Consider the following 144,179-nt stretch of genomic DNA (forward strand, 5'->3'; position numbering starts at 1 on the left):
AACATTAGGGTTTGATGGTGTTTGTTGTAGAATGTTAAGGTTTGATGGTGTTTGCAGTAGAACATTAGGGTTTGATGGTGTTTGTTGTAGAACATCAGGGTTTGATGGTGTTTGTTGTAGAACATTAGGGTTTGATGGTGTTTGTTGTAGAATGTTAAGGTTTGATGGTGTTTGTTGTAGAACATTAGGGTTTGATGGTGTTTGTTGTAGAACATTAGGGTTTGATGGTGTTTGTTGTAGAATGTTAAGGTTTGGTGTTTGTAGTAAAATGTTAGGGTTTGATGGTGTTTGTTGTAGAACGTTAGGGTTTGATGGTGTTTGCAGAACGTTAGGGATTGATGGTGTTGTAGAACGTTAGGGTTTGATGGTGTTTGTAGAACATTAGGGTTTGATGGTGTTTGTAGAATGTTAGGGTTTGATGGTGTTTGTAGTAGAACGTTAGGGTTTGATCGTGTTTGTTGTAGAACGTTATAGTGTGATGGTGTTTGTTGTAGAATGTTAGGGTGTGATGGTGTTTACAGTAGAATGTTAGGGTGTGATGGTGTTTGTTTGAGAACGTTAGGGTTTGATGATGTTTGTTGTAGAACGTTAGGGTTTGATGGTGTTTGTTGTAGAACGTTAGAGTTTGATGGTGTTTGTTGTAGAACGTTAGGGTGTGATGGTGTTTGTAGAACGTTAGGGTTTGATGGTGTTTGTAGTAGAACATTAGGGTTTGATGGTGTTTGTAGTAGAACGTTATAGTGTGATGGTGTTGTAGAACTTTAGGGTTTGATGGTGTTTGTTGTAGAACGTTAGGGTGGGATGGTGTTTGTAGAACGTTAGGGTTTGATGGTGTTTGTTGTAGAACGTTAGGGTGTGATGGTGTTTGTAGAACGTTAGGGTTTGATGGTGTTTGTAGTAGAACATTAGGGTTTGATGGTGTTTGTAGTAGAACGTTAGGGTTTGATGGTGTTTGTAGTAGAACGTTAGGGTTTGATGGTGTTTGTTGTAGAATGTTAGGGTGTGATGGTGTTTACAGTAGAATGTTAGGGTGTGATGGTGTTTGTTTGAGAACGTTAGGGTTTGATGATGTTTGTTGTAGAACGTTAGGGTTTGATGGTGTTTGTTGTAGAACGTTAGGATGGTGTTTGTAGAACGTTAGGGTTTGATGGTGTTTGTAGTAGAACATTAGGGTTTGATGGTGTTTGTAGTAGAACGTTATAGTGTGATGGTGTTGTAGAACTTTAGGGTTTGATGGTGTTTGCAGTAGAACATTAGGGTTTGATGGTTTTTGTTGTAGAACGTTAGGGTTTGATGATGTTTGTTGTAGAACGATAGGGTTTGATGGTGTTTGCAGTAGAACATTAGGGTTTGATGGTGTTTGTTGTAGAACGTTAGGGTGTGATGGTGTTTGTAGTAGAACATTAGGGTTTGATAGTGTTTGTAGTAGAATGTTATAGTGTGATGATGTTGTAGAACTTTAGGGTTTGATGGTGTTTGTTGTAGAACGTTAGGGTGTGATGGTGTTTGTAGATTGTTAGGGTTTGATGGTGTTTGTAGTAGAACTTTAGGGTTTGATAGTGTTTGTAGTAGAATGTTATAGTGTGATGGTGTTGTTGTAGAATGTTTGGTTTGGATGTTTAACACTTTAACAGTTGGCTTGTTGGGGTTTGATGGAGAAAACCTTAGTTTATTGGAAAATGTAGAACGTTTGAGGTTGGTGTTTCTTGTATGTTTTGGGTTGGTAAGGATTATTGTAGAAGGTTTGGTTTGGATGGTTGCTTGTTGGTGTTTGGTGGACAATGTTTGGGGTTGGTGTTGGACAATGTCTTGTTTTGTTTGTTAAAGAATGTCCTGCTTTATAGGAAAATGTTCAGGTCGCTTGGTGTTGGACAACATTTAGGGTTGCTGATGTTTGGAAAACACCATCATTTGGTTTTGTCGGTACTTGTTGGAGAATGTCTGCGTTTGAGAGTATTTGGGGTTGCTGGAGAACGTGTGGGTTTGTTGATGACTGGTCAACATTCTCCAGCAAACACTAGCAAACCCGAACATCCACCAACAAACCAAACATTCTTTAATAAACCCAGATGTTCTCCAACAGACACTTACAGATCCAAACACTCACCAACCTGCAAATATATGTTTGGGGAATGTTTGGTTTGTTGGTGTTTACAGGAGAACATTCTCAGGACATTCTGAAAACATTTGGGATCCTGCAGGTATCCTGCAGGTATACTCTAGCCTTCCCACCCCCCTAAAAATAAACACCAAAAAAAAAACACCTGTAAAGCTAATCTTTAACCAGTGAAGTCAAGCAGCTACAGTGAGAAAGTGATTAAGCTCTGCGATGACCGAGGATGTCATGCAGGGTATACTGGGGAATTTGCATAGTTAATGATAAACGGTGGACCAGAAATCACCCCACTCGATGCCAGGAACGGGGCTTCCAATGAACGATACCCATATAATTATCGGTCATGTTAAAGTTCATGTTCATTGTTTTTCGTTGTATGTTTTTCTTTGAAGGATGTCTAATTGGAAAAATAAATGGCATACAACGTGGTCCTGGTACAAAATAAAGGTTTTATTGGTAATAAATATCTTTACAGTAGAGTCATGAAGAGAGCACGGGCATGGTTACTGTAAGAACCTGCGAGAGAGGAGAAGGAAAAGACAGTGTTTATTCTTTACTCATGCTTCCTTATGAGAGTGCACACCTATAACAGATGCAGTGAGAGAGGTAGATGTGGCTTGGAAAGGACTGGAGATCTAACAGTAATATCAGCTTGTAATCATTCATTCATTGATTTTCTTATCTGCAATTTCCTGTTTGGAGTCATGGTGGGTGTGGAGCCTACCCAGAACCATTACATGCAAGGCATTCACCCACACACTCAAACCTAGGGTCAATTTAGCACAGTCAATTCATCTACCTTGTGTTTATTAGGAGGTGGGTTGATTGTTGAGTGTCAGGAAGAAAAAAAAAGAGAACTAAGAAATTCTTCTCTGTGGTGACTTTCCAGCTTACACTATGTCCAAATATTTATGGACACCCTTCTAATAACTGCTTTTAGCAACTTTAAGCAGCACCCACTGCTGACACAGATGTGCAGACGCACACACACACAGTTTGTGTAGTCCCTGTAGAGAAGTACTGACAATATAATAGGACACTTAGATAGACAGATCCCCACAAGCACCTAATGCCAGGTGTGGCCTGGTAGGGTATAAAGAGGGGTATAAAGCACCCCCAGAACTGAGGGGGGGGGGGGGGGTGGAAAGCCAGTCCTAAGTATTGAAGCTGCAATTTCCTGAAGTGAGGGCTAACGTACACATATGAAGGGGCCAAAACAACATTGGGACCCTGGATGCCTACATTTTATGCCGCACATTATTGCTGTCATGCAAAAAAACTTAATGTGGCAGCTGTTCTTTACACTGTGGCAGAATGCCATGGCCAATGGACCAATAGAAATGCTCCAAATAATCACTTGGAAAAAAATCTTTACATTACATTAACTCCCACTGAAAGTTGAGAAGGTGTTTTTCCTTCAACATTCCTACAGAAGGTGGTGGTGGTTCTCCATCACTGTGTTCATCATTAGAACATCTCCAAAGTTCTCCTCTTTCATAGAGTCTAGTATTATTCAGAGTTCTCCTCAGATCAACACCTGGTTTGGTGGTAAATCAGGGCTTAATGATGGTAAATCAGGTGAGCTGCTGCTGCTGCTGCTGCTGATGGAGTTGAACACATTCTCCACGCTGTGCTGGCTGGACTGGGGGGCGTCCAGGAGAAACCTGGAGGAACCGAGCTCTGTTCCTCAGACTAGCTCACACCGACAAGATCTCACTACTTTCTTTAGAATGAGAAGCTCTTGCTTCTCCTTTTTACTGGATTTATGTTCACCTGCTTTATCTGTTCTGATAAGATCTGGAGCTTCTACAGTAAAAACTCTCTTAATGCTGAGAGACATGTGGGATTGGTTGCCGAATCCTTCTGCACAGTGCTGTTTATACAAACGCAACCATTCCCACATCTCTGTGTGTGTAAAATAAAATAAAAAAAACAGAGAAAAAAAAAATTACGACCACTCACTCTGGAAAGAACAGCACACAAGGGACTATGAGGAGAATATGAGGCGACTATTACCTGAGTGTTGGTGTTGTACTGGGCAGCGCTGTTTTCTTGGTCAATCAGGAAGGGAAAAAAAATATCCAGCTGGAAGAGAGACGGCCGAGCGTTCAGCACCAGTCTGTCCTCTCCCAGATCCAGCAGGAGTGAGCGAGCTGACGTCTGAGATAAAGAAAGGAGAGAGTGGGGGGCAGAGAAGGGGAATATAAACAGAGAGATCATCAGAGAGAGTTCAGAGGCAGGTTGGAAGACTAAAGCCTTGGGGACACTACACGACTTTTACACGGCTGGCTAGTGTAACCCTTAACTTCATTTCTGACACTTGATCTGCTGTCACTCACCACTCCAGGCAGCTGGATCTCAGCTATCAGAAACTCTGCCTGTCCAACAGGGGGCTCTGCCAATAAACAGAACTCTGGACTGGAGACAAAGAAAGGAACCTGCTTAACAGAAGCTGCAGGCTTACAAAGACCACCAAGATCTCAATTCACTACACACAGACTCTGAACATTTATATACATCGATCAGCCATAATTTTAGAACCACCTGCCTAATACTGAGTGGATCCCCCATTTGTGACCCCACATCAGATCTGACCGATAAACCCAAGCACATGCTAAACGCCAGGTGTGGGCAAGCGGGGTACAAAGCCCCCAGCATTGAGCTGTGGAGCAATGGGAGAACTGTGTTCTCTGGAATGATGGATGGGGCTCCATCCAGTGCTTCTGGGATAAAAAAAAAGGTGGGGGGTGGGGAGGTGGTGGGATGGTGATCATCATCCAACATCCTGACCTCACTAACAATTCGCTGTTTGCTGAATGCAATCAAATTCTCACAGCAATGCTAATCCAAAATTACGTAGAAAGACGTATTCTCTGGATTGTAGAGACAGCTACTCCAACAAACGCTGCCTTTATATAAGAAGAAGCAATGAAAGAGCAGGTGTCCCAATACTTTTGGAAGAATGGTTGTTACGTGACCCACTTGGGGTCACATATTCTTGGGTTTGCATTTTGTAGATTTTGCTTAAATATAAAGTTCACCAGAGAGTCCAAGCGAACAGTGTGAGAACCAACTGATTTAATAAATATAACACAGTTGGTCAGTGCTCTCCAAATGCTGATGATGGCCATTATCTACTTGGAAAAGCAGATCGAGACAAACGTGATCTTTTCGGCAGAAAAAGTGAAAGTAGAAAGTAGTGTGAACTCACGTTTTAGCTGTAGAGGGCTGCGACTGGTACTCCCTGTTCAGAAAGCAAACATTCCCAATGATTAGAGCATTGCTTGAAACAGAAAGAGAGATTTAAATGACAATGATGATCCTGGAAATCCTGTTCTGGTGCCAAAAACAACCAAAAACAACCAGTCTCCACGTTTTGGCCCCCTGTTCCTTGTTTTTGGTTGTTTTTGGCACCAGAACAGAAAGAGAGAATTAAATGATAATGATGATCCTGAAAATCCTGTTCTGGTGCCAAAAACAACCAAAAACAAGGAACAGGGGGCCAAAACGTGGAGACTGGTGCAAATATCGCCGGCAGACGCCAGCAGCTATCATTGCATTAACTTTTCACAGCCATGTCAGTATAACCTGCTAAAAATCCTGCTGTAACCTGCAATGGAATGACATAGGCCCTCATTGCTTTTCAGACATTTCCCCCGAAAGACTTTGACGTTAATGCTTGTCCTGGACCAGCTGAATTCACGGCCAATTCTGACCAGGGGTTGGTTGCAAAATCAAGAAGGCCTACATTCACTCTACATTAAAGCCAGAGATTTCTCCTACCATTCTAGCACAAAAGTCATAATAATAGTAATAATAACAACAATAATAATAATATAATTTTATTTCCAAGCACAAATTCATGGCACCCAAGAAAACTGCACAAATAGGAAAATCACATACAAATAATAAAAAAAAGAAAACTGATATTAAAAATTGATATTAAGAGTAAAAGTAACCACCCAGGACGAGATACTGATTTCCATCATGTAACATTTCAGAGTGGGGTCGCCGAATGCTGAGTTGCATAGGTTCAAACCTCAAAAACACAAAAAAGTGCACCTGGAGCTTCATGGGATGGGTTTCCATGACTGGGCAGTTGTTATCTTTATTAATCTATAATTTATTATTTTTTGTAATTTATTAATTGATGGATTTAGAAAGATGTTAGCCATGATAGCCGTAGCCGTAATGTGTCCCAAAGAGCTTGTCTTTATGTCAAAAAGTGAAAAACAAGAAAAATAGTGAGATATTAATAATCACAGAGGTCAATAAATGCAGCTGCTAGTCCCAGACCCTGGTTATTTCATGCAGCCTGAATGACAGCTAAGTGCCGCTTTACTGAAAGGCAGCATTCGTAAGGCCACATAAGACCTACACATGTCTTCAATGACAACTGACATACACAACCTACATAAACATCACGAAGGCTGATTCCAAGCCCCAGTTCTCATTAAATCACAGGGTTTGCCACTGTATATGTTTCTACTTCATAAAGTTAGTTATGTAATTAAACAAATGTCCCTTTTGTCCATTAAGTAATGCTGTCAAAGCACTTATTTAGTTCTAACTCTCAAACAAGCTACTGAACCTCCAAGCAGCCCGGCTTTTGCAAGGCCTCTCAATCTGATGTTAGTACAGCGGTTTTAGTGGGTTAGTGGTCTGAGCTCCTTCACAGCTCACAGCAAAGGCTGCAGTGGTTTCCTCTCATATTGATGTGCTGATCTGTCAAGCTGCCACAAAAGCCATAAAACCATCACCTAACAACTTAATTGCTACCTTGTGTCACAAGGTGTGCTACAGTAGCATAGCACAAGCTGATGCTGTTGACTAGCTGGTGTTTATGGTAGCTGAATGTACTTAATGTAATTGGACTTTTACTGAAGCGACGTTTCTAAAAAAGGCTAAATGAAGCCTTGACCCGAAAAGTTCCTTCCAAAGGTTCATCTTAGTGATTCCACTTAGTGTAATTTGACTTCTACTGAACAGAGGCACTTCAACTGGTCACTCAGCACTAGCTCCTTCAGAAAACTGTCTGTGTGTGTTTGTGTGTGTGTGTAGTGCAGGAGAGAGTATGGGTTCCCTTGCGCTGTCGCTCTCTTTTCGACATGTTTATAAATGTGCTTCCCAGTTTTCCCCTGGAAAAGTGACGTTATCCTTTGGACAGGTGCTTTTACCTGAAAGTACCTAAAAAAAAGGCTGAATGAGGCTCTGAGCTGCAAACATGGGTTTAATCAAATACAGCAAGTTCCCAGAGCAGCCTGCATGCCGACAGCCTCCCCGCCCACTGCAAAGACAGGAAGTTGGACATTAGCCAAACACACCCACAGAACTGTGGATTAAGGATTTTCCATTATGTAGCACACCTTGTCTCCTAGACTCTGAAGCAGTGAAGCAGCCATTAGACGCAAAGACAGTGATCAGGTCGGAAGGTGGAAGATCCACGGCACCGGGTTTAAGAATCTTCCTTAATTCAACAAGCCTAGTCTCCTAGACTCTGAAGCAGCAAAGCAGCCCCACACCATCACACTACCATCACCATGTTTGACTGCTGGTATGATGTTTTCCTCATTACGCCAGATATGACGGGACCCTGGAATTTCACTAAGTGATCCAACTCGGTGTCATTCGACTTCTAGCTTCCCATTTTTCTGCGGAAAAGAAATGTTTCACTTCACAGGTGAATTTTCCAGAAAGGCTAAATCAAGCCCTGTCCTTCCAGTATGGCTTTAATGAAATAGATCAACCTCCACAAGCACGCTGCATACCTACAGCTTCACCTAGGGCCGCTACACGTGATCAGATCGGGAAGTTGGAGGCCTGCCATGAAGATCTACGGCACTGAGGAGTTTGGGGATTTTCCTTGATCGAACACGCCTAGTCTTTTGGTGACCACACACTTCATGACTTTATCTGGGTGTGTCCGAGCAGAGTAAACATTAAAGTATTCAACTCTAGATAGGAGAGCAAGGAGTGGCCGGGGTAATTAAATAAGACATGTATATGTACATGTAAGTGTGTGTGTGTGTGTGTGTGTGACATTACTTTGTGTTGAGCTCCTGAATTACTGGTTTGCCCTTGGTGCGAATGTTCTGCTCCGTGAGAGGGCCCATGAATTTTCTGTTCTTCAATATTTTTATGTCTAAAGGAAGGAAAGAAAGAAAGAAAAGAAATAAAGGTAAGAATTTATTTGTTGTGCTCTTTACATCACATCCTGAGAAATACACACCTGCAGAAGGTCTAAAGCTCTTTTTCTTTTTAACGGCTCTAGATGACTACTGCACCCCACACTGAACATGTAACATCTCTTTACCCATTTCTCAAAGCAATCACTGTAGAGAACATAGATGCTGGGGTTCCATTTCCTTCCTTTTTATAGAAATTTCTTTACAGAAGAGGCCAGAGGCGGAGTCAGACTTGCCTACTCATTTGGCAGACCCGCCCCCTTCTCCCTGACCAAGCCTCAGTGTCTCAGACCGCCTTCACTGAGCTTCCAGCGCAAAAGCAGAGCGGATTTCCCCCCTGGATTCTTAGTATACTCTGCAACGGATAAAATGCAGCTCATGGAAGTTCTACTACAACTCCGCTCCTACATGTAGCAAACAGAAAGGGTGACATGCAGGTCCTGCAGATGGCCGGTCTCTTCCAGCCAAGGCTGTCTGTCAATCACTTAATTCCTAAGTGTAACCCCGCCCTCTCTTCATAGAGCAGAGTAAGGTTTAAATTGATGGGGAAAATAAAAATAAATTTTAAAAAATGGGCCAATATCAGCTGCTGGACTTTGGAGATACTGCAGATGGAAATACAGTTTAGAGGAGGAAGATGAGATGGAAAATGAGCTGTTTAGTGATTGAAACAATATAGTGATGGGTGGAGCTAGGTTTATATGGCAAGTCATTCAGACCCTGAAGCAGCAAAACTACCAGCAGCATGACTGTTCTTATTGTGGAATGTTGTGTAAGCTTTACACCAGGTGGGACGGGATGCTGGCCTTCCAAACTGCCCAGTTTTTAACTCCTCATGTTCTTGCATAACTGTGAAACAGGTCTTTATGTTCCTCTTGGTTAGCCTTGGTTATCCCTTTCTAAAGATCTTAGCTAAGGTAAGTAGGGCCTGCACTCTCAGATGATTGTCTGGATTCGTCTGTAACTCAGGGAGTTTTCACACCTGCACTGCTTAGTCCGGTTAAATCGGACACTAAACAGCCGCACTGAGATCCTTAAGATCCTTGTGGTCTCGGTCCAGTCCCAAACTATCTCTGGAGCAGCTTGTTTATGGTGAGAACGTGATCTGACCTCAATCCGACCCCACTATCGCATGTACTCCTCAACTACTCCTCCCTTAGCCAGGTGTCTGTAGATAATTAGCTACTACAGCTATGAACGAGTGCCGTCACTGCCGTCGCTCAGAAATATGCAGGAGTCCAGAACACAGGACCTTCCTCCTGTATTTCCTCCTTTGCTGCTCCCGCCCCGGACAGCTTGGCTGAGCAATAAGCGGAGAGGACGCTCTCAGGTGATGTGTTGTGATGTTGTTTGGTGCGCCTGAATTTTCCATGAGTGAAAACAAACCAAACCGAGGGGAAAACCCTCCACCTGATTCAGACCAGAGCAATCAATTATAGGTGTGCCCTTACTGGATGAGTCATTGCTGAAGGTTTCTCCCTGTGGTTCACTGGAGTCCCAGAGCTGTAGAACTGGGTTTGTAAGCCTCTGGTGACCGTCTTTCCTGTCTATTCTGGAATTTGCAGCATACCGATCCACTTGTGGAAATCTTTTAGCTCAATTTTAAACTGCTGGAAGTTCTCTATCTAAGCAGTGTTTAGATGAAATGGATTACTGGCTGTAATCAGGGTGGACAGCAGGGTGTCTAGTTTAACTGACCCTATTCATCAACTACATTGCGAACAATTTGCTGAAGTGTTTGGGTGAATACAATCGGTTTACTGAAGGCCAGATAATGCAGACCTTGATTTTCCTCCAACAAATTAAATCATATAAAGCTGTAATTTCACCCAGGTTCTTTCTAGGTCTCTTGCTAAACTGTGTCTGATGATGTAAATCGACTGTGACAAAGATAAAGACAAACAGAAGAAATCGGGAGAGAGGAGGCAGAAAGAGGGGTTCAGCCTCTCCCAGGTGCCGCCAGGCCGCTCCTAACTACCATTAGGACTATATGCTCCAGGAGGTGATTTACGCAAGACATGAACACTGAGGTGGAGCGCGCTGGTGGAGAGCCTCCACAGGACTGAGTTAGGTGCACTTGCTCTGTACTGCCCTTAAGAGTCCAAATGGGTGGGGACATGTCTGTTTAGTTTGGTTTGGGTGGTGGTGATGGGTTGTGTTGAATGAAGGCAGACTGGAGTTCATTCAGACTTGCGTCCGTGTATTTCTGAGTTGTGCCGAGTGCTGGGCCACTGTGGCCACACCCCTTTCCTTAAGGGCGTTGCCTAAAGTTTTGCAACACATTTTTAAATAACATTTTCACAATGTAGCGGGAGGACCTGCGTCATGCACTTGCTCCAATGTTCTATAAAAGTTTAAAGACAAAATCCCAAAATCCCCTTTGATGAGATTGACGTAATGAGATTGGAGTAACTGTCTCTACTGTCCAGAAAAGCAGGCCTTCTACAAGATTTTAGGAGATGCTGGAGCTGTCGTCCTTTCACAAGGTCACTCAGGTTTGTGGGCAGTGGAGCAGATGGACGCCTGTGTTTCAGGGTGCATCCGTGGCTCATCTACACTCTAGTTTAAATACATACATAAAATTGCATGTGCCTTAAGGGTTAACAGACTTTCTGAAGCCATCCTGAGATGTTCTGGTAGACTGAGGTTAAGGGTAAGAAGCTGAGCGTAAGGGTCATGTGCATACATCCTGTCGCAACTGCTTAGAAACTTGGGGTAAGGCTGCCTGCAGACTGCATGAGAGCTGGCTGATGAGCTGCCTGACGTGTGTTTTCTGCACCACAAGTCCTCTGAGTCTCCTCTCTGTGCAAGAACAGCTTGCAACACATCCTAATCTAACACAGGACTGATGTGGCAAAGCATGCTGAGTGTCTGAAATTCAACTCTGACTTTTCTGCCCTGGAGTTCTGAGGCTGACAAGTAAGTTAACTCACTGTAGTAACAAGTTAGAACTGTCATTCAATTTAATGTGTGCAATAATTTACCATATTTATGATCACAGTTATTACCAATATGCCACTTTACTATATTTATATCATTTATATATTTATATATAACAAACACTCTATAAACCAAACACCCTATAAACCAAACACCCTATAAACAAAACACTATAACCCAAACACTCTATAAAACACTCTATAAACCAAACACCCTATAAACCAAACACTATAAACCAAACACCCTATAAACAAAACACTATAACCCAAACACTCTATAAAACAAACACTCTATAAACCAAACACCCTATAAACCAAACACCCTATAAACAAAACACTATAAACCAAACACCCTATAAACAAAACACTATATCCCAAACACTCTATAAAACAAACACTCTATAAACCAAACACCCTATAAACCAAACACCCTATAAACAAAACACTATAACCCAAACACTCTATAAAACAAACACTCTATAAACCAAACACCCTATAAACAAAACACTATAAACCAAACACCCTATAAACAAAACACTATAAACCAAACACCCTATAAACAAAACACTATAAACCAAACACCCTATAAACAAAACACTATAAACCAAACACCCTATAAACAAAACACTATATCCCAAACACTCTATAAAACAAACACTCTATAAACCAAACACCCTATAAACCAAACACCCTATAAACAAAACACTATAAACCAAACACCCTATAAACAAAACACTATAAACCAAACACCCTATAAACAAAACACTATAAAACAAACACTCTATAAACCAAACACCCTATAAACAAAACACTATAAAACAAACTCTATACAACAAACACTCTATAAAACAAACACTCTATAAAACTCTATAACCCAAACACTCTATAACCCAAACACCCTATAAACCAAACACTCTATACAACAAACACTCTATACAACAAACACTCTATAAAACAAACACCCTATAAACCAAGCACTATACAACAAACACTCTATACAACAAACACTCTATAAAACTCTATAACCCAAACACTCTATAACCCAAACACTCTATAAACCAAACACTCTATAAAACAAACATCCTATAAAACTCTATAACCCAAACTCTATAACCCAAACACACTATAAAACTCTATAACCCAAACACTCTATAACCCAAACACACTATAAACCAAACACACTATAAAACTCTATAACCCAAACACTCTATAACCCAAACACTCTATAAACAAACTCTATAAACCAAACACCCTACAAAACACTCTATAACCCAAACACTCTATAACCCAAACACTCTATAAAACAAACACCCTATAAACCAAACACCCTATAACCCAAACACTCTATAAACAAACTCTATAAACCAAACACTCTATAAACAAACTCTATAAACCAAACACCCTATAAAACAAACACTCTATCAAACAAACACTCTATCAAACAAACACTCTATAACCCAAACACTCTATAACCCAAACACCCTATAAACCAAACACCCTATAACCCAAACAATCTATAAACAAACTCTATAAACCAAACACCCTATAAAACAAACACTCTATAAAACAAACATCCTATAACCCAAACACCCTATAAACAAAACACTATAAACCAAACACTCTATAAAACAAACACTCTATAAACCAAACAGTCTATAAAACAAACACCCTATAAACCAAACACTCTCTAACCCAAACACCCTATAAACCTGACCTCCCTGACCATTCAGCTCCAGCTCCTTTACAACTCTGTGATCTGAACATTTAGTGTGTGTAGGCATTAGCATTAGCCTCTTCCTATGTTCTGAATGCTCCGTTTAGAGTTGGTTTAGAACCGGAGAAAGGAGTGTGGTTCTCTGGCTGGTAGAACAGAGCTTTTCCACCATAGTCTGGTTTCTAACCAGGCGGGATTCCAGAGTAAAGACAGGATGGGAGGAACGTTAGATCTTCCCAAACGGAGACTATGGAAATGAATAGCCGTAGTCGTTGCACAGCTAGCTATAACCAACCGAATAACTGAAAGACTTTTCCTCGTCTGACAGATTAACTTTATTTTATAGTGTTTATTCTTACACGAACGTTTGCAACTGTAACAACTGCAGTTTTCCTCCTGAGATCAATAAAGTATTTCTGATTCTGTTTGTGTAAGAATAAACACTCTATAAACCAAACACCCTATAAATCAAACTCTATAAACCAAACACTTTATAAAACAAACACCCTATAAACCAAACACTCTATAAATCAAACTCTATAAACCAAACACTCTATAAACCAAACACCCTATAAATCAAACTCTATAAACCAAACACTCTATAAAACAAATACCCTATAAACCAAACACTCTATAAACCAAACACCCTGTAAATCAAACTCTTTAAACCAAACACCCTATAAACCAAACACTCTATAAACCAAACACCCTATAAACAATCACCCTATAAACCAAACACCCTATAAATCAAACTCTATAAACCAAACACTCTATAAACCAAACACCCTATAAATCAAACTCTATAAAACACTCTATAAAACAAGCACCCTATAAAACAAACAACCTTGTTATCGATATCCCGGCGCTCTAACTGCTGAGCCACCACTGCCCTTATTATATATATATATAAAAAGCTCTTCATATGTCTATTGTATGTCGCGTGACAATCTTCGGGAATGTCAACATTCGGAAGGCCGCTGCCCACTGCTATAACAAAGGCAAAAACCCTCCTCATTTCATAATTGACTGAGGTGGCGTTACAGACGCAGCAGAACTGAACTGTTGACCTCTAGGGGGCGCACTAGCCAGGTCTGAAACAAAGTGTCATTTATCAGCGTGATTATCATGTGAAAATGTTCTTTGTGGAACTTCTCAACAGGGATGTCCCAAACAAGGTTTTTCAGGGCCAGCACAGAAAGAGAGGTCTGTTAGACTCCACTGGTGTCCGTTTGGATACTTTTGCTGCAGCATAAAATGTCAAGACTTTGAAAGTCAGAGGTGTGAGCAACTGCAAAGCAGTTCACATGCTGTCAACAATGAACTAAACACAAAAACGGAAGCATTAATAAGTGTTAATCACTAACTGCACTAACAGCAACTGGCAGATCGGCAGCAGGGTAGAGACATGTAATAATAAAGAAAATGATTTATGAGCAAATCTGGTGTGTTTTGACCTTACAAATATGAGCCTCAGCACAGGACAGCCTCACCTCGGCTTAGCTCCAAGCTGTATTTGTTCTCCAGTCCCTCCAGACACACTGCAATCAGAAACTGCTGGAACAATGTGTCCTTCTGTGGAAGGGGAAAAAAGAAATCCATCAAACCATGGACTTCCAGAAAAGATATAGATAGACCTGCTGCTTTTATATCTAAGTACCCTTAAACACACACACACACACACACACACACACAATATACCTGGCATTTCTGGAAGAATTCCTCATTAATCACCACATCATAGACGGTGCAGCTTTTGGAGCCTGGCAAAACAGAGAGATTTTATAAGCTGGACACACAGTGATGTCCAAAAACTCAGGAAAGCTAAACAGCAAGGGCTTAGAAAGGAACACTGTGCTGGCCTGAATCATCATAAATGACAAAGCAACCTCATTATGCCTGGAAATGTAATAAAACAAAAGGCTAAAGCATTTGCACAAGTGTGTATATATATATATATATATATATATATATATATACACACATATACAGTGCCCTCCATAATTATTGGCACCCCTGGTTAAGATGTGTTCTTTAGCTTCTAATAAATTTTAGAGTTTTTTTCTAAATAATATAGGACCACGATGGAAAAAAGAGTAAAATCCAACCTTTAACTCAAGTGAATTTTAAGAAGGGAAAAAAAAATCCCACATTAAGAAATAATTCTTCTTCATAAAATCCCCTGTTCCACAATTATTGGCACCCCTAACATTTCTTAGGAAATAAATGTAATTAAAGTATTTCTGTCAATTCTACAGTAGTTTACGAAGTTGATCAGAGAACATTTAATTAGTAATTCACAACTTCCTGTTTCCCTGGGATATAAATATGACGTGACACAGAGGCCATTTCTCTTCAACATGGGAAAGACAAAGGAACATACCATTCAAGTAAGGCAGATGTGTGTTGACCTCCACAAGTCAGGCAATGGCTACAAGAAAATAGCCACTCACCTCCACCTGTCCATATCTACTGTCAGAGGAATTATTAAGAAGTGTAAAACAACTGGAACAGTGGTAAACAAGCCTGGACGAGGACGCAGGTTTATTTTGCCACCACGCACAGTGAGGAGGATGAGAGGAGAAATAAAAAGGTCTCCAAAGCTCACTGTTACAGAATTGCAACAAATGGTAGCTTCTTGGGGTCACAAAGTCTCCAAAACAACCATCAGGCGCTATCTGCATGCCAACAAGCTGTTTGGGAGGCATGCACGGAAAAAAACTTTTCTCACTCACAATCATAAACGCAAACGTTTGGAGTTTGAAGATGGCTGAAGATGGGTCGTCACTGGGTCTTTCAGCAAGATAATGACCAAAAACATATGGCCAAATCTACACAGAAATGGTTCACCACACACAGAATCAAGCTCCTCCCATGGCCACCTCAGTCCCCAGACCTCAACCCCATTGAAAACCTGTGGGGTGAGCTGAAGAGGAGAGTGCAGAGGAGAGGACCCAGGTCGCTGGATGATTTAGAGAGAATTCCTCTTTTGTGCAAAGAGGAATGGTCAAAGATCCCTCTATCTGTATTCTCCCATCTTGTGAAACATTATAAGAGAAGATTAGGTGCTGTTTTGTTGGCAAAAGGGGGTTGTACAAAGTATTAACATCAGGGGTGCCAATAATTATGGAGGGCACTGTATATATATATATATATATTACACACACACTTGTGCAAATGCTTTGGCACCAAATTTTAAAAATTTATTTTGTCTTGTTACGGTTGTAAAAAAAGTAATTAGTAATTTGTAATGGATTACTTTTTAAAGGAAGTACCACAATACTGGTTCCCACTTTTAAGGAATGAACAGAATTCACTAAACCATTATAACTTGCATATGGACAAAATGTTATTTTATTATTATATTTTCAGCTTATCTTTTATTTTATCTATTTATATATATATATTATACAAATTACTAATTACTTTTTTTACAACCGTAACAAGACAAAATAAATTTTACTGATTGAAGTTTGGGTAAAACCTTTAGGTAAAACAGGTCAAATTACATGTGTTTATACATTTTTTTACACAGACACACTTCTGCATTTTCAGAGCACCGGACTATTGATGACAGGGTTGTGGGTTTGATACCCAGGCTCGGCAAGCTGCCACTGTTGGGCCCTTGAGCAAAGACCTTAACCTGTGTGTGTACAAAAGTAATGGCATATTAAGTAGATGACAACCACCACATGTCCCTTTCCTGTCGTCTGAAGGACCACACCCCATCACACCCAGTCATACTGCTGGCACCAAATTGGAAGCATCAGCATGGAATTTTGCACGTCCAACAAAACAACAAACCCTAGTTCACCACTTTCCAGACAGACACATTTTCCCCTGGTTTCTTGAAACACAGGTACCAAAGCAGCTTCACCTGTCTGTCCCCTGAAGTGCTTTTTATGTCATCATTTCCATCCAAATTCAAAGTGATTCTAAATGCTGCACCAATGCCAAGTGAGGGCGGCCAACACACACCCCCGGGCAACCGCTAGCAGCACAGCAGCGAAGCAATGTGGGGAGAGAGAGCGCCATCTACCCACCCTGGAGAGAGCAAGGCCGAGCATCAGCTGCCGATGGCTAACAGCATGACCGGGATTCGCACCAGCGATCATAGTGACAGCTCCTTAGTCTGCTCCTCTCCTAATCTTTGGGACATGCACAATCCTCCACTTGCAGTTTCACGGCAAGTCATGTGATGTAAGCAGGAAATGTAAATCAAACTAATTAACATGTTTTGTTTATTTACCAATATAATGGAAAATGCTGATCAGCCCACAGCCTTAAATCCTACTCATTCTAAATTTGTTGGTCAAATGTTTGCCTTTTTTCCTCCTAATTTCGTCTTCCCTGATACATGTGAAGCCGGCCACGCCTCCTTTTGAACTGGGTAGCCGACATGCTCTGAGGAAAGTGCCAGGTCCCCAGCTTCACTGCACCAGCTCACAAACGCCTGTGCCAGCCAACATCCCTTTAAGAGTGATGAGGGGAGATAGCACGGCCAGTTGTGCTCTCTCTGACTCCGGCTGCTGATGGCAAAGTAGCAGCTTGTTAATTATTACTTATTTACAGTCCATTACAGTCCACACCACACACACATCTGTACCAAGTGAAAAGTGGGGTGTTTCTGTTTTGGAGAAATGGAGAAATTGCTCTTAAAGTAACTGATTTCACACCTAAAAATAAAGGTGCTACAAAAGGTTGCCAAAGAAGAACCACTTTTGGTTCCACAAAAAACGAAAAGTTTGTTCCAGCGAGTGTGAAAAATATTTATAAATCTTTATACCAAAATACAAATCTTTACATCAAGTGGCCAATTTCTAATACAAACATACTTTTCTTTATGGAACCAAAAGTGTTAAAAGGTTCTTCTATGAGTCCCTTTGTAGCGCCTTCGTGTCCACAAGCATCACCCACTCCATATTGTCCACCTGTAGCACAAAATAACAGACAATGCTTACTGTTGTCCATTTCAGTGTGGGCTTCACCAAGGCTCATGGGGACTTTGTATCCTGTGGGGTCGTCCGACTCCAAGAGCTCCACCAGCGCATCCTGGGACAGATGGGGAGGGGGAGGGACGTCCTGTGACTGACAGATATTCACGAAGACTTTCTGCTGGTCTGTCAGGGAGGAGGTCTTCAAGCACATGCCTGGAAGGAAGGGAGAAACAGTAACAGTAACAGCTGCAGATGGCACATCAGCATGGATGGGTACCAGCATTGAGCTGATATGACCGATCATGGGCCGGATTCACAAAAGTGTCTCAAGAAAGAAATTCTTCTTGGATGTGCTTTTGTTCAGAACTTTACACTGAAGAAAAGATTAAGATAAATTATTATTATTCAAATATCAGTCACTGCTGTTCAGTAGCGTTCATAATCAGCACGTATTACCCAGTTGTGGGGCTGTATTACTTGCATAAACAAAGATCGAATCATACTGGTATCAGCAGACAGTCCGGTTCTGACGGATCCGGGGCAAAAGAAAAACTTGATCAGGACATCCCTATCTGATTGTGTTGCTTAGCAACCACACTGTAAACCCCAATACATCAAGTTTTCTCAAACTATTCGAGATAATTTGTTGCCTCAAATGAATTTAGTTCTTAACAGATTCTTCAGTCGCTTGTAAAACTGTATAGATCTTTAGGTTTTGGAGAAGGCTCAGATTTCTCAGTGCTGCTAACCTTATGTTTACTGTTCGCTCTTGGTCAGAGTGCTATCAATTGGTGTTGAACAATTGAAATCAATTTGCTATCAATTTGTGTTGAACAACCTTCAGATCAGAGTTTTTTTAAAAACATATAAAAAGCATATACATGTATAAAAAATGTGCATATACACGCACACACACACACACACACACACATATATAAACACATAGGGTGTGCATAGGGAGCAGGTGTGTTCAATTTCGTAGTACAGCTCTCACACTCTCTCATACTGGTCACTGAAAGTTCCAACATGGCACCTCATGGCAAAGAACTCTCGGAGGATCTTAAAAGACGAATTGTTGCGCTACATGAAGATGGCCAAGGCTACAAGAAGATTGCCAACACCCTGAAACTGAGCTGCAGCACAGTGATCAAGATCATCCAGCGTTTTAAAAGAGCAGGGTCCACTCAGAACAGACCTCACATCCAAATGCTGTTTTTAAAAGATAGGTGTAGAAGTGCTGTCAGCATTGCTGCAGAGATTGAAGAGGTGGGGGGGGCAGCCTGTCAGTGCTCAGACCTATGGCTGTCACCCCAGAAGGAAGCCTCTTCTGAAGTCTGTACACAAGAAAACCCGCAAACAGTTTGCTGAAGACATGTCAACAAAGGACATGGATTACTGGAACCATGTCCTATGGTGTGATGAAATAAAGATTAATTTGTTTGGTTCAGATGGTCTCAAGCGTGTGTGGTGGCAATTAGGTGGGTCGCAGGGCAGTGATCCAGCATGATAATGACCCCATGGTAAAGGTGATGGACTGGCCAAGCATGTCTCCAGACCTAAATCCAATAGAACATCTTTGGGGCATCCTCAAGCGGACTGTGGAGGAGTGCAAAGTCTTGAATATCCGCCAGCTCTGTGATGTTGTCATGGAGGAGTGGAAAAGCATTCCAGTGGCATCCTATGAAGCTCTGGTAAACTCCATGCCCAGGAGAGTTAAGGCAGTTCTGGAAAATAATGGTGGCCACACAAAATATTGACACTTCAGGAACTTTCACTAAGGGGTGTACTCACTTTAGTTGCCGGTGGTTTAGACATTAATGGCTGTATATTGAGTTATTTTGAGGGAAGAATACATGTACACTGTTATATACGCTGCACACAGACTACTTTTCATTGGGTCAGTGTCATTTTGTCAGTGTTGTCCCATGAAAAGATCACCATAGTGATTTCTGACTGCTCTCAAAGTTCAGTTATTAGTGCTGTGTTTAAATCTGAATAATAACTTCTTTACATTATAATTATTATCATCATTTCTTTGCATTATTTGAGCAGTTGTATTTGAGCAGTTGTCGTTTCTGCAATTTAACACTCTAAATAGCAGATATTTTTATTTGGAATTTGGGGGAAAAGTCCATGGTTAATAAAATACAACGCACATGTTCATTTCCCTAAAACACACTGCCTAGAAATAGTAAAACCAGAGAAAGTGATCATGTAGGGTGGTCTCTTCACTGTTTCCGCAGCTGTATATAATTATATATATACACACACTCTGAGATCTTCCTGTCAGCTGCCTTTATTTGCCTGTGGTGTGTTTTAGAGTGGAAGATCACAAAGCGTTTATGTCCTGTACCAGAAACTCTGTCAGACTGAAGATTCCTCTTAGACTCTCCACTGGACTGTTGTTAAATCTTTAATCTTTCGGGAAGTCCTCTTGCTGGTTCCAAGCTCTGATAGCGAAGCGGTGACTGACCATCTTTGTTCCATGAGACATTCAAGCATGCAGAATGTGGAGTTCCAGTGAGCTGGCACAGTTGTAGCCTTTTGAGTTGCCAAACACTTTCTGCAGGAGTTGCTTTTCTTCAAGTGCGGCTGTGGCCTCCTGGCAGGCTACGTTTTGGGCAACATTACCCATGGTGCGACCCTCTGCCCTCTCTTTAGTTTGACTCCAGTCACCAGCAATCTGTATTAAAAGGGGGGGTCACTGTCATTGTGCCATAACTGCTTGCATAACAGTATCTCTTTTAGGGACGATGTATCCTGGCCCCAGAGTTCCCATAAGCCTCTTATATCCTGCACTCTCAATAGTCAAGTCAAGACATGAGGGATCAAAGACCCCCCAGTGAGCAGCCAACGGCGACAGTGGCAAGGAAAAACTCCCTCAGAGCTGGGGGAAGAAACCTCGGGAGGAACCAAGACTCACAAGGGGGACCCGACCCGTCCTCCTCTGATCAGAACTATTTATTAATTATTGATAAAAGTTTCCAAACCATCTGAACTGTTGAACTGCTCTGATCATAATCATAATATAATAATCATGGTGTAGATAGTTAATAGAGGTGATATTAATAGTGCAGATAGTTACCATAGAGTCCATTTAGGTTTGAACATGGTCATTAAACAGGTAGCAGTGGTAGGAGGGTGTGCCGCTGGTCTGGTATGGCTGGTGGTGGGTGGGGGGCCTGCTGGTCGGTCTGGTAGGTGGCAGCTGGTCTGATGCAGGTAGAGGGGACCTCAGCGGGCAATTTTCCAGCAGGTCGGGCTGGGTGACCATTTACTCAGAGAAGTAGTATTCAGGGGGCAATGAAATACATGCCATGCTGTCGGTAATTGCTAGATTCCCTTTCTCAGTGAGTGGGGGACTAAAATCGAAACTGTTCTAGGTTAATCTCAGGTGTGAGGATGAAGCAGACGAGCCATGGCCGTCTTTACCACTGTATATAGGATGGGCCTAGCAGAGATATACACCACAGAGTTATTGCCTGGGAGACTGGGGTTTGATTCCTGGTCTGGGTGACTGTGCTGCGCTACACCAGTAAGAGTCCCTGGGCAAGACTCCTAATACTACATTGGCCCGACTCTGTAATACGAGTAACCCTGTAAGTCGCTCTGGATAAGAGCATCAGCTAAATGCCATTAATGTAAAGTAATGTAATGTAAATCTGTCCAAATACTTGGAAAAATGCCCGCCTATGCAACTTGCTACATGATTTTTTTTCTCTGATTTGCCCAAACTAACTCCTGGTCCCCAGATAGTACTCTGTGGTCTTATCTGGTCATGCATTTAGAGATATACCAGTTATAAACCTGAACTCTATTTAAACTGGTATAAAACCACTAAAGCACACAGCTTGTATAATACATGCCTGTTCATTCATCACCAGTCCTGCCAGAACTCTCCAACAGGGAGTTTCAAGACACTGTTAGCATTGTTAGAGAGTGTGTGAAAGGGCAGCAACCATTAATGTGTAAAAAGGCCCACTGTCATTCAGTTTAAGCTGCTCACAATTACCAATGCACTTGAAATAGAGACAAATCGTTCGGCCTAACGAACCAGGAGAGCCGTAAAAACACCAAGATGTTCTCAAAGAAAACTCTCTCTGTTGGGGTACTGAGATTAAGCTCGTTGAAGAGGAGATGAAGCCAAAGCGTAAGAAATAGAAACGTCTGAACATGCCCTCGAAAAGCATGATCTGTTCAGGAGTTTGTTTCACCAGGCGCTTTTCAGCTGCCGCATATGGCTACGACTTTCTGAACATGAGACTTTTACAGTATAGGAACTGTCTCAGAAAACAACAGGATACTCTACAGTCCAGATTTTGGCAGGCACTCCTTCTAACGAGGCATTTCCCTACTTTCCTTTGCACCCATTGCTGTTTGGCAGATATGCAAATGCGCGCTCACACACAAATTGAATATGCCTCTCTGGAGATAACCATGAACCTAGCGACAGCAAGCCTAATGCCATGCATGAGCTAGAGGGGTATAAAGCCCCCAGCATTGAGCTCTGGAGCAGTAAAAGAACTGTGTTCTTCGGATTTATGATGGATGGTGCTCCATCCAATACCTTTGGGATTTGGAGGTTGGGAAGTACCACTGATGTCAGAAGACGCAATAAATTAGCAGGTGTCCCAATACTTTTGTCAATATAGTGTATCGTGTTGTACAATACAGCCAGTGGAAGTGTTCCCTGCACCTGAAGGCGTTTCCATGTTCCACTAATGAAATGCACCGTCTCAGGGCTGGAGGTGGGACCCCTGGTTTTGCTTGTGTGTGAGGATTTAGGATCCAGGGTGGCTGGTTTGCAATCTAATGAGGCTGTTTTGTTTTTAACAGGGGTCTCACTTACTTGATACTGACTCCCTGTGGTTTGACCCCCTTAGCAAATCTCTGTATAAACACACTTGCTCACTAGGTAAGGGTGAGAGCCACTCATTGTGCTTTTGTGTAGGGTAGATCTGGATGGTTAAGCAGATCTGCTGTTTTTTTCTGTCAATTCTACAGTAGTTTACGAAGTTGATCAGAGAACATTTAATTAGTAATTCACAACTTCCTGTTTCCCTGGGATATAAATATGACGTGACACAGAGGCCATTTCTCTTCAACATGGGAAAGACAAAGGAACATACCATTCAAGTAAGGCAGATGTGTGTTGACCTCCACAAGTCAGGCAATGGCTACAAAAAAATAGCCACTCACCTCCACCTGTCCATATCTACTGTCAGAGGAATTATTAAGAAGTTTAAAACAACTGGAACAGTGGTAAACAAGCCTGGACGAGGACGCAGGTTTATTTTGCCACCACGCACAGTGAGGAGGATGAGAGGAGAAATAAAAAGGTCTCCAAAGCTCACTGTTACAGAATTGCAACAAATGGTAGCTTCTTGGGGTCACAAATTCTCCAAAACAACCATCAGGTGCTATCTGCATGCCAACAAGCTGTTTGGGAGGCATGCACGGAAAAAACTTTTCTCACTCACAATCATAAACGCAAACGTCTGGAGTTTGCTAAGCAGTACTGGAACTTCAACTGGGACCGTGTGCTTTGGTCAGATGAAACTAAGATAGAGCTTTTTGGCAACAAATGCTCTAAGTGGGTCTGGCCTAACACAAGAGCTGAGTATGCAGAAAAGCACCTCATGCCCACTGTGAAATATGGGGGAGGATCAGTGATGCTGTGGGCCTGTTTCTCTTCCAAAGGCCCTGGGAACCTTGTTAGGGTGCATGGCATCATGAATGCTTTGAAAAACCAGGACATTTTAAAACAAAATCTGGTGGCTTCTGCCCAAAAGCTGAAGATGGGTCGTCACTGGGTCTTTCAGCAAGATAATGACCAAAAACATATGGCCAAATCTACACAGAAATGGTTCACCACACACAGAATCAAGCTCCTCCCATGGCCACCTCAGTCCCCAGACCTCAACCCCATTGAAAACCTGTGGGGTGAGCTGAAGAGGAGAGTGCAGAGGAGAGGACCCAGGTCGCTGGATGATTTAGAGAGATTGTGCAAAGAGGAATGGTCAAAGATCCCTCTATCTGTATTCTCCCATCTTGTGAAACATTATAAGAGAAGATTAGGTGCTGTTTTGTTGGCAAAAGGGGGTTGTACAAAGTATTAACATCAGGGGTGCCAATAATTGTGGCACACATGATTTGATGTTAAACAATTATTTCTTAATGTGGAATTTTTTTCCTACTGAATAAATTCACTTGAGTTAAAGGTTGGATTTTACTCTTTTTTCCATCGTGGTCCTATATTATTTAGAAAAAAACTAAAGAACACATCTTAACCAGGGGTGTCAATAATTATGGAGGACACTATATATATATATATATATATATATATATATATATATATATATATATACACGCACATTATATATATATATATATATATATATATATATAGAGAGAGAGAGAGAGAGAGAAAATATTGACATTTCGAAATTTCACAATATTATGTTTTGCAGTACTGTATTGATTATCAAAAACAGTATTGATTTTGAATGAATAGATCATTAGATTTGTGGCAGACAGTGGTCCATTTTGTGTCGTGTTTAAATTCCTTGTTTGGTAGGTGTGAAAAGTGTCTCAGACCATGGCCCAAAGGGAGACGCAGCCCATGTGGTAATAACAGCGGGACATAGGTTTATCATGCAAAGTTCTTTAGTGCGCTCGCTAAACTGCTCGTGAAACTAGAGGCGCTCCGAGTGATCAGCCAGAGCATCTACACTTGTGACATTTACATGTGAGCGTCGCAAGAGGATGCCATTGGCACAAACAGAGCTAACAGCCAACAGGAGGGCAGTTACATGTGTTGAAGTCCCTCCAGTGTGCTGCATGCAGCTCAGTGGCGAAGTCAATAAACAGTCTAAATTTAACCCTAAACTTAACCTTAAATCAACTCTAAATCCTAACCCCAAATTAAACCTAAACCTTACCCTTAAATCAACTCTAAATCCTAACCTCAACTAAAAAGCTAAACCTTACCCTTAAATCAACTCTAAATCCTAACCCCAAATTAAACCTAAACCTTGAATCAACTCTAAATCCTAACCCCAACTTAAACCAAAACCTTACCCTTAAATCAACTCTAAATCCTAACCCCAAATTAAACCTAAACCTTACCCTTAAATCAACTCTAAATCTTAACCTCAACTAAAAAGCTAAACCTTACCCTTAAATCAACTCTAAATCCTAACCTCAACTTAAACCTAAACCTTAACCTTGAATCAACTCTAAATCCTAACCCCAACTTAAACCTAAACCTTAACCTTAAATATACTCTAAATCCTAACCCCAACTTAAACCTAAACCTTGAATCAACTCTAAATCCTAACCCCAAATTAAACCTAAAACTTACCCTTAAATCAACTCTAAATCCTAACCCCAAATTAAACCTAAACCTTAACCTTAAATCAACTCTAAATCCTAACCCCAACTTAAACCTAAACCTTAACCTTAAATCAACTCTAAATCCTAACCCCAAATTAAACCTAAACCTTACCCTTAAATCAACTCTAAATCTTAACCTCAACTAAAAAGCCAAACCTTACCCTTAAATCAACTCTAAATCCTAACCCCAACTTAAACCTAAACCTTAACCTTAAATCAACTCTAAATCCTAACCCCAACTTAAACCTAAACCTTAACCTTAAATCAACTCTAAATCCTAACCCCAAATTAAACCTAAACCTTAACCTTAAATCAACTCTAAATCCTAACCCCAACTTAAACCTAAACCTAAACCCTAAATCAACTCTAAATCCTAATCCCAACTTAAACCTAAACCTTAAATCTAACCTTAACCTTGAATCAACTCTAAAAGAGAATTGCTATGGTAACTGTAGTCTTGTTTGGAGACCAACAAATCCAACACTAACGTTTGATCTTGCCGGAATGTTTGACTGTCTGTCTGTTTGACCCCGTCCAGCAAGAACTTCACATGCAGGAGATTGAGCAACAGATCAAAGTCTTTGTAAATAAGCAGCAGCGGGTTACAGAAAGGCTGAGGTTACACAACAGTCACAGACATGCTATTTGAAGACTAACCTGGCTGTGGGCGGATGACTTTGGATGGAGCACCATCACTCTGGATTTTTCCCACGGTCTAAAACAGGAAAGACACAAACAAGCATGTGTAAAACACTCCCAATCACACTACTCCCTTGTTTGTCTCGGCTAGGAAGAGAACGTTAAGCCAATGGTTAAACCTCAGAGAACAAAGGAGCTCTTCAAGGGTTCTTCAGTAAAAGCAAGGTTCTGTGTAGTACTCAGTAAAGCACCCTTCTGCTGTTCTGACCTGATGCACTGCCAGACACCAGCTTCTTGGCCTCCAGCCACTGCCCATGTACTTCTTGATATACTAGAGTTTGCAACAGGCTTCTGCAAATCCCACCAAAGACTTACTATGATGTTCGAGTCAGGCGACAGTGACAGCCACTCCAGAATCTTCTAGGACTTCTTCTGAAACCAAGCCTCTGTGGACTCTTGAGGTATGCTAGGGATCACTGTCCTGTTGGAAGGTCAGATGAAGCCCGATCGTCAGCCTTCTCACAGAAGGCATGAGGGTCTTCTCTTAGGATTTGCTGATACTTGATTGCCTCCATCTTGCCCTTCCTCCACATGCTGCAGGTTTCCAGTGCCAGAGGAAGCAAAGCAGTCCCAGAACATCCCAGAGCCACCATCTGAACCCAACTGTCACCTGATTGAGAAGCTCAGGGTGCAAATACTTTTTCACATGTGAATCTTTATCCTTAATAAACTGAATGCTTATTAATAAGCTGCACAGTGTGTTTACACGCCTTTTACAAATACTGTAACGTCCTTCACTCCAGCATTTGTTGTGTCTGTAAAGCTCAATGAGGTGCCACAGTTGAGTGGCGTTGATTGATGGCATTCACAGTATCAAAGAACTGCACACCTAAACACACCCTCCAGACGTCAGTGCTGGGAAGCGTTCTCACACCCACGTTCAACCATATGACTGAAAGGAGTGTTGACTGCAATCTGCCATCCACAAGATAACTTTACTGATTTACAGCCATGGTGCTGAACTCTACAGCAGCCGACTGCGACAAGCAATGGTTTACCGCCTTCAGATGATCATTATGAATGAGGTTAGGGATGTAACAAATATTTGAACAGGCTGAGACACATCCAGAACCCTGCTGCCCGACTACTCAGCACACTTTCAGCAGCAGCCGCACTGGCTTCTGCTTCCAGGCCACATCCAGCTTAAAATCCTAATACTGCACCTTGTTAACTGTCCAAACCTGCAGTCTCATATACACCCACCTGTTTACTTAGGTCTTCTGAAGCAGGCCTTCTTAGCAACCCTCTTGCAACCTTATCTAAAACTGGAGCCAAATCGTTCAGTGCCACTGCCTCTGGAATTCCTTATCACAGCAGCTTAGAAGTCTTTCCGCCTTCAAATCACTAACTACTAAAAACGTTCCCTCTGAGCTTCTCCAGTTAAAGCGTTATTGAGGTTCACCACCGTTTAAATAAGTGCAGATATATATATACATATATTTTTTTAGACGGTATAACAGTACGAAAAAGAAGTGGATGCCGCTCAACCCGAGGCAAATCACAAAAATAAATAAATAAATAAATAAATATATATTTTTTGATTTTGTGATTTACCTCAGGTTGAGCGGTATCCACTTATTTTCCATACCGTTATACCGCCTAAAAATAAAAATAAACATTGCAGGTATTGAAAACAAGCAATTATGTTTTAACATTGTTATTGCTTTTTTAATTCTTATTTATATTGTGTATATTGTGTAAATTATTTATCTAAATTTTTGTAACTGAGTGTCCTGCTATCCCTTTCTGCTGTTACACTGAGAATTTCCCCACTGCGGGACTAATAAAGGACTATCTTATCTTATCTTATCTTATCTTATCTTAAATCAATCCTTTAATAAATGTTGAAACGTCAATCTGACCAATAGCTTGAAAAAACGCCTTTAGCAACAATAACTTGAAGTAATGGTTTTCCGTTTGACGATCAGTCTCTCCAGATTCATTCTGACCCACTTCTCTTCACAACATTGCTTCAGTTCATTGCTTACTTTGTGGGCATTTCTTTATACGCCGCTCTCTTAAGGTCCCGCCACAGCATTTCAGTTGGGTTGAGGTCTGGGCTTTGACTGGGACAGAGCAACACCTTCATTCCTCCGATTTCTCAGCCGTTCTGCTGTGAATCTGTTACTGTGCTTGGGATCTTTGTCCTGTTGCATGACCCAATTTCAGCATGTGGGATAGATGGGCTTACATTTGGCTCTAATATACATTGATATACAGAGGAAGTTGTGACTGACTAAATGGCTGCCAGATGTCCAAATAATTACTCCTCCATCACTGTGCTTCTCATCTGTCCAAAGGATGATGTTCCAGACATTTTGTAGTTAGTTCAGACGCAACATTGCATCCTTAAGCTGTGGTTCCATGTTCTTTTTAGAAAGATGACGCTTTCTCCTGGAAGCCCTCCCAAAACAAGCCATACCTGGAACACCAGGATTGGTGACAAATTTGCCACTGGTGCCCTGAGGGTGAGGGTGTGCTTAATTTTTCACTCCCTGCTTCTGCATTTTGGCTTCATTTTGGGAAATTAATAATGACCGTGCAATCGGTCATGTGGTGTTGTTCATCTGAGCTGGTATTTAGCTCTCTCAAAGCCTTTCCAAGGACCAGATGTTTCTTGTTATTGTGTCCTGATGGTGAGTGTGTGTGTGAGTGTGTGAGTGTGTGTGTGTTTTCTGTAACTCAATTCTGATGTCAGCACTTGGCCGTATCTGAGCTTGAGGGGCTTTAAACTAGTGATGCAAGCTTGGGTTACTTTCTGGAGGCCAGTCAAGCACTTCTGCAAGGCTCTCCGGATAAGACCTCTGGAGAGCTCTCTGTGTTTTCCGCACACTGGCTGGGACATGCTGAGGAAGGCTGCAGCCTAATGGGAGCTGTTCTCACACTGAGTCACACACATCCAGCCTGCCCGGCTTCATTCACTGGGGTCACTGTAGCATGAGAGGTGTGGGGACAGGATCAGTGCTCGCTCCGCTGTTAAAGGCTTTACCTGCAGTAAGAGCTGCTGGTAAAGCTCCTCTCGCCTCTGCTGCTCCAGTTCACTGTTCAGGAGAGACGAGTCCGTTTCCATGGCTACACGTTAGCTCAGCGGGACAGCCAGCTGCGCTTAGGAGCTGCAAAACAAACCCAAAATCAGCTTTAACGCCCGATAAAGCCTTTATTAAAACACAGCAGAGCGACAGCTTGATTACCTGTCGCGTACAGTATGAACTGGGACAGCCAGGAACATATCTGGGCAGATATGTTTGCAAGTTTGGCTAAAATTACTGTAGCAGTTAGCTAGCTAGCTAGTTAGCTTAACAGCTAGCGCTAGCTAACTAACATAGCTAACTAACGTTAGCGATGAAGCGATTTACCAGCGATTTACCGGCGCTTTGCAAAGCTCTGCAAGTGTTTAATCAACCGAGCTATTAAAACACCGGTTACCAAATAATCGGCTTTGTTGGGGACGATTTAGCTGTCAGACCTTTCACATGCTACCACACCGTCCTCCACACGAAGACTTTTAGCGATGAAAACGGCAGCCTTTCAAAATAAAAGTCGACACGTTACCGCAATGTTAAAATAACCAAACAATTTTTTATAAAGAAAGAAAACAAATAATTAATTTGGATAAAAATATATAGTTCATACATCAAAACTTAAATAGCTATAATAATAATAATAATAATAATAATAATAATAACAATAAGTATTATTATTATTATTGTTGTTGTTATTATTGTTAGTATTATTATAACGGTTATTATTATTATTGTTGTTGTTATTCTTATTATTATTATAACGGTTATTTTATTTTATTTTTTTTTATTTTATTTTATTTTATTTTATTTTATTTTATTTTATTTTTATTTTTATTTTTTTGCAATAGCAGCAATTCTTCCTGGGGTCCGACAAACATAACAAACACAACAATTATTATTTATTGTTTTTTTTTTGCAATAGCAGCTATTCTTCCTAACAAATAACAAATGATTAATTTGGATTAAAAAAATTGTTCGTACATCTAAACTTAATTTTGGTTAGATAGCTATAATAATAATAATAAGAAGAAGAAGAAGAAGAAGAAGAATTAGGATTATTAGTATAATTACTGTTATTATTATTATGTGTACATTATTATTATTATTATTATTATTATCATTATTATTACAGTTATTATTGTATTGTATTTTATTTTATTTTATTTTATTTTATTTTATTTATTTATTTTTATTTTTATTTTTATTATTTTTTTTTTTTTTGCAATAGCAGCAATTCTTCCTGGGGTCCGACAAACATAACAAACACAACAATTACAATAAAAAAAAAACTCCAAACCTCCAAACTCCAACTCCAAAGCAAAACACACATACATACACATACCTACATATACATAAGAATATAGATTGGTCTCAAAAAGAACAATACAAATAGTAGTAAGGTTTAATAATATTTCATTTCTATCACTTTATACCCTCCACCCAGCAGTAAGGATTCATCGACTCTTCATATTCTGTGAGGCAGGGAGTTCTATTCTTGAATGGCTCTTTAAATAACCGCTCTACACATTCTGCACATGTAGTTGGACTAATATTATATATGTGTATTATGAGTCGCTAATGAATATGAAGTCTTTTTCATTTGATTATGTTTGTAGAAACCCGTGAAATATGTATCTGTATGTGTGTGTCCTAAAAATATATAATGTTTTTTACTTTAAATTATATGATTTATAATTAACTACACACACACGTTCATGTTCAGGGAATACTATGTGCAATATCCCATCCCCATGTGCAATTAAGAGTCTTTTACTGTAAATAATATTGTTTATTGCTTTTTTAATTCTTATTTATATTGTGTATATAATGTAAATTATTTATCCAAATTTTTTGTAACTGAGTGTCCTGCTATCCCTTTCTGCTGCTACACTGTGAATTTCCCCACTGCGGGACTAATAAAGGATTATCTTATCTTATCTTATCTTATGATTTTACACATCATGGCATAATAAACAATCTGGTCCTAAAAAAAAACTATAACCTCAGATTAACAGCAAACCACATCAGATTCAGCTGTCATTCACAAAAATGAAGCCAAAATGGAAAAGACGATGCTTACAAAATTAACTACATCCCACTGACCTTTGAGAGGTCTAGGCTTTGACTGGGCCAGTGCAACACCATGTACAGCTTACATTTGGCTCTAGAATACAGTATATATTGGTATCTATCTATCTATCTATCTATATATATATATATATATATATATATATATATATATATATATATATATATAGTGTGTGTGTGTGTGTGTGTGTGTGTATAATTGTATACCATATAATAAATAAATTGTAATAATATATTATATGTTACATATTATATGTAATAAAAAAAGTAGTAATATTAAGTAATATTCGGTATCCCTGGTTCTTCATGCAAAATGTGCTACAAAACAAAGCAGTTTTAATTTTAGTTAATTTTATTTATTGAAAGGAAAACATTTTGCACCACCTACATCACCCACATGCAAATGTAAATGCTCTCTAAGCTTGTGGCACCTTCAATGGCAACTTTACATGCTACCGAGCCCTACTTTGGACTGTTTTCCACATGTGGAGGAATTCTGGCTTACTCATCCTTGCTGAAGTGCTTTAGCCCAACTGGAGGCCTTCCAAGCGCAAGCTGCCCAGATATGGTCCTGTCGCAGCATCTGCATGGGCCTGAAGTCAGGACTTTGCTTACACCATTCCTAAACCTCCCTTTGGAGTCAGTCCGAGGTGGGCTCTCTCCTGCGCTGTCAGAGGTGCTCGTTTTTGGACCCTACAGATCACTAACAGAGGTATCAGCCTCCTTAATGAGATTATATCAGACTAAAACACACAAGCATACAGTTTCACTGTTACACACATGACACATTTTATGAGCTACAGGTGTTACAGATCAGGCTTTAGTTTAGACAAGTGAGGATTTACCTTTGCACTTCGCTTGTACTGTAAATAACACACACTTATGTATTCACACACACACACATCTACACCCATTACATGGAGACATTCACTGGAAACAAGAGCAAAGTTGATTACTACAATCATAAAACACACACAAGTGAAACCTTGCCTTCTCTCTGGACCTTGCGAGTTAATCTGTAAATAGGCTCGCCCACAGCTTTGGAGCAATGCTTCCAATACTAGTACCAGTAACACTAGGACTTAAAGGGGAATTATACTGCTGTTTCAAAATCCCTGCATAATTACATGGTTAAGATGTGAACACAGTCATTTCGAGCAGTTTGGTTTCTAACACTCCATTCTAGAGAAAAACCTACCAAGACCAAGTGTTTAAAATGGTGGTGAATGGAACCAGACGTCTGAAGAGTGTAAAGATTGTCAAAGCAAACATGCTGCTACATCAGATTGCTTATGAACACACTTCCTGATGCCTGAGACACTGTTTTATCGTAGTTTTATGTTTAGAACATGAATATCTGATTTTTAAAAAATTAAAAAATTATAATCCAAGGCTCATGCATTACAAGGCAAAATAGTAGCCTCTCTCAAAAAAGAGTAATTCAGGATTTGTCTATTTTAGCATTATCATTACATCATTACAACTCAGAAGACGCATATTCAGGGTCGCTGGTGGGTTTGGTTAGTGCATAAAATGGATGTATTTTTCATCTCAACCACTGAATTATACAAACATTTGGTGAAAATTGGTGTAATTCCTCTAATTAACTGCCTCAGACCTAAACTACTGCATGCTAAAGTTTTAGAAAATACAGAAGAGTACTGTTCACTCATCTCACAAATACAAAAATAAAGACACAAAAGTGAAACATAAATGTTTATATAGAAATATAAAAATGTAACATATAAAAATGTACAGAAAATAAAAAATAAAATAAAACACTCACACTCAGCAGTGCGTAGCAGTGCATTTAGCCTTATCTGGACGTATGTACTACAAGAAATACCTTAATAATAGAAGTGAATTAAACTCTCCCGGTTTAGAAAGGTTTGAACAGAAAACCTCTTAACATTCATGTAAAAATAACTTCCATCCCTCTGTTCTTCTGACTGTGTTCTAACTGTGGTCTTTTAACTGTGTTTTTCTGTGTTCTGTGTTTTTTTAACTGTTCTCCCAATTGTGTTCTTTTAACTGTGTTGTAACCTTTTGTTGTAACATTTTTAATTGTTCTCCCAACACTGTTCTTTCAACTGTGGTTGTAACTGTGTTTTTTTGTTTAACTATGTTGTAACTGTGATCTGTGTTCTTCTAACTGTGTTCTGTGTTCTTTTAAATGTGTCCTTCTAACTATGTTCTTCTAACTGTGTTTTGTGTTCATTTAACTGTGTTCTGTGTTATAACTGTGTTCTGTGTTTTTTTAACTATGTTCTTCTAACTGTGTTCTAACTCTGTTCTGTGTTCATTTAACTGTGATCTGTGTTCCTTTAACTGTTCTTCTAACTGTGTTCTGTGTTCTAACTGTTTTTCTAAATAATTTCTGTGTTCGTTTAACTGTGTTCTGACTGTGTTCTGTGTTCTAACTGTGTTCTTCTAACTGTGTTCTGTGTTCTTCTATCTGTGTTCTAACTGTGTTCTTCTGTGTTCCAACTGTGTTTTTCTAACTGTTATGTGTTCTATGTTCCTTTGAGTTCTGTGTTTTTCACTGTTCTTCCAACTGTGTTCTTCTGTGTCCCTCTGTGTTAATCTGACTGTGCTAATCTGTGTTCTTCTGTGTTAATCTGACTGTGCTAATCTAACTGTGTTCTTCTGTGTCCCTCTGTGTTAATCTGACTGTGCTAATCTGTGTTCTTCTGTGTTAATCTGACTGTGCTAATCTAACTGTGTTCTTCTGTGTCCCTCTGTGTTAATCTGACTGTGCTAATCTGTGTTCTTCTGTGTTAATCTGACTGCGTTCTTTTAATTGTGCTCCTCAAACCGTGTTCATCTGTTTTTCTAACTATGTTGTTCTGAGCATTCTCTTCTAACTGCATTCTTTTAAACAACATTACTGACCAACAGCACATTTTGAATGCTGACCATTGACTATATGTCTAAATGAATTTTAAGGTTATATGGAATCAAGGTTTTTCTACATGCAACAACACATTTACAGCTGAGCCAAACAGTCCAACTATTTTATAGCAGTCTAAGACTTCTGCAAAGTACTGTTTACCAAACCTACTGTTCCCATCATTTGCAAACAGCAGCAGTTCTGTACACTGTAAACACTTCATCATGAATGGACCAATAGATGAGTTAAAATTAGTTAAAATGAGTTAAATATACACAGATCAGCCATAACATTAAAACCACTGACCAGTTATTTTAACACCATCGATGATCTGGCTGATGGCACCTGTCAACAAGTGGGATCTACATATTAGGCAGCGAGTGAACAGTCAGTTCTTGAAGGTGATGGAGGTGTTGAAGCAGGAAAAATGAGCAAGTGTGAGAATCTGAGACACTTTGACAAGAACCGAACTGTGACGTTCTAGACAACTGGATCAACACATTTCCAAAACTTCAGATAGGTCGTGTGGGACGTTCCCAGTATGCAGTGGTCAGCACCTATCAAGAGAGAGTGCTTTAAGAAAGGACAAGGGTTGAACCGATGGCAGGGTCATGGGTGGCCCAAGGCTCATTGATGCGGTCCATGGAAGCTCCACCTCACATCTTACAGGACTTAAACAATCAACTGCTAACATCTGAAGGTGTCCAGACCCAACAGGACACCTTCAGAGGTCTTGTGGAGTCCATGCCTTGATGGGCCAGAGCTGTTTTGGTACCTAGGCAGGTAGTTTTAATGTTATGACTGCTTTTCTCTTCTTTAAAAAAAAATACCATTTAACAATTATTATTTTGTAACAATGACAACATATTATGCTTCCAATATTAGAAAAAAATCTTGTTAGACAGTAAAATTCAGTTTTCTGTACTAGAATTGGATTATTAGACAAAACTGAACAGTGTAACTGGGTCACATTTATTTAGGGGGTCTCATATTGGGCCTTCAAATGTAATAAGAGAACTCATTCTGCTGTCTTACTGGCTGTCGAATGCTGAAGAGTAAGCGTCTATCACGTGAAAGGACGTATACTGTTATATGGTGTGTGTATATATTCCAACATATAAATAAAATATACTGTGATACATTTCCAATAAATTACCTTAACTATGTTAGCTTGAACTCCAGATCCCACACATTGTTATCCCACATCTACACACACAACCACCCCACACACCTCCCTCATCAGAACTGTAGCTTCCACAACAGAAAAGTAGCTGCAGATGTTCCGAGGTAAAATCACTCCCATTACTTGAAGGATCTCACACTGAAGCCAAACCTCTTCCACATGCGTCACAGATGTCTGCATCAGCTCCAACTATAGCAAAAGTGAAAGTCCTCACGTTACAGTCCAATCATGACGCAGTTAAAAATCCCCCTGCTTCTCCGTCTCAAGGCCGGAGATCAGTCTTAGACTGTAGATCAGACTGTAGCCTGTAGATCAGTCTGTTCTAGGCTATAAATATATAGGCAGCAATGTGGAGAAGCCATAGATGCCTTCAGAGTCCTGTTTATGGAGTAACCTGAATGTTTCTCCATCCTCTTCTTTCATATAGATATAGCGTACATAGACGTTAGAAGCTGTATACATGGGCACGGGGGCTCCTTTATGCTCCACTGGTCAGGTTTCAGAGAGACAAGGAGTGTTCGGGTTCCACCTCATCCACAGTGTCTCGATAGGAGGAAATTATAAACAACGAACATCTCACACACAAAGGAGAAGGCTCTTCTGAAGTCCATATCCCATTATATGCGAACATGGGAGTTTTTAAGGGAGTAATCCGATCCTCTGATGAATGTTACAGATGATCCAATGGCATGGTCCGCTGAGCTGAAACATGAGAAGCAGGGAAAACTGGTCAGTTTGTAGGAGTGAGACTCATATAGAACATATAGAAGCCCATTCCTGCCAAGTAGAGGACCAAAAAAGTGCCTATATATACACCCATCAGCCAGAACATTAGTACCACTGACATGTGAAGTGAAAAACACTGATTATCTTCATCTACGGCGGCTCCTCAAGGGGTGGGATATAGTAGGCAGTGAGTGAACAGTCAGTTCTTGAAGGTGATGTATTGCAAATGGAAATGTGACGCATAGCCAGACAACACACACAGCCTTCTGGGGCTGCTTTGCTTCCTCTGGTACTGGAAACCTGCAGGGTGTGGAGGGCAAGAAGGATTCAGTTAAGTATCATATGACTTGAACCCCATAGTAAATCTTAAGTGGGATTCAAAGAAGGCAGCTGCAGCAGCAAACCCAAGCAGGACGGGCTAAGATTACTCAGGAACACTGCCAGAAGCTGGCGTCTGGCTGTGCATCACATTTGCAGAAGGGCAGAACAGCAGTAGGCTGCTTTACTAATTACTAAGGACACCTGTGATGACTGCATGTCGGCATGGTGTGCTGGATTTGTGCTGGATTAGAAAGCCATTTAAACTGCTCTCGTTTGATTGGTTAATGGCAGACAGCTGAAAGTCCGTACATTTAGCTAATAATCCTAATTTGCAAGGGGAGTCAATTATTATATCGTGATGTTATTAACTTTCTGTCACTTTATGAATCTGGCCCAGTGTCTCATTATATTTACTTATTTGTTCATTTTCCAGAAAGTTGCCTTTGTACCTAAAATTAATTTTTAATAAAAAAAAGAACTGTGAAAAATGCTGGCAGAAATAATAAAGAAAATTATAGAGTTTTTGGTCCTCTGCTTTTCAGGAATGGTCTTCCATGTGAGCAACAAACCACAGGTAAAAGAGGAATCACCAAAGAAAGTCACCTTGAGACTTCAGGCTCCCGTTGTCTTTACTCTGGCTCTAGGAGAAGGGGAAAACAGCCCCATTATAAGAAACAGTGCATTCAGTATGACGTAAGCAGTGCACTGCAGCTCAACTTAATGACACATTCAATAGGATATGTTTTATATGCAGTACCAAAAGTTTGGACACACCTGATTAACTGTGCTGATCGTCATTGTATAATCGTTTTCATCTTGTTTGGCTTGATGCCACATTTACCTTTTTTTCTTAATTCAGTTTTATTTTATTGTTGTTTTTATTCCTGTTTTGAGGTTTTTTTATTATCCGGTGTTGATCAGAGGAGGACGGGTTCCCCTTTTGAATTTTGGTTCCTCTCAAGGTTTCTTCCTGCCACTGTTGCCACTAGCTTGCTCAAAAGAGGCTCGGACCCAGATCTCTGTAAAGCTGCTTTATAAAATGTGTTGTAAAAAGAGCTATAAAAATAAAATTGAATTGAATTGAATTGATCCAAATGCTGTATGCTTGAATTGCTTTAACCAGCATTGTTCTATATTAATAATCACAGTTAATGCTTTATTATATTCACATCATTTATAAACATGTACATATTTATTCTTTCTCTTTTTGTTTTACATTTTATTTTATGTTATAGTGTTTGTGTTATAGAGTGTTTGTGTTATAGAGTGTTTGTTATAGAGTGTTTATTTTATAGTGTTTATGTTATAGAGTGTTTATTTTATAAAGTGTTTATTTTATAGAGTGTTTATTTTGTAGTGTTTATTTTGTAGAGTGTTTGTTATAGTGTTTATGTTATAGAGTGTTTGTTATAGAGTGTTTATGTTATAGAGTGTTTATGTTATAGAGTGTTTATGTTATAGTGTTTATGTTATAGAGTGTTTATGTTATAGAGTGTTTATTTTATAAAGTGTTTATGTTATAGAGTGTTTATGTTATAGAGTGTTTGTTATAGAGTGTTTATGTTATAGAGTGTTTATTTTAGAGTGTTTGTTATAGAGTGTTTATGTTATAGAGTGTTTATGTTATAGAGTGTTTATGTTAGAGTGTTTGTGTTATAGAGTGTTTGTTATAGAGTGTTTGTTATAGTGTTTATGTTATAGAGTGTTTGTTATAGAGTGTTTATGTTATAGAGTGTTTGTTATAGAGTGTTTATTTTATAGAGTGTTTGTTATAGAGTGTTTATTTTATAGAGTGTTTATGTTATAGAGTGTTTGTTATAGTGTTTATGTTATAGAGTGTTTATTTTATAAAGTGTTTATGTTATAGAGTGTTTATGTTATAGAGTGTTTATTTTATAAAGTGTTTATGTTATAGAGTGTTTATTCTTACACAAACCGTTGCAACTATGACAACTGCATTTTCCCTCCTGGGATTAATAAAGTATCTCTGATTCTGATTCTGATTTAAAAAATTAACATAACATGGCTATTAAGGCTGTTAAGGCTACTGAGTAAATGCATGTGTATTAATGCTCATTAACATACTGAGGCTGCATGGTTTGAGAGGTATTTCCACCTTCACACACACACTGCCAACTTAGGCCGACTTAAACCTCCCCAGCCATGACTACGCTGGAAGATCCCTGTGTGTACCTCAGCACACATTGAACCAGGCATGTCCAAACCTTTGACTGGTACTGTACACCAATATGTTAAACTTAACAAACAGACATTGTGTCTAAAATGTGCCGGGAAATGCCAGTACCTCCAAGTTTGTTTACTCAATTACACAGTTTTATTTATTAAGCTTAGGTTTAATGACTAAAACATCACTTTGCCAGGGGTATCCAAACTTTTGCATAAGATCATATATAAATATGTATAATAATTAAATACTTACATTCGGATACATCTTGCACTACATTAAAAACTTGTCACATTATAATGTGTATCAATAAGGATGCACACAGCTACACAGTAAACTGCACTGTGATTGTGCACTGTGCACTGTGGCTCGATGACACATTACAGCTCTCTGAGACATCACTGTTGCAGAATTTCTGAAAGTGTTTTTATAAAAATGCTATTTTCTGAGATGTAAGACACAGAAGGTACTGGTTCCAGAAGAGCTACCTGGTCTCTGGTCTGCAGGTGGATGAGCTCTGTGTTCTGATACTGCAGACAATTTTCAGGGCAGCCCTGTAAAAGCAAACAGCAAAACATTTAGCCCAGAAACACTCATAAGGTACCTCAAATAGTTCGTTGGATAACTGGGGTTCCAATTAGCTTCACTCGAACTCCAACAGATGACAAAAACAGCCCCAGTACAAGAGTAAACAGCACACTGCAATTCAAATTCAGTTTGATTAGATCGGATTAAATCTAATTACAGATTAGAATACATCATTTTCTATTAATTACAGCTTCATTAGACAGCTTTTTTATTTTTATTTGATTACAGATTAGGTTATGTTTTAGATTACAGATGTTTGATTAGATTACACATTTTAACTCTGATTAGATTATTGATTTGATTATATATATTTTATAGATTGCAGTTTGATTAGACTATAGCTTTTATTTATTTTTTGATTAGATGCAATTTAAGATTTCATTTTTATTAGATTACAGATATTTGATTAGAATACAGTTAGATTAGACATATTTTGATTTGATTTGAATATTACAGATTTTCACTTTGATTAGATTACAGAATAGGTTGCAGATTCTTGATTACAATATAGTTAGATTAGACTAAAGATTTTCATTGTGATTAGAAAACAGAACAGAATACAGATTAGTTCACAGATCTTTGATTAGAACGCAGTTATGTTAGATTATATCACAGATTTGTGTATTTTAGTGAACCCTTCACCAGAAGCGCTACCTGGTCTCCATTTCGCAGAAGCACCAGTTCGAAGTTGGGACACTGCTGGTAGGCTTCAGAAGAGTCCTGTTAAAAAAGCAGCACCACATTTAGCTATAAATACTTTGCTCCTCACTGTTTCTATTCCCACGTTCAATGATGCTGAGGTCTGGACTCTGGGGTTGGCTGTCCATTGTTCTGTTAACAACAGCTTCTTTGCTTGACTTATTCTTTCTTGTTTTCTTTTTTCAGCAGGAGCTTCTTGATCAGCGAGAGTCAACTATTGTAAAGACAACAGCTTTGAGTGCTGAAAACGATGAACTCGTACTGAATGGCTGTTTTCACTGGTCCTGTGCGTAAATGTATAGTTTTAATTTGTGACATCTCAGAATAGGACTCCTGATCTGGGAACAGAGCACTGCAGTGGAATTACACAATAGATTAGAATAGAAAACAATAGAATTACATAAGTTACAAATGTACATTGCTGGATTTAGCACTTGCTCTTGACCTTTGTAGCAGCCTTCAGTAGACCTAAGATAATAAGGAGACCCAATAACTACACCATAAGTCCCAATGTTTGTGGACAGCCACCTGAATAAATGCATTTAGCTACTTTAAATTGTACTGCTGATGCATATGTGCAAATGCACACACACACACAGCTTGTCTAGTTCCTGAAGAGCTTCCAACAGAATAGGCCCCTCAGGACCAGAAAAACATGACCCTTTTGGCACCATGTCTAATGCTGTGGAGCTGTGAAACAGTGGGACTGTGTTCTTTGGAATGATGGTGCTCCATTCAGTACTATTTGGATGAGGTGGGGAGTTTGGTGAGGTGGGTAAGGCCATCCAACATCCTGACCTCACTAAAGTTCTGGTCACTGAAAGCAAAATGAGCTCTTATTTAATGCGAATCAAGAAAGCAAAGCATCTTTACTGACAAAGCAAAGGTGACTCATTAGATTGCACTAAACAAGAAAGAAGAACTGGTGCACTTAGAAGTCAACTTCAGAGAAACGTGCTCCTTCTGAAGCCACCAACATCCTCCGGGTTCAATCTACTTTCACAGAAGATTTCACCACAGGACACAAATCTCACGTCAGCAGGCCACAGTACAAGCCGGAGCAAAACAGAACTGGGTCAGTAACAGCTTTCACGAGATAACAAGGAACCTAAACAACCTCAAAAACAACAGGATGCTTAAACTGAAGGCAAGAATAGAAGAATCTGGTGATTTAAGCCAATCTACAATTTCAATGGAGCATCTGAAATCATGGCTGGGCGATATAGTAAAAATACTACATCACAATATTTATCACGCCTTTCTTCGTGATACACAATACATGTAACCACAGATTCTTATACTTTTATTTATTTTATTCAACATCTGCTGCTCTTCATCTAATTAACCCAGTCTAATTACACTGTTAGTGATGAAAGCTGCAGCTGATCAGTGTTTATTATTATCAGCTTATTATCATCATGATAACAAAATGTATCACAATATGATAAAATATCGTCATATTGCCCAGCTCTACTGCAGATATGATTCTAATATAAGGCAACGGTACTTTAGAGGGTTCTGTTTAGGGAAGCACTGAAATTTCAATCGCCAAAACATTTAGAAAACCTTTAGTTTTTGCTGTTTTTAAGCAGTTTATAGCATTAGCCTTAACCACAGTGGACACCTTACACTTTAAATAGACTTTAAATAACCCCTTTTACTGTGGCCTAGAACTGCACAAAAATGCTTGTATTACTGGAACATACTGGTACATATGTTACGTAACATATCGGATCCTGTCCGAACACCCTCCATACACGACCAACCGTGAGGTGGATGAGCTACAGCAGCAAAAAACAAATATTGGGCCTTTCAGCCAAGAACTGAACGCTGAGGCTGCAGTTTTGGTGGTGTAATGGTGTGGGGAATGTTTTCTTGGCACGTTTTGGCAAACCCAATCATTAATACCAATCAACAATAGCATTACATTATATTATATTACAAATCATTTTTACATATATTTTTATATATTTATGTATATTTTATTTATTTAAGTACTGCTGTCTGGGTAAAACTGGGTCCTTGGGTACCACAATTTCGTTCCACCCCATGTACCACATGTGATGCGAATGACAATAAAGTCTCCTTGAATCCTTGAATCCTTGAATCCTTTTCTTTTTTTTTTTTTACTTTTTTTTACTGGGAGAATGGCTGACCAGGGCCTAAAAGCTAACACTAAAGCTAGCATCAACAGAAAACCAAGGTGCAGAAAGTAAATATTTTCTCCAGGATTTTGTTCCAACTGCTCTTCTGCAGTAACCAACGCTAAGTGGACCCTAGAAGGGAGAATGGCTGACTGGAGGCTACAAGATAAGACTAGGCTGCACCTGAGAAAGGAGCATGGCTGAGTAGAGGCTATAAGCTGAAGCTAGGCTCCATCTGAAAAGGGAGAATGGCTAACCAGGGCCTAAAAGCTAACACTAAAGCTAGCAGCAACAGAAAACCTAGGTCCAGAAAGTAAAAATCCGCTCCAGGATTTTGTTCCAATTGCTAACGCTAAGTGGACCCTAGAAAATAGAATGGTTGACTGGAGGCTACAAGATAAGACTAGGCTGCACCTAAAAAAGGAGCATGGCTGAGTAGAGGCTACAAGCTAAAGCTAGGCTTCATCTGAAAAGGGAGAATAGCTAACCAGGGGCTACAAGCTAAGGCTAGGCTGCACCTGAGAAGGTGGAATAAGGAGGGAGGGAGCCGAAACACTAGAGACACAAGAGAGAATGGCTGACCAGGACCTAAACGCTAACACAAAAGTTGATGGGAGCCTAAACACTAACACTAGGGGCAACAGAGAATGGAGAATAGATGACTGGGGCCTAAAAGCTAGCTAACACTAGCAGCAGAGACAGGAGAATAGCTGAGTAGAGGCTACAAGCTGAAGCTAGGCTTCATCTGAAAAGGGAGAATGTTCGATTGGAGTCTAAAAGCTAACACTCGGTGCGAAAGAGAAGGGAGAATGGCTGACCAGGGCCTAAAAGCTAACAAGAAAGCTAGCTGCAACAGAAATCCACCCCAGGATTTTGTTCCAGCTGCCTGGGAAGCTCTGCTGCAGCTTAATTCAGATTGTTACTTTCTGGACCTGCATTTTTTGTCTCTACCATTGTGATACTTGCAAATTCACTACAATTCCCACAATACCATGCAAATCCAATCTTCAATTATGTTCCGCAATCTTCATCAACCTTCACCTATTGCCTACAGCGTACCGCGGACCCTCCAGATGATGTCCATACCATGGCGGTTTGGTACAAATACACATGTCGTTACACCCCTATAACCCTATAAGTCCCAGTCAGCCTTTTCAGGAATGCTCTCAGTGATGTGTTGGATGGAAGTCAATAATAGTTCGTATGAGTAATTAACACTCCTCAGGGTGTGTATTCACATACATAACATTCCACAAAAACACACACATCACATACAAACGCATAAAACATCAAGCTCACCATTGGATATCTCTGAAGCCTGTTCCTCTGTCGGCACACAGCGATGATCAGGACAACATTGACCATAACAGACACAGTCAGCAATAATAAAAACGTCTGATCTGTAAATAAAAGGACATTGTGTTAGTCAGGAAAAAGGAGAAGCTGAGAAGATAATAATGAGTGATGAGGTCCCACACTTACTTTGCGTTATCAGGATGTCAGCTGTCTGTGCTCCCGTTAAAGTATCATCTAAAATGAAAAAAAAAAAAAAACACAATCAAATAAACGTGTTTTTTATCTTTTTACACACAAAATTTGTGGTGTTGTAAAAAAGCAATTTTTTGACTGAATATGATGAAAATGTCTGCATGTAGCCTAAAAGCTAAAGCTATGTGGCAACAGATAAGGAAGAATGGTTGACCGGGGGCTAAAAGCTAACGTTAGGGTCAAAAGAATGGATAGTGGGAGCCTAAAACTAACGTTAGCAGGAACAGAGAAGGGAAAGTGGCAGGTTGTATCCTAAAAGCTAACGCTAGGGACAACAGAAAAGGAAAAATGGTTGACCAGGGCCTGAAAGCTAGCTAATACTAACAGCAGACTAAGCTTTATCATTCTGACTCAAAATGGCTTGATGGAGCTTTATTACTCTAACTCATCCCAAAATTGTCTGATGAATATTTGTTACTCCAACTCATCCCAAAATGGCTTGATGGAGCTTTATCACATCAACTCATCCCAAAATGGCTTGATGGAGCTTTATCACATCAACTCATCTCAAAATGGCTTGATGGAGCTTTATCACATCAACTCATCTCAAAATGGCTTGATGGAGCTTTATCATTTCAACTCATCTCAAAATGGCTTGATGGAGCTTTATTACTCTAACTCATCCCAAAATTGTCTGATGAATATTTGTTACTCCAACTCATCCCAAAATGGCTTGATGGAGCTTTATCACATCAACTCATCTCAAAATGGCTTGATGGAGCTTTATCATTTCAACTCATCTCAAAATGGCTTGATGGAGCTTTATTACTCTAACTCATCCCAAAATTGTCTGATGAATATTTGTTACTCCAACTCATCCCAAAATGGCTTGATGGAGCTTTATCACATCAACTCATCTCAAAATGGCTTGATGGAGCTTTATTACTCTAACTCATCCCAAAATTGTCTGATGAATATTTGTTACTCCAACTCATCCCAAAATGGCTTGATGGAGCTTTATCACATCAACTCATCCCAAAATGGCTTGATGTAGCTTTATCATTTCAACTCATCCTAAAATGGCTTGATGGAGCTTTATCATTTCAACTCATCCTAAAATGGCTTGATGGAGCTTTATCATTTCAACTCATCCCAAAATGGCTTGATGTAGCTTTATCATTTCAACTCATCCCAAAATGGCTTGATGTAGCTTTATCATTTCAACTCATCCCAAAATGGCTTGATGCAGCTTTATCATTTCAACTCATCTCAAAGAGGCTTTATGGGGCTTTATCATTTCAACTCACCCCAAACTCGCTTGATGGAACTTAATCATTCCAGATAATCCCAAAAAAGGTTTGATTATAGCTTCATTATATTATAGCTTCAGAACTCATTCCTAAATGGTCTGATGGAGCTTTATCACTCCAACTCATCCCAGAATGACTTGATGGAGCTTTATCACTCTGACTCATCCCAAAATGGTTTGCTAGAGCTTTACTAATTCAACTCATCCCAAAAGGGTTTCATGGGAGCGCCATTTTTCCCACTCATGCCAATAGGGGGTTTAACAGAGTTTTAAACACAATCCCATTGACTCCTCTAGTCTAGTTTACTGGCACTGTTTCGCCGGTATCTGCATGTCTGACTGTTATCTGGTCATTCAGCGAAGAGTGATATGAGACAAGAACGGTTGTCTAAGGACATTTATTGACTGATAGTTCAATACTATCAGGCCATGTCCCTGATCTGGTCACAAAGACAAACAACACACTCTTAATCTAGTCTCAGACCTATTGCCCTGTTAGAATGATGAACTGCAGTGGCTATGTCCTCAGCCCGAAGCCGTAAACGTGGTTTATCCATGACTGTGAAAGAGGCCATGATCTGTAGAGAGCAACCACACTCTCAATGTCAAGAAGACAAGAAATAATTGTTGAAATAATGACGGGCAGTGGGAGGCATAACCACAGAGGAATGTAAGAGGAGCTTTGGAGTAAATAAAAATTACTGATTTCCCAATTGACTCCCACCTTGTTAAAAAGCCTCTAAACGTCCCACACATCTTCAGAAGGGCAAGAAAATAAGAATAAAAGAAATGAGTCCATTATGGTTCACTATTTACACGTCACTCCTACCCACTGAAGACATTTACAAAAGACATCTGGGGAAAATAAAATGCCAGCAAATCGGCGAAACCTAGATTGGCAGTCACTGTCATCAGATAATAGCCAACAGATGTTTACACTCTGACAACTGAAGTGTTGTCTCCCACATACACTGATCAAGTGCATTCAGGGTCATCTTAAATACATGTGACGCAGCTCTAGAACCTGTTTTATAAAACCAGACAGATCCTCTGGAAGCTGCTGAGACACAACAATGTGCCAGAGAAGATCACAAATATCATCGGTATCTCCTATGTTGAGGATAACTGTCAGACGCCTCAGAAATAAGGACAGAGGCGAGGCAAGGATGCTTATTGTCGCCTTTCCTATTTGTGCTTTTAATAGACTGGGTCAAGACATCCCCAGCCCAGAAGAAAAATGTCATCCAATGGGCACTCATGACCTCGGCTTCTCTCCCCAACCAGCAACAAATAGGAAAGGGCAGCATTGTTGCAGGAAACCTCAGCATGCCTGGTCCTTAACTTTCATAGAAGAAGAGCAAGATTCTCAAGGTCAGGATAGGCATGGCCACACACATCTGCCTTGAGGGCAAGGAACTAAAAGAGGTAGACAGCTTCCTTGGGAAGAGTACTAGGGGCACTGATGCTGATATTAGAACTGGAATCAGCAAGGTGAGGGATGGAGAGCGTCTGGGGATCCACAAACCTGACAATCAACATCAACATCAGGATTTCCAATAGCATCGTGAAGCGAGTTTTACTTTACGGAGCTGAGACCAGGAAAACTGCTGTGTCCACCATGAAAAGAATCCAGGTATTCATGAAAAAATCCTCAAATTAATTGGCCAGACAGAATCAGCAATGAGGAAATGTACCAGCGAGCAAGACAGTAGCTAGGAGAATTCTCCACCATGAGGCAAGCCCTCAACTGGAACCCGCAATGAAGACTGACCTGGAGGCAGATACGTAAAGGACAGGCCACACTTGGCCAGACAGATGGAAGATTTTTTTTTAAATGTGTTGCAGAATGAGAAAGTGAGAGTCCTCGCCTTGCTTATCTTGGCATAGTTCCCGGGGTTAAGTGCATGGAAGTGACAAACCGTGAACCTCAAACACTACTATTCCTCCTTCTGATAAAAAAGCCTAGAGCTGAAAAACAGACCAATTCCAAAACTGTTTTAAGGCTAAATACTTTGTGAGAATTATGGAAGTGACACTAAAAAGGCTCAAAAAATGTATGCTTGGCCAACCACGACCAAGGGAAGCCAGTGTTCTGACGGGTTGTGCAACCCTGTTAAATCGTCCTGGGGTAGCGTGTTTAGTCACTGTATCAGACGGTGAAGATAAGGTAACTGAGATAATAAAAATTGTTGTTTGTGATTGTTCTATTTGATTGGACATGGCACTGCATATAGGTAAGGAGTTTATTGCTTACTGTTAGATGCAGATGGAGCTGTCATGTTCCTGGGTCGTATCAATGAAGATGATGTACCTAAATAACATGAGAAAAACCCTTTGGTATAACTCCAATGCACGTAAAGGCCCAGGCTGCTGCAGACAGCATTTCTATGGACTTGGCCCAGGCCTGATTAATAATACATTAGCAGTGTGGAGGGCAGGCACTTACTCTTCTCGCTTTGGTGGCTGGTAGTAGGAGATGGAGTAGATGTTGATGGGTCTAAGATGTAAAAAACAAATGACAGGTCAAGTCAGTAAGAGGGACAGAATGTGGTTCTTAGGTGAATTTATTATCATACCTGAGATTATATTTGAGGGTATAAGCAAATTCATCATTTACACTTTATATTTATATAAAAACCACACCCATTTTCTAAACCCTTCTGAAAAAAAATAAAGGTGCTCCCAATTCTTTGTTGCCTTAAGAACTAGTTTTGGTTCTTATTTTGGCATAGTTGAACAATGCCAGGGTTATGTGGAAGTCACAAACCGTGAACCTTAAACACTGCTATTCCTCCTTCAAAAAAAAGCCTAGATCTGAAAAACAGACCCTAGAAATCCCAAAACAGTTTCAAGGCTAAATACTACAGGTACTTTGGGATTCCAACAGAGTCAATTCTCAGCAGTAAACAAAGAGGGTAAAGCTCCTTAAGTACTCCCAGTCCCAGGTGAAACACATGAACATGGCAATGAACACTGAATCGACACAAAGGAACATGAATCAACAGAAACAAACAGGAAGTCTTCACGTTAAGCTCCTCCCAGGTGGCAGTGGCCCAATTTGGAGCTTCACCCACGAGACGAGAGACTAGAAAGGCAATCTTCGCCTGGTCAGTGCCGGCTGCTTGATTACTGAGGTAAACCAAGCACTGAAAAAAAGAACCCATCGCAAAGCTCTGGATTGCCAGAAAACATATCCGATTTGCCCACCGGATATGGACTACGAGACATGGAGACAGGGCAGGGAGAACTAGTGGGCTCTAATGAAGCTTGTACCAGCTTTGTGAGCCCTTGAATGTCACCCAATAAATGCCGGTACACGCCAGTAACAAGTGCAGAATCTCTGCATGTCCCAGGGGTTCCAACAGAGTCAATTCCAATAGTGAACAAAATGGGGGTAAAGCTCCTTAAGTACTCCCAGTCCCAGGTGAAACACATGAACATGGCAATGAACACTGAAGTGACACAAAGGAACATGAATCAACAGAAACAAACAGAAAGTCCTTATTTGGGCCTGTGGGCGGAGGCTCGGGAAAGCCCCGGGGGAGGGCGTGATACGGAGTGCCTGACACCGTGAACCTCAAACACTGCTATTTCTCCTTCAGATAAAAAAGCCTAGAGCTGAAAAACAGACCAATTCCAAAACCCCAAAACTGTTTCAAGGCTAAATACTACAGGTATTTTGTGAGAATTATGGAAGTGATGCTAAAAAGGCTCATAAAATTAATGCTTGACCAACCACAACCAAGGGTAGTCCTGCTGCAAGTATCTGTACAGGGAGCCAGTGTTCTGATGGGTTGTGCAACCCTGTTAAAGCGTCCTGGGGTAGCGTGTATTTACAGGTGCAGCTGCCAAAATTAATCAGCAGGCAGGATATTCTAATAAAAGCTATAAGCACCATATCAGAAAATGCACCCAGCAGAAATATAGGCAGGATGTTTAGTCGCTGTATCAGACGGTGAAGATATGGTAACTGAGATAGTAAGAGTTGTTGTTTGTGATTGTTCTATTTGATTGGACATGGCACTGCATATAGGTAAGGAGTTTATTGCTTACTGTTAGATGCAGATGGAGCTGTCATGTTCCTGGGTCGTATCAATGAAGATGATGTACCTAAATAACATGAGAAAAACCCTTTGGTATAACTCCAATCCGTGTAAAGGCCCAGGCTGCTGCAGACAGCACTTCTATGGACTTGGCCCAGGCATAACTAATAATACATTAGCAGTGTGGAGGGAAGGCACTTACTCTTCTCGCTTTGGTGGCTGGTAGTAGGAGATGGAGTAGATGTTGATGGGTCTAAGATGTAAAAAATAAAGGTACAGAATGAGACTCTTAGGTGAATTTATTATCATAACTGAGATTATATTTGAGGGTATAACCGAATTCATCACTTAAACTTTATACCAATCAATATTTTTATATATATAAAAAACTACACCCATTTTCTGAAGTAAAAAAAAATAATGGTGCTTCCAATTCAGTTTCTTTGAGAACTACTTTCGGTTCTACTGTATATAGAACCATGTTTGTAATAGAGATTATTTTAGTATAAAGGACCTTTAATCTGGGAAGACTTTGGTCCTGGAAAGAACCATGTTTGTCACAGAGCTGTAGGAGTATGAAGAACCTTTAAAGAGGTAAAAAAAAAAGGTTCCTGATGACTAGTTTTGGTTCTATAAAGAACCGTGGCTGGTAGTAAGAGGTGGAGTAGATGTTGATGGGTCTAAGATGTAAGATACAGGTCAAGTCAGTAAGTGGGAACAGAATGTGGCTCTTATGTGAAACACTGATGAGTGTAGCATCTGTAGCCTAAGAATCTGAGCCGCTTTGTACAAGGCCAAATGGCACAGCTGCTGAAGATAGCTACTGCCAAATGTTCAAATAAGAGGCCCTGAAGAGGAATGTATTATAAAGGAACGCCAACAAACGTTTCTGAATAACAGTAAGACATGCAGACACTACAACACAGGCTAGCAACACAGCCTAAAACCTGAGGCAGTTGAAATGTGTAGTGCATGAAGAAATGGGGATAAGTAACTTACAGGCAGGCGCAGATGTAGGTGCTGTACTGCTGACTTGTGATGGTGAAGGAGATGTATCTAAATGACATGAGATTATAGCATATATAACTTCTATATAAACAATATACTATATATATATATATATATGTGTGTGTTTAATATAGAGACAAAAGTATTGGGACACATGCTTGTTCATTGTTTCTTCTGAAATCAAGGTTATTAAAAAAATATTATCCTGCTTGTCTTGGAGTATCTGCCTCTACTGTCCAGTGGCAGGAACAGAAGGCTTTCTATTAGATTTTGGATGAGCATTGCTGTGAGGGTTTGACTGCATTCATACTAAGATCCTTAGTGAGGTCACGATGTTGGATGATCACCACCCCAACTCATCATCCCCAACTCTCCAACTCATCTCAAAAATTTACCCAAGAAAAAACCTCAGCTAGTTTAAACAGACTAATAATTCAAAGATCCCTCTAATCTTAGACACGACTAAACACAAGTCAATAAGGAGACCACTCTGCTATTCGCCCAAGTACTCTCAGAAGAGGAGGGTCTTCAGTCTGGGTTTGAGGACAGCGAGCGTTGGACTCTGCTGTTCGGACACCCAGGGGAAGTTCGTTCCACCACTTCGGTGCAGGACAGAAAAAAGCCTGGACACTCGTCTTCTGAGGATCTTAAAGGATGGCGGGTCGAGCCGAGCCATACTTGAAGCTCAAAGGGCTCTTGGTGCGGACCGGCTTTTGACCTTTGCCATCAAGTACGCTCATTCCAGAGACTGCAGCTCCACAGCTCAATACCGTTGGCCTTTATACCCCTCGAGGGCCTAGACAAGCAGTACATGTGTGCTATTGCATTCCTGTGTGAGCAATGGGTGCAACTTAAAGTAGCCGTATTCATTTATTAGAAGGGCTGTCCACAAACATATATAATCCACTGTCAGGCAGTGTGCCAGCAAAGGACGTACTGGAATAAGGGAAAGATGACTTACTCTTTGGAGATGGACACGCTGATGTTAGAAGACCAGGGGAGAGAGAAAAAAGAGAGAGGTTTAGGAGTTTTCACACAGTTAAAATAGCCTCCGATTGGACAAAGTGAGGAACCTTTATTAACTGTGAGACTCGTACAGTACCTGGCAAAGTTCCTTCCCATGAGCACGCGCTTTTATACATGCTCTCCAGATCAGACAGTGTAATAGTTTTGTAGTGTGAGAAGTTGCAGCTATGCTTCTCACAGTTCGTTTTAATATTACTGCTCAAATCAAGGCCTAGCTGGAAAGACAAAAGAGATAACGAGATTAGGATGTGTGTGTGTGTATGTGTGTATCTAAACAGGACTTAAGAGCTTTGTGTTCTTGTTCTTATAGAGCCAGAGCTACCAGCCGATATACTTACAAATTTCCTAACTATCTTTTCAAATGTCCATTTAACCCGTATTAGACTGTCTTGGTCTTTAATCTTTGTGTTGGGATCATAGACATGCAGACCTTCATGTTTCCCCAAGTTGGAGCAAAGCATGTTTACAATGGAGAGCACAGTATACTCCACCTGTAACAGGAAACACACACAAACACACACAAACTATAAATGTCCCATAACTTCCTGTATTTCATCTCTGGATCTTCTTCCCTCTCGTTTCCTTTGAGAACAATTACAGGTGAATTATTATAAACTGAGATTATATTTGAGGGTATAACCAAATTTATAGTTTCAACTTTATAACATTTTTTTAGACAAAATTTTCTAAAGACAAAAACACACACCTGAAAATAAAGGTCAAGTCAATAAGAGGTACAGAATGAGGCTCTTGAATTTATGATCATAACTGAGATTATATTTGAGGGTATAACTCAATTCATCATTTAAACTTTATATCAATCAATATTTATATATATATATATATATATATATATATATATATATATATATATATATATATATATATATATTAAAAAAAAACTTCACACATTTTCTAAAGACAAAAGCACACTCCTGAAAATAAAGGTGCTCCCAATTCTGTGTTTCTTTGAGAACCAGTTTCGGTTCTATAAAGAACCATGTGAGTTATAGAGATTATTTCAGTGTAAAGAACCTTTAATCTGGGAAGACTTTGGTCCTGGTAAGAACCATGTTTGTCACAGAGCTGTAGGAGTATGAAGAACCTTTTAAGAGGTAAAAAAAAAAGGTTCCTGATTACTAGTTTTGTTTCTATAAAGTTTGTAATATAGATTATTTTAGTGCATAGAACCCTTAAACAGATAAAGAACCTTAAATCTGGGAACTCTTGAAAATATATATATAAATGTGCTTCTAATTCTGTGTTTCTTTGAGAACATGTTTCGGTTCTGTAAAGAACCATGTTTGTAATAATGATGTATGAGTGTAAAAAACCTTTAATTTGGTAAAAAATGGCTCTAGTTTCGGTTCTTTTTTGTGTGAAAAACCTTTTAATAGATCTTTTTTGGTTTCATAAGGAACCATATGTTTGTAATAGAGATGTATAAGTGTAAAGTGGGACTTTTAAATTGGTAAGTAAAAAGGTTCTTGACAGCTTGTTTCCGTCAAGTGAATGTTCCTCCTCTTGACGTGCATAGATCTCTATTACAAATAGGTTCTTCGTAGAACCAACACAAGAAATGTTGTCTTTAAGAGCACCTTTGTTTTTAAAAGTGTTACAGTAGTAAAAATAGAGAGAATTAAATTACATTAGTTTTTGCTGTGTGTAACTACTACTATTAAATGGACAAAAGTATTGGGACACCTGCTCTTTCATTGTTTCTTCTGAAATCAAGGGTATTAAAAAGAGTTCCTCCTGCTTTTACAGTTGGAGTAACTGTCTTTACTGTCCAGGGAAGAAGGCTTTCTACTAGATTAAATAGGAGCATTGCTGTGAGGATTTGATATTAGTGTATACAGAAAAGCTTTATTCATGGCTTAAATGTTAGTTTCCCATTATTTAGGCATTGTAGTTATTTTCCTACCTTTAACGCCTCACTGGGGGGGGTGAAATCTTGGATCACAAATAAATGATCCTTGAACAAGTTCTTTTTCTATGAAAAACACACACAGAAGATCAGGGATCATCAGGGATGAACTGTGAAGTAAATACTTCATGCATAAAAACAGAGCTTAGTTTAGCACTAATCAATACTTTAAGATCAACACTCTTGAAGTGGTTTGATTTGAGTGATGCCACAGAAAAAAACACTTTTGTGTATGAGTATGTATAGTGTATAGTGTAAGTATAGTGTATGTATAAAGTATGTATAGAGTATAGTGTATGTATAAAGTATGTATAGAGTTATGTGTATGTATAGTGTATGTATTGAGTATGTATAGTGTTTTGTGTATGTATAGAGTATGTATAGTGTATGTATTGAGTATGTATAGTGTTTTGTGTATGTATAGTGTATGTATTGAGTATGTATAGAGTATGTATTGAGTACTTATAGTGTTTAGTGTATGTATAGAGTATGTATAGTGTATAGTGTATGTAGAGTATGTATAGTGTATAGTGTATGTATAGAGATTGTATAGTGTATGTATAGAGTATGTATAGAGTAGGTATAGTGTATGTGTTTGTACTACTGTGGGGGGACTCCCTTGGATCACAAATAAATGATCCTTGAACAAGTTCTTTTTCTATGAAAAACACACACAGAAGATACAAAATAACATCAGGGATGAACTGTGAAGTAAATACTTCATGCATAAAAACAGAGCTTAGTTTAGCACTAATCAATACTTTAAGATCTTTACGATCTTTAAGATCAACTTTTAAGATCTCTTGAAGTGGTTTGATTTGAGTGATGCCACAGAAAAAAAACACTTTTGTGTATAGAGTATGTATAGTGTATAGTGTATGTATAAAGTATGTATAGAGTATAGTGTACATATAAAGTATGTATAGAGTTATGTGTATGTATAGTGTATGTATTGAGTATGTATAGTGTTTTGTGTATGTATAGAGTATGTATAGTGTATGTATTGAGTATGTATAGAGTATGTATAGTGTTTAGTGTATGTATAGAGTATGTATAGTGTATAGTGTATGTATAGAGTTAAGTATATGTAAAGAGTATGTATAGTCTATGTATAGTGTATGTATGGAGTATAGTGTATGTATAGTGTACATATAGAGTATGTATAAAGTTAAGTGTTTGTATGTATGTATGTATGTATAAAGTATGTACAGTGTATAGTATATGTAGAGTATGTATAGTATATAGTGTATGTATAGAGTAGGTATAGTGTATGTGTTTTTACTACTGTGAGGGGACTCCGTCGGCTGCAGCCTGGCCTTTGGAATGCAGCTTGTATGTGTGTCGCTCACTCCACTCACAGCATTCACCATAATGCACAAATCTGATTAGCCGTGGAGCACCACATGTAATATTTACAACGCATGTGAGTTTCCTGGCTGCTAAACCTGTACCGTAAAAGCTAGAAAAGTAACGCAGCTTAAATAAACACTGCCTCAAAACTGAGCAGCTCTCAGTAGTGTATTGGTTACAGGTGTGAAGAAAACAGGATCTGGATCCAGAACCTGACTGCAGTCCACCACAGTCGCTTAGCTGTACCTTTATTTTTAAGAGTGTGTCCCGTATTGTTCAGCATCACTTAAAGGATCCGACCTGCCAGCAAGTGTTTTCCACTAAAACTCTCCCCAATTTTAGATCCTGGGACTTAGGGGCTGACACATGCCTCTTCCGAAACGCAAGGGCAACCAGCCACCACCTCTTTTCCAACTGCCACCAATGCAACCAACGCAATGGAAGATTGCCCGCTGAGGTCCCCTCTACCTGCGTCAGACCAGCTGCCACCTATCAGACCAACCAGCAGGCCCCCCACCCACCACCACCGATAACAGACCAGCGGCACACCCTCCTACCACTGCTGCCTGTTTAATGACCATGTTAAAACCTAAATGGATTCTTAACCATCTGCCACTATTAATATCACCACTATTAACTATTTACACCATGATTAGTATATTATGATTATGATCAGAGCAGTTTAACAATATAGATGGTTTGGTAACTTTTATCAATAATTAATAAATAGTTCTGATCAGAGGAGGACGGGTCGGGTCCCCCTTGTGAGTCTTGGTTCCTCCCAAGGTTTCTTCCTCCAGCTCTGAGGGAGGTTCTCCTTGCCACTGTCGGCGTTGGCAGCTCACTGGGGGTCTTAGATCCTTCATGTCGTCTTACATTATTTCTTTTTTTCTGTCTTTTACTAATTACTAATCATGTAAAGCTGCTTTGTGACGACAACAGTTGTAAAAAGCTACATAAATAAATTTGACTTGACTTGACTTGATAGATCAGCTAGCAGACACCCATGCTGACCAGCATCACACTGAAGTGAGCCGTCTACCCACCCAGCGAGATTGAGAGTGACTGTGCTCTCCCTGATTCCGGCTGCTGATGGCAGGCAGGGATTCAAATCAGCGATCCTCAGGTCATAGTGACAGCACCTTAGTCTGCTGGACCACTCAGGGGGTCCAGAAAAACTATTACTTTTAATGTAAGGCAGTGCAAAGAGATACTACAGCTACTGCAGCAATCATTGGATCATTTTGATGAACATATTCCTCAACAGAGAGCAGTAAGAGAATTAATACAGTCACTAGTAACCCAGTAATCCCAGTAATGATTAAGATAACGAGACACTTACCACTTGATCTTCAAAATTTAGGCAGTTCTCAGCAACACCCAGGCTCAAAACAAATACCTGTGAACAGAGAAGGCCACTGTCAAACACAAGCTAAAGTGCAAAAGTTTGGGCACCACCAGTCAAATTATGTTTCATAGAATTTCTAACTGCTGCACATTTGAATGTGTTTTAATGTGTTTTAGTACACTAGCTACATGTCCAAATGTTTGTGAACACCCCTTCTAATGAATGCATTCAGCTACTTTAAGTTGCACCCATTGCTGACACAGATGTGCAAATGCACACAGACACACATAGCTTGTCTAGTCCACGTAGAGAAGTACTGCCAATAGAATAGGACTCTCTGGAGCAGATAAACATGAACTTATTGATGCCAGGTGTGGGCTAGAGGGGTATAAAGACCCCCAGCATTGAGCTGTGGAGCTGTGGAACTGCAGTGTTCTCTATAATGATGGAAGGTGGTGCTACATCCAATACATTTGGGAAGAGCTGGAGAGTTTGAGATGAGGTGGAGTGGTGATCATCATCCAACACCATGATCTCGCAAACGCTCTTGCCACTGAATGCAATCAAATGCTCACAGCAATGCTCCTCCAAAACCTAGTACAAAGCCTTCGTCTCTGGACAGTAGAGACAGTTACTGACAGTTAGAAATGAATGAGCAGGTGTCCCAATACTTTTGTCCATTTAGTGTTATGTTAAATTACATTTAAAATTTTAGTTAAATGAATCAATATAAATTGTGTCTAAAATGTATGTACGTCTGACGTCTGATATCTCTGACATGGGAGGCACTTTTTAAATAACCCATTAATTATTATTTTAAAAAATGATAAAGGTGAAAACATCTACAAAAACAAACAAACAAAAAAACAGAAATGTACATTTTCTAGATGTTTTTTTTTTATTTTTATTTTTTTATTATTATTATACTGTCACTAAATATAGTCGACATCATTGATATAATATGAATCTAGCAGTTGTTCTTTCCACTGAGTCCTAATGTCCTGATAAATGGACCAATAGAGATGCAACAAAGTGACTTATAGAAAAAATATATTATGATAAATTATTTCTACATTCACTTTTATTGAACGTTAAGAAGGTTTTGAGAAAAAATTGAGATACAAGGTTTTGCATGATGTGTGATTTGTTTGCCATTTTATTGCCATACAGCAACGGCATGTGGCAACGGCTCTGCAGTTCATACAAAGGGAGTAATCAAATACACTGCCATTGGACACAGCTCCATTCATCATCCAGGTGTGATGCAGGCCATTTAGACATGAATCATCTCATACAGAAAGGAAAATCACAACGACGCCACTGATTAAACGCTTGATATGAAAACTGAGTGAAAATGACTGTAAAAGCAAAAGTGCAACAGCAGTGTATTCCTTCAAGAAGAGGAAACACAAGATTTAGTGAATGAAGCCACAAAAATGTAAGTCAATGAGCTGCAGCTGAAACTGATTCAATACTGTGGCTCCGCCCCCTCCATCTGTTCACTGTTTATTCCCAACAGCAGTGTTAAAGCCCCTCCTTATCACATGACGTCCACAGATGGCAAGGCTCTTGTCAATGGAGTGCTGAGGCCTTGCTGGGACTGGAACTGATGATCACCTCACACCTCACACTCAGACTCATGAAGACTGTTGAAATCAATGGCTAGTGATAGCCATTCCCCACTCGGGACCCCCACCCAACACATCAACGTCACACACTTGTCCTGAGTTAAGAGCCACGCACATACACACAACAGTCTTGTGCAAAAGTTTGAGCAATTACGTTTTGCTAAATTTCGAACTTCTGCCTATTTGAATGTGTTTTTATGTGTTTTAGTACACAAGCTATCCCAGTGTCCAAATGTTTGTGGACACCCCTTCTAATGAATGCATTCAGTTACTTCAAGTTGGACCACACGATCACTACTATCACATGACGTCCGCAGACTGGGAGGCTTTTGACAATGGAGCTGTGAGGCCCTGCTAAACTGATAATCTCCTCAGACTTGATGAGCAGCAGTTAGGCCGTAGGGCCGGTCCAGAGCTGTGAACTTACACTTCGTTACACTACTCAGACTCAGAAATGTACACGGCTTCACAGCTTTAGAGTGGAGCAACTGTCTAACTGCCTGCTTGACAAGAGACTCACAAATTCAAATCAACACCATCAACACCACTAACAGCCCTCCCTGGTTTAGGAGTCTTTACCCTGTTAATGTAAGAATAAACAGTAAACAGACTGAGGGGGCGGAGCCACAGACTAGTTAAACTGAGTGAACTCAAAATGCTCTGTAATCAGTTACTGCAGCAGGTAAAGTCGGACTGACGTTACATGTTATTTACAGTGAACGTGAAGGAAGAGTGAACACTCACAACAAAAAAAATCCAGCAGGCCCAAGTTTTGCTGCTCATCACGTCAACGTGGTAACCATCCAAGGTCATGTCCTCATGGTCCTGTGAGCCAGCTGCTGGATGCAGATCGTGCAGATGAGAGAGAGGGACGTTAATTTCTCCAAGACAACAGAAATCAACTGACGGTGCTCTCACTGCTGTTACAAGCCCCAGCAGGTCTCGTTGGCTACACTCACACAGCTTGACCACACAGTGGACACCCAGCTTTTAGGCTGTTCACACCGTCTTTGTAATGTAAACAGTTTACACTCCTAAACTGACTCGCATGATTTCACATAGCCACTTTTAAGCGTGTGTGGTCAGTAATAAAGTAAACTGTGTGTGGTCAGTCAGTAAGTAAACCTTGTGTGGTCAGTAAAGAAGTAAGCTGTGTTTGGTCAGTCGGTAAGTACTTTGTTTGTGGTCAGTCAGTAAGTAAACCTTGTGTGGTCAGTAAGTAAGCTGTGTGTGGTCAGTCAGTAAGTAAACCTTATGTGGTCAGTAAGTAAGCTGTGTGTGGTCAGTAAGTAAGCTGTGTGTGGTCAGTCAGTAAGTAAACCTTATGTGGTCAGTAAGTAAGCTGTGTGTGGTCAGTAAAGAAATAAGCTGTGTGTGGTCCGTAAAGAAGTAAGCTGTGTTTGGTCAGTCAGTAAGTCATTTGTTTGTGGTCAGTCAGTAAGTAAACCTTGTGTGGTCAGTAAGTAAGTAAGCTATGTGTGGTCAGCCAGTAAGTTATTTGTTTGTGGTCAGTCAACAAGTAAACCTTGTGTGGTCAGTAAGTAAGTAAGCTGTGTGTGGTCAGTAAAGAAATAAGCTGTGTGTGGTCAGTAAGTCATTTGTTTGGGGTCAGTCAATAAGTAAACCTTGTGTGATCAGTAAGTAAGTAAGCTGTGTGTGGTCAGTAAAGAAATAAGCTGTGTGTGGTCCATAAAGAAGTAAGCTGTGTTTGGTCAGTCAGTAAGTCATTTGTTGGTGGTCAGTCAATAAGTAAACCTTGTGTGGTCAGTAAGTAAATAAACTGTGTGTAGTCAGTAAGTAAATAAACTGTGTGTGGTCAGTAAGTAAATAAGCTGTGTGTGGTCAGTAAGTAAATAAACTGTGTGGTCAGTAAGTAACTAAGTTGTGCGTGGTCAGTATGTAAGTAAGCTGTGTGTGGTCAGTAAATAACTAAGCTGTGTGTGGTCAGTAAGTAACTAAGCTGTGTGTGGTCAGTAAATAACTAAGCTGTGTGTGGTCAGTATGTAAGTAAGTTGTGTGTGGTCAGTAAGTAAATAAACTGTGTGTAGTCACAGTGGTTGGTGTGGTGCAGCAGATAAAACCACTAGCTGCCAGTGAGCTATTACACCCCCCATGTGGGAGACCAGGGTTCGATTCCCAGTCTGGGTGACTGTATGCTGCGCTACACCAATAAGAGTCCCTGGGCAAGACTCCTAACACTACATTGGCCCGACTCTGTAATACCAGTAACCTTATAAGCCGCTCTGGATAAGAGCGTCAGCTTAATGCCGTAAATGTAAATGTAGTCAGTAAGTAACTAAGCTGTGTGTGGTCAGTAAGTAACTAAGCTGTGTGTGGTCAGTAAGTAACTAAGCTGTGTGTGTGGCCAGTAAGTAACTAAGCTGTGTGTGGACAGTAAGTAACTAAGCTGTGTGTGGTCAGTAAATAACTAAGCTGTGTGTGGTCAGTAAGTAACTAAGCTGTGTGTGGTCAGTAAGTAACTAAGCTGTGTGTGGCCAGTAAGTAACTAAGCTGTGTGTGTGGCCAGTAAGTAACTAAGCTGTGTGTGGACAGTAAGTAACTAAGCTGTGTGTGGTCAGTAAGTAACTAAGCTGTGTGTGGTCAGTAAGTACAACCTATCAGATCATTTTACTCAGTAATTAAACGATTGAGTCTAATGTTTATATCTGGTGTGTTTGATTTGGATTTTTTGAAGAAACTTTTTTGAAGTCAGTCGGTGAGCTGTGTGTGGTCACTCAGTGAGTAAGCTGTGTGTGGTCAGTCAGTGAGTAAGCTGTGTGTGGTCAGTCAGTGAGTACACTGTGTGTGTTCAGTCAGTGAGTAAACTGTGTGTGGTCAGTCTGTGATTAAACTGTGTGTGGTCAGTCAGTGAGTACACTGTGTGTGGTCAGTCAGTAAGCTCAGTTCCCTCAGCTTTCTCTTGTTCTACTCAGATGGGAGAGTGTTTAAGGAGTTTAAGGAGAGTGAGGCAGAAGCTTTGGGAGGGATGGAAGCTGTAATTTCAGCTGATTGATTGAACTGAAATTTAGAAATGTTCTATATTTCTGCCTAAAGTTGATCATTCGAAGGTGAAATCAGATTCAGGTGTTTTCAGTCAATGGGACTCCAAGTCACAAAAGAACCCAAGGGAACTTCTTAGCAACTAAAGGTCTTTCTCACATTGGCTAATGTTAATGTTCATGAGTCCACCATCAGGAGAACACTGAACAACAATAGTGTGCATGCCACGGTTCCAAGGAGAACGTCGCTGTTCTATAAAAAGAACCTTGCTACTCGACTGCAGATTGCTAAGGATCACATGCACAAGCCAGAAGGCTACTGGAGTCATGTCATGACTGATGAGACCAAAATTAATGTTTGAGGAATGTTACAACCTTATCCCATCTGTTAAACGCGGTGGTGGTAGTATCATGGTTTGGGCTGTTTTGCTGCATTTGATCCAGAACAGCTTGCCATCATTGATGTAACAATGAATTCTGAATTATACCATCAAATTCTAAAGGAGAATGTCAGAACATCTGTCCGTGAGCTGAATCTCAAGAGAATATGTGGGTCATGCAGCAAGACAATGACCCTAAGCGCACAAGTCGTTCTACCACAGAATGGCTTAAGAATAATAAAGGTAAGGTTTGGAATGACCAGGTTCAAGTCCTGACCTCTTTCCAATATACATGTTGTGGAAGGACCTGAAGCATGCAGTTAATTCAAAACCACCAGCATAACAGAGCTGATGCTGTTTTGTATGGAGGAATGGGCTGAAATTCAACAGTTCCCGGAAACTGTACAAAGGGGCCACTCACAGATCTGTAATATGGGATTATTACAGATCAATTCTAATATTTATGTCTGATTTGTTTGATTTGCTTCTCCTGATGTACGTTTAGGACAAATTTACATTTACATTTAGCAGACGCTCTTATCCAGAACGACTTACAAGGTTACTCGTATTACAGAGGTGGGTCAGTGTAGTGTTAGGAGTCTAGCCCAAGGACTCTTATTGGTGTAGAGCAGCACAGTCACCCAGACCGGGAATCGAACCCCAGTCTCCCACATGGTGGGGTAGCTCAGTGGCAGGTAGTGGTGCTATCTGTTGTGCCACACCAAATATATGCAGAAATATAGAAAATTGTATATTTCATAAATTTGCAAGCCCTACTCTATAATCAATAATAGCATCTAAAGTATAGATTTAATTATTATAAACAAAACATCATAAGTTTTTTAAAAAATATAGGAAAGTTTATTACATAAAAAAATAATAACAACATAAATACAATCATGTAATACAATATTTTGGATACAAATTCATGACTTTTTTAAGTCTGCAGCTCTGAATAATTCTGGACACATCTAGAATTTCATTATTATCTTTTTTTTTCTTGAATTTCTCAGTTCTCTCAAAAGGTTCTATTTAGCCTTAGGAAAGGGTTCTCTAAATAGTAAGAACGTGCTGTATATAACCACTTTCAAGGAACCATATACAACAGATCTGTTTTCTCAGAGAATTAAATTACGGGCTGAGAGTTGTGAGAGATTTTAGCTGTCAATCATTGAAATCTCATTTTTAATGATTCCCAATACACAAACACACACACACACACACACATATATATATATATATATACAGTGAGTCCAAGAAGTATTTGATCCCTTGCTGATTTTCTTCGTTGGCCCACTAATAAAGACATGATCATTCTATACTTTTAATGGTAGATGTATTCTTACATGGAGAGACAGAATATTAAAAAGAAAATCCAGAAAATAAATCTAAGGAATATATATTAATTGATTTGTATTTCATGGAGTGAAATAAGTATTTGATCCCTTAGTATTCATTAGCAGTTCTGGCTTTTACAGACCAGTTAGACACTCCCAATCAACTTGTTACCTGACCTGAAGCCACCTGTTCTCACTAATCACTTGTGTGAAAAACACCTGTCCACAGAATCAGACAGATCACACAGATTTCAAGTCTCCAACATGGGTAAAACCAAAGAGCTGTCACAGGACCTCAGAGTCAGAATTGTTGACCTTCACAAAGCTGGAATGGGCTACAAAAAGATTAGTAAGGTGTTGGATGTGAAAGTAACAACTATTGGTGCAATTATCAGAAAGTTTAAAGAGTATAACATGACAATCAACAGACCTCGGCCCGGTGCTCCAAAGAAGATTTCGCCTCGTGGGGTGGCAATGATGCTGAGAACAGTCAGAAATCGTCCTGCAACCACTCGGCAGGAGTTAGCAAATGACCTGAAGGCAGCTGGGACCACAGTTTGCAAGGAAACAATTGGCAACACTTTGCGCAACAATGGATTCACATCCTGCAGTGCCCGAAAGGTACCCCTGCTGAAGAGAGCACATGTGGAGGCGCGCCTCAAGTATGCCAATGATCATTTGAAAGATGAACCAAGTTATTGGGAGAAGGTTTTGTGGTCAGACGAGACCAAAATTGAACTTTTTGGCCTCAACTCCACCCGCCATGTGTGGAGGAAGAAAAATGCTGCCTATGACCCCAAGAACACTGTGCCCACCGTCAAGCATGGAGGTGGAAGCATAATGTTTTGGGGGTGTTTCTCTGCCAAGGGTACAGGGCTACTTCACCGCATCACTGGGAAGATGGATGGAGCCATGTACCGCACAATCCTGAGGGACAACCTCCTCCCCTCTGCCAGGGATCTGAAAATGGGCCGTGGTTGGGTCTTCCAACATGATAACGACCCTAAACATACAGCAAAGGCAACAAAGGATTGGCTCAAGAAAAATCACATTAAGGTCATGGAGTGGCCCAGCCAGTCGCCAGACCTCAATCCGATCGAAAATCTATGGAGGGAGCTGAAGGTCAGAGTTGCCAAGCGACAGCCCACCAACCTTCATGATTTAGAGAGGATCTGCAAAGAAGAGTGGGCCAAAATTCCCCCTGGTGTGTGTGCTAAACTTGTGGTTAACTACAACAAACGTCTCACCGCTGTGCTTGCAAACAAAGGCTTTGCCACTAAGTATTGAGTGTGTTTGGCAAGAGGGATCAAATACTTATTTTCCTCATTGAAATACAAATTAATTAAAATATATTCTTTAAAATTATATTCTGGATTTTTGTCTTGATATTCTGTCTCTCCATGTTAGAATATATCTACCATTAAAAGTGCAGAAGGATAGTGTCTTTATTAGTGGGCAAACAAAGAAAATCAGCAAGGGATCAAATACTTCTTGGACTCACTGTATATATATATATATATATATATATATATATATATATATATATGCACAACATATGCATTGCACATTGGGATATACATCCTATACACTCATAAAAAAGATGGTTCTTCAAGGGTTCCTTACTAAAAATACACTAAAATGCTTCTCTTACTGGTTAAATAGACAACCCTTTGTATTTGGTTCTTTGGTTAAACTGGTTCTGCAGCAATTAGGGTTCCACCATTGTTCTGCTTAGCAAAAGAACCCCTCCTGAGTACTACATAGTTTCCTTTTTGCCTATGAAACCCTCTTCGAGCTCTGCAGAACCCTTTTTCGATCAGGCTCTTATCTCTGAACTGAAGGTTTACTTTTTAACCAGGCAAAGAAGCCCATTGCTAAGCATTCAGGCTGTGCTGAGCTGCCTGCTCCTGAATAGAGGGCTCTGGTTTGTATGTGCACCCTGTAAAAATGACCTCCTAGTTTCGTGCAGCAAGACATGGGGTTCATATTAATATTTACGAGCTTAGCAGCAAAGCAGTACCTCCAAAGAGTGACAACGTCTTCCAGATGTGTGCACAGCTCCATCCAGCCACGGTTACTCTCCCCTCTCACCGACTGCGCTCCTCTCCTGCTGAAACCACATGCAGTCAATGGATACTTCTCTCTTCCCTAAATTCTCGCTTCCCTTTCAGTCAGCAGTGGCAGCAGTGGCAGCAGTGTGAGCAGTGGCAGCAGTGGCAGCAGTGGCGCTCACAGACCCCGCAGTCTGCTCTCCTCGCGCTGCCGCATTTTACTTTCGCTCTTGACGCCACGCGCCGCCTTGTACCTCAGCAGACATGCCCAGGGAAGCCCCCTGCTGTCCAGCGAAAATCCCCCGGATAGCTGCTCTCATTCACGGCTTCTCATGCAGCACTTTCGCCTCTGCTTTCAGACCAGAATGGGGTTTTTTCCACTGCCGGTTGCACACTGCCACCCTGCCCCCCAACGACACCCTCACACCTCTCCCTCCCTCCCTCCTTCCCTCCCTCTCTATTTAAAGTAGGACCCTGGATCAGGTTCTGACAGGCTGGATGGCAGCCTATCCCTGCCTTACTTTCATTAACTGCGCCCTGAAAATCTCGGGCATTCCACCCTCTGACGTTTACTTTCACTTTCGATAAGAGATCACTGCTAATCGATATCCCTGCAGATTCACTTTCAGCTTTCAGAGTGTTTATGAACAGAAAATGAAAACAATCAGCCTACATTAGCAACCTCTACTAGACAACAGAGCAGTGTCAGCAATTTCCATAACAAAGTCCATAATAAACAGAATTAGCAGCTCCTGATTTATTACAGACTAGTGTTAATATTTATATTAATGTTATTCCCTATTAGTCTTTACTGTTGTAGCAGTAGCAGTTTACACAGCTGGTCATTAAAAAGTGGTATTAGTGATTGCTTATTATATAATAATAAAATTAATAATAAAAATATATACAATACTAGCAATCCCTGTTTAATTATTATTTATATTATATATATTTGTTATATATATTTTTTTTGTTAGTAATTCCTTATTCTTTATTTTGTACAAAGCAGCAAAAATTAGATTCATTTTCAAATTTCAATTTTAATTTCAAATCAATTCCTAACATTATGCAGGAAAAAAAAACTGACAATTTAATATTTACTAATATTAGTGTTATGGGGATATATTCCCTGCTAGTTTTTACAAAGCAAGATTAGCAATTCCTACATATGTAGGCATTATAAAACAATATTAGCATCTCTTTTAGACAATATTAGCAATTCTTTCATAGCAAAACCTTGTAAAGCAGTGTTAGTAATTCCTTATTTCTTATTTTGTACAAAGCAGCAAAATTAGCTTCTTTTTCAAACTAATTTCTAATTACCCAGATAAATCAATTCCTAACATTGCTCAGTAAAAACAAAGACAATAATAATAATAATAATAATAATAAAACAATATTAGCAATTCCTGCTTAATGTTTACGATTATTAGCAATTCCCTGTTAGTTTTTACAAAGCAAGATTAGCAATTCCTACCTCTGTAGGCATTATAAAACAATGTTAGCATCCCTTTTAGTCAATATTAGCAATTATTTTATAGCTAAAGCTTAGAAAGCAGTGTTAGTAATTCTTTATTCCTTATTTTGCAAGGAACAAAACAGCAAAATTAGCTTCATTTTCAAATTTCAATTTTAAATCAGTTCCTAACATTACTCAGTAAAAACAAAGACAATTTAAAAAACAATATTACTTTCTACTACTTTCCCATCCCTTGGCACTACCACCACCATGTTTGAATGGTGTAATGGTATTTTATGGTAGGGACACCATAACAGCATTCAGGCATTCTGGTTTAAACCGGATATACAGGGACTGTTAAAGGTCACAATTTGGTCTTTCCATTGAACATTAGACCAGAAGGTTTAGTGAGTTATTGGTTTGCAGTGCCCTTTAAAGGGCCTTTAAAGCCTGTTTAATTCCAAGAAATAAAGAGTTAGAAATTAGAAACTGGTCTTAAATATGTTTTTGTGGCACATGAACTCATGAAAAACATGACAAATATAAGTGGACCTTTAACACGAAAAATAAAAATATATGGACGGGTCCTTTAAAACTTTTAACTGGAAAAAAACAAAGATAAGCACACAAACAATTTGCCCTTTTTTTTAATCAGGCGGTTCCTCTTTTCAGCAAGAGGAAGAGGAATGTGTTAGAACACCTCACACTCAACCAGGGTTACCTTAGGCCACACTCCTGAAGTGCTCACTCTTTATAACAAAAGTGCCAAAGTGCTTGTGCCAAAGTGCCAAAGTAGGACCACTGTTGAAGGCCTGAATAGACGCCTGGGAGCTCCCCACTACAAAGTATGCTATTATGATTGGGAGTGTCTCCAAACTTTGAAATTCATCACCTCCACACTTTCACTTTTACCCTAATCAGGTGTTGGAGCCACAACAACTGGCAGCAAATGAGCTCCCATAGAGAACAGGAGTGTGATACCCTCTTAAAGGTACAGGTGCCAGAGAAGAACCACTATTTGCCCCCTAAAGAACTATTCAATTGATGGATCTTAAAGAACCTATGTCGTAAACCATGGTGGTGAGTGTGGAGAACATTTTAAAAGATTACTGTTCTAGAATATAAAGGTTCTACACTAATAAAAGGCACGCTTAGAACCAAGTCAGGGACCATTTCGGACTGTTTTGGAGGTGTGTTCAGATTCCTGTGTGGATTCGTGGAAAAGCACCAGCCTATCAGAGCTAAGACAATACCTGTTTCCTTCCTTCCGTGTTTCGTCCTTTCCAAAGACTCTTAGTACGCCAGCAGCTTCGTACCCTGTGTACAAGGTGCTGTGAAAAAGTATTTGCTCCTTTCGGGTTCTTCTCTATAATTCTGAATGTATAGCAAACCCTAAACAGTAGCAGTAACTGCAACCAACGGTTTTCTTTGCAGACCACTGTGCAGGAATGTGAGCCCACCCATCACTGCAGAACTCAGATCTCTTTGTATGTAAGTAAAACAGTCACAGTTTAGATCAGACGAGTTGCTGATAAATCCTTAAGGTCTGTTAATGGCTCCTTGAGGACAGCAGATGGTGCTCTGAACACTGTGGAACTGTAGCAACACCCAATCCTTTAAAGTATGCCTAGATCGGACCTGATCCATTGGATAGGATTGAGGCATCTCTATCTCTACGAGGTCCAAGTCAGGACATGGACTAGGCCACGTCGTTCATTTTCAGTGGTTTATGTAGGTGTAGATTTGCCTTTCTGTGTTGGGTTATTGTCTTGCTGCATAGCCCAATTATGTTTTTCTATAATTCCATATGTATTGTGAAAAAGTATTTGCCCCTTCTCTATAATTCCATATTTAGGTGTTGGCACAGGAGGAAAGCAGCAAATGAACTCTCATAAAGAATGGTGCCCTCTTAAAGAGGGTTTTTTGGAGGAATACCAGAGAAGCACCACTTTTGTTCTCCTTGAGAACCTGTAAATTAATAGTTCTTTAAAAACTCATTTTGTAAATGAGAGCAGTATACGATTGCTGTTCTGTAATTTAAAGGTTCTGTACTAAACAAAGGCACAAATAGAACCATACTTCTAAACCCACAATCATTTTAGGAGATTTTTAAGGGTGTTGTCAGCCTTTCTGAGCTGCGAAAATACTGGTTTCCTTCCTTCCACCCATGTTTCTACAAAAGGTCCTTAGTAGGTCAGTTTTGCAGAACAAAGGGGAAAAGCGTCGGGTCCTCATTCCCATCACACCAGACAGGCGACTATGCTGGCCAACATCACTTAATTGTGCTCTCTCTGACTCCGGCCGATGATAGCAAAGCAGCATGGCTCAGGATTTGAACTTGTGACCCCTGGGGTCATAGCTTTTGGTGAAAGTCAATGTAAAAAGATTTTATTCCCAGGCATTTTGGAGCATTTCTATTGGTTCACTGGTGATGAAACATCGATGCAATGTTATGAACTACTGCCAGATTCAAAAAGTGAAAAAAACTGAGATACAGGTTTTTAAGTTTTTGCATGGTAGCGTCGACATGTGGCTTTCAAAACACACGTAATCCAAAAGTAACAGTAGCTAATCAGATTACATTACTGTTATTTAAAGGATTACTATATTACAGTAGTACTATAGTACATTAGTAATTAGAAGTAACCCTCACAACTCTCACACACAAAGCAGCCAGGTGAATCAGTCAGAAAAAACTTGTTGGTTGACTTCAAGCAGCAACTGCAACCAACCATTTGATTTTTTTTTATCAGAATATCAGACTGCTGTGAAGGAATGTAAGCCCACATATCTCTGCAGAACTGCTTCAGTTCAGATATACGGCAAGACATAGGAGCATGAGGTCCTGTCACAACACCTCTACTGAGTTCAAGTCAGGACATGGACTAGGCCACCCCAGAACATGCATTCAATTCATTTTCCGTGCTTTACGTAGGTGTAGATTTGCTTTTCGTTTTGGGTTATCGTCTTGCTGCAAAACCCGACTATGTTTCAGCTTCAGCTCACGGACAGATGAATAGGATACGCTTAAAAAGAAGCCATGGCTGCATGGCGGTGGCTTGATGATGCTCTGGGAGTGCTTTACTTCCTCTGGCACTGAAAACCTGCAGAGTGTGGAGGGAAGGGCAAGACGGATTCAATTATACCTTCTGTGAGGAAGCAAAAGCTTGGGCGTCATCTGACCTTCCCACAGGACAATTATCCAGAACACCTCAAAGTCCACGAAGGCTGGGTTTCAGAAGAAGTCCTGGAAGATTCTGGAGCGTCCGTCACAGTCACCTGACTCGAACCCCACAGACAGTTTTAGGTGGAATTTAAAGAAGGTGGCTGCAGCAGCAGCAAACCCCAGAATATCAGTGAACTGGAGGCCACTGTCCATGAGGAAAGGGCCTAGTTTCTTCAGAAACGCTGCCAGAAGCATGTGTCTGGCAGTGCATTACAGCATTGTACAGGTCATAATAGCAGAAGGGTGCTTTACTAAGGATAAAAGGTGCTTGTCTTGTGCTATAAATAACAATATAAATATGACATCATTGTTGCCATGGGAGGCGTAGTTTGCATACAGGAGGATCCAGCACCGCTGTTCATGAGTCCCATGAGCGATATATGAACGTGTTCCCTGAAGGAAATCCCACATGTTAATATTAGAATAGTGAGTAGGGCAAATGCAACAGTGGCTCTGAAACCTCACTAAGAATATGAGGAAGTCTTCCATAGTAGTGGCATGCTCTGGGCCTGCCTGGCATTAGGCAGCATGGTGCCAATAGGTTCATGTTTATCTGCTTTATGTTTATCTCCAGAGAGTCCTATTCTATTGGCAATACTTCTCTACAGGGACTAGACAAGCTGTGTGTCCAACAGCAATGGGTGCAACCTTAAAAGCTGAACGCATTCAAAAGAAGGGGTGTCCACAAACATTTTGACATAAAGTGTACATGCGCTTATAATGTACATTAAATGTACAGGTCACTTACAATATAGAAGAAATTTAGGATATGACTGTAACAGCTGCAGTGTGCAAAGTAGGAGATGTCAATGAGTCAAACGCCCGATTCCTTTTCCAACAGGCAGCTCAAATCTGATTCCTCAAGTCTGCACATGGGGTTGGAGAACGGAGTTTCTGCAGTTTAAACAGCAAACAGCCAAACTAAATCCCTCTTAATCTAATTTAGTGCATTGGATCATTGTCCTGCTACATAACCCAATCGCACTTGAGCTTCAGATCACAGCCTGATAACCAGATGTTCTCTAGCAGGGTTTTCTAAAAGAGAGCAGGGTTCAGTCCTTAGTGGTAGGTCACACCGGTCCTAAAGCACCATCCACACTACCACCACCATGTTTGACTGCTGGCATGCTACTCTTTTACTTGAATAAACAGACCTCCTAGTGACCAGGCTTGCAGTATAACCCCATAAACACTTAACACAAGGCTTATTACACACTAAGGAATATTACTCAGTAACTATAGGGGCTTCTGTAAGGACAAACTGGTGGGGGCTATTCTTTAGTAACAGACGTGTGTAACAACATTTCCGGCCTGGCGGTTGACCATAGGATGTTTAAGGGGGTAAAATGATACACTACTTGACTAGATACAGACACAAAACGTTTATTTAAAAATTTTATTTCTGCCTTATTTTCATAATCACAGTCACCTCACCCAGACTCATCCTGCTGATACTAAAATTACAGATGCAGCAAATGAGAGTGACAAAGAAATGAAAACACAAGCCCAGGATGATTAGCTTATGTGGCTGCAAGCTGGTTTGCATCAACCATCTGTTGTATTTTTATATATATATAAAAAAACCCAAAGAAAAACTTCCTATTTTAGGCTCTGGGTGAGGCGTTGCATTGTTAAAGCTGTATTAGCAGGAAATCTCTCACATCATGTTAATCAGTAATGACAGAATCAGAATACAGGAAGTAAATCACAGGACAGTATCAGTGATAATGCATTGTCTTTGCAGTTTCATCCTATTGCACATTAAAAAGGAATAACCGTACAATGGCGAAGTCCCATGCAGTACTGGCCTGTTTGGCAGTTCCCTTCTTCTTTCATATCTGCGCAGAAAGACCCTCCACCAAAGACAAAAGGGCCTCGTCTGAATGGTGGAATCAAGCTTCCTTTCTTATCTGCCTTCACATCGGCCAAACTGGTCATGAGGTTGGAGATCAGGCACAATCAGGGAAATCAGACCGGAAAGGAAGCTTGATTCAACGTTCTGGACACACCTAAGGTCAGGGAGCCACGTTCCTTTTTTCTGCTCTGGCATCAGAGTAAGGTCATTAAATGTTCAGATCACTCTCTCTTCATAAACAGACTCCAGGAGACAGATCTCCGCAGCTCACAGCATGTCTCTCTTTATATCCCGCCATTCCTTTGGATTCAGGAATGTGAGAGTTTACATGTTTTTGCATTGTTTTTGCCTTTTGCATTGATTTGCTTTGAAGCCCTATCAGAGCTGGATTAGTCCTGCCTGAGGAGACTGGGTAAAGTAAATGAGTATAGAGACAACCTGTGGTTTCAATCCAGTATGAATCTGCAGTGTGTGTGTGTGTGTGTGTGTGTAGTTTTCTACAGTCTGACAGTAATCACTGTGGAGTGATTCTAATCCAGTATGAATCTGCAGTGTGTGTGTGTGTGTGTGTGTAGTTTTCTACAGTCTGACAATAATCACTGTGGAGTGATTCTAATCCAGTATGAATCTGCAGTGTGTGTGTGTGTGTGTGTGTGTGTGTAGTTTTCTACAGTCTGACAGTAATCACTGTGGAGTGATTCTAATCCAGTATGAATCTGCAGTGTGTGTGTGTGTGTGTGTGTGTGTGTGTGTGTGTGTGTGTGTGTAGTTTTCTACAGTCTGACAGCAATACCTGTGGAGTGATTCTAATCCAGTATGAATCTGCAGTGTGTTTGTGTGTGTGTGTGTGTGTGTGTGTGTGTAGTTTTCTACAGTCTGACAGTAATCAGTGAACACCGGGGCTACGACCTTTCACTCCAGGTCATCCCAAACCCCGTAATCAATCAAATCCTGCACATTACTTTACACAAGCTCCTCTTAGGAAAACCAATCCAGCCGCTTACTGTAGAGCCTAACTCACACACACTCTCCGAACGCTCAGTCCTCTCTCTCACACACACACTCTCTCTCTCAATCATATTTCTTTAGTCTCTCCCGGTTTAGAGCTGCTTCTTCTCCTGCGCTGGTCCGCTACAGTCTGTGCTGAGCAGACTCATGAGGTCCGTTAGGGCCCGGCTAATCTCAGAGCCGAATTTATGAGAGTCCTAAAAACAGAAGATGAAGGAGATTAATGCAGCAGGGGGACGCTCTGTCCAGTGTGAACACCCCCAACAAAACCTGATGTGATGTGGACAAAAGTATTGGGACACCTGCTCATTCATTGTATCTTTTGTTTCTTCTGAAATTAAGGGTACTGCTTCAATTACAGTAACTGTCTCTACTATCCAGGGAAGAAGAAGGCTTTCTACTAGATTCTGGAGGATTTGCTGTGCTGTGAGGATTTGATTGCATTCAGCGACAAGAGCGTTAGGAAGGTTTTTTGGGTGATCATCACCTCACATTAACTCATCCCAAAAGTACTGGATGGAGCACCAACCATCACCACCCCTCTAGTAGGTTCATGTAATCCAGAGCACTTCTCTACAGGGACTAGACAAGCTGTGTGTGTGCGCATTTGCACATCTATGTCAGCAATGGGTATGATGTATATAATATGTGACTGGGCCTTTACTGATTGGCTTGTGTGTGTGTGTGTGTGTGTAATGCAACTCACAGTTTCTTTGCAGGAGTGTTTGCAGGACACATGGAAGTTGATCATGTTCTCACCAACGATGATGTACGAAACACCATACCCATCATCAGCCACCTGTCAGAGACATTAACCACACTGCATCTGTCTGACTCCATACAGCTGCACACATCTCTGGACTTACTTCTCACTGGAATATTAATATATTATTAATAAAATTCATATCCAGGATATTGGATATATACTCGATTATTATATATAGTTTATTATTTTTATCATTTAATAACTCCCAGTTTCTAAAATACATGAAATATTGTTGAAAATACAGTTACACATACCTTTTGGTCTCTAGTTAATAATTAATAACTGTATCCATTATTTTTGTATATTAAAAAAGCAGTGTGCTTGTCTGTGCTACTAACCGGGCCGAATCCTCCACCCAGTGAGACGAACTCAGGATGGTTAACCAGGTCAAAGAGCTCCATTTGCTGCACTGGAGTCTGAGAGGTTGAGAGGCGCCAGGGCTCGGACAACACCTGAAGTACACACACACACACACACACACACACACACACACACACACACACACACACACACACACACACACACCAGGAAGCTATTAAAGCAGTATTCCAGCACGTTTCCCTACTATCTCAACCTGAGAACAGGGAGTTACTACAGCTATCCAGCCACGTGTGTGATCAGTGTGACCGAGCATTTTGAGCTGGTCAGTTTACTGTTTACAGAATTTACTGTTTAATAACACTAGTTGAATTTAAAACCATTTACAATCTACATTTACGGCATTTAGCTGATGCTCTTATCCAGAGCGACTTACAAGGTTACTCATATTACAGAGTCGGGCCAATGTAGTGTTAGGAGTCTTGCCCAAGGTGTATTGGTGTAGCGCAGCACAGTCACCCAGACCAGGAATCAAACTCCCATGCTGTGGCAGCTCACTGGCAGGTAGTGGTGCTACTTGTTGCGCCACACCAATCACCTATGTCAGGTTTTCTATTTCAGTTTCTTTGGACTCAGCACTTTTAAAAGTATGTACTGTGTTTGTTATATATATATATATATATATATATATATATATGATATTTATATTATATACTTCTATTCGGTATTTTGATTTTTTTGGAACAACCATTACATACTGTCATTTCTACATTCACAATCATTTGATCTTTTCTGTGAAGTCATCTCACAAAGTCTTGAGAATATTGAATGAGCTGCTGTCCCAATAATTCTGGTTATATATATATATATACAGTCATGCCCGAAAGTATTCATACCCCTGGCAAAGTTTGACTTAAATTTACTTTTATTTAACCAGAAGTTATATTTTTGCCTTGAAACGACACAGGCATCTCCCAGGAGATAACACGATGATGTACAAGAGGCATCATTGTGGGAAAAAGTATTTCTCAGCTTTTATACACATTTGAACAAAAAGTGGCATGTCCAAAATTATTCATACCCTTTGAAAACTGTGACAGTATATGGGAAAATCCAAAGTTCTATACCATTCCAAATAGTCCAAGCTGTTTTAAAGCATCCTAATTACCCTGATTCATTGGGAACAGCTGTTTTAATCAACTCAACAGGAGAAAAACAGCAGCTCTCTGCAGTTGGTTTGTGGACAGTCATGGCTAAGACAAAGGAGCTCACTAAGGACCTGCGGCTGTGCATTGTGGCCGCTCACAAGTCAGGAAAGGGCTATAAAGCCATATCAAAATGTTTTCAAGTTCCAGTGGCTACAGTGCAAAGTATTATTAAAAAATACAAGAAGTTCCGCACTGTGGAAAATCTCAGAAGATGTGGTCGGAAGCCAAAAGTGACACCTGTGCTGGCCAGGAGAATAGTGAGAGAGGTGAAGAAAAATCCAAGGATCACCACCAAGGCCATCCTGGTGAATCTGGACTCTGCTGGTGGCGACATCTCAAGGCAGACAGTTCAACGAACACTGCACACTGCTGGGTTCCACGGACGCAGGCCAAGGAGGACACCACTTCTCCAGAAAAGGCACACAAAAGCCCGCTTGACCTTTGCAAATGCTCATCTGGACAAAGAAGAAGACTTCTGGTGTTCTGTTTTATGGTCAGATGAAACAAAAATTGAATTGTTTGGCCACAATGATGTGTGCACCATTTGGCGTAAAAAAGGAGAAGCCTTCAACCCTAAGAACACCATCCCCACTGTCAAACATGGTGGTGGGAACCTAATGTTTTGGGGGTGTTTTTCAGCCAATGGACCAGGGAACTTGATCGCAGTAAATGGCACCATGAAAAAAGAGCAATACATCAAGATTCTCAACAACAACATCAGGCAGTCTGCAGAGAAACTTGGCCTTGGGAACCGGTGGACATTTCAGCACAACAACGACCCAAAACACACAGCCAAAGTGGTGAAGAAATGGTTAGCAGACAAAAACATTAATGTTTTGCAGTGGCCCAGCCAGAGTCCTGACTTGAATCCAATTGAGAATCTGTGGAGGGAGCTAAAGATCAGGGTGATGGCAAGGAGACCCTCGAACCTCAAAGAGTTGGAGCTCATCACTAAACATGAATGGGCAAAAATACCAGTGGAGACATGCAAAAAGCTGGTCAGCAATTACAGGAAGCGTTTGATTGCTGTAATAGGCAATAAAGGCTTTTCTATTAATTATTGAGAAGGGTATGAATAATTTTGGACATGCCACTTTTTGTTCAAATGTGTATAAAAGCTGAGAAATATTTTTTCCCACAATGATGCCTCTTGTACATCATCGTGTTATCTCCTGGGAGATGCCTGTGTCATTTCCAGGCAAAAATATAATTTCTGGTTAAATAAAAGTAAATTTAAGTCAAACTTTGACAGGGGTATGAATACTTTCGGGCATGACTGTATGTATGTATATATATATATATATATATATATATATATATATATATATATATATATATATATATATATATATATATATGCTGAATGTGTTGCTTTTTGTATGAAGTGAAAATCTAGAACTCACTTCAAAGTTTGAGAGCTTGTTGGGTTTGTATCTTTAGGCACTTTAACACAGTCCTGGACTCACCTCTTTGAGGAAAGGGGAGTCCACTCCCAGGTATTTGGAGACCACATACAGGCAGAAGAGGTGCCTATCGATGCCTGATCCAGTCATGGCCAGCCGATACAGATTCTGATGTTTTTCAGCAGCTCTCCGGAACAGCGTGCAGCACTCTTCCCTTCCCTAATGAGAACATTGCAAATTTGTGGGTAATGAGCACCACATTTAACAGAAACAGACTATGCCTAAGGCAATAGGTCCATATAATTGCGGCCTGGCTGCAGTCATGCCAGAAAAGGACACATTTCTGCATTGCCTTGTTTGTCTGAGTTTATGACTTTCTGGGGGCTGTGTTATGTAACTACATCAGCTATAAATATCTCTCTTCAAAGCAACACTGTGAGGCCATTTTGCTTTAAGAGAGCAGCTTCAGAATCATGTTGATGCTCCATTGACTGCAAAAGTTCTGTATCTCTGTCAGATTGCTCTACCGCCTCAGTCCACATACTTCTTTCTCCTTAGATGCTGCTTCAGGATCGCTCAGCTTGTCCACAAATGCATGTGTACAGCTGTCCATGAGGGGGCGCTCAAAGTGCATTTTGTATTTATGACAGTGGAGTAAAAGTGAATTACACTACACACCTCTAGGGGGAGCCCAGGAGCAATGAAATACCAGTTCTCGCATAATGCTGCTGCAGTAACTCTTGAGTTGAAATGAAACAGGCTGTTTTTGTTTTGATGCCTTTAAGACTGACATATGCAAATGATTTCTGTACTGACTGGCTGCCTAGTTCAACAAACAAGTCCTCGGGGGCATGAATAAAAAAATTGCCAGTCCTTTTGGATGTGTGGTAGGCTTGGTTAAGCTGTTTGAGCAGTTTAGCTCTTGACTAGTATAGTGTATACATTTGAGTTTGATGGACCACCAGTGTGGTCAGGCTAGTCATGCTGGTCATACTGGTCAACCACCTTATTTATGCTGGCATACCAGTCAACCATCCTGGTGATGCTGATCAACCAGCTTGGTGAAACTGCTCATGCTGATCCACCAGCTTGGACATGGTGATCATACAGGTCAACAACCTTAGTCACGCTGGACGGCTGTGCTGGTGATGTGAGGTGGTGGCTGGGCCATTGGTACCTTTCTATTCTCCAGTGCCAGGACGAAGTCACAGCTTTCATTGGAGCAGGAGCGCACAGTCTCAGTGCGGCCCTCACGGAACAGGCGTGTCATGGAGGCCTCGTACGTCAGACAGAAACCTCCTCTGTTCTGGATAGATAGACACACACACACACACACACACACACACACACACACACACACAGATACAGGGTTTTTAAAGAATGTAAAATGAACAAAAATAATGATTAAATTAAAGGCTTGTGTGACTCTATGTTCTACAAAGATAGAGCTGCACAAAAAGCTTGGTGATGCTTGGTAATCAACCATCTGGTCATCAGTATGGCCATACTGGTCATGCTGGTGGTCATACTGGTCAACCACCTTACTGACCGCCTTGGACCTGGTGATCACACTGGTTGTGCCGGTCATACTAATTAACCACCTTGGTCATATTTGTCATGCTGATCAACGAGCTTGGACCTGGTGGTCATACCGCTCAACCACCTTGGTCATACTGGTCAACCACCTTGGCCATACCGGTTATGCTGATCCTCCACCTTGCTGACCAACTAGACTGGACCAGGAGGGCATACTGCTCAACCACCCTGGTCATACTGGTCATGCTGGTCAAACAGCTTGGACCTGGTGGTCATGCTGGTCAACCACCCTGGTCATACTGGTCATGCTGATCAACCAGCTTGGACCTGGTGGTCATGCTGGTCAACCACCTTGGTCATGCTGGCCATACCGATCAACCACCTTGGTCTTGTTATTGGTCATGCTAATCAAACAGCCTGGACATGGTGGTCAAATATTCTACAAAAAAAGAAGAACAGAACAGAAAGTACCTTTCAGACTGACATATGCAAATGACCTCTGTACTGATTGGCTCCCTCGTTCAACAAACAAGTCCTCAGGGACATGAATAAAAACTTATTACTACAAAAAGTAGTCGCTGCACAGTAGAACAGTGCACCACCACACCAGAGTCTGCTAAATCTTCTGAAGGTCTTTTGCAGTCAGACAGGCGACAACATGACCCCACCTTTCCTGTTTACCGTCCCCTCTTAATGACATTCCCAACTGAGGAAACAGCTACCTGGCAACACTTTACTATCTTCTTGCCAACTTCTCCTGCTTAGTGGGCCTCAATTATTTTAAATTCTAGGCTGATTGTTGGGACGAGGTTTGAGGATCTTGGAAATCTGCATCACCTGACCTTCCCTAACGATACCTGAACAAGCCATGTCCCAAACAGGCTCATTAGGGTCTGAGGCCTTGGTAAAGTGAGCTCAAATCTCTTGGGGTGCTCAAACCTTGCAGTTTCATTAGATAGGAATGACACTTCATAACAGTCTTATAACCAGAACACATGTCTGTTACTTTAGTTTAAGGCTGCTTGCATCAAATGTACTACATTCACAATTATGACACCTACTATGTTTTAATTACCCTATCCAGTGCCTGCTTAAGCTTGTGTTATGAAGTCCCTAAGTTGGCAGCCTTCAAAATGAGTGGTATTCAAGCCGAACTGACCTAGAGCCAGAGAAATGGTCCAACACTGTGAACTGGATGGGAAGGAACAGTCCCAAACGGGAACTTGACAAACATACTGGTCTAAATGTCCTGCTTATTCTACTAATGGTCAGCGTATAACCTCCACAACAGCAGGGTAGTTCCATGACCCCTTCCTGCCATGAGCATATTTAAGCCTAAATTCATCTGAGGCCATGTCTCAAACGCTCAGACTCGCTGTACAGCACGCAGAACCAGTGTCCTTTCCCCTAACAGCCACCCTTTTCTCCACTTTCAGTCAAAACACGTCACAGTCCACAGCTTCAGGCAACATGAACATTGCCTCTTCACATCGTCATGCCAGTTCCTGTGAAACTCTGTGAATGCGTTACACTTAAAAACTGCTATTAGCGTTCCAGGCATTTGGCAGTTGTGTCCAAACTGTCAAAAAGAAAAAGGACTTGGGTCTCAAGAAAGTGAAAGGTCACTGGGTGTGACGAACGGAGTTGCTGTTTGGATTTGGTCATTGGTCGAGCTTCAGGCTGGCTTTTTATCACTCCATCCTGTTTTGCATGGTTCTAAACAATGACCTGCTTCAGTTATTAGTTAGAGGGTTCTGAAATATTCCTCAACCAAATATCTACGCAAGCTGCATAGGCCATGGGTCCCACGGTAGCCCAAAAGGCATTTCTAACCCTCATACTAATGCGTTTAAGAGGATTACGCCGCAAATCATGCAAAAACCAGGCATATATTGGAAGTGTGGATATCACAGTCCACTCTGCTAATATCTGGGAAGGTAGCTAGCTAGTGGCGGACCTTTGTTTAACAGGAAGCTATTCTCCTACAGATTTACTCAGCAGAATAAAAATACTCTGTAAAGTTCAGAAAACTCCAAACAGCCCATTTCTACATTCTGAAATGGGTTTCAGTTCCTTTACTAAATAAAACCCAGTTGGTAACTGCTAAGTTGGTCTTGATATTGGTCATGGTAAGCAAACAGCCTGGGCATGGTGGTCATATATTCTACAAAAAAAGAAGAACAGGGCAGAAAGTACCTTTCAGACTGACATATGCAAATGACCTCTGTACTGATTGGTTGCCTTGTTCAACAAACAAGTCCTCGGGGATGTGAATAAGACCTCGAGGACGTGAATAAAACCCAGTTGGCAACTGCTAAGTTGTAACAACGGTAAATACTAGCTGGTTGCTAACTGGGAAAATAAGGCACCAAGACACAGCGGCTTGGTCTTCAATAATGGTCATATGGGGATTTCAAAGATGGGTTAAAGAGTTGGGCAACCCAATGAAAGCCCACAGTGATGTCCATCAGCTCCATACAGGCCCTGCGTGTTAGCCCATGTGGGGCTATGGCTGTTAGCCTGGATTGCTGGTAGAAAGTGAACCAGAAGAAGGGTTGAAGGCCACTGGTGTAAGACAACTGAATTGTAAATTGTAGAGAGAGAGAGAGAGAGATGGTGAGAGAAAAATAGGTGATAGAGAAAGACTAAGAGAGAAAAGTAAGAGAGAGAGAGTGAGACAATCAGTGAAGGGAGAATAATTGGGAGAGAGAGGCCGAGTCAGGGAAACAGTGAAGGGAGAGAGAGAACAATTGGCAGAGAGAGGGTGAGAGTCAGAGAGAGAGTGTGTGTAGAGCGTACCCTGTAGTAAGCCAGCTGCAGCGCTAGCTGAATGAAGCCATCTGGGCTGATCTTTAGCTTTTTGACTCTGCCTTTCCCGAACTCTCGGAAGGGAAACACGTGGCAGTCCACATCATCGGCCAGAGCTCGAGCCACGGCCAGCGACTCGGAAACCTGCGCCTGGACCTGAGGACACAGAGAGAGCGGCAAGCCCATGAGTGGAAAGTGCAGCCTGCAGTAATGTGCGGTTAATGTAGTGAAATCTGAAATCTGAAAGTGCAGATCACCATGGCCAGATCCAAAGAGCTCTCTGAGGCCTTTAGAAAGAAGGGTGTAGATGGAGATGAGTCTGGGAGACTGCTACCAACACACACACACACACACACACACACACACACACACACACTGGACTGGATTTTGAGCTATTAAACACTATATGGTTTACAGCAGCCATTATGTGTTGCTATTAGTACTACTATTAGTGTTAATTATCAACACACCTAAGTTGTGGGGCTGTATTATTATTAATAAAAACACAAAGATCTGATCTAATCAGTATCATCAGACAGTCATCAATGGGGTAAACGGATCGGGTGGGAATGGGGGGGGGGGTTCACAAACTCTTGAAGCTGTTCTCCCATTTATTCTAATATTAGCATATGAACAGTTTTCATCCTCATAATTACAGTCTGGCAACTGGAATGATGAAACGGTCGACTACTTTGTTCTAAATCTGTTGCTTATGAAACCAAGGAGGATAATTTGCACGAAACCTATCAGACATCTCCGTTTGAGAACCCACATCTGTTCGAAATAGAGGCCTTTCTCAAAACAGCGTCCATCTTTAGAACTCTTGCTGCTCAGGAATACGCAGAGTGCTTGAACCCCTAATGATTGCCACCTGAGGTGGAATATGTAGAGAGTGGCTAAGCAAGCATGCACTTATAAAAACAGAAGTGCCTCAAATGGTTCTTTGAATGATACCATACAAGAACCGTCTTTGTAATAGTAACAGTAAAAGTATGTGAATTGAATCTTTATTTTCAAGCAAATTTGACCCTTTTCTTCCAATTTGGTGCTGCCAATTAACCCACCTGTACGGACTTAACACATGTGAAGCACAGCCAATGCCTCTTTTCAAACTTCTGAGAAAGGCCTGTCTCCCTCCACCCATCCTCACCCTCTTCTATAGAGGGACCATAGAGAGCATCCTAAGCAGCTGCATCACTGCCTGGTTTGTTGGACCTGCACAGCCTCTGACCGCAAGACCCTCCAACGTATTGTGAGGACAGCTGAGAGGATCATCGGAGTCTCTCTCCCCTCAGTTATGGACATTTACACTGCCCGCTGCATCCGCAAAGCAACCAGCATTGTGGATGACTCCACCCACCCTTCACACAGACTGTTCTCCCTCCTGCCATCAGGAAGAAGGTACCGCAGCATCCGGTCCAACACGACCAGACTCTGCAATAGCTTCTTCCCCCAAGCCATCAGACTTCTCAACTCCAGAGACTGAACTGATGTTTTTTTTCCACTTTTTTTTTCTGCTCCACACACACACACACACACACACACACACACACACACACACACACACACACACATTTACCCCTGACAATATGGGAAGCATTTTGCACAAATAACCTTACTACCTCACTGGACTCAATATTTATTGCACACTGCAAAATTTGCACACTACCCCTAAATTATGTATTATTCTCTGTCTGTACTGTGTTGTGTTGTCTGTCCGCACTTGTATTGTGTTGCACTTCTGTTCTGTATGCACGATGTCTATGCACCACCATGGTCCTGGAGGAACGTTGTTTAGTTTCACTGTGTACTCTGTATGTAGTCGAAATGACAATAAAAACCCACTTGACTTGAGTTGACCTAACCTGACTTGCTGGCAGGGCAGCTGACCCACTCTGGTGAAAAACTAGGTCCCCAACTCCAACGGACCAGCTAACATACGCCTGTGCCGGCCAACATTTAAGACCGATGAGCGGAGAAAGCGCTTCTTCGCACCCAGAGTGAGCACGGCCATGGGAAAGCGGCAAGGTCCGGTTCTCATACAGCATCACTTATTATTCCCTGTGTCGCCCCAAAGAGGATGTGGGCTCCTTTCACACATATGACTGGCCTTGAAGCTTGTTTGGTAGGACGGTGTTTACGTTTTTTCGTTGGAACTGAGATGTTCTGCTAAAGGACCTTATCAACATGTTTTTGCTGTGTTTGGCAGATCGGAAAAAAAAGAACAACAAGACGACAACTAGCTATGTTCTCACGACCCGCTCCTCAGTTCGGCCTACCTTCTGAGTTGGGTTTTCAAGGCTGAGGCAGAGGGAGACTTTGAGGGCGTGAGTATCAGAGTATTAGCAGCTGACTGGTAGCTCGGGTTGCTCATTAACATGCAGATTTTGATTGAACGCTAATGGAGTAACCGAGGGCCAGGGGAAGGATCCATCGATTGCGTCCTGTTACTGGGCTGTATGCAAAGTGTCCTTTACGTTGTAACAGGCTTCTAGGCTTTGTGATGCAGCTCATGCATACTGCCATAGCTGACTGACCACAGCGTAAAAATGCCCGAACACAAACGTAAATAAACACAAATCCTGTGGTTTTTGTCTCGGCAAAACCAAGTGGACCAAATATTCTGAAAGGTCTAAAAGGGTCCATATAAGATGTATGTGGTAGTAATGTTTATTATTGTAGCTGCATGCTTTTATATTTTTGGTATTTAACTCCCTCCCACACACACAAACTGCCATAAGAGCCACAACGTTTTCAACCTCCTGATTGAAAACCGAAATATGGTCACAATCCCCACTAAAGGGATGACCGTCATTGCTGCTGTTCCTAAAAATCAGCCACAGTTTGAATGAAGAGAGCTGAGAGGCTTAGCACACACACAGCAGCGTCTCAGCATGCTCCAGATAAACAGCAGTATGAATAGTATGAAAAAAACAGACCTGTGCCGTCAGCACTGTAAACTTCACCACCCATTCTACGTGATGTGAAAGCTTGTGTGGCTGGACCCACCATGGTTGTCCTAATCACCAAGTGTGACGAAAGCTGGTGTGCTGGACATCCAAGTCAACATTCATGGCTCTGTGGTTATCCTGTGTGGAGTCACTCAGGAAGTCCTCTTTCTGGCCAGCTTCGCCCATCTCACACCAAAGCTCTTGATCCTGTAAACCGATGCACCTAGTTGCACCAGTTGACTAATGAACAGCTTCTATCCACACGCCATCAGGCTTGTGAACACCTCCTGCCCCCTTTCACTCTGAATTGGCTGAACTCTGACATGCACCCATTCTTTACATGACATTCTTTACTTGGTGTTTTTCTTTTACTTAACTTTACTTTAGTAAATATATATATATATATATATATGCATTTTTATATTTTACTTATTTTGTTTCTCTCTCAGGGAGTGAAGCCACACAGGTTTCTAGGCACCTCCATATCCAGGGACCTGAAGCACTTTCTCACCAGATTCCCATCCAGACCAGTATGTAAGCTGCCTGGAGATCTTGTTATCCCTGACCAGTGCACCTTCACTCTTGTCTCAGGCCTTGAATTTCCCCTCAGGCTCCGCGTTTTGTTTTTTAAGAAAAATATGTTTTATTTATATAATTTATAATCATTCCGTGTGAGAACCGCCCCTTGCTTTCGGGGCCAAGTAGCAGCTTAACACAAGCGTATTCTGAAGTGTGCTAGATTCCAGTGCTGAACCAAGAAAAAAAATAAATGCACACCAGAAGTCAAGCTAGGTTCCTCATTGTTCCACGGTGAAACACAACAATGGAGTAAAATTTGTTTGGCATGTTTGGAGCGCCAGTGTGGCGACTCTTAATTTTCCTCCTCAACCAGGAAACCGTGGAAAAAAAAAAACACTCAACAAGAGAAGCTGTGACAGTGCAGAAAGTGGAAATTCCCAGATTGCCCAGGGTCCTGTACTGTGCTCAAAATCTACAGAACCTGTCCAAGGGACTAAAGTCCAAGGAAAGTCCCACGAAAGCTGTCACCCTATCCTGGACCTTGGAAAAGTAGTGGATGTTGACAACTGGAACTCACTGTTGCATAACGCTCCAGGAATGTTCACCTCCTCTTTTACAGCGCAGCAGTCCATCCGCTTCTCTCCTACAGGTTCAGTTGTCAGTCAGTGATCGGCTGTTAATCATTCTGTAAACTCAGCAGCTCATGTCTTCTGCTCATTAACTCCAATAAGTTACTGATGGAAAAACACCTCACCTGCAGAATTGAGCTTTCAGCACTTTTTAAGGCTGTCAAAGTCGCCAGTGACGCAGGCATCCCACCCTGCAAAACTCTTTTCAGGGGGGGGGGGAATAAATATGTCCAAATGTTTGTGGACACCCCTTTTAATGAATACATTTAGATACTTTAGGTTGCACAGATTGCTGACACGGATGTACGTACAAAGGCACACAAACACACACACACACACACAGCTCGTCTAGTCCCTGTAGAGAAGTACTGTCAATAGGTTAGGACTCTCTGGAGCAGATAAACCTGTGAAGCTGTTGGCACAATGCTTAATGCCAGATGTGAGCTAGAGGGGTAAAAAGCACCCCCAGCATTAAGTTTTGGGATGAGCTGGGGAGTAAGTTCGGGGTAAGGTGGGGTGGTGGTCATCCAAGATCCTCATCTAAATGCAATTAAGCCCTTCCAGCAATGCTCTCCCTGGACAGTGGGGGCAGCTACATCAACAAAAGAAGGATAAAATATTATCCCTTTAAATACCCTTGATTTCAGACGAGACGATAAATGTACAGGTGTCCAAATAGCCTGTCCAGGCCTGTCCAGGTCTGTCATTTTAATGGGGATCAAGTAAGGGCTCTAGCTGGGCCACTCAAGGACATTCACAGTGTTGTCCTGGCTGTGTGCCTAGGATCATTGTCTTGTTGGAAACTAGGACTTGGACTAGTCTAGAGGTCCCAGGCGCTCTGGATCATGTTTTTATTAAGAGGATCTCTGTACTTTGCTCCATTCAGCTTTTCCTCAACCCTGAACAGCCTCCCTGTCTTGATTGCTGAAAAACACCACCGCAGCATGATGCTGCCACCACCATGCTTCACTGTAGGGAACAGTATTAGACAGGTGATGAACAGTGCCTGGTTTCCTCCAGCTGTGATACCTTACACAGACAGGTGGGTGTCTTTCCAAATCATGTCCGATCAACTGAACTTACCACAGGTGGTTATTAATTAAGGTGTTGAAACCTCTCATGATAATCAAGAGAAATAGGAGCCTACCAGAGCTAAATTTCAACTTTCATAGCAAAGGGTCTGGATACTTATGTCCGTGTTGGCAAAACTTTCTATAAGTCTGTTTTGCCTCTCTCAGGATGGGACATTGGTTGCAGATTGATGGGGGAAAACCTGTCTTCCTGAATGCATTGTGTATGTATGTAAATAGATATGCATATATATATACACACATACATTACAGTACAGACTGTTGCTTACTCTATCCTCAGCCAGTTTTATAGGGTAGAATCCAAAAGATACAAAATTAATACACATGCAAAAATTATTATGGATATATATATATATATATATATATATATATATATATATATATCAGTGATGGCCCAATGGTCCCTGTGATTGAGCTCCAAAGATCCCGTGTCAAGATAGGAGAAACCTCCAGAGAGTCAACCATTACTTTGCGAAGTAATTCTGGGGGGCTTCGAGCTGATGGGAACCGAAGCCAGAGACCCCTTGCCAGACAGAAGATGGATAAAATTTGACCATCAGGAGAAGCAGGTGCGGCGGAGCTATTACATAACTCCACTTTAGCAGTCCACCAATCTGAGCTTCAGTGGCCAGACAGAAGACAGAAAACAACCACATGAAAGTCCATCTGGAGTTTGCAAAAAAGGCCCCTCAAGGACTCTCAAACTGTGAAAACAAGAGTCTCTGGTCTGATAAAACCAAGATTGAACATTTTTAGCTTCAATTCTATCCGTCACTGCTCCTCACCTGCTCAATACCATCTCCTACAGTTTTTCAGATGCTGGGACAAGGTTCACATTCCAACAAGACAATGATTCTGAGCACACAGGCGAAGGGTAGTGTACAATGAGTTTCACTGTAGGAATGTATGAATGTCCTGACATGTCCTGCAGTATTCTAGTCTAATCAGTCATAGAGAAGTGCACATAATATCATAACCTACGTAGGTCCCTGCACAGGGAGCACAACACTTTTCCGATTCTTCTGTGAACTTTTGCCAACACATTCTTTTAGTGAGCTCTAGCAGTAGCAATCAAGTGACTGCACGCTTTCAAACATTTAGAAGAAAACCCACAGTGGTCTGTCAGTGTGCAAGTGCTCTGGGGTTTGGCTGCTGACCAGTCGTTAACAGCAGCAATGAAGGAATGGCTACTGTGAACAGCAGTTACACTGTTAGCCCTTCACACACAGGAAGTACTTAATTACCTGAAATAAACACTGGAGTAAAGGCTGGGATTAGAGGAATAATGGTGGTTCAATGAGTGTCCCGCCTCTCATATGCAATCGATCCCCTTCGGTGTCATTGCTGGACACTGCAATGCGCATATGTGGCTCTAGTAATCTGCATGACAGAGTTACGGCTTGATAAGATGAGATAAGATAAGATAAGATAAGATAGTCCTTTATTAGTCCCGCAGTGGGGAAATTCTCAGTGAGATGAAATTCTCAGAATTCTCAGTGGAAATTCTCAGTGAGAACAATAACTGATCATCCATGACTACACCAAGGCTTCAAGCTTCTGTAGAAGGAGTGACCAGTGAGTTCTCAAAGGAGAAATAACGAATGAGCAGGTGTCCCAATACTTTTGTGCATCGAGTGTACAAGTTGACATTCTAGGGCCCCCTTTAACCTCCTGAGACCCATACTTTTGCTTGGTGTGCATTTTTAATTTCTCCTATTTAGGATTAGCAGAACCTACCAAGTATAACAACTAAACTTAGTCTTTGTACAGGAAGCCCAGGATGTCCTCATATGAGGCCAAGAGGTCAAAGAGAAGCACCAAGATACTTCATGTGTCCTGAAAGCTGCCCTGTGCTGTACAAGACTACAGCCAGTTCTTGTGTGGATTTTAACCTCTTAAGACCCGGCGTCCTCATATGGGGACATTACATTTCTGCTTCTCTGCACCAAGATACTTAATTGAGGACATCCTGGACTTCCTGTACAAAGACTAAGTTTAGTTGTTATACTTGGTAAGTTCTGCTAATCGCGAATAGGAGAAATTAAAAATGGGGCTAAAGGGGGCCCTAGAATGTCAACTTGTACACTCCATTGACAAAAATATTGGGACACCTGCTCATTCTTTATTTCTTCCTGCTTTTTTGGAGTAACTGTCTCTACTGCTTTCTACTAGATTTTGGAGGAGCACTGCTGTAAGGATTTGATTGCATTAATTGCCAGGACCGTTAGTGAGGCCAGGGTGTTGGATGATCACCACCCCACCTCATCCACCTCATCCCAAAAGTATAAGGTGGAGCACCGTCCATCGTTCTAGAGAACACGGTTCTTCCACTGCTCCACAGCTCAATGCTAGGAGGCCTTACCCCCCACCCCCACCCCCCCAGGATGATACAGGACAGTAGGTCCTATTCTATTGGCAGCACTTCTCTACAGGGACTAGACAAGCTGTATGTGTGACTTACACTTGTGTATCAGCAATGGGTGTAACTGAAATAGCTGAATGCATTCAACAGAAGGGGTGTCCACAAACATTTGGACAAATTGTGTATGTTCGCTAACGGATGCCTGAGCTGACTAGCATCGTACTGAATGATGAGGGGGAGAGGGAGGCCATTTGTGCTCTTTGGGACCCCCAACTACAGATGAGAACTGAACCTGCAGCCTTTCAGTACTGGGATCAGTGCTTAGGTTGGAGTATCTATTTTACTGTTGCTGGTGTGAAAAAATGAGTGCACCTCACCCCACCCCTACATCGATACATCCAATCTAGAAAATGTCCTAATGTATCCAAACCTATAATCCAAGTCCGTGATCCTGTTCCACTAGATTGAGTCATTACTACTCTGTTTATGGTTCGCACATTTTGTACTCTTCTGGATACAATCAAACAAAGCACAAACAACAGTTTTGGGCTTTTTCTGTGGTGTATCTGTTATACATTAGCTGTGTTTTGATCTTTAAAAGCAGTTTAAAGCATAAAAAAATGAAAAAAAAAAAAAAAAACAAAAAAAACACTCATGAGAGACATTTCGGGCCAACAGCCAATTTGCTCTGTCAGACCCCTGGCCACAGGTGGCTGCAGATTTTGCTGGGTCTTGCCGCCTTTAAAAGCTTTCTACTGCACATTACAGCATAGAACTGAAAGCCCATTAACTCACAGCAATGACAGATGTAAAGGCAGAAGTTAATGGACAGCTGGCAGAGACTGCATCCTGCTCACACAAGCAGAACCAGTACTGACATTCAAATGAAGCTCGACTCTTCCATACTGGCACAGTTCCCTTACCTGAACCAGGTATTTCAGCTGATACTTATCACATGCCTGTCCTGTGCTAACACGGTTCTTACAGCACTTGTGAAGCATCTGCCGCAATAACCGGTGCTTCCATTTAGTATGGAGGAGTGAAGCTTTATTTGAACTTTGGAGTAAATAGAACACACACACACACACACACACACACACACACACACACACACACACACACACACACACACACACCATCCTGTTTAACCGCTTGTTTAAAGTTTATACCCACTGCTTGGAGGCTGCAGTGATAGAGATATATATATATATGAGAGGCCCCTGTAAAATGACATCCATCCATAATGTACTGTCACACAGACCGTTCAGTCTTAGCTGCAGAGCAACGAAACAGACACCAAACACGCCTCAGCTGACTGACCACATTTGGAAAAAAAAGAGGGGAAGTGTGCAGACCGCATTGTTCAGGGAATCCTTCCGTATTCCCAGCGCCTGACTGTGGTAAGAATTCCCTTGAGAATGCAAGTGAGAAACAAGATGACCTGAAACAGGACAAGTGTGTATGTGCACATGCGTGTGTGTCTGTGTGGAGGTGGGTGAAGGTTGGCGGGGTGGGGGGAGGTGGTGATGCAATATGTTGAAATGACATCTTGGGTGCTTTCCGGTGTAAAACCCCCACAGGAAAACAGGCTGGAATGTATGTGGGGAAGAGTGACACAGATAACAATAAGTGGTTACATTAAGGCGTGCAATGCATGAGTGTGTGTGTGTGTGTGTGTGTGTGTGTCTGTGTGTGCGCGTGCGTGAGTGTGTGCGTGCATTCGTTTGCAGGGGTTGTAGAAGCACGTATGCATGCTCTTTCTTGCCTGTGAGTGTAACCGTGTGCATGCAGTGTGTGTTTATATATATGTGTGTGAGAGAGAGAGTGTGTGTATGAGAGAGAGAGAAATTATGAATTATTGATGCAAAAAACATTTACATTCTATATTCTATAGGGACAAAAGTATTGGGACACCTGCTCGTTCATTGTTTCTTCTGAAACCAAGGGTAATAAAAATGCTTTTTTTGGAGTAACTGTCTCTACTGTCCAGGAAACAAGGCCTCCTACCACGGTGTGGAGGAGCATTGCTGTGAGGATTTGATTGGATTAGTAAGTTCAGCCCAAAACTATTGGCTTTGGTTTTAGCACCATCCACCATTCCAGAGAACACAGATCCCGAGTGCTGGAGGGCTTTAATACCCCTCTAGCCTCCGCTTATTCTATGGGCAGTACTTCTCTACAGCCACTAGACAAGCTGTGTGTGTGCATTTGCACATCTGTGTCAGCAATGGCTGCGACTTAAAGTAGCTGAATGCATTCATTAGAAGGGGTGTCCACAAATATTTGGTGTGTGTGTGTGTGCGTGTGTGTGTGTGTGTGTGTGTGTGTGTGCGCACTGTTAGGAGATATGGCCTCGTTCTGCAATATCTTCTGAGAATGTTTTGGAGAAAAGTCCAAACAGAAGGTCTAGGTCAGAATTGCTCACAGCTCTGCTCTTATAATCAGCAACCCCACTGTCCTTGTAAAGTGGACGGATGCCAGATAAAAGAACCCTGGTGAATGTCAGACGCTACGTAAAAAACTAAGCAAGTGGGTTTTAGGACAACATTTCTTCCTAAGAACGTTTTCGGAACGAAGCCCGATGTTCTGATGCTGTACTGAACCTTTGGACTAAAGCCAAGAGTATCATTTTTCACACCACCACCCTCCTGCCACTGCTACCTGTCTAATGACCATGTTAAAATTTACATGGACTCTTAACGGCCTGCCACTACTAATATCACCACCATTGACCATCATTACTTTCAGTACTCTGACCATCACTACTAGGATTATATAGTAAATTAAGTTTTACTCCACCCCCCCCCCCCCAATATAACACAGTTTAGACACCACACCTGGCATTAAGCAGGATGATGTCAATAGGTCCTATTCTATTGGCAGCACTTCTCTACAGGGACTAGACAAGCTGTATGTGTGCACTTACACTTCTGTGCCAGCAATGGGTGCAACTGAAATAGCTGAATGCATTCAATAGAAAGGGTGTCCACAAACATTTGGACATATTGTGTATGTTCGCTAACAGATGCCCCAGCTGACTAGCATTGTACTGAATGAGGAGGCGGGAAGGGAGGCCATTTGTGCTCTTTGGGACCCCCAGCTACAGATGGGAACTGAACCTGCAGCCTTTCAGTACTGGGATCAGTGCTTAGGTTGGAGTGTATATTTTACTATTGCTGGTGTGAAAAAATTAGTGCACCCCGCCGCCCACCTCTACATCGGCCCTACTATGATTATATAGTAAATTAAGTTGTACTACACCATAATTATTGTGATGATCACATTATTATATTATGATGATGCTGCACACCTGAGCAGTAGAGCAGTCTTATGTGGTGGTTTGATGATGTTTATCAATAATTTATAAATAGTTCTGATCAGAGGGTGATCAGAGATGGGTCCTCTTGTGAGTCTTGGTTCCTACCTGCCACAGTGGCCTTTGGCTTGCTCACTGGGGGTCTTAGATTTTCAGGTCTTTTTATGTTGTTGATTGTACAAACTCTGTACAAATCAATCTGATTGATTTGATTTGACATATTGAGATAATTAGATAATTAATGATCAGTACCAAATAGTCTAGGAATAATACAACAGAATACATTAAATAAATAATGACATAAATAAGAAAATAAATTCTGCTCCCTGGTGGATTATCCATGAACTGCATGCACCAGAAAATACAGATCAAGCACTTGAGTAAAATCACCCTATCCACCAAAGGCCTCACAGCAGCTCTGTGATCTCGGGCTTTTTCTTGACTATAGGTTTCATACAGAAAGGCATCTTTCTGCCCCGACACTAGTGAGGGGCAGGCCACACCTCACCAGGCAACCAACCAACGTGCCCGGAGGGAAGCGCCGTATACCCGGCTCTGACGCACCGGCTAGCAGACACCAGTGACGACCAGTGCTCTCTCGAGGCCCCGGCTGCCAATTGCTAGCAACGTATGAACCAGCGATCCTCCTATTACACAAATGTCGTTCCTTGATGAAATCTTAGTACGTGAGCAATGTTCAGACCCTGTTTGCGATGGCCTGGTTTCTTCTTAACGTGATTAATAGCCGGTAATGTTTGAGGTATTAAAGTATCAGTAAGTAAATCTTGACTATATCTATGCACGATTTATTTGTTGTATGTGTTATTGTTGTAAGGATGTTTTTTATTATTTAGTGCTGATTAACCCACCCGTCCGAAGCTCCCCCTAGTGCCAGCAGTGCCCCCAACACTAGGAGGGTAAGGACTTAACACATGCCTTCTTTGATGCATGCAAAGCCAGCCACTGCCATTCTTTTCAAACTGCTGCCGATGCAACATTGCCAACACGCTCGGAGGAAAGTGCCAGGTCCCCAGCTCCACTGCACCAGCAAACAGACATCTGTGCCGGCCAACATCGCTTAAGAGTGACGAGGGGAGAGAGCGCCATCTACCCACCCGGAGAGAGAGAGCACGACCAATTGAGCTTTCTCATGGGCTCCAGTCACTGATGGCAAAAAGCTGCATGGCTCGGGATAGGAACCCACAACCTCCAGGTCATAGTGGTAGCATATTAGACCAGATGAGCTTCGGTCTCTGACTTTTACTAGGTAGGAGTATCCAGTGAGTGGACAGTGAGTGGACACAGTGTTTAAACGCTCCAGCAGACACTTCTCTAGAGTGCCGGAGCTCAGGCCAATATATAACTAATCGACCATTATCAGTACCTGACCTCACTAATGCTTGCATGGCAGTATTCCATCAAATGCGGGGGGCTAGGTCACCAGAACATACATCCTGGCCTCATTTAGAAACTGCTGTGTGTGTGCGCATGTGTGTGTGTGTGTGTGTGTGCATATCTGACCTCTGATGGGATGTTCCAACTCAGCCGTTGAGGAGGAGGCATAGAGCGCTCCACTTCACCTCTGCAGTTTCCGTCTGTATCATAACCCAGCTGAAACGCATCAGTGGCCAGAGTAAACTAGCAAGAGAGAGAGAGAGAGAGAGAGAGAGAGAGAGAGAGAGAGAGAAATGATCAATTATTGATGCAAAATTCATTTACATTCTATATTCTATAGGGACAAAAGTATTGGGACACTTGTTCATTCATTGTTTCTTCTGAAACCAGAACACACACAGTTCAGCTGAAGGTCAGGAGTTCAACTCACATTTCAACCTCATCACTACAGAATGAACCCCTGTAGGTGTAATGTGTAGGTGTCCCAATAGTTTTGTCCATATACTGACATGCTGTTTTATTTTATGAATGATTGTTTATACATTCTATTAGATGTGCATATTATTTATATTTATATCATTTTCAGGCTTTTGGGCTGACTTTGGCTCTTTTACAGATTTGACAGGGTGTATTAAAGAACATTGTAAATAATTACAAATAAATAAACTCTTATTATAACTCTTACCTCCCATAAGTGAGCCACTGTAGGAGCATCTGCCCAGGAGTGCTCAGCGTTTAGGCCCGTTTTACCATTCTTAAAGATCACCACAGAGAAGGACTTATCAAACCACCTGAGAAAGAGAGAGAGAGAGAGAGAGAGAGAGAGAGAAAAAAATTATGAATTATTGATGCAAAAATCATTTACATTCTAAGTAGCTGAATGCATTCATTAGAAGGGGTGTCCACAAATATTTGGTGTGTGTGTGTGTGTGTGTGTGTGTTATTGTGATTGCTTTATTTCATCCTCCTTCGGGCCATTTAAATTCACAGCACACTCCTGAAAGTGCTCCACTGCTTTAGCATGGTGATGTTACACACCCACCCTGACACACCCTAAACTGCTACAGATAATTGAGCGCTGCGGTTAGACAGAATGTGCATCACTGCTCAACATGAATGATGACGCTGAGATCATCCTGCTGGTACCATGAGACCGAGGCAATGAAATAAGAGTTTCAGAATGAAAATACTTTAAAAAGTTAAAGGTTTAGAGAAGTGCAGAAGTGTGTGACTTGGCATGCAACCACACAGATGTATAGACAGACAGATAGATAGACAGACATGCAGACAGACAGATCCACAATCACATTAACAGACAGACAGACAGATTTATAGGTAGACAGACACAGATACATAGCTAACTTTGTATCTGTGTCTGTCTATCCATCTATATCCGTATGTCAATCTGTCTGTTTATGTGATTGACAGACATGTAGATATAGATAGATAGATAGATAGACAGACATGTAGATAGATAAACAGACATGTAGACAGATATACAGACAGATAGATAGATAGATAGACAGATATATATATTGATAGACAGACAGACAGACAGACATAGATACTTAGAACAGATAATAGAGAGACAGACAGATAGATAGATAGATAGATAGATAGAGACAGACAGATAGACAGACAGATAGATTGATAGATAGACAGACACACAGATAGACAGATAGATAGATAGACAGAAAGACAGATATACAGACAGACAGACAGATAAATAGACAGACAGATATATAGATAGACAGACAAAGATATAAATACACAGACAGATAGACAGATATAGATATAGATCAATAGATCGAACAGATAATAGCCAGAGAGACAGACAGATATCGATGAATAGATAAACAGACAGAGAGACAGAAAGATGGACAATTAGACAGAAAGACAGACTGATACATAGACAGATAAAGAGAGGGGGATAGACAGACGGACAAAAGGACTGACAGATTGACAGACAGACAGACAAACACAGATATAAAGACAGACAAAGAAAGAGACAGACAGACAGACAAACAGAAGGACAGACTAAGACGGATGTTAACAGACAGTCAGACAGATGAGCAGACAGATGGACAGACAGTTGAGAAGAGAGGGGCTGGAGAAACACATAAGCAGGGCTTTGTATGAAGCGCAGTGGAGTTGAACAGAAATGTCACATTTACTAAAAAGATCACAGGACGCAGATCTGGGTACTTTCCTCACCCATATTCCATCCTGCTGCAGTAAAAGCTCTGACTCACGCAGACAGGCCAATCAGTCACGTCACATCACTGCCCTGAAGCCTCCTCTTACATGAAGTGATCCAAAAGAAACAGATGGCGGCTTCCAGAGCTTCACCACCGAAACATACACCAAAGCCTTTCTCCTGCCAAGCTGCTAAAAAAACCCTTACAACTACTGACATAACACCCCCACATTTTATGGACAAAGGTATTGGGACACCTGCTCATTCACAATTTCTTGTTGGCTTTAGTGAGCCCAGGATGTTGGATGATCTCCACCACACCTCATCCCAAAAGTACTGGATGGGGCCCCACCATCCATCATTCCAGAGAACACAGTAGTTCCACTGCTCCACAGCTCAATGCTGGGGGGCTTTAATACCTTAATACCTGTTCTATTGCCAATATGTCTCTACAAGGACTAGACAAGCTGCATTTGCACATCTGTGTCAGCAATGAGTGTGATTTCAAATAGCTGAATGATTTTATAAGGGGGAGCGTCCATAAACATTTGGCTCTGATGTGGAAAAATGCCCAACATTTTTGGAGGGTGAGGACGGACACATGCCTCCCCCAGGATGCCTCTTCTCAAACTGCAGCTGATCACCTAGCAACCAATTCACTCAGAGGAAGGTGCAGGATGCAGAGCTCTGATGCATCGGCTAGTAGAGGCCCATGTAGGCCAGCATCCCACTGACCTGACGTGGGGAGAGAGAGAGAGCCGTCTACCCACCTGGACATATAGTTATAAATAGAACTGTGGGCAGTATAATTTGCCTATTTGTTGCCATTTTGTTGCTGTTGGTTGCCATAAACTTGCCAAATTACATTGACCACAATTCCATTTATAAAAGCAATAAAAAGGGAAAACATCCAAAGGGGTAAATACTTTTTATAGTCACTGTATTTGATGCATTATTTGCTTTCTTTGTTTTTACTTTGTACTGTAAATCACTTTGGGCTACATTTGAATGTATGAAAGGTGCCATATAAATAACTGCTGTTGCTGATATTTTTTTATTATTATATTAATTATTTTTATTAATATTATTTGTATATACACATATATATATATATATATTACTACTGTTATTATTGTTACATTTATTGTTTTAAATAATAATATTATTATTACTACTACTACTACTACACTGTACACATGAGCGCCTTGTTTGGTTTTGTGAACAAGAACACTGAACCTAATTCCTCAGTAGTTTCCGGGTGCAGTCCAAGCTCACAAATACAAGCCGGGGTCAAAAGTGCTCTTGCTCCTAAGAACTGGGATTTAAAATTTTGGTCCATATCCTAATACAATCTGACCAACCCGTATAACTGTATTTAAAGGATTAGTTCAGCAAAACAAATCTAATGAAAATAACTGATCACTGACCCAAAACATAGCCATCATCCAGGACATGCTTAAAATATCTGACGTTTGCTTCCTTAGTTGGGAATGGGAGCTGCTAGGCTAATGCTGCGAACAAACACTGGACTGAGATTGTCACTAATCTCATCTCCCGTTAGTAAACTCTCAAAAACGCCCGTTAACCATCTTAAAATGCATCTAGATCTTCAAATAAATAAAGATCTTAGGTGTGTATTTTGGTGGTGGTGTTCTTTTTCCTTTATTATTATTATTATTATTATTATTATTGTATGCTGACAATGTATATATATTTATATTTACTAGTTAAAACTGTTTATTAATGGAAGTATATGTAAAATGCACAATTTTGAACTATTTTGTTTCCAGTTTATAACTATTTTCATTATGGATTAATCCATTATTCCCTGACTATTGACTTGTTTTCCTGATATGCGAGAACTTCCTTCAGAATAAGACTATTGTCCCTGACGGCTGGGTCCTCGCACCTCCCCCGTCCAGAAGTGAGCAGTCATATGACTCCTGCTATTCAGCCATGATCATTTTACAATGTTCAGTAGTATCAGTATTTTTTTTTTTAATTTACACATCCATTCACATGACTGTTAAGAGTGTAACATTTTATTAAATATTTTATTAATTATATCTATTTGTTTTATGTTTATATCAAGGCAACTGTTGGGGGGGGGTCTGGGTTTAAAGTGATATGAAGGTGGACTTGTGTATAATTATATTTAGTTTCTTGTGCTTTTGTACCTGATTTGTCTGCAAATAAAATAAACATATTAAACAAATCAGCTGATTATTCTCTGCACTCATCGACTGATTGTTGGTTGTTAAGCTCTGAGAATAATAACAAATTGGTGGGATTCTCCCCCAATAACAGTAAATTAAGCAAATACCAAATGTACACAGTATGATAACCATCGATTTTCAGACCAAGGTATACCCAAAACATGGTTCAGTGTTTGTTAGCAATGTTAGCCTAGCATTTTCTGTTCTAAACTAAAGACTAAATTACTAAACTAAACACACATCAGACACCAAATATGTCCTGGCTGACCAAAGACAACAGCAGCAAGAACAACTCCCTCACAGCTGGAAGAAGAAGCCTTGGGAGGATACAGGGCTCACAAGTTGGAACCCATCCTCCCATCCTCCTCTGGTCAAAACTACTAAGAAATGACCAGTTAATGATATTTATCAGAAATGATGAATAAATGACCTCTAAGGCATCACCTTTTTAGGCTCAAGCATACTGATCTGACCACTGCTATGCACTGCTGAACACAGTCATCTCAAGGGAGCTGCAACACTTACACACAGTTGCAGTTGCATCACCCGTAGCGGTTGGAGATGTCTTCCCCGCAGTTCTGGGTGGTGCTGAATCTCTTGGTTTCTTTCTAAATCAGTGTGTAACTGCTGCTTTCTGGTGAAAATGTGTTTAAAATTATGATAAATAATAAAATAAATAAGCATCCAACTCAAAAAACATGGCCAAGAACCCCCAAAAACGGCCTGGAAATATGCTGGGGATAATCTAAAAGATTAACGAAATGCACTACATGTCCAAATGTTTGTGGACACTCCTTCTAATCAGTGCATTTAATTACTTTAAGTTGCGCCCATTGCTGACACAGATGTGCAAAAGCCCTCACACACACACACAAAAACACACACACACACACACACACACACACACACACACACACACACAATTTGTCTAGACCCTGAAAGAAGACAGATGGTTCTCGCACTCCGATCACAATGCCTCTTGGGGGTGTTTACACTGGGCTGTTTATAGAGATAAGTCAAATCTGACCATGATCCGATCACCAGTAATGCTGCTGATGCCGGGTGTAAACAGGCTCAGTGTGCTTTCGCTGATTTTCTTGGTTTCCCTGTTGATTTCTAGTTTACTCGTCTTATATTCAGGTTGCTCTGACCTGTCGTAACACTTCCCGTGCAGGAGGGATTTAGCATAGCGGTCAAGATTTCCGGCTGGGTCGCTCCCTCGCATACCCTCCTCCTGGTCATCAAGAGTCACGAAGAAGGCCGCTTTCTCGATGCAGTCTAGGGAGCGCTTATTTACACCGGAGCTGAAGTACTGCTTCCGTACACGAGCCCATGGGATCCTGCACAGACCAGAGATAATGATAATAATGATAAATAATGTATAATTAGATAGTAATAATAATAATAATAATAATACAACAATAATATAATAAATATTATATAAATTAATGCAACTACTATAAATAAATAAATAAAATAATACATGAAATAAACATTTTTCATTGGGGTGGCCTCTAGAGGGGACGGTGGCACATAACATAGCATTTTTTTTATTAATAGAAAAATATATATTTTTAATTTATTATTGTATATATACTATACTATATAATACTACTACTAATAGTACTGTTATTATATAATAAAATTATATAATAACAAAACTATAATATAATAAATGTTATATAATTAAATGTAACTATTACAAATAAATCAATTCATTAATAAATTAAATATACATTTTTAACTGGGGTCAATATACATGGCCACTAGAGGGCACTACATCATATAAATTATATATATATATATATATATATATATATATATATATATATATATATATATGTATATATATATATATATATATATATATATATATATATATACACATATATATATATATATATATATATATATATATACACATATATATATATATATATATATATATATATATACACACATACACACACATATATAAATAATATTCAATAATAGTGATAATAATACTATAACATAATAAATATAATATAATTAAAAAATAATTATATATAGCATAATTAAGTAAACTAAAAAGTTTAAGAAAAAAATAATTAAACAAAGAATTCATTGGGGTCTATGTGCGTGGCCACTAGAGGGGACAGTGGCACAAGAGGCATGAACATGGAGCAATGTGGACGGTCCAGCACTACGGTGCGTGCCATGCCATGTCTGCGGTAAGTATGAACCAGCCAGGAGTTCAGCCTCCTTCAGATGTCTAATGATGTTGCATTATCAGTGAATGTGCAGTGGCTGACTTCATGCATCATCTGAAATGGGCAGTCCTAGCTTGTGGGAACTGGGATTGACTAAACTCATTTACCTGATTTACATCAGCGTCTGTCCACATTGAGAAGCTATTTATCAAAAATAAAAGTCCAAAGTTAAAAATACTGATTTCACAACATGTCATATGTTTTATGATGAATGGATCGACCAATAGAATTGCTCCAAAATGACTTCTAAAAATCTAAAAAGGCCTGTCTGCTGCTGTGCAGTCTCTGTCTGTGGCAACAGGCCTCAGACAGCAGGCAGAAGAGCACCATCTACGGCACAAGAGAGGTGCAGCGGCTGAAGAGCAGACGCTTCTACTGAGCTATTACAGCAATCGCAGATCAATAACAGAGTAAGGGTTCCCCCTGCTGGAGAACACTGGCCACGACCCTGAAACAGTGGGTTGACTTTCAATTTCTGTGAAATTGAAATACATGGAAATACACTATATAGACAAAGGTATTGAGACACCTACACATTACACCTACAGGAGCTTTTCTGATGTCCCATTCTAAACCCATAAGCATTAATATGGAGTTGGTCCCCCTTTGCTCTAAGCTCTAACAGCAGCAGGTCTGGAGCTCTGCTGCAGTTATTGGAGACCTTTCTGCACTCTGCTCTGAGCTCAGCACTCGGCCCTGACCCCGCTCTGTAACTTTACAAGGTCTGACAGACACTCAGTGGCTGAGCTGCTCTCTGTGAGCTGTTCCTCCTAAACTCTTCCACTGTTCAATAATAACACCACTCACAGCTGATGGAGGAAGATCTAGGAGGGAAGGTCTAAATTTCTCCAGCTGACTTGTTGTTGTTGGTGCAGCGGTGTCTCCTATTACATACAGAACCACGCTGGAGCTCAGTGAGCTCTTCAGAACCTCCCGTTCTTTCACTGATGTGTGGAAGAAAGGTGGACTGCATGGCTAGGGGCTTGATATTATACCCTGTGGCAATGGCACTGAGTAATGAAACAGCTAAATTCAGTGATTAAGAGGTCTGTCCCAATACTTTTGTCCATATAACGTTTAAGGGCATTTGACCCTCATACTACACTGATAATAATGTGTGTGTGAGAGTGTGTGTGTGAGGGTGTGTCTGACCTGTTTCCTGCAGTGAGCGCCCCCAGTTTCTCCTCTCCAGGCTGAGGTGGTGATGGATCGTCCAGGATTCTCTGGATCTGGTACTGGATCTCTCTGGGCGTCAGGAGGCGTCCAGCACGGTAAACCCACAGCCTGTAATAGCGCCCCCTGTGGTACACAGCTACAAACTCACTGTCCTGCCAGTGCTGGAGCACATCTGACACAAACAGACAGAGAGGAATACAAATTACAAGGCAGTAAAGATTTTGGTGTTTGTGTCTAAGGTTTGCTTCTGTACTTTTCCACTGAAGCTACAAAGCTAATGTAGCTAACACATAGCAAAAGCATCTATACACAAGTTAGCATGGTGCTAACTGCATGCCTAAATCTTCAAACAAGTCATTTAAGATGGCTGCTACTGCTGTTTTTTAGCTATACAGGCTCTTTTACATGCTACACTACAAGGACAAAAGTATTGGGACACCTGTTCATTAAGAGTTTCTTCTGAAATCAGGGGTAGCGAGGGGTTGATCCTGCTTGTGTTGTAGTAACTGTCTCTACTGTCCAGGGATTAAGGCTTTCAAATAGATTTTGTGAGGATTTGCTTGCATTTAGCTACAAGAGCATTAGTAAGGTCAGAATGTTGGATGATCACCACCCCACCTCATCCCAAACTCCCTAACTCATCCCAGAAATACTGGATGGAGCACCACCATCCTCTTGATCCAGAGGACACAGTTCTTCCACTGCTCCACAGCTCAATACTTCTGACATTAGGCAGCATGGTGCCAATAGGTTCATGTTTATCTGCTCCCGAGAGTCCTATTCCATTGGCAGTACTTTTCTACAAGGACTAGACAAGCTAAGTGCATCGGAGTGTGCATTTGCATATTAAAGTAGCTGAATGCTACTTTAGAAGTGGTGTCCACTACATGGAAACACAACTCCAGACCGGCCCTACGGTCTAACTGCTGCTCAGCAGGTGTGAGGAGGTCAATACTACAGAATGCAAACCTGAATTCTGTAGCATCAGCTGATGGCTTACACACAATTTTGCAGAACTCCTGCTTTAGGAATGGTAAACGCTGAGGAATAAGTGTGTGTGTGTGTGTGTGTGTGTGTTACCTGTCTCCTCTCCAGGAGCACGTGTTGTGTTGAACATGCGCTCGCACTGAGCTGCACAGAGTGGGATGACAGTACCAGGAATGCGACTCTATGAAAGAAAGAGAAACTTTAGGATACTGTGAAAGCCATCAGTGTCACGCTTCTGCAAATCTGGACTTGTCTGTAGATGTTACTCAAACAGGTTTGTTTCTTGTAGTCGAACAATAATGACACCTGTAATTTGCTTACAGGCATGTGTTTAGGCCTACAATTAGTCAACTGGAAAACACGAATGGGCAAGCCTGGTTTTGCTGGATGGCAATCGGCTTTATGGCATTGGTTTATAGGACAGAATGTACTTGTGCAAATTTAAAAACCCTTAAAGAACCTGTTTATTTACAGGAGTAAACCCTCGTCCTGTGGTTCCCAATCCTGGACATGAAGGACTGCCTGTCCTGGACATTTCCATGTTCCCCCTGCTCCCAAAATATCTGATCCAGCTCATCAGCTCATTAACAAGCCCTTCCTGAGTTGAAGGTGGTGAGTTAGAGCAGGAAACCACTTAAATGTGCAGGGCAGGGTGTCCTCCAGGACCAGGGTTGAAAAAAACGTTACCCTAGTCAATGGATTGACTAGTGTCACAATACACGGCAACCAATCAGAACAAACATATGCATAGGTCATTTCCAAATCGTCCAACGGACTAAGTCACGGTCACTATGATCGGAGGATCGCTGGTTCGAATCCCGGTAACTGACGGGCTATCCAAATCAAAAATCAGCTAAAAAAAATGAACACAGCCTGGTTAAATCTTTGGAGAACATTTTTTCTGCACAGAAGCCAGAGAGAGATGCTTCTATATAGTATATTATTATTACTATTATTATTATTATTATTATTATTATAAATTACCTTAGATTTAAACAAATCGGGGACTCTTATTCTAGAATCTATGGTATGCTTTATTTAGGGTTATTAACATTTAAAGGAAATCTAATCCTTCCGAGTACAGCCAGCGTGTGTATGACTGGTAGCAGGTGTGAAGGAGGCCTCTAGGGACTCTTGCTTTTTCAGCTACAGGTTTTCCATTTAACCACAGGCCCCTAAAAGCCCTGCATCTCACATTTGAGTGTTTTCCAGATCTATCAGACCCACTTCCTCTCATGAACGACGTCTGGCATCCACTTCACTAAACCAACAACCTCCCGGCTCGGCCAGATCCCACGAACATGACCTGTGACAGTTTGAACCTGCTGGTCGCGTGTGTAAGCTGAGATCCCAACAAGCTGAGTAACACAGCTGCCCGTGACTACATGAGCCGAAGATGTTTGTTTTCCCCTGACGGACGGGGGTTGCCAGTGGCAATGTACGTGCATGTGAAGGGCGTGTGTGAGGAGTGTTTAGGCAGAACGTACAGGTTTGAGCTCCTCACGGTTGACCTTGCGGCGATACAGCAGAAGGGCGGTGATGGTGTTTCCGGCTCGTGCTGCCTGATTGGCTGTGGGGGTCACGTACAGGAAGTCCTGTAGAAGGTGAAAATCCAGCATCAAGATCAAGTCAATTTGTCACTATATTGACAAAAGTATTGGGACACCTGTTCTGAAATCAAGGGTGTTAAAAATTGTTGATCCTGCTTTTTTTGTTGGAGTAAGTAGAGACCTACTGTCCAGGGAAGAAGGTCTTCCTACTTGGTATTGAAGGAGCATTGCTGTGAGGATTTGACTGATTGCATTCAGCGACAAGAGAGTTAGTGAGGTCACAATGTTGATGTGATGATCACCACTCCACCCTGCCTCATCCCCAACTCTCCAACTCATCCCAAAAGTATTGGATGGAGCTCCACCATCCATCATTCCAGAGAACACAGTAGTTCCACTGCTCCACAGCTCAATGCTGGGGGGCTTTAAACCCCTCTAGCCCAAGGCTGCATTAGGTATAGTGCCACTTAAATAGCTGAATGCATTCATTAGAAGGGGTGTCCACAAACATTTGGACATATAGTGCATATAGTTTCTTTGGACAAGAAAGACATATGGGTTCAAGACAATGGTAAAATAGTTCACTTTGGGGGCTATTTTGCCTCACAACACCCTGAATGTCCTTCCACCATGACTCACCAGGAGTCCTGTTACACAGGTAGGAGAATACAGCGTTAGGGGTCTTGCCCAAAAACTCTTATAGGAGCACAGTGCTGTATTTGCTCAGCAGGGGAATTGAACCCCAGTCTGCAACAGGGAAAAGAGGTGTTGTCCACTATGACACCAACCACAGGTATCAGACAGTGTATCAGTCAGTGTCCCCCCTTCATTTAACCAGGGTTTGTGTCCACATTCTGAGGGGTCTTTATTTTTAGACGTTTTTTTTCTGTTCAATAGTCAATCTTCTTGTAAATATAAACCAGGAGCATGATGGGATATCATTTCAAAAGGAATCTAGGTGCATTCTTGCAGACAGTGACCATGCAAGATTCTCAGTCCTTGCAAAATCATCTGTGAGTAATGACAGGTGGTCCTTACTAGTAGTCTTTTAGTGTGGTTAGCATTAACACACACACACACACACACACACACACACACACACACACACACACACACACACACAGTGCCTGAGATCAATGGGGAGCACCAGAGGACAGAGCAAATAGAGAGAGTGAGTGAGTGAGAGACAATACAGTAAAAGATAGAGAGAGAGAGAGGGAGAGATAAGTACACAGCATTAAAACAACCAAGTAATGTGAGTAAGGCTACCATTCCATAGTAGTTACTGTTGACCATGATGGGATTCCGGCCCCGCAGGTAAATGTACTCCTCCCACCAGTCACTCACCTGCAGGAAGAGACCAGGAGATAGGGAGGAAAGAAAGAAGAGAGGATGAGAGTGAGGGGGTAAAGAGATCGGCGGAGTTCACCACATCAGCATTATTCCGTTCAATAACAATAAAACACAAGACAAAATATGGACAAAAGTATTGGGACACCTGCATATTCATCCAGTTTATCCAGCTTTTGTTGGAGAAGCTGTCTCTACAGTCTATATGCGTTTACACTTTAGCAAAATGCTAAAGCTAACCACACTCACTGTCTATATGCTCAAAGTAACCGTCAGCTTACACAGCCCAGAAATGAGGCCTCTGACCTAAACCAGGAATACCAGCACTCCACTCAAAACAACAGCGCCAGGAAGAGAGCTCAGGTAAACAACAAAAAAGGGACTAAGAAACAGGAAGGGAAGTGTAAATACGTACGTAATTCGTGGCCCACAGGGCTTTGAGTTTCAGGTATCTCTGGAGGCGGTTTCCTAGAGTCCCCTCAAACTCAGCAGCCAACTGGCTCACATGCTCAAAATCAGCAGGACTCCGCAGGGGGCGGACTGACTGCAGATACTGATAGTGGGACACACACACACACACACACATACACACACATACACACACATACACACACATACAGAGACACATACAGAGACACACAGAGACACACAGAGACACACAGAGACAGTGGCAGTTATAGTTTGATAAAAAATAAACATTTACACAGTTACTTTCTTCAGCCTGAGAAGAGCCAGACATGCATTCCTATCATCACTGTTGCTTTTATTGGGTTTCTGGCCATTTTTAAAACATGAATTTCATACATTTTACACAGCTCTGGAACTGCAGTTTGTCCATCTGCAGATATTCTGTGTGTGTGTGTGTGTGTGTGTGTGTGTGTGTGTGTGTGTGTGTGTGTGTGTGTGTCTGTGTTAAATATCAGCTAGTCACGCATACCTTTTATTTACATTCCTAAAACACACACACACACACACACGTGTACACACACACACACATTCCACACGGGTTGACTCACTCTTTCCAGTGTATCTTTGATGGGAGGAACAGGCAGGTGTGGTAGAGAAGTCTGATAACTGTACAACAGCGGCTTTCTGCTGGATAATAACCTGACCAGAGACTGACCAGGGGAGGACAGATAAACACAGAGAGAGAGAGAGAGAGAGAGAGAGAGAGAGAGAGAGAGAGAGAGAGAGAGAGAGAGAGAGAGAGAGATTAGATTAATAAAGCAATACAAACATTTTTCACTGCATTTAAGGTGCTTGAAATGCATTCAAACAAAGGTTGAGGCTTTTTGTGCAGGGATGATACACCGATTAGCCATAACATTAGTACCGGTAAATTCAAAAACAACTGAAGGTTGAAGGCAAGTGTAAGAATCTGAGACACTTTGACAAGAACCTAACTGTGATGTTCTAGACCAAAGTTTTAGAACATCTCCAAAACATCAGGCAGGTTTTGTGGGGTGTTGCCGGTATGGAGTGGTCAGTGCCTACCAAAAGTGCTCCGAAACAACGACAATGGGCCATGGAGCAATGAGCTCCCAAGGCTCAATGAGGCAATCCATGTAGGCCCCACCTCACAGCTTACAGGACTGCAACTTAGATCTGCTGCGAGCGTCTTGGTGCCAGTTCGGACATGCCCTCAGCATATGATGATTTGGAAGGAGACGAGAACTCAGGGAACTTTGAGCTGAGTTCAGGGGGCTTCTGCTTCTGGTAGGAAGCCAGTCCCCCCACCTCTCCGAGATAACAGAGTTGAGACTTTGTCATGGAGATGGTATTTACAGGATGTTAGATTGGGAGGAGGGGCTTCAGGCATGTTCCTCCTCCAAAATTTGTATTATTGATTATTTGTATTATTAGGTGGTACTAATGTTTTGGCTGATTGGTGTATCTGTCTTTCCTCCTAAGTACATTCAACCAGTGCAGCTGATCTGCTGTGTAATATTAATAAGTGGGGTATTAAAGCAAGCTATTACCCAGAATGCTCAGTTATGCCCCCCTCTGGCAATGCTAGTGTGCTACAGTCTCATGTCTTCTGCACTAAATGATTGGCGGTTGATTCCCCGGTCACTGTGGATTGTTCTGACCTGGTTAACTGTCACATGGCTACTGGCATTCACAGTCTAGTAATGAAGGGGAGACACTGACCACCCAGACTTTGGTGATGGGGGAGATGCGGCCATGCTGCTCGAACATCCAGCGGTGATAGGACAGCAGAACCTTAAGACAGAACCTCAGAGCCAAGATCAAAGACAGCCATAGCAGGGTGCTGAACAGCAGCGCTGACACCATCGTCTGACCCTGAGCACTCAGCGTCAGAGACAGACTGAGAGAGAGAGACAGTGTGTTATTAACACAGTAAATAAAATGAATAATTAAGTTCAATAATGAACTGAATTGATTATGAACCCGTCAGAAACCCCAGACTTGGCCTTCACTGGAAAGTGTGTGTTACCTGAGGGGCAGGTGCTCCTGTATCTTAGCAATCAGGCCCATGGAGGGGTCAGACTGTGTGTACAAGGTGGCTAGGATCACTATGACAACAAAGAGCCAGGAGGAGGGGCTAGCAGGATACACACCCTTTAGGACCCCGTTCTGTACACAGAGAGAGACATATGCGTTAATGAGAAACACACACACACACAATAATAATAATCATAAAAAGGGGACAGTTTAATAAATGGAGCTCTATCTATCTGTGTGTGTGTGTGTGTGTGTGTGTGTGTGTGGGTGTGGGTGTGGGTGTGGGACCACTGAATATCTGCTGACCGTGCTACATTAACACCACACTGACCTTCATCCTGCTGATGCGCTTCTTCCAGCAGCGCAGGCCAGAGCGGTAGATCTGATCGAGGGCCTGGCGGGACAGTTGCAGGTCAATACCCTCCGGAGTGATGGTGAACTGAAACGCCACGGCTTGGTGAGCCTCCGCCATCGCAGCAAACACGGCTACACACCACACTGATGGAGAGACGGGAGAGACACATGTCAAATTCGGCAATTGGTACTCATTTTAGCCAATCACGTGGCAGCAGTGTAATTCATAAAACCTGCAGACCTCACTAACGCTCTTGTCTACTTACAATCTCGTTTCCACGCCTTACTAAGTTGTGGCCACGACTTAGAATCTCGTTCCCACGCTTTACTAGGTCATGGTCAAGACTTAATTATCTCGTTTCCACGCCTTATGAAGTCAGGGTCACGACTTCATTATCTCATTCCCACGCCTTATTAAGTCAGGGTCACAACTTAATTATCTTGTTTCCATGCCTTACAAAGTTGTGGCCACGACTTCATTATCTCATTCCCATGCCTTATTAAGTCAGGGTCACGACTTCATTATCTCATTCCCATGCCTTATTAAGTCAGGGTCACGACTTCATTATCTCATTCCCAGGCCTTATTAAGTCAGGGTCACGACTTCATTATCTCATTCCCACGCCTTATTAAGTCAGGGTCACAACTTAATTATCTTGTTTCCATGCCTTATTAAGTCAGGGTCACGACTTCATTATCTCATTCCCAGGCCTTATTTAGTCAGGGTCATGACTTCATTATCTCGTTCCCACATCTTACTACTAAGTCATGGCCATGATTCAGGATCTCTTTCCCACGCCTTACAAAACTGTGTCCATGACTTCATTATCTCATTCCTACGCCTTACTAAGTCATGGCAATGACTTCATTATCTAGTTCCCACACCTTACTAAGTTGTGGCCACAACTTATTTTTATTTAGGTGGGATGTCACCAGTGGGGCTCTGTACAAAGGGTGGTTTAATCGCCTGAAAACTGGAGTTTGGCTGTTCTCCCAAAGTAGCAGCATTTTTGTAAAGCTGTCTATTTAAGTTATTATTAACTTATTAATAAACTAACAGTCATTTTTATTTAAATATGCTAAGTGTCCCCAAACCCAACAGCCAATGTGCACAGCTCAGATATAAAGTGGACACTGACAGAAAGACAGAAAGAGAGAAAGCAAGGGGACGAACACAATAGCCTGGTTTGTGTGATCAGGCCCAAGAATGACCGACACCCAAGCAGCTGGCTAGGCCCTCCATGCTGACAGAGGCCTTTGCACGAGTGAAAGGAGTAACTGAGCATTCACTTTCTCATTGGACGTCTTTGTTGGTTCTCACTGGACAAAAGAAAAACAAGCACTGCTGATGATTCAAGGTGGGCCCCAGCTTCTACTGTATGAGGAGATCTGGTAGGCCCATAGAGAACAAAGCCCTGCTCCTCCCCCACCCTTAAGTACAGGGAGTAGCTCAGGTTCACCAGAGGGGCTTCAAATGTATAAGATTGCCCTGGGCCTCCTATTGTCCAGAGGAGCACTGTCCTCCATGACAACATACACAACTTTGCTTCAGACTGAGACGTCAGTTAGGTTAGGGTCTTATTACTAAGTCATAACTAAAACCAACTGAATCACCCCCTGCTCTTACCAGGCTTACAGATTACTGCTCAGCTTCTCTGGGACTTTGTATTTAGTTCAGTCTGCTAAGATTAATGTACACCTACTGTCCTGGAGTATTTTTAAACCCTCAGAGGTCCCCCACGGCATATATACACACACACACATAAACACACTCTACTGTGAAACACATCTTTCTTACATTTCCTTTAATTATTTATAAGGATGCACAGTGATCTTGGATATTTTTATTTTATAAAAATATAATAAATATTAAATATTAAAATCTTCTGTATTTAATGTATGTATGTACTGTATTGTACTGTAATCCAGCACAAATAAAAATCACTTCTGTCCGAACTCAACTTAACGTAATGTTTTAATTTTTAATTTTTTTTACAAAATATGAAAGCCTCAGCTGACTTTTACGCTGTGTTCAGAATTCATGATAAATGGCCTAACATTACCCAAATTAAAATGACTAAATTATTACATTAGTTAAAAGGGAGATGCAAGGTTTTGTTCCCCAAGATACGTTATACACACAATATGGACAAAAGTATTGGGACACCTACTCATTCATTGTTTCTTCTGAAATCAAGAGTATTAAAAAAAAGCTCAGCCTGCTTTGAAGCATTGCTGTGAGGATCTGACTGCATTCAGCAATCCACTGGCGTGGGAGCTGTGAAGCTCAGCCTATAGCCCCCATAGCAATGTTTATTATATATGAATGTATGCAGTTAATTGTGGATTTACATTCAGAAAGTAAGACTAAGTGACTGTGATAACTCTAGACCTGCAGGGTAAGGGTATAACCGTGACTTCTTTACACTGTGAGCTTAATGGGTGCACATTCTACAGTGGATTTTATATAGAGAGTTCCCCTCTTATTATTACCTCTAGGGTTTCGAGTTTAGGGTTAGTATGGTTAGAGTTCATGTTTAGAGTAGAGTAGAGTAGGTTTAAGTGTTTAGAGTAGGTTTAAGATTAGAGTTGGTAGGGTTAAGGCTAGGGTTAAGTAAAGGGTTCGGTTTACAGTTAAGGTTAGAAATGGGTTTAGGGTTAGTATGCTTGTGGTTAGAGTCAGTTTTAGGGTTAAGATTAGGGACAGGTTTAGGGTTAGTGTGAGTATGGTTAGAGTTTTAGGATTAAGATTAGGGATAAGTTTAAGGTTAGTGTGGTTATTGTTAGAGTTTTAGGGTTAAGATTAGTGATAGGTTTAGGGTTAGTGTGGTTATTGTTGGAGTAGGTTTCAGGGTTAAGATTAGTGATAGGTTTAGGGTTAGTGTGGTTATTGTTTGGGTTAAGATTAGCTTAGTTTAATTACATTTTACATTTGTTTTTTACATTTACACTTATAAAGTGGGAAAAGACTGTAAGAAGTCTAAGGTATGGGTTTAAGACTATTCTCCAGTCTGTTTAAAGGAGTTTAAATGATCCACATCTTGTGTTTGATCAACTTTAGAAGTTCAGTTTTTACCAAACCTCTTTTTTCTCTTTGTTTTAACAGAGCTGCCCTGTTTTATGACTCCGTCCAGGCTGCAGCACTTGTGACGTTAACGTAAAGAGGCGGGGCTAAACAGCTATAGGTTGTTTGTATGTCTATGTGTGTGTGTGTGTGTGTGTGTGTGTGTGTGTGTGTGTGTGTGTGTGTGTGTGTGTTGAAGCAGTGAGTTCAGAACAGCAGTTCAGGACTAGGCTTAATCTGAATCACAACCATGTTTACATCCATGTTTACATTTCAAGTACAAAGCCCTCCACTAATCAGACACAGTGAGAGAGAGAGTGAGAGAGTGAGAGAGTGTGTGTGTGGGTGGGTGTGGGTGTGCCTGTTTAAACACAGCCACAGAGCTCCATTCACACTGGAGAGTGAGAGAGCGAGCGTGGGGCGAGAGGGGGCCATGGAGGAATGAGGGCAGCACTGAGGGTCAAACACAGCCAGTGGTTTTAGCCCCTTCTCTTTCACCAGCAGAGCGTGCAGCCCTCCGTCTACAGCATTCCCTACTGAGCGTGCAGCACAGTGTGTGTGTGTGTGTGTGTGTGTTCTTGTATTGCTATCTCTGCAAGGATTAAATGTCCTCACAGTGACGGGATTAGAGGAAAGATTAGCGCAGGTGAGAACATTCGTCTGGTCCTCACCTCTCAGCTGTTTTCAACACAAATCCAACAGAAGGATCAACGTCTGGATCCTGAGGTTCAGGTCAGAGTTAGGATTAGGATTAAATGGGGTTACGGTGAGGTTTAGGTGTTGGTCAATGCCGGTAGGGTTAGGTTTAGGGTTTGCATTAAGGTCAGAGTTAAGATTAGAGTTAAGGTGAGGTTTAGGTGTAAGCCATTGCATGTAGGGTTAGGTTTAGAATAGGGTTTAAGATTAAAGTTGGAAAAGTTAGAATTAGAATTACTATGACTAATTTTAGCATTAAGAGAGGGTTTACAGTTAGTGTTACTAGGATTAGGTTTAGGGTTAGTCTTAGTAGGGTTAAGGTTAAGGTTAGAGTTGGGTTTAGGGTTAATATGTTTATGGTTAAGGTTAGGTTTAGGGTTAATATGTTTAGAACTGGAGTTGAGGTTAGGTTTAGGGTTAGTTTTAGTAGGGTTATGGTTACAGTTAGGTTTAGGGTTAATGTGTTTAGAGTTGAGGTTAGGTTTAGGGTTAGTATTAGTAGGGTTAAGGTTAGGTTTAGTGTTAGTAGGGTTAAGGTTAGGGTTGGGTTTAGGGTTAATATGTTCAGAGTTGGGGTTAGGTTTAGAGTTATTAGGGTTAAGGTTAGGTTTAGGGTTAATATGTTTAGAACTGGAGTTGAGGTTAGGTTTAGGGTTAGTCTTAGTAGGGTTAAGGTTAAGGTTAGAGTTGGGTTTAGGGTTAATATGTTTATGGTTAAGGTTAGGTTTAGGGTTAATATGATAGGGTTAGGATGGTTTAGGTTAGGGTTTAATGTTAATATTAATGGTTATCATTATGTTTAGGGTTAACATAATAATTTAGGTCAGGTTTAGGCTGGTTATTACTATGGTTAAGCTTAGGTTTAGGGTTAGTACAGTTATGGTTAAGGTCTAGGTGTAACATTCATGTCAGAAGCCTTCTCTGCACTTGGACCAAACATTTACAACAAAGAACTGTGTGCATTTTGAAGGCCATGGCCCAAACACTGCTCGTTTAAAAAGCCCCCACATTCACTCAGTCTGCAAACTTGCAGCTTTTCAGTCTTCAGCCAGACTGAAGCTTTTATGGTCCAAAAAAAAAAACCCTTTGGAATCTTTTCCATTCTCAGATCTGTCAAAACTTCCAGACCAGGCTGCCAAACGCATGATCTAAACAGTCTGATAATTGCGCCCAATTTCCCCAGTAATCTGAACCCTCCTCTTAAAGCACCCACTACACCATTACAGTATACCAGCGAGAGCCAGAGCGCTGCGCCCCCCAGCGGCGCGTCTGAGTACTACAACGCTTATTATACAGTTCCTCTTATTCGACGAGAAGTAGTAAACAATTATTTTCATTAATACAGACCTCACTTTTAACAACGTTTACCACCATAACGGACTGTTAAACATCTGATACGAGCCTGAAACCAACACCACCACTCCGTCCACCCCGTCCAGTACAACTACAGTACACCCACTCTGCGTTAGACTGCACTCCAGCTTCATGTGTGGGACCTCAGTGGAGGGTGTGGATGGTTTCTTCGTGGTTTAGTGGCACAGATACTTTCATGGGATTCACTAAACATGATTAAGATGGTATAAAAGTTCTAGCTATAGAATAAAAATAAATATAATTATTATTATTATTTTTTTTTTGGAAGAGTTCCTACTCTCTGGTTTGAGGTTCCTCCCCTGGTTTGCTTGTTGTTCCGCTACACAGCTACATAGTTTCTCCACCCTGAGACTCTTAAGGCTCTCAGACAAAGCGCGGGTCAAAGCCTCCCCCCAGCAGAAGCGCAAACACAGGAGCCCCCCAGGCTGAACCCCCACCTCCTACCTGCAAACACGAGCAGCTATCCTGCGAAAGCTGTAGCAGCGATTTCAGACGTTTCCAGGTCTCGAGAAGCAGATGTTCCACCCTAAACTTACACACACACACACACACACACACACACACACACATTTATACACACTCAGACACACCCCCTACCACACCGCCTACAGCGCGCTGCTCCATACGCACTGACGTCACGTTTATTTCAGTCACACACTGCTTGTCCAAATGTTTGTGGACACCACCTCATTCTAACGAATGCCTTCAGCTACTTTAAGCTACACCCATTGCTACACCCATTGACAACTAGAGAAGTACTGCCAATAGAATAGGACTATCTGGGGTAGATAAACGTGAACCTTTGGCACCATGCCATTGCCTATAACACCCCCCCCCCTCCCACACACACACACACACAAACCCCACCTAGCATTGAGCTGTGGAGCAGTGGAGGAACTGTGTCCAGGATGGTCCAGGACTTTTGGGATGCTGAGGTGGGGTGGTGATCATCATCCAATATCCTGACCTCACTAATGCCCCTGCTCCTGTCGCTGAATGCAATCAAATCCTCACAGCAATGCTCCTCCAAAATTCAATAGAAAGGCTTCTTCCCTAGACAGTAGAGACTCCAACAAAAGCAAGAAGCTCTTTTTGAAAGCCTTGATTTGACTTGAAACAATGAACGAGCAGGTGTCCAAATACTTTTGTCCATATAATGTACTTATATGCGAATGTTTTTTGGACGCCTTGTTTTAGACCGTAGGTGCGCATCACCAATAATGAATAATTATGCATAATGTACACCAGCATTACAAAAAAAAAAATATATATATATATATATATAGTTTATTTTCATGCAAATTTAAATGATAAAAGTCGCTGTTAAATACGTTTTAAATTAAATGTATATATGTTTATTAATTTTGAAAATTAAGTTCTGATTTAAAATATAGCTAGCAATTATAACAGTTTTAAATAAATTAATATTGAAATTATTATTAAATAAATTATTATGCAGATTTAAATGATCAAAGTCGCTGTTAAATACGTTTTAAATAAACTGTATTTATGTTTATTTATTGAAAATTAAGTTCTGATAAATTAATATCCACAATAATGTTCTGATAAAAATAAATTCTGGAAATTAAAAATATAGCTAGCAATTATAACAGATTTTTAAATAAATTATTATCAATAGAAATGTAAAAACATAATTTATTAAAGCAATTTCAAGCATTTCACCACAGCCGTGCTGTTATTTCCTAATAACATGCGACCGTGAGTGTTTCTTTGTTGTTGTTCTTGTTGTTGTTGTTTTTTTTTTTTACAGAAGTTCGGAAAATAAATAAATAAATAAAATAAATAAATAAAATAAATAAATAAATCGATTTAGCGAGCGTTATTGTGTTAGCGTATCCTTCCGCCAAAATATAGTTCCTTAACTAGCGGCTTGTTGCTACGTCACAACAATGAACGTCCCCACCTCCTCACACAGACCAACACGCTCAGCTCCGTTTCCCCCTCAGTCTTTCCTGTCCGTGTGGTTTTTGTAATTGTGGACTCTTATCTTAATCGTTTTAGTCTGCTTTTAGGGCTTTAACGTCACTTCTTGGTTCATTAAATGGTTTATAGCTGAAAGACGTTCAGCGGAGTGATACCGTGTTTACGGAAATCAACGTGCAGTTGTGGCCTCTCAACCAATCCGCTTCGTGTCCGGAACTATTTGTTGTAAAAGTACTCGATATTCCTCAAAAATAGAAAAACTGAATCCAACAAGAAATATGATCATAACTTAATATTAATAAACTACTGAAAAAACACAACACTAATTATTAAGATGACAGTATTTCTAAACGTTTAGATGTTACAGTAAACACACACACACACACACACACAGGCATATACACTGTAGAGACAAAAGTATTGGGACACCTGCCCATTCTTTGTGTCTTCTGAAATCAAGGGTATTAAAAAGAACTGATCCTGCTTTTGTTGGAGTAACTGTCTCTACTTGTCAGGGAAGTAAGGCCTTCTGATTTGGAGGATTGCTGTGAGAATTTGATTGCATTCAGAGTGCTAATGAGGTCATGATGTTGGATGTCACCCCCAACTCCTCTATTCATTCCAATCCCACAGTAGTTTCATTGCTCCACAGCTCAATGCTGGGGGGCTTTATACTCTAGTCCACGCCTGGTGAGGGGTTCACGTTTATCTGCTCCAGAAAGGAGAGTCCTAGTACTTTTCTACAGGGACTCGACAAGCTGTGGGTATATATATATATAAATGTGGCTTCAATACAAAAATACATATATACATACATTTAATTTCATGCTCATTTAATTATTTATTCCTACATATATATATATATATATATATATATATATATATATATATATATATATATATATATATAAAGGAGGTAAACAAGCTTTTGTGTGTTTTGATCATTTAAACAAACAAACAAACAAATAAATAAGAGTGCAGTGAGGGAGGAGAGGTGGACGGTTTAGATGTATGTTTATTGTTCTTTATTTATCACAGGCAATAATAATAGTGCACTTCTGTTTGAATTATAATACAGACATTTCTCTTTTTTCCTCCTTATCATTTCTTTTTTCCCCCCCAGTTTAACGACTTCCATCCTCAATTGAAAAACATTGTTGTCTACTGTGCGTGGGGGTGCAGGGAGAGAGAGAGAGAGAGAGAGTACAGATTTACAATCTTATCTGGTATAATCAATAATGATGACGACGATAATCAATAATCATCAGGTAAGTATAGCATGGATAAAGAATGAAGGCATGAGTAACACGTACTGCTTTACAGTGAACAGAGAGGGGGGGATGAGTGTATATGCAGGGCAGGCGGGACGGGCGGGGCAGGGCGGGACGGGAGGGGGGTTATGATGCTAGAAAATAGGGGGAGGTAAAGTATAGTGAGTGAGAGAGAGAGAGTACACTGAGGTATATAAATTGTAATAAAAAGGGGCGGGGCTTTAGAATACATGTGCAGGAGAAGTGATGTGTGTGTGGGTTGGACAAAACGCAATTTAGTGTGTGTGTGTGTGTGTGTGAGAGAGAGAGAGTTGGGGGTGGGGCACATAAGGGTGAGCACAGTCAGGAAGTAGGACATTCAAAGCCAAGGACAGAAGGCAAGTGTGCTGGACAGAGTGACAGTGTGTATATCAGGCCTGTCTAAGCTCCGCCCACAAGCGCACTGTTTCATAGCAACTGTTGCCAGACTGGACAAGCTTTCAGTAGCCTGGTAAAATGTAGTGTTGGGGAGATTACTGATGATTACTTATGCAAAAAGGGTTCTATTAGCGTGACTATTGCTATCTAGAACCAATTTTTACAGGTTTTTGAAGAACCACACACAAAGAACACTTCAACAAGGCGAAGAACCGTTTATGTATTCAAGTGGTTCTCCATGGGAGGATGCTTTGTAAGGGTGCACTGATTAAAATGACTAGGCTGAAAATGTAAACGACCTGAATTTCTTGTAATTACACAAAAGCATCTAGTTATTATGAGATATTATGTCATAAAAACCACATATGTCATGATCATGATACAGAATCTTGTAATCTTGTAAAAACCTGTTGCAAAAGACTAAAGTATCATGATATTATGAGATAATTATGAGATATGAATAATTATGCCAAAATATCTTATAATTATGAGAAAGTATTTCACTATTATGAGATATTGTCATAAAAACCACATGTTCTATTTCAGACGTAGAACATCTCATAATTACACAAAGTATCTTGTTATGATTATATTGTAATTATGATGTAGAACATCTCATTTTGAGAAAGCATCTCATTATTATGAAATATGTCATAAAACAACATGTCGTGATTATGATACAGAACGTCTTGTAATTATGAGAAAGTAGTATCGCATTATTATGGGATTTTATGTCATGAAAACAGCATATTGCAATTATGAAACAGAATATTTTGTGATTATGCTAAAGTATCTTGCTATTGTGAGATATATAAGTCATATTTAGGCGTAGAATATCTCGTAATTATGAGAAAGTATCTTGTAAGTCCTCAAAATGACCGGCTATTATCTATGAGGACGTTTTCTGTGGGGCTGTAGATGCTCAGTTACGGCTGAAGCAATGCCTAAGGGGTAACACTGGGATCGAATCCAGGCATAAAGAAAAACTGTCACCTGGAACCTGCGACCAAGTCAAAAAGACAAAAATAGCCTAGTTATTTCACAATAACTCATTACAACATAATAACGAGAGATTTTCTCATAATTACGAGATGTTCTATCATGTCATAATCACGACACAATGTCATTTTTACATATATTTCAGTGACGAGATATTTTTTCTTATCTAGAACCAAATAGAGTTCCAAAATTGTTACTAATAAACATATCCGATATCAATACATCGTTAAAAACCCTAGTAATTTCTGCCATTCAGAAATCCAGCAACCATGACCTTTAGTGTAGAACAGCACTACTCTGAGAACGATAATAACAGTAGATGTGCTCAGGGAGAATAACTACTGACAACAGAATGACGATACTAAGATAGAGCTGGAGCTTCAGTGAGGCAATGATGACTCTTAAAGCAGCATTATGCAGCATTTCTACCTTCAAATAGCAGCTTTAAAATCTTGCTGACCCTCCACTGACCTGTGGTAGGGAGAGTAGCGCTGCTGTCATTGCTACTCAGTGCTCGGCACACCAGAAACTGCACCGTATTCACACTGTACCGCCTCAGTCCACATACTTCTTTACCTTCAGATGACAGTTCAGATCTCTCAGCTTGCCAAATGCACGTGAAAAACCTGTCCTAGTGGTGGGTCAAAGCACAAATTTGTGCTTTGACCCACCACTAGGACAGGTTTTTCACGTGCATTTGGCAAGCTGAGAGATCTGAACTGCCATCTGAAGGAGCAACAGATGCAAATATTTACATAATGCTGCTTTAATTTGAAAAACTGCAACCGTACTCTGCATTTACTCACAGCTACTGTGTTTTATGAATGTGCATTTCTTTAGTTATATAGAAATACACATTCAGAAAACATTCACAATATCACAATGAAATTTACAAAGTAGGCAGACTGGAAAAAATGGCAAATGGGCCTTCGCGCTAACGCTAGCTCGGTTTGAAGGCCAGCTGAGCTGTCCTAGATGAGTAATATTTAACATACATGTAAAATAAATATAATCTATAATTAATAAAGCTCTAAATTGAGGTATTGTGATGGGTACTGGGTTGTTCCCATTAACAGTTTCCCATTTACCTCAATGGGACGTTTACCGAATTTCTGTCCGAAGCTTGTCCTACCTAGCTAGCCACAGTAGCTAGAAAAGTACACGTTTGTGGGTAGAGCTTAGAAAGGGCTTGAGTTTCACATTCACACACAGCTGGTGTCCACATCGCCTGTGTCTGTCCCCCGTCCCCCGTCCCCCCAGTCTAACCTCTGAGACTTAATGCCTATAGATAGACACAGAGTGGACATTTGTGCATTAGTTGAGGCTGAACTGTGACTGCATGGGAAAGGCCGGGAGTGCACGTGCCAACCACTTGACCGTGATTAAGGCATTTGGAGTGTATTTCAGTTCTGCAATGCACACACACACACAACAAACACCTGAAGACTGTTCGCTGTGCAGGCACACTGTATTGGTGTGTGTGTGTGTGTGTGTGTGTGTGTGTGATGCCACTGTACCTAGCAGGAACTGATCATTGTGCTGTTTAGGATGTGTGTTATTTGCTGTTGTGATGGTGTGACAGTATTGCTATTGTCCAGATTGATCATTATTATTATTATTAATAAACGCTAGGCTGGAGCTCTTCAGCTATTCCTATGGTTCACACAGGCCTTGTAGAGTAGGCTCGTCTTACTGGAGGTACACAGTAAAAACTCCTACAGTGTTACACCAACATCCGATTCAGCGCTGCTTTCAATACGACCCTCGCCAGCTTCACCGAATATCAGCTGTAATATCAGTAGCTGCTACACAAAGCCCAGTTTAAGCAGATTTTATAAGTTTTATATGATTAATAACTGTCCTAAGATAAAATAGTACAGCAAGTTAACAGAACAACAAACGGTCTCACATTTTAATACTTAATTAATGATGTTTAATGAAGTAAAACGTCTTTAAGTCTTTTGCTCTAGTGGGAAACATTGAGGAAAATCTTTTTGTTTGTATTTAATTATTAGTATTTGTTTTTGTTGAATCCCTGCCCATTATGTCTTCCTTTTCGAGGGTATTTCTTGTCTTGCTTGGGTTTGCTAAACCTTCTTGTGATAGATAGATAGACAGATAGATAGATAGATAAATAAATCAATAAATAGACAGACTAAAGTATAATATTTGATTTGGATGGACTTTAAACCCAGCTGAATAATAATAATAATAATAATAATAATAATAATAAATTGTCACTGTCATCCAAAACTTTACGGCAGAAGAATAAAAACTTTTAAAAGAAGTCAATGTATGCAATGAAGCAATTCTATTGGTCCATTCACCATGAAATGTTGATACAATGTAAAAAACAACTGCCAGATTTACATAATGTCGAAACTACAAATTTAGAGCCACTTTTTTGTCTGACAAAAACAACAATAATAATAACAGTAATAATAATAGAAATAATATATTGTTTCTGTCATCCAAAACTTGTAAATGTAAAAGAGCAACTGCCAGATTCACATTATGTCAAAAAACAGCAAACATTGACACACGTTTTTTTTGACAGGAACAATAGGTAGTAATAATAATAATAATAATAATAATAATAATAATTTGAAGTTAAGCTGACTGACAGATCAGTAACTATATGTAAGCAATCAGGTTTCAGAATTTTCTAAAATGAGAATAAAACTTTTAAGTTTGATAAAATACAACGTCTGATCTCATGTGACTGGAAATAGACGTCTGGGCTGCTGCTAGGATCGCTGCCAACTGGACGAACTTTCCTATAAGGAATTAAACGCAGCATCTTTAACATTTCCATTGAGGTCTGGGTAAGTTCTGCCGCTGACATAAAATATATATATATATTATAATATATATATATATATATATATACTAAACTAAAATCCAATGTTTTCCAGATGTCACGTTGCTGTAAAATGCCAACATTTAGTTGGGTTCACAAGGTCTGGTGACCAAAACTCACTGTCTGCTAAACTTCATGATGTAACATCCACACAACGTGAAATTCTAACGTTGTCAGACGTTGATTTGTTGTTGGGTTTGAAGTCCTGGTGTTCAGTAACCAAAACCGGAGTCTAACACTGGAGCTTGACATCAACTCAATGTTGGTTTTTGGCGGCTGTGTGACTTCCACTTCTAACTGACATTCTGAAAGTCTGGAAAACGTTGAATTTTGAGCTTAATTTGAACGTCTTTCTGACGTCAATGTGACGTCCGGTGCCCACTGGGTTGGGGAGAACCACAAGAAGAACTAGTGAGGGCGAGTGATGGAGGGCAGGTTAGAAACAGCACTGAAGCGAAGAGCTGCTCTCGCTCACTCTCTCCATGCTCACCACTAAAGGCTGTAGGAGTTGATTGAACACTGTGGGTTTTTAGGTGTACCTACAATGTGGTGTGTTGTGGACGCGTGGTGGGTGGGTGGTGTGAACAAGTGGGGTGGCACAGGTGGACCCAAGCTACAACCTTGCTTTCCTCGTACGCATCGGGAGAGGTCTGGAGGGGGGCGGAGCTTTGTGTTTGTGACTAGACGGTGGATTGGAGCGGAGTGGATTGGAGAAAGCTGATTGGAGAAAGTTCTTTGAAGTGGAGATTAAGGGTCAGGTTCAGGGTCAGGTTCTCGTTCCTCAAACCCACACCCTAATCTAGACCCCAATCAACCTAAAACCCCAACCAAAAAACAAACAAACAAACAAACCAAACAGTCCCACAGATCCTCAATCTGCACTCAGCCGTGCACTTCACCGGTTCGCATGGGAGAGGGCGGGGCAGCGCTGGGTGGGGCAGGAAGGGGTGGGGACTGGGTGTTTTCGGGTACATTTCTCTTTTTAGGACAGTGCATTCCAGTTTGTAGAGTCCAGTTATCATTCATTCCATCTCATATTATCTGTGTGAAGAAGAAGATCGACAGCGTTCTCATCGACTGCAGCCGTCCAATGAGACAGTCTCGAGTGTGTGTGTGTGTGTGTGTGAGAGACAGTGTATATGTGTGTGAATACTGCTCGCATTCAGTACATGGGACTTGCCTCATATACGCACGAGTCCGACGCTTTGGGCTTTTTTGTGGGTGACATTCTGACGGACGGAGGGAGAAAGGGAAGGAAGAGTTTAAAAGGCCTCTCTCCTTCTCCAGCCCTCCAGCCGATGCTCTCCTCTATCTCTCTGAGGGTCTTTTCAGTCTTTTCAGAGACCCTTATTGTTCCTGGAGGGAATTCTGTAATCTGTACCCCGGCAGGAATTTTCCAAGGTGTGAGATGATGCCTACTTGGTAGAGTCCTCCTTTTTTTTTTGTTCTTTGTGTTTTTCTTTTTTTTCCCTTAAAAGAAATGAAGTGAAATGATAATGAAATGAGGAAACGCAAACAGAACTGGAATGGTAGCTTTAGCTTTTTTTTTTGCAGCATCGTTCTTAATGTTGTAGAAAACCAAGAAATAAAAACAAGAACAAATTTCATCACGAATCCACCGGGGTCTCCATTCTGGTGGCTTCGTTGGTCCACTTCTGATGTGCCAGCATCTAAGCTGACCAATCTCCACAACACCCAAATAAATAAATAAATAAATAAATAAATAACTTATAAAAAATTAACAATAAAACACAGCCTCTAAACCAAAGAAATACTCTGTGTTTTTGACATTCACTTGCTTGTACTCGTTCAGTTTGGTGGCGAAAGCTCCTCACTGTGACGTTGGCTGCAGATCCTGGAGGTTCTCTTCTTCTTCCTGTGATGGACATTTTTTTTTAAATTATTAAAGTTCTCCTCCGCCTCTGGGACAAGAGCTATGATATAAATGCCACCTCTAAATGAGCGTCCGGCATCTGGTGGACATCTGGTGGTCCGAGACACTCTTTCTCACTGGTGGGCTCAATCGGAAAACCAACAGGGACAGATTCATAAAACGCAATGTCAGGTTTACGGTCATGGTGACGTGCTTCTTCCTTCAGAAACGAGGCTTCCTGCCTTGTGATCTGTCGCGCTACACAACGGTACATTTTGGTGGATGTGAATTTAATTGGATTCTGCACGGCCATATCAGAATATTATGACCACCAATAGTGGGAATGAATAACCAACTGCGGTTTGGACGACACTAGCGAGACGCCGTGGCGTGGACTGCATCAGGTGATGGAAGGTGGGAATCAGTGGCCTGTGGGGCACCACTGTTCTGCTCTGTGAGAAGTCCATTCTTGGTACACTATCACTACAGCAGTTTCCATGAAGCTACAGATTTCCGAGATGCTACCGCCCTTCACCCTTCAGCGCCCTTATTATACGGCCTTTCGGACATTGGTCGAATGATGACGAACTTTGCCTGTGACGACTGTTTTGTGCTCTGCAACTGACTGGTGTGCTCACTTATTTATACACGCAGAAACCCCGTCAGGTGGCATCGTTCGCAACCAGGGGTGGTTATAATGTTCTGATTTGACTGTATAAGATCGTGTTTTCAAATATGTTTGGTCGAACAGGTCAGTCTTGATGTACATACACACACTAAGCTGATTAAGCCCTTGAACTTTAAGCTTATTTGTTTTTATTTGTTTAAGATATTAATTTTAAATACTTAATTACTATAATATGAACATTCAGTAACAGCTACGTAACTAATATGTCATTTGTGTCATAGGGTGAGGACTTGAAGTATGGGCCAATATCCAGGTCTTTGGGGTTTAAAGGGTTACCCCACATATTAAAAAAAAGGCACATTCTGATCGGTCTGTCTGACATTCATACTTATGTTCTTGAGGAGGATCTGACTGGAAATATTGATTATTTCACAACTTTGAATGTGGCTCAGCCAATCAGAGTAAACATGCATATACTGATGTACATTTTCCTGTTGTTTTTTCATTGCTGTATTTTACATAGCAGTAAAATTACTTTTTTACTTTTTTTTTTAAGGTTGCCTTTTCTTTGTGTTTTGGCCTCATTTTTGGTGACTGAAAACAGGTTTTTGAAAACGCTCTCAAGATTTGGGAAAAAAAAAGCTGCTCTGATTGGTCCAGCAAAGCCACTACGACCCAAGGACCGTGGGTTCGAATCCCACGTCATGCTGTTTGCCATTAGAAGCCGGAACCTGAGGGAGCACAATTGGCCTTGGTCTCTATAGGTAGAGAGGCATGTGGCGGTCCTACCCCTCCCAGTGTTGGGAGCATTGCACTTGATAGGGGATGAGTACTAATCAGTGGTTTGGGTTATTGGTTATGTAAAACTGGGAAGAAAAATAGGGTAAGAAAACAAAACTACACTTCTCTGCCCAATCAAGAGTGCTGTGGATGGCTTAGAGACAACAGGGTTGTCATGGCAATGTAAAAACCCTGTAGTACTTTTTTTTTTGGTACAAATTAAGAGTTTAAGTCTTTGAATTATGGAGACCTGCTGCTTGAACAACACACAGCAAAAAAAAAAAAAACAACAAATAACACTGTGCTGTACTTAGGTCTGTTTTGGCCGTTGCGCTGCATTTTTGATGAAGCGGACATCAAACTTTGTGAGGTGTTAGCGGCCCCCGGTTGGGCTAGAATGCTCAATCTAGCGTTTTAGGGTTGTTTTGTGTTGTTTGAGATGTTTTCAGAAACGGTGCTGAGTGATGGTCATTCACATGACTGAATCATTAACATGTGGATTCTGTGATTGGCTTGATTGGTAAAATGTCTTGTTTTTAAGGTGACTGCAACATGCTGATTACCTTCACCTCCACCTAAACCTTTAACCCTAGCGGTTATGAATCTGACCCTCTTTGTGTGTGTGGTATTATTATTATTTTTTTTTTAAACAGCCAGATATGATTCTTGATACAGTCTACTGAATCCACAACTCAAAATAAGAAGTACTCATTTCTCCACAAGAAGGCATTGCTTTACTGTGGCTTTGTCGCCTATATTTGCCTTGTGCTGATATGGATACGTCACATGGGACCAAAACCACAGGTTCTACAGTGTTTTCTGGTCTGTTAATTATTCCGTTTGGGGATCAAAATTCCAGATTTCCATCGATCATTGCTTTTCTCCTTTGATCTTTATTGATCTTCTCATTCTTCCTTCTGATTTGGGTTCTTTTCATGGTTTTCCCGAATCCCGAGTTTTCCAAATCACAGTTTACAGCATTTCTGTGATATTTCCATATATTTCTCCTTATGATGATGATGGTGAAGATGATAGTGAAGAAGATGATGATGATGATGATGGTGTTAATGATGATGATGACGACGCTGATGGTGATGACACAATCATTTCTGTCCACCTCCCGTATATTCCTCAGGTGATTGTTAGCTAGTTTGTGGGTGGTATAGCTTACTGTTGGCTTCAGAGATCATCCATTTATTTCCCAGGCCTTCAGACATGTGACACTCAGAAGAAGCTTACAGCCGAGATGTTCTTCAAGTTCTTTGCTTTTATCTTCCCACTGAGATCTGCTGTACTTTTGAGGCGTGGGTGACTTCATAGGTCCAGCTTTCCGAATGCTTTTCATGTATCCAGCTGATTCCCCGTGTGTGAGGTACACTCCAAGTTCCTCTCCCAGAAGCTGTATTTGGACTACAGGTTTCTCGTTAGTGATACGTGTGTGTATGTGAGCAGAGTGTGTCTGTGACTGAGGGGGTCTGTGGGTAGAGAGGGGGTATTTCGGGGGTTGAGGGTAAGGAGCGGGTCCCAGCCCACTCTGTACTGCTGTGTTCCAGAGAGTTCTCTCAGGGTTGAGACTGGGTTCCGTTGGAGGAGAGGAGGCGGGTTTTGTCCTTGCCGGACCCCCTGCGCTGAAGGACACCTCCACTTCCCGCCATACTGGTTCCCTCTCCACGCTCTGCCCTTTCTCCGCGGTCTCCACCCCCTTCTGAGCGACGGGAGTTCTGCCGGGTGGGCGTGCCTGGGGGGCGAGAAGAGAGCCCGTTCTTCTCATCTGAGGAGGAGACGAGAGCATGAAAAGACTGAGTATGATGAGGCTGAGCAATAAAAAGCAAGAGAGAAAAAATGTATATATATATATATATATATAGTGGGACAGACCCTCACCAGCGAGTGCCTGGACAGAGGGCTGGTCATGAGTGCTGAGTAGCTGGGCCTGTATGGTCTCCACCACTCTCTTAAACCTGCGGCTAGGACCTACGAGACAAAATCACGTTCCAAAGAACCCTACTCAACACTGCACAGAATATTTTTACCATGAATATTTTCAGTATTTCCTTACCTGATATGAGGGTGAAAGTGACGCTGTAAATGCCAGACTCCCTTTTCCCCTCTCTCTCCCGCTCTCTCTCTCGTTCCCTGGCCCCCTCAGAAAAGGCGATGTCCACCTGGAACTTGACAGGCTTCTGGAAGACGGATGAACCTCCGGAGGATTTATACTCCGCCCGGAAACTGGTCTGAGAGATTACACTGTGGCTCAGGGAAGGAATCTGAGTGAGAGAGATAAAAGACTGTCAGGCGAGACTGTCAGGACGAGGAGAGAGGAGGTGAGGCAAGACGAGGCAAGATGAGGTAGGGAGAGATGAGGTGAGGCAAGATGAGAAAAGATGAGGTAAGATGAGAAGAGACGAGGTGAGGCAAGCCAAGATGAGAAGAGAAAAGATGAGGTAGGGAGAGATGAGGTGAGGCAAGACAAAAGGAGAGGAGGTGAGGCAAGGCGAGAAGAGAAAAGACGAGATACGGTAAGGTAAGGTGAGACGAGACAAGGCAAGACAAAAAGAAAGGAGGTGAGGCAAGGCAAGATGAGAAAAGACAAGGCAAGATGAGAAAAGACGAGGCAAGATGAGAAGAGAGGAGGTGAGGCAAGGCGAGAAGAGAAAAGACGAGATACGGTAAGGCAAGATGAGAAAAGATGAGGCAAGATGAGAAGAGAGGAGGTGAGGCAAGGCAAGATGAGAAGAGACGAGGCAAGATGAGAAGAGAGGAGGTGAGGCAAGGCAAGATGAGAAAATACGAGGTAAGATGAGAAGAGAGGATGTGAGGCAAGGCAAGATGAGAAAAGACGAGGTATGATGAGAAAAGACGAGGCAAGATGAGAAAAGACGAGGCAAGACGAGAAGAAAGGAGGTGAGGCAAGGCAAGATGAGAAAAGACGAGGCGAGATGAGAAGAAAGGAGGTGAGGCAAGGCAAGATGAGAAAAGACGAGGCGAAATGAGAAGAGAGGAGGTAAGGCAAGGCAAGATGAGAAGAGAGGAGGTGAGGCAAGGCAAGATGAGAAAAGACGAGGCAAGATTAGAAGAGAGGAGGTGAGGCAAGGCAAGATGAGAAGAGAAAAGATGACGTAGGGAGAGATGAGGTGAGGCAAGATGAGAGGAGAGGTGAGGCAAGGCATAATGAGAAGGGAAAAGGCAGGATAGGGTGAGAAAAGGCAAGGCAAGATGAGAAAAGATGAAGTAAGGTGAGATGAGACCAGGCCAGACGAGAAGAGAAGAGGTAAGGTGACATGAGATGAAATGAGGCAAGACGAGAAAAGAGGTGGCGAGGCAAGAATACATGTTAAATGTTCTAAATGTGGGGGTGAGATAAGAGTCAAGACAAATAAGAAAAAAAAGAGAAGAGATGCGAGGGGAGGTGAGATGAGAAGAGAAGAGATGAGACGAGACGAGGAAAAAAAGAAGAGACAAGGTAAGGCAAAGCAGGTGAGATGAAGTGAGACTAGAATAAACAAGATGAGACAAGACGAGGGACGGGAAGGCAATGTGTGTGAGATGAGAAGAGATGAGACAAGACAATAGAATAAACAATATGAGACAAATAAAAGAGATGGGGTGAGACGAGATGAAAGAAGATTAGAGGTGATTAGGAGAGAAGAGACAAGGCAAGGGAAGGAAAGGTAAAGTAAGATGAGACGAGAGAGACAAGATAAGAGAATAACGAAGATGAGACCAGAGACGTGATAAGAAGGCGTGAGAAGAAAGAACAGAATAAGAGAGAAGACACGTCGAGGGGACGATGAAGAAGAGACACTCACGGAGAGAAAGGCGTGAACAATGTCCGCTTTGATGGAGCTGAGGGGTTTGTCTCTGATCACCACAAAAATCTGCTCCTCCTTCTCCAGACTGATAAAGTTCCCGAACCAAGACTTCTTAGCCAGCCTGTAGAGGACAGACAACAGTTAACACACACACACACACACACACACACACACACACACACACACACACACAAACTCACACAAAGTGCATATTTCAATATCACTCATCACACAACCACGCCTGGTACTCACTCTGGGCTTGACTCGGGGGTGAGACTGGACATGTCTTCTGATGTAGGAACTACAGAAACAGACAGAAGTGAACATCCCTGCCACAGTCGTAGGAAACCTTCAGACAGACTGTTGACTGAAATGCATGACTGAGGCCTGTGATTAGGAATTCTGGAATCCAGGTCCTGCATATTTAATGTATTCCCAACTTTAACACACCCACTTTAACTCAGGAATGGTCTGTTATTGAACTGATTATAAAGTCAGACTAAGGGAATTAACATTAACAACTGCCCAGGGAAAATCTGGGAAAGTTGGGACAGCAGAGTTGGAAATCCATTTAGTGAATATTCCTTGATATTCCTTCACTGCATGGGTCTAGTCCATAATCCATAGCCATGAAATCTAGCCGGTAGCACTGTTTGTCAGATGAAGATCCGATGAAGTAAGTTCACCACTTGTGGAAAAGCCGGTTCCCGTGGGTTGACTCTGACCCATTCAAACTCTTGCAGAGCTTGCAGACCTGTCTGCAGGTCTTACCATAACAAAGCAGGTATTTCTTTGTCAACATTCCTGTTTCTAGAAAGCAGTCGCAAAGCAGCCATTGTGCACATATGATTGGTGAAAGGCTGCTCGGCCGCCAAGAGCTGGATATGATGAATGCATATGAGAATATTTATCATAATATATCATATAATATATAATATAATAGCAAAAGATAGTATATAGTCTAGGCCGTAGATCCGTGTTTAGTTATGTGATATCACTGCTTTTGCACTTAACTAGAACCAGAACATTATGACCACCCCTGCTTTGTAATGAACTCAGGCCGGGACGTTACAGATGCCATGAGACAGGGTTTCCCAGCAAATACACAACGTTGTCTAACTTCGTAGGGCTTTGCTACAACATAGGATTACCTTTTCACAACTTTCCAATCATGTTCAATTACCCATTTTCTGACAGTAGAACTTCATATTTTTAACACTAGGTCCTTATAACGTAACCGTGTTTGCTAGGTCTGCTGCGTGAATAAATAAGCGGGCACACCAGTCAGTTGTAGCAGAGTGGCAAACGTTCGCCATGGGCAAGAGACGCAATTTACTGGTGTCCAAAAGTACATGATAATAGGGTACAGAAGGGCAAAGGATGGTAGCATCTCGGAAACTGCTATCTTTGTGAGATGTTCTAGAGCCGCCGTAGTGAAGGTGTACCGAGAATGGACACATTGAAGGCCTCCCAGCGGTATAACAGTGGTGCCCCATGGGCCACTGATGCCAGAGGAGGATTCGGCACTATTTTTTGACGTATTCTTAATTTGGCAGCTGTTCTTTACAGTGTATAATTATGTAATGATAATTTGACCAATAGAAATGCTGAAAATCTTTTTACATCGACTTCCAGCAAAAGCTCCTCCTGTAAAGTGGCTGTTTTGAAAATATAAGATTTTGATCCTAGCTCTGGTGGCTTCAATGCGAGGGGAGTGTCTTAACTAGTCAAAAAAACAATGCCTGGGAACCTTCAGTGCTGGTAATAGGTTATGCTGGGATGTGTGTTTGAGTGGGAAAACACCAAAATATGCAGGACCAGGACCTCTAGGACCAGAACCTGGCCGGATCCTGATAAACTAGAGGCTAAACCCACCGCTACACCTCGTAACCCATAAAGCCCGTCTCACCCTGCAGCTTGCGGCGGTGGAAGCGAGGCGAGCCCAGCAGGTTGTTCTTGAAGGAGTTGAGGCGGGTCCTCCAGTGGGCGGAGCTGCTGGCGGCCATTCCTCCGCCTCCTCCGCCGGGGCTGGAGGGCGGGGTGAGGGAGAGGGAACCGCCGGCCACTCCGCTGCCGCCCCCTTCGGCTCGGGAGGAGGAGGAAGAGGAGGAGGAAGAGGGCGGGGTGGGAGAGGGGTGCTGGGGGTGGTGCACGGGGGTCCCGAGGGGGGTGGGGAGCGGGGAGCCCTGCGGGGTGACCTGCGACACATGGGCAGAGTTAGGATAGACGGTCTTAGTGACGGACTTGAGGACGGAGGAGGGAGCGGGAAAGAAGAAGAAGCGAGGGATGGGGGAGAGGAGCGGGGACGGGGAGGGGGATGGGGAGGGGGGCGTCTGCAGGGGAAGGGACTTCATGGACTGTAGGTGGGGTCGCTCGGAAGCCGCCTTAGACGGCAGCGTCTGGGTTTTTTGGTCGGGCACGCGAGGGGCCACCCGGGGTGTGGTGGTGACGCTTCCTGCTTTGGGGTCTTTGGACTGGGTGGTAGAAGCAGAAGTGACCTCTGATTGGCTGAACGTGAAAACGGGACTCTGACGAGGCGGGAGAGAAAGGACAGAGGGGTGGAGGAGGACAGAAGAAGGATGGAGAGATGGAAAGAGAGAGCAATGGTGATGAGAGTTAATGAGAAGCTATGGTTCGTGATTAGCAAGAACAGAGTTAAACTGAGTATGGAACAGAGTTAGGAAAAATGGCACACATTTCGACCAGACCAAGAACATACACGCCTCTGACCTCCGGTGGGATTTTGATCAGCGATGGCTTCAGTGAAAAATCTCATTTACGCAATTTACCCACAGCCCCAACATGTACAGCTGAGACCACGAATCACACTATATGTCCAAATATTTGTGGCCACCCCTTCTAATGAATGCATTCAGCTACTTTAAGTTGCACCCATTGCTGACACAGAGCTTGTCCAGTCCCTGTAGAGAAGTACTGCCAATATAATAGGACCCCCTGGGGCAGATAAACCTGCCTAATGCCAGGAGGGGTATAAAGTCCCCCCCCCAGTTCTGAGCTGTGGAGCAGGGGAACTACATGTGTTCTCTGGAATGATGGATAGAGGGGCTCCATCCAGTACTTCTGGGATGCATAGTGAAGTTGGGAATGAGGTGGGGTGGTGGACAACATCCAACAACCCTGACCTCACTATCGCTAAATGCAATCAAATCCTCACAGCAATGCTCTTTCGAAATCTAGCAGAAAGCCTTCTTCCCTGGACAGTAGGGACAATTCCTCCAACAAAAACAGGAGAAACTCTTTTTAAATACTTTGGTAGAAGCAATGAATGAGCAAGTGTCCCAATACTTTTGTCCATATAGTGTAGCTTTGGCTTTCGCTGTCTTTCGTGTTTGAGCTAAAACCACCAGCTTTCTTCTCGCACAAAATGATCAAATGCAGCGGCGGCGACTTCAGGAGAACATGGTGTTGCTGATACTGGAGAGCAGCTCATCACCTCCAGACTCTGCTAGCTATAGGAATACAGGTTGCTTTGGGAATTAGTCCTCGAGACCGCAGCATTTCCAGTGCCAGTGTCCCCAGAAAAGGAGAAGCTCAATCTCTAAGGAAAAGCCGGTGAAGCAAACGTGGTCTGTGCTAGCCATCACTAGCTTTTACCATCTCTATTGTCCACTCTGTCAAACTGGACCTCTTCAGGTTTATACTGTTACCTGAGAAGACTTGAGAAAACCAAACCCAGGGGCTAGGCTAAAAGCTAACCGGACTAAGAGGACTTTGTGTTACAGCACTGCAGTTACAGTGCTACAATTCTGCTATAATATGTGGGGTATGTGAGACGTTGGCTGGGCTGTAAACCAACGAATAAAAGCTGAGCTTAGTGTTCTTGAGCTCAGTCCGCCCTAAAAAGCAAAATACCAAGGTGGTAATTAGGCTTGTTAAAACACATCTGAGCATTCTTCAGCCCAACAAATGTCTAATACTCACTATTTATACTCAATAAATGCAGTCTTTAGCACCTTTACCACTGCAGCTTCCATTAGCCTCGTAGCTCCAGTGCAAATCTAAACATTGAAACCCGGGGGATTGCGTAAATAAGATTTTCCTCAAAACCATCCCTTTGATTTGTTATTGTGTTAGCGGAGTTAATAAATGAACCATTCTCAACTGTTCTGAAGGGGGTTAGATCCAAGACACAGAATGTGCAGTGTGTGCAGTTGTTTGCATGTGTGTGTATTTGAGCTGGAAGGCCTGTGGTATGAGTGATGGCTCCAAATGAGACAGTATGAGGTAGATGAAGTCTAAGAAAACAGCAAGTACACTCAGTTCAGTTTTACCGTCCTCATTATGTTACAGTCTAAAGACCTGACCACACCACTGCAAACATTAAGACAAGCACATCTTAACCCTGCATTCAAATCCTGAATGCAGTTTTGCCTGAAGCTAACTGATGGAGTGTGTGTAGACACCTCCTCTGCTGAGGGCAGTAACTTACTCTGGGGCTGCTGAGAGGACTGGAGGAGAGGCCCGTCGAAGCACCACTGACCGAGCGGGATCTGCCAGAACACAGGGAAACATCACAGTCAGGCAGGATACTGTCAGTACTCATAGGACACTGTGGTGTTTCCAGTATCACGTTACTGTCAGGGTCCATGCAGGGTCCCCCCCCCCCCTCTCCCTCTACCCAGCATACATCCCTTTGGCTACAGCTTTGTACCTCTGGCTGTGTGCAGATGTGTCCAGTGCTCTGCGAGGAGGTGTAGGTGAGCCCTGGTCCGTCACACTCAGCACCTCCAGACTCTTCCTCTCCGGCCGGCAGCGCCCGTGGCGGGTCAGCATCGGAGAGTCCACGCGCTTGCGAGGAGGATCTATTAACATAACAGACGAACACACACAGTTTACCATCATTATTGTAGTGGCCCGGGACCCGGGACTTATTGGGCGTATGGCAGGAATAGCCCCTGGAGAGGGTCCCTGTTCATGGCACAGTACCACACTCATGCTTACATAGGGACAATTGAAGCCCTAATTTACCTGCTGTTTGTTTTTGATGGGTGGGAGGAAACCCACAACCTCAGACCCCTGTAGCTGGGTGGAACGTACACTACCTCCTGATTTTTACTAAATTTAGGAGACTTGCTGTGAGGATTTGATTGCATTCAGCGACAAGAGCATGAGTGAGGTCAGGATCACTCATGATCAACTCCCCAACTCATCCCAAACCACTGGATGGAGCACCACCATCATTCCAGAGAACACAGCTCCATTGCTTAACGCCTGGCATTAGACAGCATGGTGCCAGCAGGTTGATGTTGATCTGCTCCAGAGAGTCCTATTCTATTGGCAATGCTTCTCTACAGGGACTAGACAAGCTGTGTGTGTGCATTTTTACATCTGTGTCAGCAATGGGTGTGACTTAAAGTAGCTGAAGGCATTCATTAGAAGTAGTGTGCACAAACTTTTGGTGTGTACTTGCTTTACTGGATCACACCAGAACTGAACCGTATCATAAAGTACTAAAGACCTTACAGCAGACGACACCCTTTATCACAGTACATCATGTCTGTATCGCCGGGGCCGAGAACATTTAAATCTGTGCTGGAATTGTAACATTTCAGACTGTACTGGAGCATGTTTCACAGTGTGTGTGTGTGTGTGTGTGTACATATCACTGACAGCCTGTTCAGAATGTAACCAGAGTGTAATCTCATTACTTTCTGTTACTTTTTAATGAATTCATTACGTACTGCTGAGTGCTCATATACAGCCTGTATAGACTACTACAGCTATGCTGTGGAAATTGCTCAAAGAGTCATTTTTCCTTTAACCCCTGAACCCCTAGGTTTAATTTTGAGTTTTATTTTTGACACCTTTTATTTTAAGTAACCACTTATTATTCAGTAACATCCATAAATAATTCAGTTACAACTGTAAATGACTCAGTAACTGCTGTTAATTATCAGTATTTTCTAAAAAACTGATTCAGTAAATGCTATAAATGATGAAGCAACTGCTGTTAATTATTCAGTACCCTCTATAAATGAATCAGCAACTGCTTTAAATGATTCAGTAAATGCTATAAATGATTCAGCAACTGCTTTAAATGATTCAGTAAACGCTATAAATGAATCAGCAACTGCTGTTAATGATTCAGTACCTTCTATAAATGATTCAGCAACTGCCTCACCTCTAGGCTCAGCTAACCATGACTGACTCATGACTGCAAACTCAGCGTGCGACAAAGCGAAAGCGAGGAATGCAAACAGGGATCCATGCTACACTAGATTTTATCAATGCTAGCTTTTACCATCTCTCCATCGTCCGCTCCCTCAAACTAAGTGGACTACCTCAGCCAAACCAAACTGGTGCCACACTCACAACAGAAGGGAAAGAAGCAGTGGGGGTAAGGCTAAAAGCTAACCAGCTACAATCTCTATTGCTTGCTCGGAGCACATCACATTGAGAGGACACAGCGAGAGCACAGCAGCGCTATCTGGTAAGATGTACCAAATTATAACTATGCTACAATATGAGGGCTCTGTGAGCTGTAAACCAGCCAATAAGAGCAGAAAACCAGTGCGTTTTATTCCGAGGGAAAATAACAGGGTGGTAAATAAGCTGGTTAAACTTTGTCGGTTTATTTTTCACCCCATACTTACTATTTCTACAACAAACAACAACTTACTATATTACTAAAATACTCGGTAAAGACATTATTTAGCCCTTTTAATGTAATCCTGTGAGTCGTCACCCTGCTGTTTTCTGATCTGTCAGTGCCGTTACTCGTATCCTGTTACTACACAACCCTGTGAAAAGCCTGAAGACGGTAAAGAGATGCCCTCCCTGCAGTGATAAACACTGCTCTCTTCTTTATCTGCGTGACTGATGACTTTATCTACACGTTAAACCAGATGTTCCGCATGTCTGGCGCAGCTGTGGGCGAGAGCACCACGGTGCACGTTCCCTCGCAAAACAGGTCGGCGCTGCAGGCGGGACATTTGGGGCGTTATCAGATCCCCCGGAACTTCTGGACTGCATTAAAGCATGAAATCAATTTTATTGCCTATTAATTGAAACAAATCCAAAATACCTCATTGAATCAGACTTTTCATTTAAAGAGAAAAGTTTGTGGACGCTCTTGTAACAAATGCATTCAGATTCTTGCTGACACAGATGTGGAAATGTACCCCCCCCCCCACACACACACGCAGCCTGTCTAGTCCCTGTAGAGGAAGTACTGCCAATAGTATAGGTCTCTCTGGAGCAGATAAACATGAACATGAGCTGTGGAGCAGTGGAAGAACTGGCATGTGTTCTCAGGCATGATGGATGGTGCTGCATCCACTACTTTTGGCATACAAGCTCATCAAACTAACGCTCCTGCAGCTGAATGCAATCAAATCCTCACAGCAATGCTCCAAACAGTTACTCCAAATAAAGCAGGATCAGCCACCCTTTTTTTTTTTAAAACCTTGACTTCGGAAGCAGGTGTCCCGATACTTCTGTCAATATAGCGTATTTGCCCCAGGAAATGAAAGCAGCACTAATGCGTGTAAGGCCGCATTCCACCCTAACAAGCAGAAACTGCTGTTTATGGCTTTCTAGCGCTTCCCCTGAACGCCTGACTGACGCTGCCCTTTATCTCTGCTTTCTGCTACATAGGAAGAAGCTGAGTTAGGGTGAAGCACCGGTCAAACCCGTCTCACCAGTCACACCCCTCAGTCACTCCAGTCGAACCGGAGCAGTGCTGCACCCGTAGTGACAGACGCTGCAGACGCTTATGCAGTAACTTTGTTTACGAGTCTGGATCCACTGACTCATCGGTCATGCTTCTTGTATTGGTCAAGATTTATGGTCACATGGTACAGTGTCTATCAAACTGCTCCGGTTCTGTGAGGTTAAACTTTAAACATTATAAACTGTCAAATAATAACCAGCGATGGTTCTGTCTTACCCCAAATGCCACCATGTTGCCTAATGCCAGGCGTGAGCTAGAGGGGTATAAAGCCCCCCAGTATTGAGTGGATGAACTGTCCTGGAATGATGGCTGGATGGTGCTCCATCCGATACTTTTGGGATGGGTTGGGGAGTTGAAGATGAGGTGGGGTGGTGATTATCCAACATCTGAATATCTGAATGCAATCAAATCCTAACCAGGTAAAATCAGTAAAATCAGCATAAAATGGCCTCAAGGAGAACATCTGTGATACAAACTTGCTTACTTACGTTGTTACGGATTATTTTATGATTTTAAAAGGTTTTCCTACTAAAACCACGCTGATATTGTAACATTCCAAGTAAAAGGAGGTCATTTATTTGCTATTTTTGAAGGTCAGTGCAGCGTGTGCTTAAAGCTCAGTACATGTTAACTTTTGCCACGGCTGTGAGAGACAGGGTTCCTCGACTGCAGCTCTGACAAATGGCCAAATACCCCTCTATGTAGCAACAGCACAAACACTGCTATAGCCACATATATACCACCCACTCATGCCTTTTACACTTCCCAGTATAAAGTCCCAGTCTAAGGAAATCCTCGTCAGAACTGTGTCTAAAGGACGAAACTGACGGACAGGGGCCGACGGCGGGTTTCGCTGTTTGTGAATGTAAATCTCTTTGCTTCCGGGCAAGAATTGCATCTACACGTCAGCACAGGTCCTTCATCACCAATTTCTAGAAAGAACACTCTGCAGGGAATGGCAGACCATTAACACATGGAGCTCCTTTAAACAACGCAAGCCTTTCCACCCTAAAATCTGGTATCTCCATTTTTGCTGGTTTTCACTTTTTGACATAATGTGAATCTGGCAGTTGTTCTTTACATTGTGTCAGAACTGCATGCCAAGAGAAATGCAACCAATAGAAATGCTCCTAAATTGAACATTGACTGTTCCTTCCTTCTCCTGTAAAAATGCCATGCAAGCTTTTGCATAACCGACCATCAAGATTTAAAGACAAGAACAGCTGAAGCTGAGAGAAAAAAAAAAGAAATACACTGGTATTTTTGGCTCCTGGGCTCCCCCTACAGGTGAGGAGTGTAATTTACTTTTACTCCACAGCAGTAAATGCAAATCATGCCCTCATGTACAGCTATACATGTGCATTTCTGGACAAGCTGAGAGCTCCAGAAGCTTAATCTAAAGGTGGAGCAGCATGTGGGCTGAGGCGGTAGAGTAATACTACAGGATTTTACACTAATATGACTTTATGGGTTCTGCAGCGTTACACAGCAGCAGTTCTGGAGAGAGGTTCTCCTCCTGCAGCTCCACCACCAAAACTCCATAGTGCAGTAGCAGCAGCGTTCCGGACCGGAGTGGGAATGACGGAGACACCGTTCTCCCTGTTCCAGTCAGTGGAGCATCAGCATGATCCTGAAGCTGCTGTTTTAAGATACAATTACATATCTGACAGCCAATGTCTCTGAACATTGAACTCTTTTGGCTGTGATTTGCTACTGCTACTGCCACACCAAGAGGAGGCAGGACTCCTAACTCCACATTCTCCGACCTGCGTAGCACGATTCAAATGTAAGTCACCCTTAAAAAAAAAAGCATCTGACAAACGCCATAAAAAAAAGATAAAGGCTCACCAATATCATTTCTAGGTGGCAGATCCTCGTCCTCGTAGCTGGGGTAGCGCTCCTTCCTGTCCAGCAGCAGATAATAGATCATCTTCTCCTGGTTTTCTCTGAGACGGGAAGGTGAAAGTGACACAGAGAGAAGCTAAATGCTACACATAACATAAAATTAACACAATTATACCAATACAGACGTCCAGAGCTCAATTCTACAAAGTATTTGCATCCTTCCTAATTTTGCAGTGGCCAATTTGGGATGTGCAGCAAAACGACAATCCTTAGGATGGTTAAAATTTAACAAAATGAGGGTATAAGAGTCCTGACTTGAACCCTATCGAGGACCTTAGAAGGACTTTAAAAAGGTAGTTTAATGTGCATGTTTCAAAATCCTCAAATGTGGCCGAATCAAAGCAGTGACCGACCTCTATTTATAGGATGCATTTATTTGGGTTGCAGTCGTTGCATCAGGCTGCAGCCTAATGAGAATTTGAAACCATTAGGAGGGTCAAATATACAAGAACAGAGGAAATCAGGAGGGGGCAAATACTTTTTATATAATACAGCAGACTGAAGATCACTATGGTTTTTCTACAACCGCCTGCTTAACTGTAAACTCACTCTTACAGCTACAAAGCCACACACTCATGCCTTTTTGGCCTACATATATATATATATATATATATATATATATATATATATATATATATGCCCCCTGGATTGCATTTAGGCACATCCTTAAGGAAGTAGCTGAATCTGCAGATGTATGGAAGCGTACAGTCATGCCGGTCTACCAGCAGTGACAGAAATCCCAGTCTACAGGAAATCCTCGTCAGAACTGTGTCTAAAAGATGAAACTGACGGACAGGGGCCGGCGGGGGGGTTCGCTGCTTGTGAATGTAAATGTCTTTGATTCCGGGCAAGAATTGCATCTAGACGTCAGCGCAGGTCCTTCATCACCAATTTCTAGAAAGAACACTCTGCAGCGAACAGCAGACCATTAACACATGGAGCAGAGGGGCCGACGCAACTTGAGGCCTTTGCTCACTTCTGCTCCAGAATGACGAGAACGCCATGAATTTCCTGCAAATTCAGCTACTTCCTTCACACTGTGGCCTCTGGTATACCCAAACGCAAATCATCCTTTTTGACAATCATTAAACTCTGCTTTGCGACCCATTTTCCACACATCCAACAAAACACGCTGCACTGCACTGTACTGTACCACCTCTTCTAAATCTATGAATCTCATCGAACACCCTGCAGGTATTTATGGCCCTATCAGCTCTGTGCAGTTACGTATACATGCTGTATTTATACACACATATAAGTGACGTGTTTAACAGGGTGAGACACACAGTCCCACACACACAGACTCACTCTTCACACTGGAGGTCCCGTGTGAGTTTGCCGCGGTCTCTGAAGCAGCCCAACGAGTACATACTGTCCAGCACATCAGGGTCCAGCTCCGTGAGAGAGAGAATACGCTTCACACACACGCGCCGGGGAGGGGGCTGCTCTGGACACGGCTCATTCCGGCCACCCCTGAAGAAGAGAGAAAGATTTCTTAGATTGCGTTAGACGTTCTCAACATTCTCAATGTCTATGATTATAATAAATAATAAGAAATACATTTTTATAGTAAATAGTTTGTATAGCACTGCTGTCACTCACTCAACTCATATCTCAATTTCGGCAATTTTACTCCCACTTTTTGACACTTGTGAATATAATAATGTGAATTATTATGGTGCTTCTTTACATTGTATTAAACTTCCATCAAATCAAATCACGTTTATTGTCACGTGACATTAGACAGGTGTAAGGGGGTGTGAAAAACTTTGTTGAACACATATTTACCAAATAGAAATACAGAATATTTACGCATGAATTTATACTATACATATACACACACTATTTACACATTATACACACACACACACACACACACTATACATACTCCCTATTTAAAATAGTGCCCTGGTTTCAAGCAGTTAAAAGTACAAGTTTGATATAATGCGAATGTTTACATTATTCACAAAAGGCACTGGATGGGTGTGAATTCAGGTGTAGTGTGGGTGGTCTTTATGGGTGCTGTGTGACTGTGCATAGGGTTTCCAGTCGTAAGTGCAGGGTGCAGAGTGTGTTTGTATGGGGAGGAGGTGTGACGATGAATGGGCCAATAGAAATGCTCGAAAATAGCTTTCATTGAAAGTTACTCTCCTTCTCCTGTAAAGTTGTAGTTTTGGAGATACAAGGTTTCTGCATGACAGCATCAATATAATGCCATGATAAAAATCTGTAAATAGCCATGAGCCCATGTAAAGGCCTTGTGTAAGGTTCAAACCAAAGCAAAATATCTAAACACTAAAACAAGTCTCAGTACATCAATAAATGATTGAGAAGGAGAGACTCTATTAGAACTTTAGAAAATGATGGAAAGGTGGAGAGGTGGTGGAGAGGTGATGGAGAGGTGCAGTCTGTACTCACTGATACCACGCGTGTTTCTGTATTGCTTCCAGCTGTAAACACACAGAAACGACACACACTCATCAATATCAACACACTTTCAAACCCGGTCATGTGTAAGAGCTTGCTTATGTGCATACTGTGTTTACTCTACGGTGATGAAAGAAACCTGGGACCTCTTACCCACCCACCCAAGGTCAGTTATGCTCCCTGGGACTCCTCACTTGGGATCAAACCTGCAGACCTGCAATTCCGAAACCCCTTGACTTGTTATATATTCACACCCCCCAATATTCTCACACTCCCAGCCCACTAGCGAAAGCCTTTTGAGGCTAAATGTGAAGGCTAAGCTAAGAAAAGGCTAAAAGCTAATGCAAGATGACCAGGTGAAGCACCAGTGGTGAAGCACCAGTGCGAGTATCTGCTAGACAGCCAGCAGAAGAGAGCATGCCACACGTTGAGAGGAAGCTGGATACTAGGTTAAAAGCTTAGCCTCCCAGACCCTCCTACAATCTCCTCACCTAGAGAACTGGCACCGTGTTGACTGGACCAGAGAGGATAGTCTAGAGAGTGCCCAGAAAGGACAGCAACACTATCCAGTATGACTAAAAAATTACAAATAATTGAATTTAATTATTAACAATTCTTTACAGAACCTTCTGGTTACAGACTTAATAGCTGTGCTAAGCTAGGCTAGGTTATGGTGCTGTTTGCCATCACTGTCATGCAAACCAGCCAATAAATGCAGGGCTTCAATCTAAAGTAATATAACAGGGTGGTAAACAGGCTTGTTAAACTGCATCGGAGCAATTTTCACCCCAACCAAAGTCACACACCTACTATTTATACCTCCAAACACCCTAAAACTAGCAAATATCAGCCTTCCTATGCTCAGATCAGTACGATTTAAGTGTGTTCTTCAGTCGCAGTTCAAATATCAGCCGTTTCTCCTCAACCCAGCTGTTTGTGGGGTTGTGGGTCAGAGTTTGTGTGTGTGTGTGCATATGTTTGAGAGCATACCGTGAGCCGTTTCTCCGGGTTCACCTCGATCATGCCACGGAGCAGAGCCTGGCAGTCCGGGGGGATGAAGTGAGGCATGTGGAACACTCCACTCTTGACCTTCTCCAGGAGCTGCCGCAGGTTATCATGGTCGAAGGGCAGCGCACCCTGCAGTCAGCAAAGGCCAAACACAATACATGGTTACCTGACCAGTCGGCTTTACTCCAACCCCCTAATGAAGCCAATTCCCACTACCATCACAACGGTGTCTGATGAAACATGGGCAAGGGACTGTTCTTAGCCCTAATAATAACTTATAATAACACAAGCATGCTTTTATTTGACAGTATATATTTAAAAGAACAGATCATACACTTTCAACTCATACCAGAAGAGAGAGAAATACACTATATGTCCAAAAGTGTTTGGACACCCTTTTACATGAGGAAATTCCGCTTTTTAAGGCCCACTCATTGCTGACACAGGCCGCCTGTATAACTCCAACAAGGAAGGTATATAATAGAATGGGATGCTCTGGATCAGCTACACGTGTCTGCACCATGCCTGAGGTCAATTTTGGGCTAGAGTGGTACGAAGCCCACCGGCACTAGGCTGTGGAACAGTGGAACTGTGTTCACTGGAATGATGGAGCTCCATTACTAGAACTAATAATCCAACATCAGTACCCGACCTCACTGACTCAATATCTCCAATTTCGCTGGGTTTATTTTCCCATTTTTGACATTATGTAAATCTGCATGTAGTTTTTTTACCCTGTATCCAAATTTCATGATGAATGGACCAATAGAAATGCTCCAAAATGACTGGAAAGTGTTTATTAGCTGCTTACGGTTACTCGTACTACAGAGGTGGGCTGACGTAGTGTTCAGAGACTTGCCCAAGGACTCTTACTAGTGTGGAGCAGCATTTGTCACCCAGACCGAGAGTCGAACCCCAGTCTCCCACATGGTGTGGTAGCTTGCTGGTAGGTAGTGGTGAGCCACACCAACATGGAAGGTTGCTGTTTTGGAGGTACAAGATTTTTTTATGTGACAGTGAGGATATTTTAGCTTGTCCGATTGATCTGTGCTACAGACTGCAGCTACCGACTTAATCAATTACAAACGTCTGGGTTTTTGGGGGTGCTTGACATACAATAAAACATGACTGATGGGTGACCTAGATTCTTATTCATGTGTTTTTCTTTGTTCAAAAATGAAAGAAAAAACTGCTCATTTTAATTAGATCACATTGTTTAATAAATTAGCAGAGGTGTAACGAATCATAGTTCAGCTGTGATCATAACGGATCGTCTTCCACGCATGTTAACCGTGGATTAAGCGACAAAGTTTAACCATAACAGTGTGGATTACAGTTTTACCCTACAGCTCTTACTTACTTTTATAGTAATAAAACCCTTTAAATCTCAGCTGTGTATCAGCTGTCAGCTGAACTTCAGCCCAAATAAGCCATCAGCGATTGGACAATTTTCCTTTAACTAAGCCGATCCTGAGAGCTGATCACCGACGTTAGAAATATGATCCGTAGTTTGTAAGTTAAGGATTACGGCAGCTGTGTGTGAGGCCTGTTGCAGTTCCACATTCGACCACTAGATGAAAATGCACATTCTTATAGAACACGGCAATTTTTTAACTCTCTCTGATTTTTGATTTCGGACAAAACTACCATAGGTGAGAGCAGTATTACAGAGTTTGTTCCCTTGCGGTTTAAATAGTACATCGCATTTTCTGATAGGAATACGAGAACCATCTACTGTTCCATGATGTTGTAGAGGAACCCCCACAGGTCCTTTTTTTTTTTTTTTTTTTTTTACACAGACAATAAAACAGAATCCTCTTAAAGTAGATCCAGATACTTTCCGGCGTTTGTGCCAGCTGTAAACCTGCCCAAAAGCCGCGACTCGATTCGAACCGTGGGTTTTGTGACCCGTTACACCTCTTATAATCATCCAGAAGTAAAAAAACCCAGAGAGACTTTCTCACCACAAGCAGAGCGAAGAGGATTACTCCACAGCTCCACACATCCGCCCTGCGTCCATCATACTTCTCCCCCTAAACACAACACAAAACACACACACACCTAATATTCAGCCGAACATGCCTGCGAGGTCTTATTACAGCACACTGGATTTGTTCCAATTAAGCAGAGACGAGGGAGCGCACTTACCCGAATGACCTCCGGACACGCGTAATGAGGAGACCTACAATTGCATAACACACACAGCGCGAGCTCCAATTAGAGCGCAACATTTTAATTAACATTTCATCAAGTGAAGCTACACACGGGTGAGCGATACGGCAAAAATACAGCAGCATGAGGCTTCAAGACATTTTCACAGCATGAATCACAATATTCAAGCTTTCTGAGGTTGTAAAAACTGGATGTTCTTTAATTCACTGCTTGCAAAATTAATTCTTTAAGAGAAAATCAGGTAGAAAAACAAATGAATAGTTTTAGATAGATATATAGAGAGGACAGTCATATCCGAATACTATGACCACCTACCTAATAGGAATTATCACCCTTGTGAGACGTTGTGGCTGGACTGACTGTATGGTGACAGGTGATGGAAAGTGGTCATTGTAGAGGTTAGCTGCTCTACAGTGGTGCGTAGATTGCTCTGTACCACCCTCCAGAGTCATCGCTCCCCTCTTGCATCAATGGCTTGGGGAGCACCACGGTTTTACCACGGAGGCTCTCATAGTCTGAGAGGTCCATCCTCGGTAGGACCCACAAGGACAGCAATTTCCGAGATGCTACTAACCTTCACCCGGTTATGGCCGTCCCTTGCCCATGACAATCTTATGCACTCTGCAACAACTGACTGGTGTGCTCGCTTATTTATACATGCAGTATCTGTGGCGTCCCCGGCCGAGTTCATTCCAAATCAGGGGTGGTCATAATATTCTGATATGTATGTGACCGTAATGAAGGTGTACCGAGAATGGACTTCGAGTGCCTCCCAAGGGCATTGATGGCAGAGGGGAATGGTAAAGGTCACTGAATACGCTACACAGCACGACGTCTCGCTAGTGTCATCCGAGCCAAGGGTGGTCATAATATTCCGATATGACTGTGTATATACAGGTTCATTCAATGCCCTAGTTATATACACCACACAACTAAAAGTTTGTGGACACCCCTGCTTATCAATTAATTCAGCTACCTTAAAACAGCATCATGCGAGAACTGCTTTTTGCTCCTGGGCTCCTCCTACAGTTGGGGAGTGTAATATATTTTTACTCCACTGCCGTAAATACAAATCACACTTTGAGTGCCCCCTCATGGACAGTTGTACACGTGCATTTCTGGACAAGCTGAGAGACCCAGAAGCTGCATCTGAAGGTAGAGAAGCATGTGGGCTGAGGCGGTAGAGTAACACTACAGGACTTTACACTAATGTGACTCTATGGGTTACGCAGCGTTACACAGCAGTTCTGGAGAGAGGTTCTCCTCCTGCAGCTCCACCACCAAAGCTCCACAGTGCAGTAGCAGCAGCGTTCCAGCCCGGAGTGGGAATGACAGCGGTGCTATTCTCCCTGTTACAGTCAGTGGAGCAGCAGCAGCATGATCCTGAAGCTGCTGTTTTAAGATGACATTGATACATAATGTTGCTTTAAGTGTGTAGAGTAGCTACACAATAGCCCAAGTTGACCACGCCCAATAGCAAGCGTCTGTTAGCTGAGTAAAAAGCCCTGCAACACTGAGCTGTGGAGAAGTGGAACTGTGTTCTCTGGAGGGATGGAGCTCCAGGGATCCAGTTCCTTTGGGATGGGCTGGAGCAGCAGGACTAATCATCCAACATCAATATCCTACCTCACTAATGCTTTCTCAACGCTGAATGCCATAAAATGCTCCTCACAGCAATGTTCTAACACCTACTGTAAAGCCGTTCCAGAAGAACAGAGGCTGCAGGACAAACCTTTCAAAAATCACAACCTTTAAAAATGATAAGCTCTTAAAAGGCCAGTCATTTGAGAGCAGGTGTGCCCATGGCTTAAGCCCCGCCCACTTTGCTCTAATAGGCTGCACTGAGGGGACTAGAGCTGATCATCTGCAGTAGTTTATCCTGCTTTTGTTGGAGTAACTGTCTCTACTGTCCAGGAAAAAGGCCTTTCTACTGGCTTTTGGAGGAGCATCGCTGTCAGAATTTGATTGTATTCAGCGACAAGAGCGTTAGTGAGCTGGATGTTGGACGATGATCACCACACCACCTCATCATCCTCACCTCCCCAGCACATCCCAAAAGTACTGGCTGGAGCACCATCCATCATTCCAGAGCACACAGTTCCTCCACTGCTCCACAGCTCAATACTGCTTGGGGGGCTTTAAACCCCTCTAGCCCACGCCTGACATTAGGCGGCATGGTGCCAATTAATGGGTTCACGTTTATCTGCTCCTGCAGAGAGTCCTATTCCATGGGCAGTACTTCTCTACAGGGACTTGACAAGATGTATGTGTGCATTTGCACATCTGTTTCAGCAATAGATGCATTCATTAGAGAGGGTGTCCACAAACATTTGGACATATCGTGTATGTAATTTATCCTGATGGCAATAACATATCTTAAGGCTTCCCACTCCTACGTGGAAGACGCTCAGACAAACGCACCCACAGCTGGTCTCCAGCAGGCTGTCTCCTACTTGTAGGGAAGCCATGCCAAAATCTGCAATCCTGATATTGTTCTTCTCGTCCAGCAGGAGATTCTCCGGCTTCAGATCTCTGTGACTGAGAGAGAGAGATAGAGAAAGAGAAGGAAAGTGAGGGAGAGAGAGAGAGAGCGAGAGAGAACAGGGCCAGTATAGAGAATGAGCGTGGCTGACAGAGAGACAGGCCAGTGACTAGAAAAGAGTAAAAGAAATAAAAGAAAACAGAAAAAAATAAACAAAAAAAATCAAACTGTCTGAAAGTCCTGACTCTCCACCTAACGATCCTGCCTCCACTGACCGGTCTGGTGCGTGTTGTGGAGTGGCTGTCCACCCAAGAATTTACACATTTACAGCCTAGTACTGGCTACCAAGTACTGGAACCTTGTACTCGCATGAATCAGAAGTCATGTGTGGGGGGCTCTGCTGGTAATGGGGGGGTTGGGGGGGGGGGATAGTGGGTTAATTGGCAGTAGCAAAATTTTGTCACGAAGTCCTGGTAAACAAAGGCGTCACAGAAACGCTCCACCTCTGCCCCAGTATTATAGACCTCAGTGAGTTTGATGGAAATCTATTACACGTGAGCTTCCAGCGAAGTCTTCGTCAGTTACGCGTGTTTGCGGTCTTGGACGTCACTGAAGCTCTAATATAAATCTGACTGAAGTCTGAGGCAGGATTG

General features: G+C 41.6%; 4 protein-coding genes across 10 annotated transcripts in view; all 4 read right to left on the bottom strand.

Moving 5' to 3' along the window:
- Nucleotides 1-2,545: 2,545 nt before the first annotated feature.
- pih1d1 (PIH1 domain containing 1) lies at nucleotides 2,546-29,485 on the bottom strand. Of its 3 annotated transcripts, none has more exons than XM_072693401.1 (11): nucleotides 29,409-29,485; nucleotides 28,972-29,095; nucleotides 25,941-25,998; nucleotides 17,913-18,101; nucleotides 14,653-14,714; nucleotides 14,445-14,526; nucleotides 8,162-8,258; nucleotides 5,328-5,360; nucleotides 4,456-4,534; nucleotides 4,133-4,276; nucleotides 2,546-2,632 (listed from the first exon to the last, which is right to left on the bottom strand). In XM_072693401.1, the coding sequence occupies exons 2-11, from the start codon at nucleotides 29,050-29,052 to the stop codon at nucleotides 2,597-2,599; spliced, it is 861 nt and encodes a 286-aa protein (XP_072549502.1). In that variant the 5' UTR covers nucleotides 29,053-29,095; nucleotides 29,409-29,485; the 3' UTR covers nucleotides 2,546-2,596. The 3 variants fall into 3 exon arrangements, with proteins under 3 accessions (XP_072549502.1, XP_072549505.1, XP_072549503.1); XM_072693404.1 differs by having other exon boundaries at nucleotides 29,449-29,478; XM_072693402.1 differs by having other exon boundaries at nucleotides 29,350-29,420.
- Nucleotides 29,486-32,796: 3,311 nt separating this feature from the next.
- Nucleotides 32,797-64,133, bottom strand: LOC140573821 (uncharacterized). 3 transcript variants are annotated; one of them, XM_072693399.1, is made up of 18 exons: nucleotides 63,693-64,133; nucleotides 57,701-57,792; nucleotides 55,323-55,379; nucleotides 52,628-52,696; nucleotides 51,042-51,194; nucleotides 50,780-50,918; nucleotides 50,639-50,656; nucleotides 49,669-49,725; nucleotides 48,872-48,922; nucleotides 48,680-48,736; nucleotides 47,073-47,123; nucleotides 46,881-46,937; nucleotides 43,312-43,359; nucleotides 43,129-43,229; nucleotides 39,641-39,706; nucleotides 38,887-38,952; nucleotides 36,817-36,853; nucleotides 32,797-35,868 (listed from the first exon to the last, which is right to left on the bottom strand). In XM_072693399.1, exons 2-18 carry the CDS (start codon nucleotides 57,767-57,769, stop codon nucleotides 35,837-35,839), a joined length of 1,128 nt encoding a protein of 375 aa, XP_072549500.1. In that variant the 5' UTR covers nucleotides 57,770-57,792; nucleotides 63,693-64,133; the 3' UTR covers nucleotides 32,797-35,836. The 3 variants fall into 3 exon arrangements, with proteins under 3 accessions (XP_072549500.1, XP_072549499.1, XP_072549501.1); XM_072693398.1 differs by having other exon boundaries at nucleotides 57,701-57,795; XM_072693400.1 differs by lacking the exon at nucleotides 39,641-39,706 and having other exon boundaries at nucleotides 57,701-57,795.
- A 5,657-nt stretch (nucleotides 64,134-69,790) lies between these two features.
- On the bottom strand, nucleotides 69,791-111,787 carry cpt1a2b (carnitine palmitoyltransferase 1A2b). Its single transcript, XM_072693372.1, has 19 exons — nucleotides 111,700-111,787; nucleotides 106,099-106,265; nucleotides 105,760-105,899; nucleotides 105,453-105,630; nucleotides 104,318-104,419; nucleotides 103,717-103,854; nucleotides 103,221-103,298; nucleotides 101,889-101,996; nucleotides 100,495-100,582; nucleotides 99,391-99,586; nucleotides 97,138-97,326; nucleotides 92,259-92,364; nucleotides 91,700-91,816; nucleotides 79,302-79,466; nucleotides 76,144-76,272; nucleotides 75,030-75,185; nucleotides 72,376-72,489; nucleotides 71,978-72,070; nucleotides 69,791-71,468 (listed from the first exon to the last, which is right to left on the bottom strand). The coding sequence occupies exons 2-19, from the start codon at nucleotides 106,237-106,239 to the stop codon at nucleotides 71,364-71,366; spliced, it is 2,343 nt and encodes a 780-aa protein (XP_072549473.1). The 5' UTR covers nucleotides 106,240-106,265; nucleotides 111,700-111,787; the 3' UTR covers nucleotides 69,791-71,363.
- Nucleotides 111,788-116,590: 4,803 nt separating this feature from the next.
- Nucleotides 116,591-144,179, bottom strand: part of brsk1b (BR serine/threonine kinase 1b) — a 35,840-nt gene continuing 8,251 nt past the window's right edge. Inside the window, exons 5-19 of one of the 3 annotated variants that reach the window (XM_072693379.1) lie at nucleotides 143,466-143,582; nucleotides 141,021-141,054; nucleotides 140,837-140,905; nucleotides 138,855-139,001; nucleotides 137,856-137,887; nucleotides 136,746-136,910; nucleotides 135,381-135,478; nucleotides 130,512-130,662; nucleotides 130,290-130,350; nucleotides 127,749-128,037; nucleotides 126,092-126,140; nucleotides 125,837-125,960; nucleotides 124,087-124,294; nucleotides 123,906-124,001; nucleotides 116,591-123,798 (exon numbers count right to left, since the gene is read on the bottom strand). In XM_072693379.1, coding sequence (XP_072549480.1) covers nucleotides 123,590-123,798; nucleotides 123,906-124,001; nucleotides 124,087-124,294; nucleotides 125,837-125,960; nucleotides 126,092-126,140; nucleotides 127,749-128,037; nucleotides 130,290-130,350; nucleotides 130,512-130,662; nucleotides 135,381-135,478; nucleotides 136,746-136,910; nucleotides 137,856-137,887; nucleotides 138,855-139,001; nucleotides 140,837-140,905; nucleotides 141,021-141,054; nucleotides 143,466-143,582 — 1,849 coding nt within the window. In that variant the 3' untranslated portion in view covers nucleotides 116,591-123,589. Of the gene's footprint in view, nucleotides 123,799-123,905; nucleotides 124,002-124,086; nucleotides 124,295-125,836; nucleotides 125,961-126,091; nucleotides 126,141-127,748; nucleotides 128,368-130,289; nucleotides 130,351-130,511; nucleotides 130,663-135,380; nucleotides 135,479-136,745; nucleotides 136,911-137,855; nucleotides 137,888-138,854; nucleotides 139,002-140,836; nucleotides 140,906-141,020; nucleotides 141,055-143,465; nucleotides 143,583-144,179 lie in introns of all 3 variants that reach the window. The other 2 variants (XM_072693378.1, XM_072693377.1) reach the window with 2 other exon arrangements.

The sequence above is a fragment of the Salminus brasiliensis genome, chromosome 12 (assembly GCF_030463535.1).
Source record: "Salminus brasiliensis chromosome 12, fSalBra1.hap2, whole genome shotgun sequence".
NCBI classification, from domain to species: Eukaryota; Metazoa; Chordata; class Actinopteri; order Characiformes; family Bryconidae; genus Salminus; species Salminus brasiliensis.

Bases quoted from the DNA above. Each gene is read 5' to 3' on its own strand.
- pih1d1 (XM_072693401.1), bottom strand. From the start codon at position 29,052: ATGGAAACGGACTCGTCTCTCCTGAACAGTGAACTGGAGCAGCAGAGG. The intron at 25,999-28,971 runs GTAAAGCCTTTA...TTCCTGTTTTAG, and splicing joins ACCAGCAGCTCTTACTGCAG to ACCGTGGGAAAAATCCAGAG. The intron at 8,259-14,444 runs GTGAGGCTGTCC...TCCTTCCTTTAG, and splicing joins CAGCTTGGAGCTAAGCCGAG to ACATAAAAATATTGAAGAAC.
- LOC140573821 (XM_072693399.1), bottom strand. From the start codon at position 57,769: ATGACCTTGGATGGTTACCACGTTGACGTGATGAGCAGCAAAACTTGG. The intron at 55,380-57,700 runs GTGAGTGTTCAC...CTCTGTTCACAG, and splicing joins CCTGCTGGATTTTTTTTGTT to GTATTTGTTTTGAGCCTGGG. The intron at 50,919-51,041 runs GTAAGTATATCG...TTGTCTTTCCAG, and splicing joins AAAAGATAGTTAGGAAATTT to CTAGGCCTTGATTTGAGCAG.
- cpt1a2b (XM_072693372.1), bottom strand. From the start codon at position 106,239: ATGGCGGAGGCTCACCAAGCCGTGGCGTTTCAGTTCACCATCACTCCG. The intron at 103,299-103,716 runs GTACGTATTTAC...CTCTTCCTGCAG, and splicing joins CCCTGTGGGCCACGAATTAC to GTGAGTGACTGGTGGGAGGA. The intron at 79,467-91,699 runs GTCAGATATGCA...CTGTGTCCTCAG, and splicing joins GTTGGAACATCCCATCAGAG to GTCCAGGCGCAGGTTTCCGA.